The sequence below is a fragment of the Bos indicus x Bos taurus genome, chromosome 7 (assembly GCF_003369695.1).
Source record: "Bos indicus x Bos taurus breed Angus x Brahman F1 hybrid chromosome 7, Bos_hybrid_MaternalHap_v2.0, whole genome shotgun sequence".
Taxonomy (NCBI): Eukaryota; Metazoa; Chordata; class Mammalia; order Artiodactyla; family Bovidae; genus Bos; species Bos indicus x Bos taurus.
In genome coordinates this window covers 96,241,332-96,385,510 of record NC_040082.1, presented here as the reverse complement: position 1 = coordinate 96,385,510, position 144,179 = coordinate 96,241,332, and the positions used below count along the sequence as shown (strand labels likewise).

At 40.2% G+C, this 144,179-nt stretch overlaps 3 protein-coding genes and 3 pseudogenes across 9 annotated transcripts; 4 read left to right on the top strand and 2 right to left on the bottom strand.

Annotated features, from left to right (window-relative positions):
• The first annotated feature begins 3,429 nt into the window (after window positions 1-3,429).
• On the top strand, window positions 3,430-5,802 carry LOC113895953 (annotated as a pseudogene).
• A 9,350-nt stretch (window positions 5,803-15,152) lies between these two features.
• On the top strand, window positions 15,153-16,370 carry LOC113895963 (annotated as a pseudogene).
• A 2,728-nt stretch (window positions 16,371-19,098) lies between these two features.
• LOC113895969 lies at window positions 19,099-20,830 on the bottom strand (annotated as a pseudogene).
• Window positions 20,831-27,759: 6,929 nt separating this feature from the next.
• On the bottom strand, window positions 27,760-48,281 carry LOC113895948 (zinc finger protein 699). 2 transcript variants are annotated; one of them, XM_027547820.1, is made up of 6 exons: window positions 47,649-48,281; window positions 41,388-41,440; window positions 40,040-40,166; window positions 32,024-32,118; window positions 31,166-31,383; window positions 27,760-30,812 (listed from the first exon to the last, which is right to left on the bottom strand). In XM_027547820.1, exons 2-6 carry the CDS (start codon window positions 41,433-41,435, stop codon window positions 29,354-29,356), a joined length of 1,947 nt encoding a protein of 648 aa, XP_027403621.1. In that variant the 5' UTR covers window positions 41,436-41,440; window positions 47,649-48,281; the 3' UTR covers window positions 27,760-29,353. The 2 variants fall into 2 exon arrangements, with proteins under 2 accessions (XP_027403621.1, XP_027403620.1); XM_027547819.1 differs by lacking the exon at window positions 32,024-32,118 and having other exon boundaries at window positions 31,166-31,346; window positions 47,649-48,276.
• A 3,587-nt stretch (window positions 48,282-51,868) lies between these two features.
• LOC113895949 (zinc finger protein 177-like) lies at window positions 51,869-74,197 on the top strand. 5 transcript variants are annotated; one of them, XM_027547823.1, is made up of 8 exons: window positions 51,869-52,301; window positions 56,297-56,382; window positions 58,143-58,226; window positions 68,933-69,018; window positions 69,881-70,007; window positions 70,429-70,521; window positions 70,891-71,078; window positions 71,950-74,197. In XM_027547823.1, exons 4-8 carry the CDS (start codon window positions 68,986-68,988, stop codon window positions 73,054-73,056), a joined length of 1,548 nt encoding a protein of 515 aa, XP_027403624.1. In that variant the 5' UTR covers window positions 51,869-52,301; window positions 56,297-56,382; window positions 58,143-58,226; window positions 68,933-68,985; the 3' UTR covers window positions 73,057-74,197. The 5 variants fall into 5 exon arrangements, with proteins under 5 accessions (XP_027403624.1, XP_027403625.1, XP_027403622.1 ...); XM_027547824.1 differs by having other exon boundaries at window positions 58,143-58,240; XM_027547821.1 differs by lacking the exon at window positions 56,297-56,382.
• A 40,641-nt stretch (window positions 74,198-114,838) lies between these two features.
• LOC113895945 (zinc finger protein 708-like) lies at window positions 114,839-142,965 on the top strand. Of its 2 annotated transcripts, none has more exons than XM_027547815.1 (6): window positions 114,839-115,042; window positions 135,860-135,949; window positions 136,468-136,594; window positions 137,239-137,319; window positions 138,155-138,237; window positions 138,719-142,965. In XM_027547815.1, exons 2-6 carry the CDS (start codon window positions 135,917-135,919, stop codon window positions 140,603-140,605), a joined length of 2,211 nt encoding a protein of 736 aa, XP_027403616.1. In that variant the 5' UTR covers window positions 114,839-115,042; window positions 135,860-135,916; the 3' UTR covers window positions 140,606-142,965. The 2 variants fall into 2 exon arrangements, with proteins under 2 accessions (XP_027403616.1, XP_027403615.1); XM_027547814.1 differs by having other exon boundaries at window positions 115,036-115,215.
• The last annotated feature ends 1,214 nt before the right edge of the window (window positions 142,966-144,179 follow it).

Sequence of the window (144,179 nt, the reverse complement as noted above, 5' to 3'; positions counted from 1 at the left end):
ATTTCTCACTTCTGCTGTATAATCATAAAGGGATTTGACTTAGATCATACCTGAATGGTCTAATGGTTTTCCCTACGTTCTTCTATTTTAGTCTGAATTTGGCAATAAGGAGTTCATGGTCTGAGCCACAGTCAGCTCCTGCTCTTCTTTTTGCTGACTGTATAGAGCTTCTCCATCTTTGGCTGCAAAGAATATAATCAATCTGATTTTGGTGTTGACAGTCTGGTGATGTCCTTGTGTAGCGTCTTCTCCTGTGTTGTTGGAAAAGGGTGTTTGTTATGACCAGTGTGTTCTCTTGGCAAAACTCTGTTAGCCTTTGCCCTGCTTCATTCTGTACTCCAAGGCCAATTTTGCCTGTTACACCAGGTGTTTCTTGACTTCCTACTTTAGCATTCCAGTCCCCTATAATGAAAAGGACATCTTTTTTGGGTGCTAGTTCTAAAAGGTCTTCTAGGTCTTAATGGAACAACAGATTGGTTCCAAATAGGAAAAGAAGTACATCAATGCTATATATTGTCACCCTGCTTTTTTAACTTATATGCAGAATACATCATGAGAAATGGTGGGCTGGATGAAGCACAAGCTGGAATCAAGATTGCCAGGAGAAATATCACTAACCTCAGATATGCAGATGACACCACTCTTATGGCAGAAAGTGAATAAGAACTAAAGAGCCTCTTGATGAAAGTGAAAGAGGAGAGTGAAAAAGTTGTCTTAAAGCTCAACATTCAGAAAACGAAGATCATGGCATCTGGTCCCATCACTTCATGGTAAATAGAGGGGGAAAGAGTGGAAACGGTGGCTGACTTTATTTTGGGGGGCTCCAAAATCACTGCAGATGGTGATTGCAGCCATGAAATTAAAAGACGCTTACTCCTTGGAAGGAAAGTTATGACCAACCTAGACAGCATATTAAAAGCAGAGACATTATTTCGGCAACAAAGGTCCTTCTAGTCAAGGCTATGGTTTTTTCAGTAGTCATGTATGGATGGGAGAGTTGGACCATAAAGAAGGCTGAGCACTGAAGAACTGATAATTTTGAACTGTGTTGTTGGAAAAGACTCTTGAGAGCCCCTTGGACTGCAAGGAGATCCAACCAGTCCATCCTAAAGGAGATCAGTCCTGAGTGTTCATTGGAAGGATTGATGTTGAAGCTGAAACTGCAATACTTTGGCCACCTGATGCGAAGACCTGACTCATTTGAAAAGACCCTGATGCTGGGAAAGATTGAGGGCAGGAGAAGAAGGGGACAACAGAGGATGAGATGGTTGGATGGCATCACCAACTCAATGGACATGAGTTTGGGTAAACTCCAGGGAGTTGGTGATGGACAGGGAGGCCTGGGGTGGAGGACGCATGGTGTGTGCATGGGGTCACAAAGAGTCGGACACGACTGAGCAATTGAACTGAACTGAACTGAGGTCTTCATAGAACTGTTCAACTTCTGCTTCTTCAGCATTACTGGTCATGGAATAGACTTGGATTACCCTGATGTTGAATGGTTTGCCTTGGAAATGAACAGAGATCATCTGTCATTTTTGAGAATGCATCCAAGTACTGCATTTCAGACTCTTTTGTAGACTATGATGGCTACTCCATTTCTTCTAAGGTATTCTTGCCCACAGTAGTAGATATAATGGTCATCTGAGTTAAATTCACCCATTCCAGTCCATATTTATTTCACTGATTCTTAGAATGTTGACGTTCACTCTTGCCATCTCCTGTTTGACCACATCCAATTTGCCTTGATTCATGGACCTGACATTCCAGGTTCCTGTACAATATTGCTCTTACAGCATCAGACCTTGCTTCCATCACCAGTCACATTCACAACTGTTTTTGTTTTTGCTTTGGCTCCATCTCTTCATTCTTTCGGAGTTATTTCTCCACTGATCTCCAGCAGCATGTTGGGCACCTACCGCTCTGGGGAGTTCATCTTTCAGTGTCCTATCTTTTTTCCTTTTCATACTGTTCATGGGGTTCTCAAGGCAAAAATACTGAAGTGGTTTGCCATTCCCTTCTCCAGCGGACCACATTCTGTCAGAACTCTCCACATGACCCGTCCGTCTTGGGTGGCCCTGCATGGCATGGCTCACAGTTTCATTGAGTTAGACAAGGCTATGATCCATGTGATTAGATTGGTTAGTTTTCTTTGATTGTGGTTTTCAGTCTGTCTGCTCTCTGATGGAGAAGGATAAGAGGCTTATGGAAGCTTCCTGATGGGAGAGACTGACTGAGAGGAAATCTGAGTCTTGTTCTAATGGGAGGGGCTATGCTTAGTAAATCCTTAATCCAAATTTTTGTTGATGGGTGGAGCTGTGTTCCCTCCCTGCTATTTAGCTGGGGCCAAACTATGGTAGAGGTAATGAAGATAATGATGACCTCCTTCAAAAGATCCCATGCAGGTACTGCTACACTCAGTGCCCCCAACCCTGCAGCAGGCCACCACTGACCCACACCTCTGCTGGAGACTCCTGGACACACACAGGCAAGTCTGAGTCAGTCTCTTGTAGGGTCACTGCTCCTTACTCCTGGGTCCTGGCGCACAAAGTTCTGTGGTGCCCTCTGAGAATCTATTTCCCAGTCCTGTGTAAGTTCTGGCAGCTCTATGGTGAGGTTAATGGCAACCTCCTCCAAGAGGTTTTGTGCCATACCCAAGTCTGCTGCATCCAGAGCCCTGTCCCTGTGGCAGTCCACTGATGACCCATACCTCCACAGAGATGCTCAAACACAGTTCTGTCTCAGTCTCTGTGGGGGTCTCTGGGTCCTGGTGTGCACAAGGTTTGTTTGAGCCCTCTTAGCATCTCTGGCGGAAATGGGGTTTGATTCCAAATGCAAATTCGCCCCTCCTACCATCTTGCTGGGACTTCTCCTTTGCCCTTGAACGTGGGGTATCTCCTCACAGCCATTCCAGAGCCTACCACCTTACTGGGGTTTCTCTGACCTTGGACGTGGGGTATCTCCTCTCAGGGGCTTGCTGCTCCAGCACACCACTCCAGCACCATATGCAATTAATTAAACAATATTGATTGAAATTTGAAGTCCACCAAAGATATGAAGTATATACTAAATGACTTCTAAAAGACAACTCTGATATTTGAGTAATCCCCATTTCATGAAGAGGGAAGACAGAAAATCAAAGATGATAAAACTCTGAATATCAAATAAACTGTGTTCTGATTATGAAAATTCATTTTTAATTTAGAATCCAGATGACATAGTTCTGCATTTCATAGATATTTGTAAATATTCTAAATTAAGGAAATATCTAGAATTGTATTTGAAGAAAATAAGATTTATATAAATGACATAATTTCTTTATATTTTAATAATTATATATTTTCTTAGAAGAAGAAGGGAATCTCTCGTTCTGTTATTTCTTTAAAAGTAGGCTGTATTTAACTGAGATCATGGATGTATTGTCTCTAATGTTCTTGTTTCCTTTCACTTTTCATGAAGTTTTATAATCTAAGAGTGTATAGACAAAAATGAATAACATAGAAGCCAATGAGGAAACGATTCTAAGACAGAATTTCTCATACTGAGAAATATCGCTGAAGGTGCTGCCACCCAGTTGTGTCCAATTCTTAGTGGCCCCGTAAACTGTAAGCCGCCAGGCTCCCTCATCCATGGAATTCTCCAGGCAAGAACAATGGAGTGGGTTGCTCTTTCCTTTTCCAATTGCTGAAGGTACTCAGATGTATACTCTTAGAAATGAATTGCTTGAATCCAAAATATGATGCAGGACTGCATGACGATTTACATATTTCCTATTTTTCCAGCCTTTTTTTCTTTTTCCAAAGGTGTCTGAGCTACACAGAACTGGAAATCTAACCAGTGTCTCAGAATTCTTCCTCCTGGGCCTCTCAGACGATCCAGAACTGCAGCCTTTGCTCTGGGTCCTGTTCCTGGCCATGTACCTAGTCACCATGCTGGGGAACCTGCTCATCATCTTCACTGTAACCTCTGACTCCCACCTCCACAACCCCATGTATTTCTTCCTCTCCAACCTCTCCTTGGCTGACATCGGTTTTGCCTCCACCACGGTCCCCAAGATGATTGTGAACATCCTAACTCACAGCAGAGTCATCTCCTATGCAGGCTGCCTGACACAGATGTCTATTTTTATCCTTTTTGGATGTATGGATTGTCTGCTTCTTACTGTGATGGCCTATGACAGGTTTGTGGCCATCTGTCACCCACTACACTACATGGTCATCATGAACCCTCGCCTCTGCTGCTTCTTAGTTTTGGTGTCTTTTTTTCTTAGCCTTTTGGACTCCCAGGTGCACAATCTGATTGTGCTACAACTTACCTACTTTAAGAATGTTGACATTTCTAATTTCTTCTGTGAGCCTTCTCAGCTCCTCAAGCTTGCTTGTTCTGATACTTTCACCAATAACATAGTCACGTATTTTGATGGTGCCATTTTTGTTTTTCTACCTTTCTCAGGAATCTTTTTCTCTTACTACAAAATTCTTTCCTCCATTCTGAGAGTCCCATCAAGTAGGAGGTATAAAGCCTTCTCCACCTGTGCTTCTCATCTGGCAGTTGTTTGCTTATTTTATGGAACTGGCCTTGGTGTGTACCTCAGCCCAACCATCTCACAATCTCCCAGGCAGGGTGCAGTGGCCTCAGTGATGTACACTGTGGTCATCCCCATGCTGAACCCCTTCATCTACAGTCTGAGGAACAGACACATCAAAAGGACCATGTGGAGGTTTTCCAGAAAAATGTTCTAATCTCATTGCCTGTGCCACCCATTTAGAGTGTAGGTTGGAAAATGTAGCAACATTAACACCTGAAAATTCTACCTCTTTCATGATATCATTCTTGTAGCTCGTAGGACCTGTCTCTCCTTGTTTTACACCTGAATATTACTTCTTTTGGTATGTTTTTAATGGGGCTGGGAGAGTATCCTGGGATTCTGTAGACGTTAGAACTACTGCATGACTGAATCTTATTATACCTAACGAGGAGTATCTAGCTTATCATGGTGATCCACATTCTAGAAAGATGAAAAAACTCCCTTTTTACAGATTTAAATATATATTTTTCCCAAAGCTGTTGTTTGTTTTCCAGTTGATTACTATGTTTTAATTTTTTGCATGCAGTCTATGTATGAAGGTGCATGTCACTGCTTCTCAGCCTTGGCTTTTATCAAAATCATCTGGAAGGCTTAAAAATACTATTTCCCAACATTGTAAATCAACTATACTACAATAAAATAAATTTTAAAATATACTGACAACTGAGTCTCATTGCCAAAGATTCTGATTCAATTAGATTTGCATGTGTCCTGAGCTGAGGATATTTTTTTTTATTTTCCTTATTTTTATTTATTTATTTTTGGCCACGTGGTGTAAAATATGATGTCTTAATTCCTGCACTAGGGATTGTACTCATGCCCACTGCATTGGATGGCAGCCAAAAATAAATACATAAATCTTAAAAACACCCACATACAATATCACTTCACACTTGTCAGAATGGCTATTGTCTAAAGACAAGAGATATTTATTATCCACATAACATACACAGTGAAACAGCACAAATGAACTCAAATGACTGGCCAGTGTTGTATTTTTAGTATGTAGTGGAACTATGTCTTAATCCAGAACCCATGGTTTTTATGATTACACTATACTGCCTCCAGAGATCAGAGAATTCTGAAGTACCAGTTAGGAAAAGCAAGCTATGTGTGGTTGGTTAGGGAACTGCTAGGGTCAACTGGGGCTGAAACAGCATTGTGGGGTGACCTTCACTTGGCATCTACTAGGCAAGCAAAAGAAAGCTTTTCAACCATCCACAGAAATATTGAATGTGTTACAATATTACTTCTGTTTTATGTTTTGGTGAGGTATATGGGATCTTAGCTCCCCAACCAGGGATCAAACTCTCATCCCCTGCATTGGAAGGTGAGGTGTTAACCACTGGACTACCAGGGAAGTCCCTCATTAGCTATTATGGAAGAACATTTGCACATGTAAATGAGGAAACCTACAAGAATATTAATTATGCATTTTATGATAATGCAAAAAATTGGAAATGTATTTAACTCACAGATTCAAACTGAATACAATTCTGCATCTTAGTGATTAAGAATGTTGGAGCTGAGGCTAGACTGCCTAGTTTGAATCCAGATATCCAGATACTACATTCAGAAAACTAAGAACATGGCTTCCGGTCCCATCACTTCATGGCAAATAGATGGGGAAACGATGGAAATAGTGGCTGACTTTATTTTGGGGGGCTCCAAAATCACTGCAGATGGTGATTGCAGCCATGAAATTAAAAGACGCTTACTCCTTGGAAGGAAAGTTATGACCAACCTAGACAACATATTAAAAAGCAGAGACATTACTTTGTCAACAAAGGCCCATCTAGTCAAGGCTATGGCTTTTCCAGTAGTCATGTATGGATGTGAGAGTTGGGCTATAAAGAATAATTGATGCTTTTGAACTGTGGTGTTGGAGAAGACTCTTGAGAGTCCCTTGGACTACAAGGGCATCCAACCAGTCCATCCTAAAGGAAATCAGTCCTGGGTGTTCATTGGAAGGACTGATGCTGAAGCTGAAACTCCAATACTTCGGCCATCTGATGCGAAGAGCTGACTCATTTGAAAAGATCCTGATGCTGGGAAAGATTGAGGGCAGGAGGAGACGGAGACAACAGAGGATAAGATGGTTGGATGGCATCACCGACTCAATGGACATGAATTTGGGTAAACTTCGGCAGTTGGTGATGGACAGGGAGGCCTGGTGTGCTGCAGTTCATGGGGTCACAAAGAGTCAGACACGACTGAGTGACTGGACTGAGCTGAACTGAACCCAGATACTAGTACAGTAAAGAATCTGCCTGCAATGCAGGAGACCAGGGTTTGATCCCTGGGTCGAGAAGATCCCCTGGAGAAGGGAATGGCAACCCACTTCAGTATTCTTGCCTAGAGAATCCCAGGGACAGACGAGCCTGGTGGGCTACAGCCCATGCAGTTGCAGAGTCAGACATGACTGAGTGTCTAACACTTTCACTAGACTATTAGCAATGGTGCCATGAGAGTCACTCAATCTTTTTCTCCTCAACCCAGTTTTATTGAGAGATAACTGACATACAGTATTGTATAAGTTTAAGATTTGACTTAACACATCAAAGGTTTGACTTAACACATGATTTGACTTCAACACATCATGAAACAATGACCAAAATGGGTTTAGTGAATAACTTTCATCTCATATCGATAGAACATTAAAGAAACAGGGGGAAAAAAACACTTTTCTTTGTTGTGAGAACTCAGGATTTACTTTTATCAACTTTTATATATAATGTATAACAGTATTATCTTTGTACGTGTTGTACATTATACCCCTAGAACTTAATTTTTTAACTTTTTATTGTGTATTGGGTTATAGTTGATTAACAATGTTATGATAGTTTCAGGTGGACAGCAAAGGGACTGAGCCATATATATACATGTATCCATTCTCCCCCAAACTCCCAACCCATCCAGGTTGCCACATATCATTGTGCAGAGTTTCCTGTGATGTACAGTAGAACCTTGTTGGTTATCCATTTTAAGTATAGCAGTGTGTTTAGTAGCTTTATATTATAGTAGCTAAATTTTATAACTAAGAGTTTGTACTTTTTGACTACCTTCATCCAATTCTCTCTTCTCCAACTCCCACCTCTGGTAGCCACAAATTGTATTTATTTTTCTAGAGCTTGTATGTTTGTTTTTTGATGTATAATTGACCTACAATACTATGTTAGTTCCTGGTACACAATATAATGATTTAATATTTCTATACATTTCAAAATGACCATCATGCTAAGTCTAGTTGCCATCTGTCACCATACAAAGATATAACATAGTTATCAACTACATTTCCTACATGGTACATTTTATATCAGTGACTTATTTATTTTGTAAACTAAAACTTTGTACCTCTTAATGTCTTCACCTATTTCTATTCCCCTCTCCCCCTGTCAACCACCCATTTGTTCTCTATGCCTATGAATGTTTCTATTTAATTATATTTACTTGTTTTTTATTTTTAGATTCCACATATAAGTGAAATCACACAGTACTTTCCTTTCTCTGTTGGACTTATTTTACTTAGCATAATACCCTCTAGGTCCATTCACATTGTTGCAAATTGCAAGATAGAATTCTTTTTCATGGCTGAGTAATATGCTATTGTGTGTATAAATATACCATGTCTCTTAATCCATTCATCTGTTGATGGGCAGTTAGGCTTCTTCCTTATCTTGGCTGTTGTAAATGATGCTACAATGAACATATGGGTGCAAATATCTTTTCATATTAGTGTTTTCATTTTCTTCCATATCCAGAAGTGGAATTGCTAGTGGTTCTATTTTTAATTTTTGAGGAGTCTCTATACTGTTTTCCATACTGGCTGCACCAATTTTATTCTCAAACAGAAGTGGAGGAGTGTTCCCTTTGCTCCATATCCTCATCACCATTTATCTCATCTTTTGTATAATAGCCATTCTGACAAGTCTGAAGTGATATCTCTCTGTGGTTTTGATTGGCATTTCCCTGATAATTAGTGGTGTTGAGCATTTTTCATGTGCCAGTTGATAATTTGTATATTGTATTTTGAAAATGTCTATTCACATTTTTTGCCCAGTTTTAAATTGCTTTTTTTTTTCTTTGTTTGTTTCCACTCTATCAATATTTTATTGTGTTATAAGGAGAGGTAGACTGTGAAAAGGGAAAAAACACAATGATAAATAATTTCAGATGATATACTTCCACTCTAGAAAAACGGGCTTCCCTGATGACTTAGCTGGCAAAGAATCCACCTGCAATGCGGAAGACCTGGATTTGATCCCTGGGTTGGGAAGATACCCTGGAGAAGGGAATGGCTACCCCCTCCAGTATTCTGGCCTGGAGAATTCCATGGACTGTCTAGCCCATGGGATCACAAAGAGTCAGACACAACTGAGCAACTTCGAATAGAGTGGTGGACAATGGAAATATACAATTCAATTATTTTCTACAATGCAAGTATAAAACAATTTCAGCAATAAATAAAACAAGGTTATAACTTAAAATAGCAACAAAATATTACTAAGGACTAAACTCCACAATGAATTAGAAGGACTTAGATTAAGAAAAGTGTGAAGCTCTCCTTGGTCATATCAAAGTGTTCAAACATGGAAAGATTGTCAGATTTTAGCATGGTAAACATTAACAACAAAGATCCCAATATTCCTGATATTATTTCATCATTGAGGCAGTTTCAGTACTCAATATTGCAATTGAATTTTTAGCTGAGAAAATAACAAGTCTGAACTTTATAGCAAGGGCCTTCCTTTTGGATATGTGATGAGAGCAGGCCAAGTGAACTTCCCCCTTGGAAGGGGTAGGGCTCAGAGTAATTGAGTTGACAGACACTGATTTTCTTGTGGTTCTCCAAAGATTGTGAAGTCTTCAGGGAATGCAGTTCATGGATCAGTCTGGCTAATTAGGAGCTCTGTGTATCAAGCTTTCAAGGCCACAAAACTGTAAAGAGTCAGCCTGTGTCTCCAGCCCTTCAGGTTGTGGGTCCATGTCCAGCAGGCTCCATACCTATGTCTCCTCCCAGAGTAATCATCTCCAACAGGAGGCTCTGGCTGGAGTCTTTCTGCCAATTCTGAGGCTGGAGCTTCGGCCATCATTGCTCACCAGGCAGAGAGGAGTGGCAGACTCACTGCCCTTGGTCATGGACAAGCAGGGTCTTAGCACAGCCCAATGAGTGCGATGGAGACAGTGGATGGAGGAAAAATTTCAGGACTTTTGTTTCCTCATTGTCACAGCAAACAAAAGAATTGCAATTGACAGATGGTAATGAGAGGGTAACAGGCAGGAAAGCCAGGGGTCTCCAAATGAAGGAAATAGGCTGCAAATGTCAGACATTTTTTTTATCTCTCTCTTAAGCAGCAGGAGGAAACAAACTAGTGATATATTTTTTCCCCTTCTCCATACAAATCTAAAAAGAGGTTTCTCTTAAAATACTGTGTTGCCATAATGACACCTGTTTCCACCTGAACTTAACTATCCTCAAACCTTGAGCTAACAAATGCATTTTTCTTATGGAAATATTTGTCTGAAGCTATGTTAATGTACTACGCATTTACCCCAAACTCTGTCTTCAAGTTGGTTCTGCCTAAAGGCTCAGAACTGACTTGACAAACCAGTATGTTATACTCAGACATTGTTCTCCTAATCTATGTAAATGAAAGTATTTGTATGGTAATCTGCCTTTCTACAAGATTCAAGTCAATCGTTTTATGGCCCAGGATGACTCATCTGGTGCCAAGATTATCCCAAAATACATCTTGTGGGTGAGGGGCCTGGTACCATTCTCTGAGTTTTAAGACATTCCTGTCTTTCATTAACAAACTGGTAGTAACTATATAACATCCAGCTAAAGACTAGCAGGTGGGTATTCTTTCTGCCCCCTTCTGATGTCTATGTCAGAAGCTTTCTCTATCTCCTTTATACTTTAATAAAACTTTGTTGCACAAAAGCTCTGAGCAATCAAGCCTCGTCTCTGGCCTCGGATTGAATTCTACTTCTCTGGAGGCCAAGAATCCCGGTGTCTTTCATGGTTGAGCAACAACCTTTCAGTAGTACACCAGTATGCAAAATTTCAGCTCCAGGCACTATGACATTTATGTCCTTGGTTCTGGTGGGGTTCTAAGAACTCTCATTCGGAGTTTTGCTATCTTCCCACGCTGGTTCTAGTTCCCGTAGGCATGACCCCCTTGATAGCAGGAATGGTCCCTCTAAACTGTCCCTAAGTACTCCAAAATCATAAAGTGAGGATGAGGATGAAAACAGCAAACATGGTATCATGATTCTTCATTGAGGATTTCCTAAGTGCCAGGCTCTGAGCTAAGTGTTCCACATATTTTGTTTCATTTCATCTGCATAATTATCACCAAGAAATAGGGATGAATATAATTGTCATTTTATGGGTGAACAAGGGAGCATATCATTTAAATATAACTTGTATTAGATCATGGGTAAAATAGGAGTGAATTCAGGTTTGAATCCAGGCATTTAGACTCCAGACATGGGACATTTAGCCAAAATTCTTTCCCTTTATTTTATTTACTGGTCACTTCCAGCAAAGATTCCATGTTCACCATCCTCTCTCCTTTGGAGGCTCCTGGTAGACCTCAGTGAAGGGTAAGTGGTGCTCTTGCTGCATTGGCTCTAGGAAGGAGAGCTGAGATCAAGATAGGGCTCTTAGAAGGATCACAATATTATAATTTAGCACAGATCTCTCTCTTGCTCTTGCTTCTAGATTTCGCTTCTTTCACTCCCTCCTTCATCCATATATATTTTAATAGATCTACAGGTAATTATAAGGATTACAATGCTCAATCCAGAGTGAGAGCCATTGGTCTAAGCACTTTATTATTTAATTTCTTACAACCACCCTGTAAAGTTGGTTCCATTTTAATCCCCATTTGTAGATGAAGAAAATGATACAGGTGTTTGTTATCTTTCACATTTTCTCAAATAAAATCATGTTGTTTACTGACAGGAGAAAGGAAGTCCTAAGTTGCCTGTAGGAAGCAGATTTAAGGACAATTGGAACCCCTTTAATCAGGAAGGATTGATATGGAAAGTTCTTAAATATACTAAAGAACACTGGGTTTCAGATGTAACTTAGGGGCTTCCCTGATTGCAGAATGCTATGCTAAGTCACTTCAGTCGTGTCAGACTCTGTGCGACCCCATAGACAGCAGCCCACCAGGTTCACCCATCCCTGGGATTCTCCAGGCAAGAACACTGGAGTGGGCTGCCATTTCCTTCTCCAATCCCTGGTTGTAGAAACTGAACATTAAATAAGAGGGTTGGTTTGATGAGGAAACAGTGCTCCACACATTTTAGAGTTAGAAGCATGTTTAAATGTCCAGATGAACAAGCTGGGCTTGGAAAAGGCAGAGGAACCAGAGATCAGATTACCAACATCTGTTGGATCATAGAAAAAGCAAAGGAATTCCAAAAAAAAAACCAAACATGCTTCATTGACTACACAAAAGCCTTCTTGTGAATCACAACAAACTGTGGGAAAATCCTAAAGAGATAGGAATACCAAGCCAACTTAACTGTCTCCTGAAAAATCTTTATACAGGACAAGAAGCAACAGTTAGAACCAGATACGGAACAATGGACCAGTTCAAAATTGGGAAAGGATGAAACAAGGTTGTATACTGTTACTCTAACTTAAATGCAGAGTACATCATGCAGGCTGGAATGAAGATTGCCAGGAGAAATATCAACAACCTCAGATATGCAGATGATACCACTTTAATGGCAGGAAGTGAAGAGCAACTAAAGAGTCTCTTGATGAGGGTGAAAGAGAAGAGTGAAAAACCTGGCTTAAAACTCAATTCAAAGAACCAAGATCATGACATCTGGTCCCATCACTGCATGACAAATAGAAGGGGGGAAAGTGAAAGCAGTGACAGACTTTATTTTCTTGGGCTCCAAATCACTGTGGACGATGACTGCAGCCACAAAATTAAAACACGCTTGCTCCTTGAAAGGAAAGCTATGACAGGGTATCAAAAAACAAAGACATCACTTTGCCAACAAACTTGTGTATAGTCAAAGCTATGATTTTTCCAGTAGTCATGTACAGATGTGAGAGTTGGACCATAAAGAAAGCTGATCACCAAAGAATTGATGTTTTTGAATTCTGGTGTTGGAGGAGACTCTGAAGCATCCCTTGGACTGCAAGGAGATCCAACCAGTCAATCCTAAAGGAAATCAACCCTGAATATTCACTGGAAGGACTGATCCTGAAGTTGAAGTTCCAATACTTTGGCCATCTAATACGAAGAGCCAACTCATTGGAAAAGACTTTGATGCTGGGAAAGACTGAAGGCAAAGGAGAAGGGGACATCAGAGGATGAGATGGTTAGATAGCATCACTGACTCAATGGATATGAGTTTGAGTGAACTCTGAGAGATAGTGGAGGACAGGGAAGCCTGGCATGCTGCAGTCCATGGGGTGGCAAAAAGTTAGACACAGCCTAGTAACTGAACAGCAACAACAACCAGGCCACTACGTAATGGAAATAAGAAAAACAGAAAGCAATCTCAAACATAAGACTGTCCCTGGAGTTGTATAAAGTTTATACAAACAACTGCATAACAAGCTTAGTATTAGGATTAATATTTGAAAAGACTTTTAAAAGACAACTTACATACTGAAGTGAGCACTTATTTTCATGGAGGGTGGCTATTAGAAAACCAAATAATGATGAAAATCCATGGAGATGACTATGTTATCAAAATTCTGATGAAGTACATTTGACTTTAATTTAGAATATACATAAGGTTATAAGGTGTTTATATATATTCTAAATTAAGGGAATTTCTTGCACTACATTTGGATAAGCCATGTTTGACTACTTTCTAGTGTCTTTTAATTGGAGTGGGTTTTTTATTTTTTTTCTTGGCCATGTCACTCGAGGGATCTTATTTCCCCAGCCAGGGATTAATTCTGGCCCACAGCAGTGAAAATGTTGTGTCCTAACCAATGGACTATCAGAGAATTCCCAGAAGAGGTGTGTGTGTGTGAGTGAGTGTGTGTGTGTGTGTGTGTGTGTGTGGTGGGTTTTTTTTAACAGAGAAAGATATTTCATTCTTTTTAACTTTTTATTTTTAATTGCAGAATAATTGCTTTACAATGTTGTGTTAGTTTCTGCTGTACAACAAAGTGAAGCAGCCATAAATATACATATATCCTCTCCTTCCGAAGCTCTCTCCCACTCCTCATCCCATCCCACCCCTTTAGGTCTTCACACAGCACCAAGCTGCACTCCCTGTGCTATACAGCAGCTTCCCACTAGCTAGCTATTTTCATAGGGTAATGTATATGTTTCAATGCTACTTTCTCAACTCGTTCCACCTTCTCCTTCCCCCTTTTCAATTTTTAAAAATTGAAGTATTATTGATTTACAGTGTTGTGTCATTCTCTGCTGTACAGCAAAGTGACTCAGTTATACACATATGCATATTTTTATATTCTTTTCCATTATGGCTTATCACAGGATATTGAATATAGTACCTGTGCTATGTATTAAACCTTGTTGTTTCAGTTCAGTTCAGTTGCTCAGTTGCGTCTGACTCTGTGACCACATGGACTGCAGCATGCCAGGCCTCTCTGTCCATCAGCAACTCCCAGAGTTTACTCAAACTCATGTCCATTGAGTTGGTGATGCCATCCAACCATCTCATCCTCTGTCGTCCCCGTCTCCTCCGACCTTCAATCTTTCCCAGCATCAAGGTCTTTTCAAATGAGTCAGTTCTTAGCATCAGGTGGCCAAATTATCGGAGTTTCAGCTTCAACATCAGTCCTTCCAATGAATATTCAGGACTGATTTCCTTTAGGATGGACTGGTTGGATCTCCTTGCAGTACAAGGGACTCTCAAGAGTCTCCTCCAACACCACAATTCAAAAGCATCATCCATTCTAAATGTACTAGTTTGCATCTACCAACCCCAAACTCCCAGTCCATCCCTCTGCTTAGCCCCATCCCCTTTGGCCACCACGAGTCTGTTCTCTATGTCTGTGAATCTATTTTTGTTTTGTAGATAGGCTTATTTGTGCCAAATTTTATATTCCACACATAACTGATACCCTATGGTGTTTGTCTTTTTCTGACTTACTTCACTTGGTATGATAATCTCTAGTTGTACCCATGTTGCTGCAAATGGCAATATTTTAGTTTTTTATGGCTGAGTAGATTTCCACAGTATATATGTACCATATCTTCTTTATCCATACATTATTTATCTATTCATCTGTCAATAGACATTTATGTTGCTTCTATGTTTTGGCCACTGTGAATAGTGCTGCTATGGATATAGACATGCATATAAGAAACATATTTCTTATTCCATATATTTCATTCAAAGGTGGCGACTGATATTCTACTGTGTTCATGATTAATTCTAAATTGGCTCCTTCTTTATGAAAATTTGGCCTATTGTCTGTAAAATGACTGTACATAGAAACAGGTAAATAGCCAAGACATCAGTGAGAAAAGAGTTGTAAGAGAAAATAAGTTTGCCAGAACTAAGGAATGTCACTGAAGTTACTGGAATGTATGATCCTCAAGTGTGAATGCTTTGACTTGCTTGAATCTAACAAAAAGTGCTGACTCCTTGTTTGCTTGTCTCATTTATTTGAAACCTCTTTTCCTTTCTAGGAGATGTCTAAGCCACATGGGCCCAGAGAATGTTAACACTTGTCTCAGAATTCCTCCTCATGGACCTCTCAGATGATCCAGAACTGCAGCCCCTCCTCTTTAGCCTCTTCCTGTCCATGTACCTGATCACTGTGCTTGGGAACCTCCTCATCATCCTGGCCTTCATCTCTGAATCTCACCTCCACACCCCCATGTACTTCTTCCTTTCCAGCCTGTCCATGACTGACATTGGCTGCACCTCTACCACTGTCCCCAAGATGATTGTGGACATTCAAACTCACAGCAGACTCATTTCTTACATGAGCTGTGTGACCCAGATGTCTATTTTTATCCTTTTTGGATGTTTGGATAATCTACTCCTGATTGCCATGGCCTATGACTGGTTTGTGTCCATCCATCACCCTCTGCACTGCGTGGTCCTCATGAACCCACGCCTCTACAGCCTGCTGGTTTTGGTGTCATTTTTCATCAGCCTTTTGTCTTTCCTTCTTCATAGTTTGATGGTGTTAGAACTAACCTTCTTCCTGGATATGGAAATTCCTCGTTTCTTCTGTGACCCTTCTCAGCTCCTTAGCCTTGCCTGTTTTCAAATCCCCAGCAGTAATATATTAATCTATTTTATTGGTGCTATTTTTGGTGGTTTTCCATTCACAGGGATCCTCTTCTCTTATACTTGCATTGTTTCCTCTATTCTGAGAGTCCCTTCAACAGGTGGGAAGTATAAACCCTTCTCCACCTGTGGCTGTCACCTGGCAATCATGTGTTTATTTTATGGAAGAGGCATTGGGGTGCATCTCAGTTCTACTGTCTCATCTTCTCCCAGGGACAGTGCAGTGGCCTCAGTGATGTACACTGTGGTCACCCCCATGCTGAACCCCTTTGTTTACAGCCTGAGGAACAGGGACATCAAGAGGGTCATGTGGGGGCTCTTCAGCAAAACAACCTAATCTCAACATCTGTGCATCTTGTTTGCATAGGTTAGAAGAGCCAGTAAAAACAACCGTTGGAATTCAAAGTTGGTTCTATGATTTTGTAGCTCTTGTGCCTTTCAAAACTTAACAATGTTTCCAATCAGTTTGTTGCTTCATTTGGTATATTTTGATGGTAACTGCAGCCATGAAATTAAAAAACGCTTACTCCTTGGAAGAAAAGTTATGACCAACCTAGATAGCATATTCAAAAGCAGAGACATTACTTTGCCAACAAAGGTCCGTCTAGTCAAGACTATGGTTTTTCCAGTGGTCATGTATGGATGTGAGAGGTGGACTGTGAAGAAAGCTGAGCACCGAAGAATTGATGCTTTTGAACTGTGGTGTTGGAGAACACTCTTGAGAGTCCCTTGGACTGCAAGATCAACCAGTCCATTCTAAAGGAGATCAGCCCTGGGTGTTCTTTGGAAGGAATGATGCTGAAGCTGAAACTCCAGTACTTTGGCCACCTCATGAGAAGAGTTGACTCATTGGAAAAGACTCTGATGCTGGGAGGGATTGGGGGCAGGAGGAAAAGGGGACGACAGAGGATGAGATGGCTGGATGGCATCACCAACTCGATGGACGTGAGTCTGAGTGAACTCCAGGAGTTGGTGATGGACAGGGAGGCCTGGCGTGCTGCAATTCATGGGGTCGCAAAGAGTCGGATGCGACTGAGCGACTGAACTGAACTGAACTGAATGGGATTAAGGGATTATTGTGGGATCCTATCATTATAATCACTGCATGATTGAATCATGTTATAGCTATAGACTCTCTTTATTTCTTTTTTTTTTAGTTAGTTTATTTTAATTGGAAGCTAATTACAATATTGCAGTGGCTTTCGCCATACATCGACATAAATCAGCCACAGGTGTACACGTGTCCCCCATCCTGAACCCCGCTCCCAGCTTCCTCCCCATCCAATCCTTCAGGGTCATCCCAGTGCACCGGCCTTGAGTGCCCTGTCTCATGCATCAAACCTGGACTGGTGATCTATTTCATATATGGTAACATACACGTTTCAATGCTATTCTTTCAAATCATCCCACCCTCGCCTTCTCCCACAGAGGCCAAAAGCCTATTCTTTATCTCTGTGTCTGTTTTGCTATCTCGCATATAGGGTTATCGTTACCATCTTTCTAAATTCCATACATATGCGTTAGTATACTGTACTGATGTTTTTCTTTCCGGCTTACTTCTCTCTGTATAATAGGCTCCAGTTTCATCCACCTCATTAGAATTGATTCAAATGCACTCTTTTTAATAGCTGAGTAATATTCCATTGTGTATTTGTACCACAGCTTCCTTATCCATTCATCTGCTGATGGACATCTAGGTTGGTTCCATGTCCTAGCTATTTGTAAACAGTGCTGCAATGAACATTGGGGTACATGTGTCTCTTTCAATTCTGGTTTCCTCAGTGTGTATGCCCAGCAGTGGGATTGCTGGGTCATATTGCTGGACCCAGACATCCTGGAGACATGTAAAAATCCTTAACAATTAAAATCTTCAATCCTTAGGGAGGGGATATAGGTACATACATACCTGATTCACAATGTTGTACAGCAGAAACTCACACAAAATTGTAAAGCTACTATACTCCAATTAAAAAATAAATTTTAAAAATCTGCAATTCTTTCCAAAATTCATGTCTATTGTCCACAGAACTGTTGTATCTTTCATATCTGCTTATGCATGTTGTGTGTAACATACATGTAACTGGTCCTCAACTTTGGTTTCATATTGGACTCACCTGGGAGTCTTAAAATATTGGTGACAGCTTCTCAACATAGATTATGATTTAATTAGACTGAGTTGCATTCTTAGCATAGGATTTTAAAATTATCCCAGTTGATTTTCATGCTGAGTTTGGGAACTAATGATATAATCACATTTTGTTCAAAGACTGTTGTTGTTGTTCAGTCACTCAATCATGTCCAACCCTTTGTGACCCCATGGACTACAGCACACCAGGCCTCCCTGTCCTTCACCATCACCCAGAGCTTGCTCAAACTCATATCCATTGAGTTGGTGATGTCATCCAATCATCTCATCCTTTGTCATCCCCTTCTCCTCCTCCCTTTAATCTTTCCCAGAATCAGAGTCTTTTCCAATGAGTTGGCTCTTCAGAGCTTCAGCTTCAGCATCAGGCCTACCAATGGATATTCAGGGTTGATTTCTTTTAGGATTGATTGGTTTGATCTCCTTGCTGTCCAAGGGACTCTCAAGAGTCTTCTCCAACACCACAATTGAAAAGCATCAACTCCTGGGTGCTCAGCCTTCTTTATGGTCCAACTCTCACATCCATACAAGACTACTGGAAAAACCAGAGCTTGGACTATACAGACCTTTGTCAGCAAAGTAATGTCTCTGTTTTTTAATATAGCAGAGGTTTATCATAGCTTTTCTTCCAAGGAGCAAGCATTTTTCAATTTCACAGCTGCAGTCACCATCTGCAGTGATTTTGGAGCCCAAGAAAATAAAGTCTGACTGGTAGGTTTGGATCCTTTAGTGTTCATGAGCAGATGCTGAAGTTATTAAAGTCATACTAGCTCACAAGAAGGATGATCTGAGAAAGTTTACCTTAGAAACAGGCCATGTTATGTTCCCTGACATTCCTGATATTTCTTTACATATATTTGCTTTCCATACCATAAAACCTGTTGCTTGTGCTCATTAATAAGATATTGTCACCTTGCTCTGAATTCAGCCTTCTGTACTTTACTTAAGCAAAGGTTAACTCTTTTCATTACTAGTAATAGGATCTTTGTGTTTTTATTGTTTAGTCACTAAGTCGTGTCTGACTTTTGTGACCCAAGAGTCTGCTAGGCCCCTCTGTCCATGGGATTTCCCAGGCAAGAATACTGGAGTGAGTTGCCATCTCCTCCTCCAGGGGATCTCCCCAATCCAGGGATCAAATCAACATCTCTTATGTCTCCCACAAATCCTCTTTTGAGTACAGTTGACCGTTGAATATGGGTATGAACTGTACAGGTCCAGTTATTCAGACTACAACACTACACATCTGGCTGGTTGAATCTGAGAATACAAAATCACTTAAATGAAGGGTTGAATGCAATAATACATGGATTTTCTCCTGCTCAAGGTCAGTGCCCCTCCCTGCAGCATTGTTCAAGGGTCAACTGCAGTAACACACGTTAAAAGTGTGAATTCTGAATCCAGGCAGATTTTAGCTGCTAGTTGTGACTTTGGGAAAACTCAGTTTCTCTGCCTCAATCTCCCCATCTATGAAATGTGGATAATGACAGCATCTATCTCAAAGGTTTTTTTTTTTTTTTTTTTAAATTTGTTTCAATTGTTTATTAACTGAGGAGATTATAAAAATAATCCTGGTAGATACCTTAATTCATCCTTCTAATAAGCCTGTTGATCTGGTCTTCCCTGTCGCCAGCATCTCCACCTTCTACAAAATGACTGGTCTTATTCTTCATTCCATCTCGTGGAGAAGACAATTTAAAGGGCCACAGGAAATTGTTTGCTTCTTTGAAATGTTTTCTAATGGTATAGATCTCATGAATCAAATCCTCCATGCAGAAGATGCCATATTTCCCAAGAGATCGAGCAATCAACACGTTACCTGTCAGGGCAATTTGCTTCTTGCTGATTTTTCCATAACCATGTTTGTATTTCAATTCATTTACGGACTTCAGATTTGGGTACCCCCATGCAATGTATCAGAGAAGGCAATGGCATCCCACTCCAGGACTCTTGCCTGGAAAATCCCATGGATGGAGGTGCCTGGAAGGCTGCAGTCCATGGGTCGCTGAGGGTCGGACACGACTGAGCAACTTCACTTTCACTTTTCACTTTCATGCACTGGAGAAGGAAATGGCAACCCACTCCAGTGTTCTTGCCTGGAGAATCCCAGGGACGGGGCATCCTGGTGGGCTGCCGTCTATGGGGTCGCATAGAGTCAGACACGACTGAAGTGACTCAGCAGCAGCATGCAATGTATGACTCCACAATTCTCAGCATGTTAACTGAAGCCCTGTTGAGCTTCACAAAGGTGCCATTGAAGATCTGCCAGAGGCAAAGGAGCTGTAGCACCTTTCGAAAATTTGGGCTCACGTCGTTGACACCTCTGATCCTGACGACAAATGCCAATTTGGGTTCTGCAGGTACATAGAAGTTGCCAGCTTTTTGTTCCATCCTAGCCATTCAAATTTCAGTTCTGTACATCTGTATGTATTCCTTGTGGTAATGCTTAGCTTCTTCATAGATAAGCTTCCTCCTTGCCTTTTGAAGCATCTCTTGGGCAAACTTCTGTCTCAGGTGCTTGATCTTAAGCTCTGTGAAATTCTTTTGCTTTTTCTTAAGGGTTTCAGGCACAGTAGGAACCTTCTTTTTTTTTTTCTCTTCTGAACACTTCATGGTTCCAGCTGGAAAAGAGCTATCTCAAAACTTTTGTGTGTGAAGAGTTAAATGCGTTAGAGCTATAAAGTGTTCACAGTTCCCTGCACAGAGTAACAAACAGTTCAATAAACCATAACTATTTCAGTTGAATCAAACTATTAATATGCATATATTGCTAACAATGAGCTGTATGTATTGGTCTCATTTTTTTTTTTTTAATTGGAGTATAGTTGCTTTACAATGTTGTATTAGTTTTACTGTACAGAAAAATGAATCAGTTATACATGTACATACTTCCTTCCCATTCAGGTCATCACAGTGCATTAAGTAGAGTTCCCTGTGCCATACAGTAGGTTATCTATTTTATACACAGTGTAAGTAGTATATATGTGTCAATATCAGTCTCCCAATTCCTCCCACTCCACCGTTTCCCCTTGGTACACATATATTTGTTCTCTACACCTGTGTCTCTATTTCTGCTTTCCAAATATCATCTGTACTATTTTTCTAGGTTTCACATATATGAATTAATATACAATATTTGCTTTTCTCTGACTTACTTCACTCTGTATGACATTCTCTAGGTCCATCAATGAATACTGGGGTGCATGTGTCTTTTTTAGCTAGGTCTTATACTTTTTTTATTAATTGGAAAATGTTTTATTTTATTGTTTTTAATTTTTTTTATTTTGTTTTTAAACTTTACAAAATTGTATTTGTTTTGCCAAATATCGAAATGAATCTGCCACAGATATACATGCGTTCCCCATCCTGAACCCTCCTCCCTCCTCCCTCCCCATACCATCCCTCTGGGTCGTCCCAGTGCACCAGCCCCAAGCATCCAGTATCGTGCATCGAACCTGGACTGGTGACTCGTTTCATATATGATATTATACATGTTTCAATGCCATTCTCCCAAATCTTCCCACCTTCTCCCTCTCCCACAGAGTCCATAAGACTGTTCTATATACATCAGTGTCTCTTTTGCTGTCTTGTACACAGGGTTATTGTTACCATCTTTCTAAATTCCATATATATGCGTTAGTATACTGTATTGGTATTTTTCTTTCTGGCTTACTTCACTCTGTATAATAAGCTCCAGTTTCATCTACCTCATTAGAACTGATTCAAATGTATTCTTTTTAATGGCTGAGTAATACTCCATTGCGTATATGTACCACAGCTTTCTTATCCATTCATCTGCTGATGGACATCTAGGTTGCTTCCATGTCCTGGCGGATTCTTTCCTTCCCTTGTAACCACACTCCTTCCATAAGATAAGGAATTCATATTCTGTGGAAAATTGAAAAGGTATCTGGAGCTTGCCTAGAAGATGCCAAGTGAAGGTCACTCCAGAATGCTGTCTCAGCCTCAGCTGAACCTAGCAGTTCCTTGTCTAACCACAAATAAGCCTGCTTTCTCTAACTGGTTCCTCAAAATTCTTTGGTCACTGGAGGCAATATAGTGTAGTTATAAACATCATGCATTCTGAATTCAGACATAGTTTCACTATATGCATAACATTGGCCAATTATTTGAGTTCATGTGTGCTGTTTCACTATTTGTGTCAAGTGGATAAGTATCTGCCTCATAACTTTTTGTGACAATCAAAAAGATTAATATATAGAAATATCTTGAGTATTAAGATAGTGAATGACACAGAGTGAAATTCATGAAATATTAAATATTATTTTTCTCTTACCTCTTACCTCTTATCATAAAACCAAATAAGCCCCTTCTCTTCAAAGCCTTCTCTGAAACAAATTTGTCTTCTAAACTTCTCCACTGGAGAAGGCAATGGCACCCCACTCCAGTACTCTTGCCTGGAAAATCCCATGGATGGCAGAGCCTGGTGGGCTGCAGTCCATGGGGTCGAGAAGAGTCGGACACGACTGAGCGACTTTACTTTCACTTTTCACTTTCATGCATTGGAGAAGGAAATGGCAACCCACTCCAGTGTTCTTGCCTGGAGAATCCTAGGGACGGGGGAGCCTGGTAAGCTGCTGTCTATGGGGTCGCACAGAGTTGGACACGACTAAAGCGACTTAGCAGCAGCAGCAAACTTCTCCACGGTATGGGACAGAAACTGTATGGCCCCATAGCATGTGACATCTTAGTTTCAATGGTCTTAGTTCCCTGACCAGGGATCAAACCTACACCCCCAGCATTGGAGGCACAATCTTAACCACTGGACCACCAGGGAAGTCCCTGAGAAGGAAGTGTTTCTGATAGCACAGAAAGGATGCAGTCCCACCCCAGCCCACTGCAGTAGCACTTCCTATGTGCCTTTCTGATACACTAAACTAAGGATCAGAAAGCTTAAATGACTTTTTTCTAAGGTCACAGAAGTAATGAGTTGAAAAGTGAAGACTAGAAATCAGGTGTCTTGGTTCCCAGACCAGTTTTCTTTCCATTCCAACAAGGAAACCCTGTGACCTTATGACAATGGGCACATAAAGGTGTTTCTCTGCATACATCTCAAATGCATCACAACTGATAATGTTAATAGTAGAATATTCTGATGGGATGGTTCTATAAGCAAACTATACAAAACAGAAGACAGGCACTGACATAAGCATCTATCACAACTAGCTAGGAAAATATGAGAAACCTAAACCCAAATCCAGTAGAAGGAATAAGACCAAAAATTAAAGAATTATAAGTAGAATAAAACTGACAGTTGGTTCTTCAAAAACAATTAAAATATCTAAATCCCTACCAAGATGAAGAAAAGGGGGACCACATAAATTACCAAGATCAGGAATGAAAAAGGAGATATTAGTATCATTACAGCTTTTAGACATTAAAAATAAATTATAGGATTTTATTAATAACTTTAGACCAACAAATTTGGAAAGTTATGGAATAGACAGATACAATATAGCAAAACAAATACAAATTTTAAATAATCTTTGTCTATTTATACATTCAATATAAATCACTACTGGAGTAGGAAATAGCAACCCACTCCAGTATTCTTCCTGGAAAATTCCACGAACAGTGGCACCTGGCAGGCTACAGTCCATGGGGTTGCAAAGAGTTGGACACAACTGAGCATTACACACACACACACAAATTCACAAGTAAAACTATTTTACAAGTTTCCTGTCAAGAAAACCCAAATATAGATTCCCTTGTGAATTTTTCCAAACATATAAGGAATAGATAATAGACAGTTCAGATTTCATATAAAGTCTTCAGAACAGTTTCCAACTTTTATGAGGCAGCATGAACCTGATACAAAGCATACTGACATAAAAGGAATTACAAGACAAACCTCATTAACACAGACACAGAAATAATTTTTTAATAGCATTTTGAATAGAGCAAAATGAATAGGTTAATAAGCTAATCTATAACATTCCCAAGTATGGTTTATTCCAGGAATACAGGTTGTCTTACCACTTGAAAAGCAAGGAATGTAGTAATTCTCCACATTAAGAGACCAAGGAATGATTTTTAAAGACCCTGACATAGACAGAAAAGGCACTAGATAAAATCCATTATCCATTAATGATTTTAAAAACTCTTCGTGTATATATATATATATATATATATATATATATATACTTATGGCTGATTATGGATGATTTATGTTATTGTATAGCAGAAACCAGCACAATGTTGTAACGCAATTATCCTCCGGATTCATGTTGATGTATGGCAAAACCAATACAATATTGTAAAGTAACCTAACCTTCAATTAAAATAAATAAATTTATATTAAAAAAAGATTTTTTTAAGTTACAAGGTATTTTTTTCAAAAACATCTTCACAATTGAGGAATAGATAGTAGAACAGAATTCCTTTTATTTTTAAAAGTTATCTATGAAAAACTTATAACTATTATTATACTTAATGGCAAAATATGGAACATTTTCCCCTAAGATCAGGAAGAATGCAAAGATGTTCACTTTCATCATTTCTATTTATTACTATAAAGAAGAAAAAGAAAGGGTAAAATTTAGAAATCAAGTAAGACTTTCTTTTATTGGTGTTCACAAGATTGTATACAACGAAAATCCAAAATAACTCATAAACCATTTGAATAAATAATTGAATTTATAAATGTCATGAATAAAAGATCAATGTACAAAAAAAAAAAAAACTGCAATTCTATGTGCTAGCCTCCAAAATCAAAAATTAAATTAAAATATTTACAAAGGAAAACATACCACAAGCCTAGAAATAAAGTTATTCAAGACCTCTATAATAGAAACTACAAAAAAAAAAAAAAACTGTTAAGAGGAATTAAAGCTGACCTAGATAAATGAACAATTTTAGTAGGCTCATCAATTGGAAGACTTAGTGTTGTAAAACGTTAATTTTATTCACGTTGTTCTATAAAGTCAATGCAATTCCTAGCAGAGTCCCAAAAGATTTGTGAAAATTGCTAAGGAGATCCTAAAATTAATATAGAATCAAGTGAGAAATAGAGAAGGCAAGACAATCTTGATGAATAAAAAGGTTGGAAGGTTCTTGCTACCAAGTATCTAAAAATATTGCAAAATTATGTAAAGACTGAGAAATCATATTCGGCAATCAAAAGAGATGGTAACATAATCAAACCTTTCTGAAAGATTTCTTGAACTATGGCTGGCTGAGAATCCCCAGACTTCATAGTTCCCTCCCACTGCTAAGATTAGAGTAAGCATATTGTGTTGGCTAATGTTATTATTACGTCTATTACTATACCCTATCTGCCCCTGCTGCCTTCTCCCTTCACCATATACATCATGAATATTCATTGGAAGGACCATTACTGAAACTGAAGTTCCTTCTCCCTTCACCATATACATCATGAATATTCATTGGAAGGACCATTACTGAAACTGAAGTTCCAATACTTTGACCACCAGATGCAGAGAGCCAATTCATTGGAAAACACCCTGATGATGGGAAAGATTGAGGGCAGGAGAAGGGGGTGACAGAGAATGAGATGGTTAGATGGCATCACCAACTTAATGGACATGAGTTTGAGCAAACTCCGGGAGATAGTAAAGGACAGGGAAGGCTGGTGTGCTTCAGTCCATTGGGTCACAAAGATTCTGACATGACTTATCAACTGAACAAGATTCAGTGAGAAGCCACTCCTAAACCAACCAAAGAATCGTATTTCTCTGGCCACAATGAATTGATAACAGTTGGCAAGTAAGCCAATCAGATTGTACTGTAACAGGCATATTGGAATTGGTCATAATGATAATCACTCTCTTCTCCCTAACACATCAACCTGGAAAGAAAGCAGCTTGGATCTTCTGAGGGCCACTGTGGAGAGAAAGAGCCCACCAGGAAGAATAGTTAATGCAGAAAGATGCACAGTCAAGGAATGGAGACAGAATTCATCCAGATAACATCTTTTTAGCTCCAGGATCCAGCCATCTCTGCAATTAGTTATACCCAAAGATTTTTCTGTAGTCAAAACTATTTAATTATCTTTATAGTTTACAAAAATGAAAAGAATGAAGACAAGCCAGAGACTGGGAAAAATTATCTGCAATACAGTTTATATATAGTATATACCTGCAATACAGGTATATATAGTATACATAATTTACATATATATAATATACAACAGATGTTTTATGTATATGTATGTAACTAGACAGAGACATATACATACATTTAAAAAGGATAAGTAACCAGAGGAAGGGCTTCCCAGGTGATGTAATGCAAAAGAATCTTCCTGCCAATGCAGGAGACACAGGAGACGTGGGTTCAACCCCTGGCTCAGAAGGTCCCCTGGAGAAGGAAATGGCAACCCACTTCAGTATTCTTGCCTGGGAAATCCCATGGACAGAGGAGCTTGGTGGGCTACAGTCCATGGGGTCACAAAGAGCTGGACATGACTGAGTGACTGATCAGGCACAAAGGTGGCAATTTTAAGACATGGCTCCCAAATTCTTTTATAGTCTTCTCATGAAAGTGAAGTCCATATTTCCTCTTTTGAATCAACTTGTAACTCTAAGTATGAATTGTAGCTGAAACTATTAATACCTGTTTCTAAAAACTTTGCTACCCAGCCTATTGAAATGTCAGTTTCTTAGTTTTAAAATGGGGCCAATAAAAATTACGATTTTCTATAATATTTTTAGATCTCAGCTATGTATTCTCACATGCTCCTACATTCACTGCCACAGGTATAGATCTCTTTTCTTATCTCTGTGGACTCTACACAATTTAATCTTGATTTCATGCAACCAGTTTCTCCAGGGACTAGGGATGGGGAAAATGGGGAGATATTGATCAAAGTATGCAAACTGCCAGATAGAAGATGAATTCTCAAGATCTAACTATAGTCAGGGCTTACCTGACTTCCCTGGTAGCTCAGATAGAAAAGAATTCACCTGCATTATAGGAGACCTGGGGTTTATCTCTGGTCAGTAAGATCCCCTGGAGAAGGAAACAGCTACTCACTCCAGTATTCTTGCCTGGAGAATTCCATGGACAGAGGGGACTAGAGGTTACAGTCCCTGGGGTTGCAAAGAACTGGACATGACTGATCAACTGAGCACACACACACACAACCATAGGAAACCTTTCAAACAGAAAAGGAACCAAAAATGGGTGAAGTGCTTTAACAGGTATCCCCCAGAAAGAAGATATCCAGGGAGTTGCCTGGTTGCCTAGTGGTTAGGATTCCAGGCTTTCACTATCATGGCCCAGGTTCAATCTCTGGTCAGGGAACTAAGAACCTGCAAGTCACACAGCCAAAAAAAAAAAAAAAACAGATATCCAAATAATCAATAAGCATATAAAAAAGTATTCACCATTGTTACATATCAGATAAATGCAAATTAAAACCAGAAACAAGATAATAGTACATTCTGTGTTGAACAGCTAAAATTAGAAAGTGCTAATCAGGCATGTGGAACAGTTAGGACCTTCATTCATTGCTTTTAGGATTATAAGTAGAATTGCTTTTGAAAAACTGGAATACCTACCTAAACATAAAGTCTATCCTATGATTCAGTAATTTCATTCTTATATTCAAAGCATGTAACAAGAGACATAAGTTCATAGTCTGCCAAAATAGCAATTAAGAGGCAAATTAGACATTGAAAAAAGAAGCCAAATATGTAACTGTACATATTGTATCTTAACATTTACATGAAGATCAAGAACAAGCAAACTTAATAAATTATAATCAAAGCCAAAATTGTGGAGCAACACATTTTTTTTTTTTTAATTTTATTTATTTATTTTTTTGGCTGCACTAAGTCTTAGTTGCAGTATGCAGGATCTTTAGTTGTGGCATGTGAGATCTAGTTCCCTGACCAGGGATCAAACCTCAGCCCCCTGCACTGGCAGACAGATTCTTAGCCACTGGACCACCAGGAAAGTCCCCAGAGCAATTATTGAGAAGGCAGATGAATGAACTTTCTGAAATCCTGGGAAAGTTCTGTTTGTCACAGTATGTAGTGTAAAATTTCATCAAGCTGTACACTTAAGATTAGCACACTTTGGACCATGTAGATGACAACAACCCTGATCCAAACTGGAGCCAACTCTATGCAGTCAACAGATGTGCCAGAGGAGCTGTAATATCAGCAAAATTACAATGCAAGAACTTGCCAGAAAAATCCAAGAAGCTGTGTATGGCCATGATGGAGAAATTTATGGAGGTGTCTATGGAATGGCTGCCTCTGAGATAATGAAAGTCAAGCATTTTGTGTTCTGCTTTGAGCCAGTATTGATCAGCGAGTCCAATAATTAGGGAAAAAGCTGGAAACTGAAGCTTGCCAGGCCCCCATGCATCTGTCTCCCTGTCTCATTGCCCCCACAAACTCAGAATAATGGTTTCTTCCCTCTGCCTTCCAATTTTCACACAAACTCTTATTTTAGACAACTCAAACCTGGAACTAGATAAAGAACTGACTCTGGGAAATGCAGTCCCAGCCACGTCCAAAGTACCACAACATAAGACAGCCCAACCAACTTTACTTGTAGCTTTCCTGTTGCAAGGTCTCTTTTGTAAACGTTCAAAACATTGGGTCCAATTCCCAGTCATAAGCAAGGATAAAGAACAAAATACAAAAATACCATAACAGATGAGATTCTTCTATCAAGGCTTTTGCACTTATTGATTTCCACTGGATTAGTTATTAGACAGGGAAAGCTTTTAATGGTAAAAACTAATAATGTTTTTGTAAAAAAAAAAAAAAAAGAGGTGGGGTTGGGGGGAATAGTGGGTAGGCAATTTCCAGTTTCCACCATACTAGATCAAAATGAAATTACCATTTACCAAAGAAACTACAAATACTAGAATGTCAATACCACAATGACTACACACTTAGAGAACAAAGAGAATTAGTTAGTAACTAATAATAATAATAATAAAAGATCACTCATGCCTACATATAAAAAATATATACTTTAAATGCCTGATGGGTCAAGAAAACTCTGTAATAGAAATAACACTTACAGCTGAACCAAAATAAAAGCACCTCATAATAAAACATATGGGGCTAGAGCTGAAATGTATTAGAGGAAATTTATGACCTTAAACATTCATATCAGAAAATTAAACTGGAAACCAATGAGCCAGCAGTAGCCCACTTTAAGGATGAGGCACTGATCTTTGTTTTGAGTATGAACTTTCTTACAACACAATAAGTGATGGTCATGGAGGTATTACCACATGATTTACATACACAGAGTTTCTCTCAGTTATGGGTTTTTCCAAAATAGGGTGTCTCCACAGTGTGAGATCTCACACGCTCCCTAAGCTTTGAAAAAGCATTAAAGACATTCCCTCATTCCTTACTTTATACATTTTCTCTAGTGTGAGTTTTCACATGTCTTCGAAAGTAAGCGGGACAAACAAAGGCTTTCCCACATTCCTTACATTCATAGGGCTTCTCACCAGTGTGGCTTCTTACATGTCTTCGAAAGGATGAAGGACAACTGAAAGCTTTCCCACATTCCAGACATTCAAAGGGTTTCTCTCCAGTGTGCATCCTTGTATGGACAGTCAGGTATGAAGAATGGCGAAAGGCTTTCCCACATTCCTTACATTCATAGGGTTTCTCCCCAGTGTGTGTTCTCATGTGGATCCTAAGAGCTGAGGGGTAAATGAAGGCTTTTCCACATTTCTTACATTCATAAGGTTTCTCTCCAGTGTGAGTTCTTATATGTACCGTCAGGTGGGATGAACTGATGAAGGCTTTCCCACATTCCTTACATTCATAAGGCTTTTCTCCGCTATGAGTTCTTAAGTGTTCAGTGAGGGATGAGGAACGACTGAAGGCTTTCCCACATTCCTTACATTCATACTGCGCCTTTCCAGTGTGATCTCTCACATGTGCTCGAAAGGACGAAGGGCAACTGAAGGCTTTTCCACATTCTTTACATTCATAGGGTTTCTCTCTACTCTGATTTTTCACATGTGTATTCAGGGAAGTGGGAAGATAGAAGGCTTTCCCACATTCTAGGCATTCATAGGGTTTTTCCCCTGTGTGTTTTCTCATGTGGATGCTCAAGGAGGATGGACAGTTGTAGGCTTTCCCACATTCCTTACATTTATAGGGTTTCTCGCCTGTATGTGTTCTAACGTGTACAGTGAGCTTCGAGGACTCACTGAAGGCTTTCCCACACTCTTGACATTCATAAGGCTTTTCTCCAGTATGGATTCTTATATGTATGATAAGGTGAGAGGAGGAACTGAAGGCCTTCCCACACTCCTTACACTCATATGGCTTATCTCCACTGTGAATTCTTTTGTGTTTGGAGAGTGAGGAGGAACAGCTAAAGGCTTTCCCACACTCCTTACATTCATAAGGCTTATCTCCACTATGAATTCTTTTGTGTTCTGTGAGGGATGAAGAACAGCTAAAGGTTTTCCCACATTCCCTGCATTCGCAACTTGTCTTTCCTGCATGAATCTTCATATGTGCCCGAAAGAAGGAAGAACAACTGAAGGCTTTGGTACATTCCTGACATTCGTAGGGTTTCTCTTCAGTGGGAGTTTTCATATGCTTTTTAAAACAAGCAAAAAAATGGAAAGCTTTCCCACATTCCTTACACTGATAGGGTTTGCTACCAGTGTGAGACCTAATGTGATTCTTCAGGGATAAATGATCTATGAAGGCCTTTTTACACACATGGCACTCATAGGCTCTTACTTCAGTAGTTCTCTTGGGTATATTAAGATGTGAAATTTGGCTGACGGTTTGGCCACACTGATTTTCTTCATTATGTTCATAGATGTTCTCAATCCCATGAATTCTTTCAAAAATAAAAAGCACATTATTAGTGGCAAGTAAAGTTTTACCATTTTCAGTGACTATGTGTGTTTTTCTGCCCTGTCCAATGATAAGATGAAAGTACTCACATAGTGCTCTAAGACAGGCAATATTATGACTGAGTTTTTGACTTATGAGATTTTTATGATGGTTGCTCAATGATTTATGTGTCAACATGGAAGGGCTCAAGTCTCACTTGTGAAAAAAATATCTTATGAAAAGTCTTTATGAAATTACAATTTTTGACTAAGGTTTAGATTTTTCTTTTTTTAATTCTGTGATATTTTAAGATTCTTTCCTGAGACACTACTTTTCTCTTATATGAATGACACTTACCTCAAACTTCTCTTGTGGTTTCTGTTCTGATAATCAACATCATGGTATTCCCAGATTTTATGTAAAATGGACAATGAGGAATCACTGTTTTTGAATCCTGCTACATCCTGTTCATTGGATATTTTTCCATAAGCATCTTGTGGAGCAACTGATTCATTAATTTTAAGTTGAATCTCGAAACCTGAAACAAAGTAGCAAAGGTACCCTTGAGCAAAGGACTTTGGCAGTACAGCTGGTTCAGGACTTTGGTAATAAGCACACGGTCGAAATAGTAAAGTGACTAGGAAATAATCCCATGAAGATGGAAACTGATGGTAGCATAAATGAGATATTACTAGGATAACAAAACAAAAAGAAACGGAATAAAACACACATGACCAAATAGTACATTACAAAGACAAAATGTGGTCTTTGCCAAGAACAAGGAACAGGTAAGAGGACTGAAGAAAAGTCAAAATAGTAATCAAGGACTGGTGGCACAGTGGGTAAGAATCCACTTGCCAATGTAAGGACACTGGTTCAATCTCTGGTCCAGGAAGATTCCACATGCCACAGAGCAACTAAGCCAGTGTGCTGTAACTACTAAGCCCACACCTTCAAGCCCACAAGCTGCAAATACTAAGCCCAAGCACTGCAACTAGAGGGCAGTCCCCACTCTCTGCAACTAGAGAAAAGCCCATGCAAAGTAATGAAGATCCAGCACACTAAAAAAATAAAACATTTTTAAATAAATAAAATAGTAATCTAAGGTATCTGTGGAAGCTCAGCTTCCTCAGACAAAACAAAGCTTCATTTTGATTTTACATTATTTTTTCCAAATGTAATATCCCCCAACTACATCAAGTATTCTTGCTTTACTGATGCTCCCCTTGGAAAGAGTCTTCTCTCCACTGTCTCTAGGTCCTCCTCTTGTTTCCACTGTAAGATCAGATACGGTTTGTGTAGTGGATACCCTGTTCACATAAAAAGGTATATCATGCGGGAAAACAATGAGTTACCACAAATATTTCTATGAAACAGAACAAAAACTGCTCTTCTGATACTCTAAAGCAAGTGATAGGGATAGAATAGGATAGTCATACAGGATAGTTATGCAGAAGTCCCAGTAGTGGATTATAGATAAAGAGGGAAACCTAGGGAACTTTAAGAGACCAGTGGAAGTTCAGTTCAGTTCAGTTCAGTCGCTCAGTTGTGTCCAACTCTTTGCGACCCCTTGAATCACAAAACGCCAGGCCTCCCTGTCCATCACCAGCTCCCAGAGTTCACTCAGACTCATGTCCATCGAGTCGGTGATGCCATCCAGCCATCTCAGCCTCTGTCATCCCCTTTTCCTCCTGCCCCCAATCTCTCCCAGCATCGGGGTCTTTTCCAATGAGTCAACTCTTCGCATGAGGTGGCCAAAGTACTGGAGTTTCAGCTTTAGCATCATTCCTTCCAAAGAAATCCCAGGGCTGACCTCTTTTAGAATGGACTGGTTGGATCTCCTTGCAGTCCAAGGGACTCTCAAGAGTCTTCTCCAACACCACAGTTCAAAAGCATCAATTCTTCGGCGCTCAGCTTTCTTCACAGTCCAACTCGCACATCCATACATGACCACTGGAAAAACCATAGCCTTGGCTAGACGGATCTTTGTTGGCAAAGTAATATCTCTGCTTTTCAATATACTATCTAGATTGGTCATAACTTTCCTTCCAAGGAGTAAGCGTCTTTTAATTTCATGGCTGCAATCACCATCTGCAGTGATTTTGGAGCCCAAAAAATTAAAGTCTGACACTGTTTCCCCATCTATTTCCCATGAAGTGATGGGACCAGATGCCATGATCTTAGTTTTCTGAATGTTGAGCTTTAAGCCAACTTTTTCATTCTCCTCTTTCACTTTCATCAAGAGGCTTTTTAGTTCCTCTTCACTTTCTGCCATAAGGGTGGTGTCATCTGCATATCTGAGGTTATTGATATTTCTCCCAGCAATCTTGATTTCAGCTTGTGCTTCTGCCCGCCCAGCGTTTCTCATGATGTACTCTGTGGAAGTTAATGATGCTCAAAAAGCTATTAGACCGTGGTGGAAGAAAGCAGGCTTGTTTAACTATAATGCAATTTATAAATGCAAAAGATATGCCCCAGGTCATTAGGTGAAATAAGAATGTCACCACCCTTCTACTGATTTGAATAAGTGCTATGACAATGTGGCACCAGTGGTCAAAACTCTGCCTGCCAAAGCAGGATTCACAGGTTCAACACCTACATTGGGAAGATCCTCTGAAGTAGAAAATGGCAACCCACTCCACTATTCTTACTTGGAAAATTCCAGGGACAGGGGAGTCTGGTGAGCTATAGTCTATGGGATCTCAAAGAGTCAGACAGGACTGAGCATGCATCCACACATGACAATTCTAGTTTGACCACACAGGGTCAGACATTCTTGTGCCTGATACAAAGGAGGAGCTAGTGATGTAAGCCTGAAATCAACTCAAAGAAGGCAGTCCTTTCCCCTCCCCCACTTTCCTTTGACATTAAATTATAGCCCACTTAATCCTCAGTGCAGGGCTCCCTCACCTATCCACTTACATCTCTTACAAGCATCTTATACTAATAAATCTACTTTTTGCCTATCAGTTTGCTTCTTGCTGTTCCTTTCGCACTGAGATACAAAGAATCTGACCATCATTAAGTCCAGAAACCAGGTATGTGATCTCAGTTGGAAGACCATGAGTTTTGGCCAGGCTGAAGTTCCAGCCTCATGAGTTCAAGTTCCAAACTGGATTTTGGCCAAGTTCGAGTCCTGGCACATGAGTTCAAACTCTGGCACACGGGTTCAAGTCACAATCTGAGGTGAACTGTTTCACAAGTGTGAATTTAACTGCAAAAAAATTATCTAATTTATCTTTAAGGGGACGGGGCAGTCTGATGAATAGAACTGATCTGATATTCACACATAGACCTCGATATTATTAAAAGCTGGTCCAATACTCACAGGTAGGATATGTTGTTCTCCTGTTGAAGATAAATAATCTCCGAATACCAATCTTAGACAAGGTTACTCTAATACGGTGATAAAATGAAACAAAATAAAGCTACTTCATGATTTAGCCTAGGGACAAAGTATTACTAGAATTTCCCCTGCTTTCTGTCAGCATCCAATCTAAAATGAACACCTGTGAACTGAGGTGACAGTGACCCTCAAAAATTCATATCTAAATAGACCAACAGAACAGAATAGAGAGTCTAGAAATAGACCCACATAAATATAGTCAACTTATCTTTGACAAAGGCTCAAAGGCAATACAATAGAGAAAAAAATAAGTCTTTCCAACAAACGGTGCTAAAACAACTACTAGACATTAAGGTACATTTTTTAAAAAAATCTTGACATAGGCTTGCAAAAAATTAACTCAAAATACACAGGGAGGCATACAGGGCTTTGGGATAATTGGGGTCCATCAATAGAGAGTAAAAGATTAGCTCAAAATGGATCACAAATCTAAATGTAAAACGTAAAACTATGGAATTCCTAAAAGATAACAGGGAAAAAAATGTAGATGCCCTAAGATCTAGTGATTTGTTAGATATGTGAAAATTAATCAAGGAAAACTTCACTAAAATGGAGTTGAGAGGCCAGAAGAGGAAGTTTTCATCTAATTCTTTACAACATTAATTACAGGGAGAATTGTTCATCAGAGACCCAAGAATCACCAATTATAATCCTAACAGGAAAAGATGTACATCACATCTCCTATCAAAAATCACTACTCCAGCAACTCAGCCATCATCACCCTGAACTCTCACCTTTATCCAGTGGACTTTCATCCAAAACAACCTTTCCCAATTTCCTCATTTTTCTCTACAAAATTACATTCTTCTCCATTGTTCTGTGGACTTGCCAATGGCTTTTGTTATAGCTATCTTATCTCAAATTGCAATTCCCCTACTATTCCCAAGTAAACTATTTTTTTGTTGGTAAAATAACTTTTTATTTTTAAAGCCAATAGGTAACCTGAAAAGGACAATTCATGAAAGAAAGAAGTGACAAGCTGGTCTTCATTAAAATTAAAAATTTTTGCTCTGAGTAAAACACTGTCAAGAAAATGAAAAGACATGCCACATACTTGGAGAAAATATTTGCAAAAGACATGTGTGATAAAGAACTATTATCCAAAATATACACAGAAGTCTTAAAACTCAACAATAAGAAAATAACTTGATTTTTTTTTAATAGGCCAAAGTAAGAATATACAATGGAGAAAAAGTCTCTTCAGCAAGTGATGTTGGGAACTCTAGACAGCTGCATGTGTATCAAGGAAACAACAACACACCCTCACATCATACACAAAACTATACTCAAAATGGCTTAAAAGACAAGACACCATAAAATTCCTATAAGAGAACACAGGCAAAATACTCTTTGACATAAATCATACCAATGTTTTCTTAGGTCAGTCTCCCAAGGCAAGAGAAAGAAAAGCAAAAATAAACAAATGGGACTGAGTCAAACTTACAAGCTTTTGCACAGCAAAGGAAACCATAAACAAAGCAAAAAGACAACCTACAGACTGAGAGAAAATATTTGCAAATGATGCGACTGACAAGAGCTTAATTTCCAAAATTAAGCTCCTTAACTCAAACAATTCAATAACAACAACAACAAAATTGAAAAACATGCAGAAGACCTAGACATTTCTCTCTTAAAGACATACAAATGGCCAACAGGCACATGAAAAGATGTTCATCATCACTAATTATTAGAGAAATGCAAATCAAAACAACAAGGTTCCACCTCACACCAGTCAGAATGGTGATTATTAAAAAGTCTACAAATATGTATGCCAAGAGTAACATGGAAACTTACATTACCATATGTAAAATAGACAGCCAACAGGAATTTGCTATATGGCTCAGGAAACTCAAACAGGGGCTCTGAATCAACCTACAGGGGTGGGATGGGGAGGGAGATGGGAGGGAGGTTCAACAGGGAAGGGATACATGTGTACCTATGGCTGATTCATGTTGAGGTTTGACAGAAAACAACAAAATTCTGTAAAGCAATTATCCTTCAATAAAAGATTAATTAATTTTAAAAAGTCTACAAATAACAAACACTGGAGAGGGTATGGAGAAAAGGAAACCCTCCTACACTATCCAGGAGATAGTGAAGGTAGTGAAGCCTGGTGTGCTGCTGTCCATGGGATCACAAAGAGTGAAATATGACTTAGCAACTGAATAACCACCTACATTGTTGGTGGGAATGTAAACTTCTGCAGTTACTATGGAAAACTGTATGGAGGTTCCTCAAGAAACAAAAAGTACAGTTGCCATATGATTCAGCAATCCCACTCCTGTGCATATACCCAGACAAAACTATAATTCTAAAAGATACATACACCCCAACGTTCAAACCAGCACTATTTATTACAATAGCCAAGATATGGAAACAACCCAAATGTCCATCAACATATGAATGGATAAAGAAGATGCAGTATACATATACAGTGGAATATTACTCAGCCATTAAAAAGAATTAAATAATGCCATTTGCAGCAACATGGATTGACCTAGAGATCATCATACTAAGCAAAGTAAGTCAAAAAGAGAAAGACAAATACCGTATGCTCTCACTTAATACGTGGAATCTAAAATACGACACAAATGGAACATATCTACAAAACAAAAACAGACTGGCAGACACAGAGAACAGACTCGTGGTTGTCAAGGGCAAGGAATGGATTGGGAGTGTGGGAGTAGCAGATGCAAACTATTATATATAGAATAAATAAACAACAAGGTCCTACTGTATAGCACAGGGAAATATAGTTAATATCCTGTGATAAATCATAATGGAAAAGAAAATGAAAAGTGTTAGTTGTTCAGTCGTGTCTGACTCTTTGCGATCCCATGGACTATATCCTGCCAGGTTCCTCTGTTCATGGAATTCTTCAGGCAAGAATACTGGAGTGGGTTCCCATTTCCTTCTCCAAAAGAATATGAAGAAGAATATATATATATATATATATATACACATATATATATATATATGTATAACTGAGTCATTTTGCTATACAGCAGACATTAAATACAACAATGTAAACCAACTATACTTCAATAAAAAATTTTTTAAGTTTTTTTTTTTTAATGGGCCTAATACTTTAACAGATGCCTTACCAAGAAGATACATAGATGCCAAATAAGCATATGAAAAAAAAAGATGTTCCACATTACATGTCATCAGGAAAATGCAAATCAAAACAATGAGACACCACTACATACCTAAAAGAATGGCCAAGTCCTGGTGAGGATATGGAGCTGGTGGGAATGCAAAATGGTACAGCTGCTTTGGAATACAAAGCAGTTTCTTACCAAATTAAACATACTCTTAGCCATATAAGCAAGCAATCATGCTCTCTGGAAGTTACAAAAAGGAGTTAAAAACACATCTACACAAAAACCTTCATGTGGATGTTTATAGCAGTTTTACTCATAATTGCCAAAACTTGGAAGCAATCAAGGTCTTCTTCAGTGACTGAATGGATAAACAGACTGGTATTGCATATCCAGACAACAAAATATTACTCAGCACTAAAAAGAATCAGCCATCAAGCCATGAAGAGATGAAGAACATTAAATGCATATTAGTAAGTGAAAAAAGTCAATCTGAAAAGGCTATATACTGTGTGATCCCAACTACATGACATTCTGGAAAAGGCAAAACTATGAGAACAGTAAAAAGATCAGTGGCCGCCAGGAGTTGGGAGGGAAGGAGAGATAAATTGGGGTGGAGGGGGATAAAAGATTTTTAGGAGTAGTGAAATTACTCTCTGATACTATAATGGTGGATGCTTGTTGTTTAGTTGATCAGTTGTGTCCTACTCTTTCATGATCCCATGGACTACAGCCCACCAGACTCCTTTGTCTATGGGATTTCCCAGGCAAGAACCCTGGAGTGGATTGCCATTTCTTACTCCAGAGGATCTTCCCAACCCAGGGATCCAAACTGCACATCTGCTGCATTGTCAGGAGGGTTCTTTACTACTGAGCCACCAGGGAAGCCCATAATGGTGGAAATGTCATCACATATTTATCTAAACTGTAACAAAGTACAACAACAAAAGTGAACACTAATACAAACTTGAGATTTACCGTAATAATGATGTGTCAATATAGGTTCATCCACTGTAATAAATATACTACTCTGGCAGAAGGCAGTGCATTTATGGGAAATCTTTGTACTTGCCGGTTAATTTTGCTGTGAGCCTATAAACTGCTCTAAGAAAAAATAGAGTGTACTGGAAAAAAGAAAATCCATGTCCACCCAGAATTCAGAACATTACTTTATTTGGAAACAGATATTTGCAGATGTAATCAAGTTAACATAAAGTTATACTCGACTAGGGTAAGCCCTAAATGCAATGACTGGTGTCCTTACAAGGACAGAAAGATGTAGAGACAAAGGACAAAGGCCCTATGAAGATGGAGGCAGAGATTGGAGAGATGTGGCTACCAACCAAGGACTGCCAGCAACAACCAAAAGCTAGGAAGAGACAAGGAGGGATTTTTCCTGAGCCTTCAGAAGGATCATGACACCTTGATTTCAGACTTCCAATCTCTTTAATTTAGAAGAGTAAATTTCACACTTCCCTGGTAGTACAGGTGGTACAAAAGATGCCTGCCAAGGCAGGAGACACAGGTTCGATCCCTGGGGCAGGAAGATTCCACATGCCATGGAGCAACTAAGCCCATGCACCACAACTACTGAAGCCCTCGCACCCTACAACTACCTACCAAAGCCCTCGCACCTAAAGCCTGGGCTCCCCGACAACAGAAGCCACCACTGTGGGAAGCCCACGCACCCCAACAAAGAGTAGCCCCACTCACTGCAACTAGAGAAAGTCCAAGTGCAGCAAAGACCTAGCACAACCTAAATAAATAAAATAGTTGCCTAGCTACAGAATAAAAGTGGGGAGTAGAGGTAGAGGAAGTTTTTTTTTTAAGTAAAAGAGTAAGTTTCTGTTGTTCCTAGCTACCCAGTTTGTGGCACTTTGTTATGAAAGGCCTAGGAAAACAGAACAGCCTGTTGTCATGGACCTACCCCCAAATCATTCGACCTAAGTATATAAATCCTATATTTACTTTCTAACACACTGCATTGTTCCCCATGACATGTGTTTCTCCCTCACTGCTCCAAGGAATAAACCCAATTTGTTAAACTGGTGGTCTTTGGGTACAGGGAATTAATAGCAGTAAAATTCTCAGAAGGTTCCAAACCACCAATTTTCTCCCTGTCCCCCAAAGTGACCCCTGAAGCCTGTGCCCACACCACATACACTTGATAATCCTCCTTGAGGATTCTGACCACAAGAAAAAGGAAAAGCAGGTTCAATATATATGTTTATTTTCTTTCTTTTCGTCATGTTAATTTCATATTTATCTTCTCCATTACTGAAGCATTTTGAATACAATGACATCTTATTGTCTATAGTATATATTCAAAAGGGTTTGATACAAATTCACCCTCAAAAAAAACGCTTAAAGAATGAAAGAATGACTGAATGAAGAAAAATAATGCTTTCAGTACTCTGAGAGAAAATGAAAACTTTACAACCCTGCGAAAATGCAAACTCTGCATTCAGTGCCAGTGGCAAAATGGGTAAGGAAATTTTCACTAATTCTTTTGTTTGTTTTATATTGGTGAAATACTTTAACAATACACGTGTTTATTTTCATGGTGAAGCCACTAGACTATAAGCTCCTTGGGGTCAGTGACCATGTCTGTCTTATTTAATAATTTGTTCCAGTTTCTCAACCCAAATCCTAGAACAAGGGCAATTTATAAGATAAAGCTGTTTTCTAAATAACAGAACGTTGGAGGAATGTTACCATCCTTACCTAATGAGGCCAGGTTCCGGAAGTTTTCCAGCATCACATCTCTGTAGAGGTTTCTCTGAGCGAGATTCAGCAGAGCCCACTCCTCTTGGGTAAAGTCCACAGCCACATCCTCGAAGACCACTGTGTCCTAAAACATTCCACATACTTTGTTCAGAAAGGTACCAACTCCCCCAGCATGTGCAGGAGGCTGAATGAGGCTGACACTACGGGGAACTGAGAATCAACTCACAGGAAGTTCAAAAGATTCTTTTCTCCCAAATATCTACCCTAGGATTCAGTCATCAGATCTTTCTCATTCTATCTAAGCATCCTGACTGATCAAATTCTGTCTCATAAATTTAACAACATTTTTGAAACACTAAATTTATCTTTCCACTCTTTGATGGTGACCAGTTCCACTCTTACAATAATCAAGAACATCCAGAACATATTGCAGAAATGAGAGAAATGCTCTAAAAATGAAATGACAATTTCCACATTGAAAGAAGCAAAAATCCCTTGTTAGAGGGACTTCCCTGGAGGTTCAGGGCTTAAGACTGTGCCTTCCAATGCAGGGGATGTGGGTTCAATCCTTGGTTGAGGGGCTAAGATCCCACATGCCTTAGGGCCAAAAAACCAAAACAGAAAACAGAAAAAACAAGTGTAACAAAACATTCTACTGCAAAATAGAAAAACTATTGTAACAAAAAAAAAACTATTAAAAAAAAAATCCTTGTTACAGAAACAAGTTCACCTGCTTCCTTATTCCCCACCATAGCAATCAGCACAACACAAAACACTAGATAAAATTTGGATGAGGTTTAAATCCCCAAGGGACAAGGACCTTTTCTTTTTCTTTTTCCCCCCATACACCTGGAGCCCAGAAGTCAGCAAGAAACACAACATTCAACCCAGGCCCACAGTCAGTCATATTTTCTTACACTCTAGGCCCAGGAGCTGTAAATTATAGAACATGAACTAAAACCAGCCTATCACCTGTTTGTATAAGTAAAGTTTTACTGGAACACAATAAAACGTTTATTTATACACTGTATATAGATGCTTTCACACTAAAATAGCAGAATTGATGGGAAATCCCTGGCAGTCCAATGGTTAGGACTCCATGCTTTCACTGCTGAGGGCACAGGTTCAATCCCTGGTCAGGGAAATAAGATCCCACAAGCTGCCCAAAACAAACAAACAAAAAACAATAAAATACCAGAACTGAGTAAAATAGAAACTATGGCCTAAAATGCTTACTATGTGACCCAATGTAGGAATAGGTTCTTGATCTCTGCTCTAAATTTAGGACATAGATAAGCTGATGGAATTGAAATATTGTTTTGGAGAATTATTAGCTCTTACTTACCTGTATCACATTTTTCTGTAACTCAGCAGCTGTTCTCTCTTCCTCCATGTTCCCTTCATGAAGAAAGACAGAGTAGTGAGATGTTACAGCTGAGACAGGAGAAAGAAGACATGAGAATCTGGGTGTCCCCACAGTCTCCACAATCAAGACTGTGGATTTGGCAGCACGTCTGTTATGAGTGATCATTCTCCTCAAAACACACACACACACATGCAAAGACCCTGCACACCCAAGCAAATACACATTGATCTTGTGAGAAAATGGAGCAAGAAAAAAAATACTAATAGTAACTTACAAAACAGAACGAGACTCACAGACATAGAGAAGGAGCTTATGGTTGCCAGGGGGAAGGATAGGGGAAAGGGATAGTTAGGGAGTTTAGAATGGACATGTACACACTCCTATATTTAAAGTGGATAACAAACAAGGGCCTACTGTGTAGCACATGGAACTCTGTTCAATGTTATGTGGAGGCCTGGATGGGAGGAGAGTTTAGGGAAGAATGGATACATGTATATGTATGGCCGAGTGTCTTAGTTGCTCTCCTGAAACTATCACAACATTGTTAATTAGCTACACCCCAATACAAAATAAAAAGGTGTGTTTTTTTTTTTAAGTTGGAGCAATTTTATCTCCTCCAGAGCTAGAAACAGTCCTCTCATTCTTGTAGATCATTAAAAAAAAAAAAAAGGTTTAAGAGTCCATTTTGTAAGTAAGTCAGCCAGAGTCTAAAAAAATTTGGCTGTCAATCTGCCCATGATAATGAAAACATTAAAAACATAAGAGAATGCCTTCAGTAGTAAGAATATACATTCCATCTCAAAGGAAAGTGTGACTTGTATGCCAGATCTCCAGGGGTTCCAGACCCAATATTTATTTCTGCACTGCCTGGCAGGCCTACATGTATTACTACTCAATCTCTGACTATGAGATCTTCTCCCTCTGAGGGCTGCAGGGTCTCCAAAACCTGGTTTTTGGGAAACAGCACAACCGACTGAATTTTACATGCAGGTGGCAGAGAAGACATCTCATGTTAAATCTTGCCTGTACAGGAGATACAGTCACAGCATAACAAGAACACCTGAAGTGAAGCTGGCATATGTGTCATCTCTGACAGTGGCATCCACAGCACTAGTGCATGAATTTCAAATAATGAAAACACAGCAGTCTCTCTCACTTCAGTGGACCAAATACGTATTGTAGAGCCAGTAGAAACTTAAGTCACTTAGACATGTGCTCAATGTTATCCAATTAGAAAGCTAAGGGAGGGTGTGTATCCAGGTGTGTTTACCTTCAAAGCTAAATGCCCAAAGAGTGTGTTTCTGAACATATACCTTACAATTTAGTTGTCAGTGAGGCCCCTATGCCCTAACATTACTGGGGTCTAGCCTAGAATGCTGTCGGGCACACCATGGAGAGTAAACAAATAAAGTATTCCCTTCAACTGTTTTATCTTTGAGCTCCTTCTCTTTTTTTATTTATTTTTAATTGGAGGGAAGACTTTTCAGAGTCCCTTGGACAGGAAGGAGATCAAACCAGTCAATCCTAAAGGAAATCAACCCTGAATACTCATTGGAAGGATTGATGCTGAACCTTCGATACTTTGGGCTTCTTGATGCAAAGAACCAACTCATTGGAAAAGACTCTGCGGCTGAGAAAGATTGAGGGCAAGAGGAGAAGGGGATGACAGAAGATGGATGTCAGCTGGATGGCATCACTGACTCAATGGACATGAGTTTGAGCAAACTCCGGGAGATGATGAGGGACAGGGAAGCCTGGCATGCTGCAGTTCATGGGGTTGCAAAGAGTTGGACACAACTTAGAGACTGAATGCTTCCCTGGTAGCTCAGCTGGTAAAGATCTGCCTGCAATGCAGGGGAGACCTGGGTTCGATCCCTGGGATGGGAAGATGCCCTGGAGAAGGAAACGGCTACCTACTCCAGTATTCCAGCCTGGAGAATTCCACGGACTGTATAGTCCATGGGGTTGCAAAGAGTTGGACACGACTGAGTGACTTTCACTTTCACTAGTGACTTAACAACAAATGCTTTACAATATTATGTTGGTTTCTTCTATACAACAATGTGAATCAGCTACAAATTACATATTTTCCCTCCCTCTTGAGTCTCCCTCTCACCCACGTCCATCCCACCCCTCTAGGTTGTAACCCAGCAGCAAGCTGAGCTCCCTGTGCTATACAGCAGCTTTCTACTATCCGTTGTACACATGGTAGCATACATATGTCAATGCTACTCTCGCAATTCATCCCACCATCTCCTTCCTCCACTGTATCCACAAGTCCATTCTCTACATTTGCATCTCTATTCCTGCCATTGAGCTCCTTCTCTTGACTAAGCCCTATGTCTTCAACAAGGATGCTCCCCTTAAGGTACCTACCTCCTGCTCCTTCCTCTCATATTTATTTAGGTAATATTTGCCCTGTCCAACTATGTGCAATCATAGGAGACACAGCACTGAACAAAATAGAAAAATCCTAAAGTGCTTGGGTCTTATAATTGTTTTAAGGAGGACCAGTACATTAACAAAATATTATCAGGTGATGGTATATGCTATATAAAAATATATCACATTATAGGGATAAGGAGATACACACACATTTACCTTTAGCAAGTCAGGACCACTTATGTGACAGGGTAGAAGCAGGAAATTAAAACAACTGTTTTAGGACTTCCCTGGTGGCCCAGTGGTTAAGAATCTCCAGGGGACAGGGGTTTGATCCCTAGTCCAGAAAGATTGTAAATGCCACAGGGCAACTAAGCTGTGCACCACAACTACTGAGCCAGCACTCTAGGGCCCTCACACTGCAACTACTAAGCTCACATGCTGCAACTACCAAAGCCTGCACACCTAGAGTCTGTGCTCTGCAATGAGAAGCCAACACCATGAGAAGCCCATGCACTGCAAAGAAGAGTAGCCCCTACTCACTACAACCAAAGAAAACCCATGCTTGGCAATGGAGACCCAGTGCAGCCAAAAATAATTTTTTAAGAATAAATAAATAGAACTGTTTCAAATAACACAAAAAATCAATGGCTGGTGTGGCACATATATTTATGCACAACTGACCCTCAAACAATTGCATGGGTTGGGGTACCAACCCTCCAGCAGTGGAAAATCTGAGTTTAACTCATAGTCAGCCCTCAGTATCCAAGGAGTCAACCAATGGCCCATCCTGTAGTATCTGCAGTATTTAATAGTGGGAAAAAAAAAAAAAATCTGCATATAAGTGAACACATGCATTTCAAACCTATGTTGTTCAAGGGTTAATTGTATTTATAAATATCAATTCCTATAGAAGAAAAATTAGTAATGATAGGTTAACCATTGACGTATAATAGCAGAAAAAGAACCTCATAAAGGTGCAAAAATATATATATATATGACAAAATTAATGATATCTTTTGGAGAAGGAAATGGAAACCCACTCCAGTACTCTTGCCTGGAGAATCCCATGGACAGAAGAGCCTGGCAGGCTACAGTCCATGGGGTCACAAGAGTCAGACAGTACTTAGTGACTAAACCACCACAACTAACCCTAATCCTTGAACAACATAGGTTTGAAATGCATGTGTTCACTTAAATACTGCAGATACTACAGGATGGGCCATTGGTTGAATCCTTGGATACTGAGGGCTGACTATGAGTTAAACTCAGATTTTCCACTGCTGGAGGGTTGGTACCCCAACCCATGCAACTGTTTGAGGGTCAGTTGTGCATAAATTATTTGATATTTTGATATTTGATATTTTTAAAAACTTAAAACAGAATCAGAAAAGCTAAAATGGCAATACTACCCAAAACAACCTACAGATTTATTGCCATCCCTATCAAATTACCTGGAGAAGGCAATGGCAAGCCACTCCAATACTCTTGCCTGAAGAGTCCCATGGATGGAGGAGCCTGGTAGGCTGCAGTCCATGGGGTCGCTAAGAGTCGGACACGACTGAGCGACTTCATTTTCACTTTTCACTTTCATGCATTGGAGGAGGAAATGGCAACCCACTCCGGTGTTCTTGCCTGGAGAATCCCAGGGACGGGGGAGCCTGGTGGGCTGCCACCTATGGGGTCGCACAGAGTTGGACACGACTGAAGTGACTTAGCAATCAAATTACCCATGACATTTTTCACAGAACTAGAACAAATAATACTAAAATTTATATGAAATCATAAAAGACCCAGAATTGCCAACGCAATCCTGAGGAAAAAGAATGAAGCAAAAGCCATAACTGTCCCAGGCTTCAGACAACACTACAAAACTATAGTAATCAAAACAGTGTGGTATTTACACACACACACACAAAACAGGCATACAGATCAATGAAACAGAATAGAGAGCCCAGAAACAAACCCATACTCCTACGGTCAATTAATCATCAACAAAGGAGGCAAGAATATACAATGGGTAAAAGACAATCTCTTCAGCAAGTGGTGCTGGGAAAGCTGGAAAGCTGCATGTAAATCAAAGAAATTAGAACACACTCTCTCCCATGGAAAAAAGGGAACCCTACTACCTGTTGGTAGGAATGTAAACTGGTACAACCATTGTGGAGAACAGTATGTAAGGTTCCTTAAAAAACTAAACACAAAACTACCGTATGATGCAAAAACCCCATTCCCGGGCATATATCTGGAGTAAAGCAATTCAAAAAGATACATGCATCCCTATGTTCAAAGCAGCACTATTCACAACAGTGAAGTCAGGTAAACAACCTAAATATCTATCAGTGGAGGAATGAATAAAGAAGATGTGGTACATATATAAAATGGAACATTACTCAGCCATTAAAAAAAGAAAGGAATAATACTATTTGCAGCAAATGGGTACAGCCAGAAATTATCACACTAAGTGAAGTAAGTCAGAAAGTGAAAGACAAATACCATATGATATCACTTATATGCAGAATCTAAAATGTAGCACAAACAAGCCGATCTACAAAATGGAAAAAGACTCAACAGATATAGAGAACAGACTTGTGGTTACCAAAGGGGAGAGGAGATAGGACAAGGATGGACTAGAAGTCTGGAATTAGTAGATGCAAACTATAGAATGGATAAACAACAAAGTCCTATTGCATAGCAAAGGGAATTATATTCCATATCCTGGGATAGACTATAATGAAAAAGAATATACTATATAAAAAAAGAATGTGTATACATGTATAAGTCATTTTGCTGTAGAGCAGAAATTAACACAACATTGTAAATCAACCATACTTCAATTTAAAAAAAAAATAAAGTGAAAAAAGTTAACAAAACTATAAACACAAAACCTGTTTACATACAGTCATTAAAGAAAAAAAAAAAAAATAGCAGTTTAGAACATACCTACAAAGGAAACAGAAGCTATAGACTTTTACAGACAGGTTCACCAAGCAAGCAAAGGATTCATAATTCCATTTTTTTGTTGTTGAGTTGGTGTTTTCCGTGTATTTACAAGACCAGAAAGGGACTCGAAACTCAAATATATGTGTATTTATGTACATGTACACACATACACACACATATATATATGAAAGATCTCATTCGTATACACAAGGGCAAAATATTAAAATATTAAGTACAGTCCAGGAAGTAATAATGAAGATAGTAATCACAAACTAAGTTCATTTCCTCCTAGGAATGATGCGTGGTTTAAATGATTTACATAGTTAAAACGTTAAATATAATTCACATCAATAGAAAAAGATCATAGGACTTATCCCCTTCAATACAAAATAGTGACTGATCTCCATCAATACCCATTGATGATAATAATTTAACCCACTAGGACTAGAAGGAAATAGGCTTTAATTAGAAAATATATATATTATCTACAAACACCTATAGCAAACATCCTATTTAATAATGAAATGACAGAATTCCCTCTGGGATCAGGAACAAGGCAAGGATGCAATTTATATGCTTTTCTACATTGAACTGAAAGTCCTGGCAAATGCACTAAATAAACAAAAATATAAGATACAAGGAATGAAAAAGAAAACGCTAAAAGTGGCATATGATCACACTTCGGGTGTGAAATTTTTAAAAAATCTATGGATAATTGACCAACGTTCAGAGCGGCAACCGGCAAACAGGGGTTAAAAAGATACTAAGTAATCAGTTCACTAGTATGTAGCTGAATACAATGTAGCAAACTAACTCCCACAATCCGAGAAAAAGAAATCACAGGTTAAAATGTATCTCTTGCACCTGGAAGGGAGCGATGCGGACGGAGTTAAGCAAACGTCACCCCGCACTCACCGAACAAACCGAAATCCACAGACCGGCACAGAGACGAGGTTGAGGCTCAAGTCCCCGTGACCCGAATGGCAAGGATGCTTTTCCTTTCCGGAAAGAGAGCAGAGGATGCTTTTGGAGGCCGATTAAGTACGAGAATAGCTCCTCAACTCTTGCCTGCAGCTGATTCACCCCGACTGCTGGACTCTCACAGAGTTCCTGATTCAGTAAGTTTGGGACCGGCCGCGGCTGCTACAGACCCCGGGAGCGGCGGGGAGCCCAAGCGGCAGCCTTTTGACCACAGATCCCAAGGCCGAGTTCTCCACCTCCCGAGCACCAGACTTGGGGCCGGCTGGGTCGAACTGGATGGGAAAATTTCTATCAGATTTAGACAGAGATGCAAGAAGACAAGGCCGCCCGCTCGCGCACGCGCAGAAGCATGCTGCTGCTTCCGGTTTCTGAGCCACGTACAGCGTAAGGCGGGGGGTCTCGGGAGCTGGGATATTGGGGAGGGCGGTGGCAGCTTCCCGCGGCAAGCGGAGAAGTGTTAGTTTCCTCCAGGGAGAGACCCGAGTGGGTCTTGGAGCCGGGTCAGCCGAGGACTTGGCGTTGGATGACGCTGGAGCAGGACCAGGCCCGTAGCGGGGCTTCGTTGACTAGGCCTGTGGGGCGGAGCTGGGACGCGACCAGGCCTAGGGGCGTGGCTTAGTTGAATATTCCCATGTGGGATCTTAGTTCCCCGATCAGGGATTGAACCTCTGTTGCCTGCATTGCAAGACAGAATCTTAACCACATGCTTAACCACTGGACCACTAGAGAAGTCCCGAGGTAGTAGGTTTTTGCTGAGCCCGTGCATAACTTTCATCCCTGCCACCGTGGCTACTTTGTTCTGGAGCCCACTGGGAAGACAAGAGCAACTGGAAAAGGAGGCTTACTAGTATCCACAGAACCCGTTATCCTATTGTCATAGTCACTCTGCAGATGTAGAATGGAACCCCCACCCCAAACTTTATTTGCATGTCAAGATATTATGCCACACACACATACACCAAGAGGGTATGAAAATGTTTAAAACTTAAATTACAGATGACCCTTGGGTCAGCAAGGTAAAATAACTCTACTTGTGAGTTGCCATCAAACATCCAGTTTTTTAAGACACTTGAGACATATTCTCCACCATTAATTTCTCTCAGTCTTCCATGAACCTTTCTTGGAGCAATAAAAAGTTCTCAATGGTGGGATTTACCAACGATATGTTTCCACGTTCTCTCCCACTCCCTCTTTTTCTCCCAACCTTGCCTGTCTCTCTGGGACCCTTAATACTCAACACATCTTTCTCAGTTCTTCATCCCCACTAACCTATTTAGATGGGAACTTTTGACTCAATGAAGAGCCACTATTAGGCTCACACCTGAAAGATTTTTTTTTTCCCTTCTTTAATCTCTCAGGCTCTGATGTCCTAATATACTAATTTATGTTGGCTTCCCTTAAAGACCCTCCACTCATGTTTCTCCAACTCACTAATTAGTTCAGTTTTCTGATTTACTTTTCTCAATAACTGACTTCTCATCTACAGATGTGGGGGAAAGAAAGATTATAGACCCATATGAATCAATATAAACCCCACAATGCCTCTGCAATTGCACAGTTCTGGCACTGTGCACTTGCCACTCCAGAATTCTTGCCTGGGAAATCACATGGTCAGAAGGGCCTAGTGGGCTATAGTCCATGGGATCGAAAAAGAGTCAGACCTGACTTATCAACTAAACAACAACAATCTCAAAGAACTAGAGGCACTATGACCTATTGTTGCAGATTTCATAGTCAAGAGCTTACTCATTCCTTGTACTAATCTCTGAAACACTCCTGTCCTCTTAAAAAAATGATAAGGGGAATTATTTTGTAAAAAAAAAAAAAAAATTAAGGGTTATAAATTGTATCATGTGCCCGCATTTCCTGTGGCCCCCCAACCCAACTGCCATTCTGGCTTCTTTACTTCTGAAATCATATTACTTCACAGTAGTAGGTCTCTGTTCAGCTTTCTCTAGTATTCCTTTATATCCTGACTCCAAATACCTTTTCACTTTAGTATGACAAAACAATACACCTGGAAGTGTGATGTCACAAGGCTTCACTAACATACTTCTTCCAGTTTCTCAACCATAATCTCTAAGCCTTTCAACCTCCCTATTCTTCTACTTTGATTCTAGGTGGTGGTGGTGGTATTCAGTCGCTCAGCCCTGTCCAACTCTTTTCGACCCCATGGACTGCAGTATGCCAGGCTTCCCTGTCCTTCACCATCTCCCAGAGCTTGCTCAAACTCATGTCCATTGAGTTGCTAATGCCATCCAACCATCTCATCCTCTGCTGAACTTTTATATTCACCTAATCTAACCTCCCCTCAAGAGAAACGTTTTTGTCTCTGGAAAACTTTGTTATCTAAAGACATACAGTTTCTGGGAATTCCCTGGTGATCCAGTGGTTAGGGATAAGTGCTTTCATTGCAGGGGGCCTGGATTCAATTCCTGGTCATGGAACTAAGATCCTGCAAGCCTCCAAACCAAAAATAAAGAAATAAGACACAAAGTTTTTGAGGATAAATTATAATTAAATCAGATTTAGTAGGTTAATTGTATAGTTCATGATGTAACACTGAGAAACAAGTCCTGACATCAAACTGAATCAGATCAGATCAGTCACTCAGTTGTGTCTGACTCTTTGTGACCCCATGAATCGCAGCACACCAGGCCTCCCTGTCCATCACCAACTCCTGGAGTTCACTGAGACTCATTGTCCATCGAGTCAGTGATGCCATCCAGCCATCTCATCCTCTGTCGTCCCCTTCTCCTCCTGCCCCCAATCCCTCCCAGCATCAGAGTCTTTTCCAATGAGTCAACTGTTCCCATGAGGAGGCCAAAGTACTGGACTTTCAGCTTTAGCATCATTCCTTCCAAAGAACACCCAGGACTGATTTCCTTCAGAATGGACTGGTTGGATCTCCTTGCAGTAAAAGGGACTCTCAAGAGTCTTCTCCAACGCCACAGTTCAAAACCATCAATTCTTCGGCGCTCAGCCTTCTTCACAGTCCAACTCTCACATCCATACATAACCACAGGAAAAACCATAGCCTTGACTAGACGGACCTTTGTTGGCAAAGTAATGTCTCTGCTTTTGAATATGCTATCTAGGTTGGTCATAACTTTCCTTCCAAGGAGTAAGCATCTTTTAATTTCATGGCTGCAGTCACCATCTGTAGTGATTTTGGAGCCCATAAAAATAAAGTCTGACACTGTTTCCACTGTTTCCCCATCTATTTCCCATGAAGTGATGGGACCAGATGCCATGATCTTCATTTTCTGAATGTTGAGCTTTAAGCCAACTTTTTCACTCTCCACTTTCACTTTCATCAAGAGGCTTTTGAGTTCCTCTTCACTTTCTGCCATAAGGGTGGTGTCATCTGCATATCTGAGCTTATTGATATTTCTCCCAGCAATCTTGATTCCAGCTTGTGCTTCCTCCAGCCCAGCGTTTCTCATGATATACTCTGCATAGAAGTTAATATACTTCTATATTGGTGACAATATACACCCTTGACGTACTCCTGTTCCTGTTTGGAATCAGTCTGTTGTTCCATGTCCAGTTCTAACTGTTGCTTCCTGACCTGTATACAGGTCTCTCAAGAGGCAGGTCAGGTGGTCTGGTATTCCCATCTCTTTCAGAATTTTCCACAGTTTATTGTGATCCACACAGTCAAAGGCTTTGGCATAGTCAATAAAGCAGAAATAGATGTTTTTCTGGAACTCTCTTGCTTTTTCCATGATCCAGCGGATGTTGGCAATTTGATCTCTGGTTCCTCTGCCTTTTCTAAAACCAGCTTGAACATCTGGAAGTTCACGGTTCACGTATTTAGGATTCCTAAAACTTATTGTGAACTGTGCACTGTCACCTTAATTATCTGCCTCCTTCTATGAAATGACTATTCAATTATGCACCCAAATTTGAAAGCATTTGTCATTCATGTAAGATGCATGGACTACTGAGGAAAGCAAACCACCTAGCCAATCTTGGGCCACAGCCCCACCATGCGGGTCCGGAAACTGTGCCTCAGTGCCTCTCAGCGGAAGGAAAAGGGAATAACTCCCCGAAGCTCCCAGACTTTAGAAGCAGTGGCCTCTAGGGCCCGCCCAACCTCCGAGGCCCCACCCCTTAGGCTGCACGCGGACAATGAAAGTGCGCGTGCGCGTTTGTATTTGCGCGTGCGCAGTGAAGAAGTTCTGTTACTGGTGTGCCCCGGCTCAGGTGTGAGGTGAAATTTTTGTTTCATATCGTCCGGTCTCTGTGTGGTCAAGCAGGAGGGGAACAGACCCAAGAGGAGGCTTGAAGTCAAAGGACACTAGCCTCGAGGGCTGCCGGGCGGCGGCCCCTCCTCCGAGAGCTAGGACCCACTCGGCCTGGCGGCAGTTCCGGGAGGAGGCGGGTCCGCCCGGCCTACTCTCCATCCGCTTTGCTCCCGATTTCACAAGCCACCGGAGCAGCCTTTGGGTCCTTACTCCACAAGGAAAAGAAATAGCATCTCCGTCCTTCTCGACACTCCGGCACCTATGGCCCCCTGTCCCCGTGTCCCGGTGAGCTCTCGGTGGCTTTACTCCGGCCGTGGTTGTCGGTTACTGAAGTTTGGTAAGTCATATTCCGTTGGAAACAGAAGAAACCTTTGTAGGTTATTAGGGAGCACGTGTGTTTGATCTAAATAAGAGCAGGAGGGAAGGGATTCATATAAATAATAAATTTACCATATGAGAGCCCCGTAAAGCCCCAAACCTTCAAAATATAGAAGCCTCTGGGAAGGAAGTCGATCGAAGCTGTTTGCCGTTAGTAGCCGCCGTTGGAATTGAATTTATGTAAGATGAGTTTTGACGGGTAGATTTTTCTTCCAGGTATGCATCTAGAATTTCTCTTTTTTTTTTTTTTCTTTTTTCGCCCATGCTGCACGGCTGGAGGGATCTTAGTTCCCCCGCCAGGAAGGAGATGAACCATGGCCCACGGGATTGACAGTGCGGAGTCCTAACCACTGGACCACCAAGAAATTCCCTCATCTTGAAATTTTTATCTTAAGAAAATTTGTGGTCAATAAAAGGAATATCCATGAATCTAAGTTCACTAAGATTTTGTCTGTCATTTTATATGTATATAAAATGATGAACCATTTAATGGTAAATTGCAGACACTGACTTCTAAGAATGAGGACAGTTTCCTACTAAGAACAAAACTCCATTGTCCATCCAAGAAAATCAAAATTTCTCCAGTTTTCCAAAAGTATATTTTATAGTTGTCGGGTTTTGGACGGAGCTGGGATTCAAATAAGCTGGATTCAAATTGCACATTGCATTTAGGTTTTACATCTGTTTTACCTAAAACATTTGCCAGTATTTGTGGTTCCTGCAGTCCAGGAGATTTATATTGAAAAATGTTGGCATTCCCATATGGTAATGTTTTCCTATAATTTCATGTAATTGTGTATCTCATGGACTGTAGACCACCAGGCTCCTCTGTCCATAGGACTTCCCAGGCAAGTGGGAGTGGGTTGCCATTCCCTCCTCCAGGGGATCTTCTTGACCCAGGGGTCAAACCCAGGTCACCTGCCTTTGCAGGCAGGTTCTTTACCACTGAGTCACCTGATACAGCCAGTAGTATCTAACAAATGTAATGTGATTTTAAAATGTTTAGTAGTCAAATTAGGAGAAAATACACATGTGAAGTTATTTTTAATAATATGTCATAGCTAACCTAATTTACCCAGTTATTAATATATAACTATTGGTGAAATTAATGACCAATGTAGCTAATACAAAGTTATTAGTGAGAAATTGTACATTTCTTTTGTACCAAGTTGTTGGACTCTGATATGTATTTTACACCTAAGCTCACCTCATTTAGTATGGATGCTAAATTTTTATTAGAAATTCTTGATCTGTATTTAGCTTTCAGAAAATTGACTGTTGAAAAAATATTTGGGGAAACCCAGATTGCTCCAAACATACTGAAAGATTTTTTTTAGTAACTGAACAGTTTTATTTCTAAAATTTAATTAAAAGTGAGTAAAATGACAAATTTCAGGCCCTCAGTCTCACTAGCCACATTTCATATTCACGATAGCCACATAGAGCAAGACAATGACTACTGCATTAGACTGCAGGTTTAGAGACTTGAAAATGTCCTAGGTCATGTGTACTTCATGTCATGTCACATCAGGAGGCACATAAATGCAAGTCGTCCACTGTGTATTAGGAGTGCAAAGTGTTTAGTTAAGGTACCCATCTCTGTCTTGCACGGTCACATTTTTCTTTGTGATAATCTGTAGGTGATAAGCTTCCCAGGTGGCTCGGTGGTAAAGAATCTGTCCACAGTGCAGGAATGCTGGTTTGATCCCTTTGTCAGGAAGATCCCCTGGAGAAGGAAATGACAACCCACTCCAGGATTCTTGTCTGGGAAATCCCATGAACAGAAGAGCCTGGTGGGCTAATCTGTGGGGTCACAAAAGAGTTGGACATGACTCAGCAACTAAACAACAACAACAACAATCTGAGGGTGATACTTGGCAACAGGGGAATAATCTGTTGCCCAGCCCTTTCACCCAGTGGTTTTAGCATCACTTGTTGATCTTCACTTCTACCTATTTTTTACACTGAGGTCTTGAAAAGTGCTTTTGGTTGTTGTTGTTTTTTCTAATTCTTTTTCTTTTTCCAAATTTTTCCATTCTCTTGCTGTCAGTCTTTTGTGAACAAGAGCTTTCTCCCCCCACTTACCCTCCCTTCTCTATTTTTTTTTCCCCCCTTTCAGGGTTTCACAACATATTCCCCTATTTTTCTTTCATTTATCATATTATAAACAGTTGCTGTTATTTGATGCTCAGGCTCTCCCAAACTTGGCCAAGAGTAGGCCTTTTAATTTGATTCATTTGTCCTTTCAACACATCCCTATAAATCTTTGAGCATAAATTCCCAGTTCACTTTGAATTTGACTGTTGCTGCTTAGTCACTTCAGTCATATCCAACTCTGTGTGACCCTATGGACTGTAGCCTGCCAGGCTCCTCTGTCCATGGAATTCTCCAGGCAAGAGTACTGGAGTGGGTTGCCATGCCCTCTTCCAGGGTATCTTCCCAACCCAGGGATCAAACCCAGGTCTCCTGCATTGCAGGCAGATTCTTTACTGCCGAGGCACCAGAGAAGCCCCAAATTTGACTGTGAACAGACCATAATCAATGATTTCTCCAAGAAGCCTGTTTCCTTGTAGACACCAAGGTCTGTATGATACATGGACTCAGTGCTTCTAGGGTTTAATTGTGTCTAGGCCTTTCAGTGGATATCTAAAATAGATATTTTCCGGACTTTTCTGGTGGTCCAGTGCTTAAGACTCCATGCTGCCACTGCAGGGGGCACAAGTTCGATCCCTGGTTGGGGAACTCAGATCCTACATGCCACACAAAGTGGCCAAAAATATAAATAAATAAATAAGTTTTTTTTTTTAATTTATAATTTTATATCCTCCTTTCCATATAAATTATATTGTGAACATACTGTCTTATTATTCTTCAAAAACCCAGTTAAAATATATCTTCTTACATCATAGGTTCATACTCATATTCCTAGTAAAAATTTTGGGCAACCCAGACCTGCTAAGTTAGTCATTTCCTGCGCACTGTTTCATGATCACTGTCCAGTCATATTGGAGAATTAACAATAATCTTAGGAGTTCAGACTTTTGAGACACAGTAACCTGGATTCAGGCTCTGGCTCACCACTTCCTAAGTGGTGATCTTGGACCAATTACCACTGCTGTTTGCACATGAATTGCCTCAACTATTGAATGACAGTAATAATAACTTGATAATCATATGAGCTTTCAATGTTTCCAGTACATAATGGGTACTCAGGAAATGGCAATTATTTATATTCATGCCATCTACAGTTTCTAATGACTTTCACATAATACATAACTGCCGTCTTCCACAGAACGATGGCTAATGAATGATGCTTGATGACAAATCAGTAATGCCTACTGCTTAAAGATTGATGGCATGAGGCAAGACTCCCACTACTGCTTAATCAAGAGGAATTCAACTGTCTTGAAGAGACTTCGGGAATAACATGTATAAGGCAGATTTCACTGTCAGATTCACAGATGCAGCCTTTGATTTTTTCCCTTGTGGCAAGTACTTGCTGATGCTCCTTTCAGAGACAGTACTTTACTGGCCTGTGAACATAATGTCTTTGTGGCCTGGGTCTACACAGTCCTGCTTCTGGGCTGTCTAGGAGGGTGCTTAAGTATATAACAATATCCTTTTGTGTAAATCCTGGGACTTGGGGAGAAAGGGGTAAGTCTGCCCATTTTTGTGGGAGAAGTTCTGCTTAACTGATGAGACATCACTGTTAGCCAAAAAAATAACCCCAACAATTTTACCTGTCTAGACTTTTATCTGTAAAATGAAATTAGATTATTAAACATTTTTTCCTTTTTACCAAAATCCATTTCTAATTTCAGGTGAAGCGGACTGTAGGGCATTTTATGGCAGCAGTGTGTATGTGTTTACTTAGAATTAGTGTGGGTTGTTTCCAGGCTTGTGAGTATGGGAACTGTGGGCAGCCTGAATTCTCAGTTTTTGTTTCTTCTTAAGGCTGTCTTAGGACTTTTTCTGTCTTTATGAAGAGACATCAGAAGGGGAAAGGACTGTGACTGGATGTCTTGACAAATTATTTTCAAGTGAGTAGGAAATGTATTCTTTTATAAAAGCACATGCTTCTTCCTTCCAGGCAGATGTGTTTCCTTCTAGTGAAACAGAGTTTTTTATTCCAACAGAACCTGCTTAGGGACTGAGTCCAAGTTAAATTTCCTCAGATCTTAGGGCCTTTCATTTACAAAAGAGAATGATACCATCATCCCAGTATTTACTAATTCAGTCTGACCATCCATGCTGATTGTGTGCCCTCATTTTGCTATAATAGACAGGGAGCTGACATGTGATTCTGAGAATTTGTGCTGTCACTGGAGGAGTGATGCATTTCCAGCATTTATTGTCTGTAATGTGCTCAGAACTATTGCTAATCCTATCACAAGAGAAAATTAAGACCAGAAGAGGTCACAATCTAGTTGTGGTGAGATACATCGTTAGAGAGAGAGGTGCTCTTAAGCTACATAATTGGATGAGGTCACTATGAATATGTCCAGGTAGAGAGGAGAAGGGGCTTGAGGACCATCAAGCCCTGGGGTTGATGGTGGGAGAACATGAAACCTGTCTAGGCTTTGGGTCTCCCTTCCTCTTTTTCAAGTGCACACTGATAGAGATGGCAACTGCCTGATGCCAGGATGTTTGTGATGGTGTAGGTTCCAGTGACCTTTGAGGTCACAGACTTTACAGTACAGTGGCTTCCTCTTGAAAAATGAAGATCTGTCCATTGTACTGACTTTATTTTTTCTAGGATAAAAGGCTTAGGACTTCAAAATTCTGTATATAAGCTTAGATTGGGTTTTAGGCAAAAGATTGGGAGTCTGTTTTGTGAAAAATGAGAGAGAATGTGAATATCGTTGCATTTTAGTTTTATTTTAAAGTTTATTGGTTTGATAAAGTTGACATGAACATTTTGTTGTTTCTCAAGTTATACCTGAGAGTATTTGGTATCCCTGAAGAGCAGACTCTCGGCCCCATATTTATGGAAGTATTTGTCATCCCTTACATGTTAGTATTATATCAGGCATCTTCCTCTCAGAGCAGGGCACCAGCTATGCAGACCTCGTCTGATCTTTCAGGTAGAACTAAGAGGAAAGCTGAAGAAAATGGAAAGTTTTCCAAGAAAGAGAAAAGGCTAATTGTTTATGTATTTGGCTGTGCTGGGTCTTCGTTGCAGTTCGCAGCTTTCTCTAGTTGTGACAATTGAGGACTACTCCTTGCTGTGGTGCACGGGCTTCTCATTTTGGTAGCCTCTCTTGTTGTGGAGCACAGGCGCTAGGCTTTCAGGCCCAGCAGTGTGGCACACGGGCTAAGTTGCTCCACAGCAAGTGAGATCTCGGACCAGGGACCGAACCCACGTCCCCTGCATTGGCAGGTGGATTCGTATCTACTCTACCACCAGGGAAGTCGAACTTTTCTTCTCTTTAACTTTTCCCTCACTTTTGGAAACGCTCTTTTGGCCTGATGGTAGAATCTGTCCCATTTTTTAATTTAAATTTTGTATTTGCCTTAAGCTCTTTATCCATTTCCTTTCACCTTTGTTTTCCTCCATGGTGCTTTCCGTTCATAGTCAGTTTCAACACTAGAATCATTTCTTAGTAAATCACCTACCAGTTTGACCACAGCACCTTATCACGCCAAACTCCTAATCCAGCCAAACTTAATTTATTCTTTCTTTCTGTTCTAAAATATATTTTAAGTCAATGTTTGAAAGTAAACACACATTGGCCTTCATTTTTAACACCTTCCTTCCATTTATTTTCCAATAACATAATTTTTTGTAATCTTATTTCAGATTGGGAGATTTGTCTCAATACCAGAAGGTCAGCACCTCAGTGGGATATTTTGAATGGGAAAAAAGTCCAGCGTGGTAGACATGGTAAGATTCATAAGGTATAGTTCCTTCCCTTCCACTAGTGGAAGATTAACAGTTCCATAAAATAGAAAAGCAGCACAATAACCATGACAGATATTTAAGGCTTGTGTCATTCACCTGTTTTTCAGTCTCTGAGCATTGTGAATTTGGCAGACACTTGAAATACCCCTCACAATATATTTTTTTACATAGAATTCACTTGGCTAAGTATTCCCATATATGTCATTCTGATGAAGTTTTATTTCATTTTGGTCAACTATCAGCTCAACTCTATAAGAATCCTTATGAAAGTAAAGAATACAACAGAGCTTTGTTGCAGAATGATCACTTCATTTTGCTTGAAAGCAGTGAGGCCTGGAACCATGCATTGCAGTGAAAATGAAAGAAAAAAACAAAAAACTTCAATCATACCAATGTGTTTCTTGTATATACTCTTATTTTTAAAGACTTTATTTTTAAAGACTACTGATGTTAAGCATAAATATGGTCAGCTGATCTTTGACAAAGGAGCGAAGGAAATGAAATATAGAAATATAATTCTTTTCAACAGATGATGCTGGAACAGCCAGACATCCACATGCAAAAGAATAAATCTAGACACTGGCCTTAACACTCTCAACATAAGTTAATTCAAAATGCATTGCAGCCCTGGGTATTAAATACAAAACTGTAAAACTCCTGGAAGATAACATAGGAGAAAACTTAGAAGCCCTTGGGGTATGGCAATACTTTTTTAAATATAACATAGAAGATATGATCCATAAAAGAAATAATTGATAAACTGACATTGTTAAAACTAAAAATTTCTGCTCTGCTGAAGGCATTGTCCAGAGAGTGAGAAGGCAAGCACAGATTTAGAGAAAATATTTGCAAAAGACAACTGATAAAAGACTCTTAAGACTCAACAATAAGAAAACAAATAGCTGGTTAAAAATGGACTGAGACCTTAATAGACACAGCAGCAAAGAAGACATACAAATAGCAAATAAGCATGTGAAAAGATGGTCCACATCATATATCACCAGAAGAAAGAGTGAGAGGGCCTTCCTGAGCTCTACTGTAAATATAAGCACACACACGCTTTGCCAGTAACTCTGCCCTGGCCATCCATACTCATGCACCTCACTAGAAACCCAGAGCCTCTTGTTCCTAGAGGAAATGACAAGGCTGCACCCAACAGAAACACAGAGGGCAGGCTGCTTATTCATTGGGATACAGCCTAGAAAGGAGAATCCACTGAAGAGGTTTATTCCATTGTTTTAATTTGGGAGAGAGGAGGTAGAAGGAAGTTCCAGAGACAGCCCAGAAATTCAGACAAGTGGCATGTCTTTTCTCACCAAACTTTGCTCTGCTCCCTGCTATAATCATTAACAACCTTTGGCCCTGACCTCAAGGTTCTTCCACTTCAGGACCACCAAACACTGCTCCTACTTCTGATGGATAAAAATATTTAGGACAGGGGTGGGGGGCACTAATTTGATATAACAGTAAGTCCTGAGGGTACCCACATAGATGGCTTCCAGGTGCCAAGCAGAACCTGAGGCCAGGAATGATGAAGCTGGCATAAAACTATTGAACCAGATGTGAATTTCTCATTTGAATGAATCTCATTTGAGAACTGCAGTTGAATGCTGAACACATGAGGTCTAAGGACCCTGACCCTCTTCAAAGTCAAAAACCCCAGTACAACTCACCAGTCAGCCTTCTGGGTTCTGCACCTGTGAATACAACCATCCATGAACTGTGTAGTACTCTAGTATGTACTCATTGAAAAAAAAAAAATCTACATGTAAGTGGACCTGTTCAGATCAACCCTTGTTGTTCAAGTGTCAACTGTAACGATATATATTCATTATAGTATCATACAGGGTATTTTCACTGCCCTAAAAATTCTCTGCGCCCTGCTTATATATTCTACCAATCACTCTCACTAATCCCTGGCAGTCACTGATCTCCAATTTTGTCTTTTCCAAAGTGTCTTATAGTTGGAATCATACAGTATTTAATCTTTCCAGAATGGCTTCTTTCACTTAATATATATGCATTTAAGGTCTTTTCATGGCCTGATAGTTCATTCACTTTAGCTCTGGTAATATGTTGTTTCTTATCTGTTCACCTTCTGAAGGACATCTTGACTGCTTCCAAGTTTTGGCAGTTATAAATAAAATTGCTATAAACATTCATGTGCAAAGAAACAACCCCCACCCCCACCCCAGTCCCCAATCCAGAGCATGCATGTGCTGGTTTTTGTGTGGACATACGTTTTCAGCTTACTTGGGTAAATATCAAAGAGTGTGACTACTGTATTACTTGGTAGGATTATGTTTAGTTTTGTAAGCGATCACCAAATTGTATCCCAAAGTGGCTGTACAGTTTTGTATTTCTACCAGCACTGAATGAGCTTTCCTGTTCTACATCTTCACCAGTGTTTGTCATTATTAGTATCAGATTTTGGCTATTCTCAGCTTTGTAGTGGCCTGTCTGTCTCTGTCTCTGTCTATCTGTCTGTCTGTCTCAGCAGGTAGCTTAAAGTCTGATCTAGACTCTCTGGTTATTTGTTTTTAATACCAGGATAATCATTGTTGAAATCGGAATTGGGACAGAAAGGTCTCTGACTTCTGGGGGCTTATTTTGGTTAGGAAGAAGGGAGAGGCAGTGACTACACAAGAGAATCCATAATGGCTGAGGAAGTGAAGTTTGGACTCCTTTTGACTGCTGAGTCTTCTTTTCAAAATCTTGGGACCTCTACGTTTTCCCTTGGGGAGAGCAAATGGAGTCAAAAGACTTGGGCTCATGTACCTGGGGATCATTTTATATTTTAATGTGACATCAAGAGTAAGTTACTTTACTTGATAAGCCTCTTTTGCTTAAAATAAGATGTCCTGCGTGGGTTCTCAGGCTGTCCAACTTCTGCGACCCCATGGACTTAAGGCCGCGAGGCTGCTCTGCCCATGGCATTTTCCAGGCAAGAATACTGGAGTAGGTTGCCATTTCCTACTCCAGGGGATCTTCCCGATCCAGGGATGAAACCTAACGTCTCTTGCATTACCAGGTGGATTCTTTACCACGAGACACCTGGCAAGCCCCCAAACTTTACTGGGCTTGTCCTCAGCTTATGGCCCAGCAGCCTCACTGGGCCTTAGCCACTCTGTGCTTTGCCGCATCCTAGCCCCGCCCACTCGTCGGAATTAAGGTCGAAACCGGAAGCAGAAGTGCGCCTCTGGGAACGGCGTGGTCTCTAGAGCCCCCCTTCCTCAGCTTACCTTATCCGTTGGCATCCGATCCGGCCAGACCCAAGCCCAGGTTCTGACTGAGAGTCTGGAGTGGCGGTTGGAGAACGGGGAAGGATCATGGATATGATAGAAGGCGCAAGCAGTTCGGAACCGCAGCGCCTATTGCCAAGCTTCTCGCGCGACTCCCAGCCCTAGCTGCGCGCATAGGGCTGCAAGACCCACCGCTTTTACTCCCAGCAGCGACCGACTCCATCCCCGCCTGTTGGGGCCACGCTTTTCCCGCCTCCAGAAAGACTGCTTGATCGGTCTGTACACAGGAAGAGATGCGGACAGGGCACGTGCTCGGGGTCTTTTCTCCGTCTCCTGTCCACCCTTTCTTTAAAAAGCCTCTCTCAAATCAGACTGCATTTCCGTAAGAAGATGTCCATTCTTGTATCTCATTTTCTTCCGCTAATGACATGTCTTGAAGTACTCATTAGTTCACAGAGATCTGCCTTTTTTTTTTTTTAACCTCTTTTACAGCTCTGTTGTGTGGAATCATCCTGTTGGTGGACGATTGAGTTGTTCCCATCTGAATGGGTTTGTCCATGTTTCTTCATTTTTATGGACTTAGGATTTTAAATTTTAAGGTCGATTTTTAGAACTTGAGTTGTTGGGTCATAGGTGCTGTTCCTGTATACTGCAAACTGCCCCCTTGTTCTGTTTTGAGCCCTCAGAGCTATATTCTGTATCCAGCAAGCTGCATACCTCTTAGTTTTCAATTAATCTTACCTGTAGATGCTTTTGGTTGTTTACACACTGTCATATCATCCAGGAATGGCAGGATGATATTCTTCCTTTATTATCTTCTAACCTATCATGTCTCCCTATCCTTGTCCACTCTCCCCAGTTTACTGTGCTGTCTGTAACATGCTAGTAGAAGGAGCCACTCTTTTTCTGTGTCTCAAAGGCCTTCGGCTTTTATCTAGTAAATTGAAACACTTGCTGTATATTTTTGGCATGTTTTCAGGTTTAAAGACATTTCCCTTTATGCTTCTTTTTTTTGTTTACTAACATTATTTTTTGTAATAGTTTTCATTGTTGTTATTGTTCACTTGCCAAGTCATGCCTGACTCTTTGTGACCCCATGGACTGTAGCTCTCCAGGCTTCTCTGTCCTCCATTATCTCCCAGAGTTTGCTCATATTCATGTCCACTGAGTCAGTGATGCTATCTAACCATTTCATCCTCTGCTGCCCTCTTCTCCTTTTGCCTTCAGTCTTTACCAACATCACAATCTTTTCCAGTGAGTCAGCTCTTCCCATCAGGTAGCCAAAGTATTGGAGCTTCAGCTTTAGCATCAGTCCTTCCAGTGAATGTTCAGGGTTGATATCCATTAGGATTGACTGGTTTGATCTCCCTAGTCCAGGGAACTCTCAAGAGTCTTCTCCAGCACCACAGTTCGAAAGCATCAGTTCTTCAGTGCTCAGCCTTCTTTATGGTCCAACTCTCACATCCCTGCATGACTACTGGAAAAACCATTGCTTTGACTATATAGACCTTTGTCAGCAAAGTGATGTCTCTGCTTTTTAATAGGCTATCAAGGTTTGTCATAGCTTTCCTTCCAAGGAGCATCTTTTAATTGTAATAGCTTTATTGAGATATAATCACATGTAACTAAAGTGTATAATCCAGTGTATTTTAGTGTATTCCCAGAGATGTGCCACCCTCACCGCAATCTAATTTTAGAAGATTTTCGTCATCCCAGAAAGAAATCCCATACTCATTAGCACTCACTCCCCATGCCTCACTACCCACCAGGCCCATGTTAGCACTGGTCTGTTTCTTGTCTTTATAGACTTGTCCATTCTGGACATTTCGTATACATGTAATCATATAATATTTTGTCTTTTGTGAATGGTTTCTTTCACTTAGTATAATATTTTCAAGGTTCATCCACATTGTAGGAAGTGTCAGTACTTAATTCCTGTTAGTGGCCAAGTAATTCTTTTGTATGGATACATCACATGTATCCACTCACAATTTAATGGGCATTTGGGTTATTTTCCACATTTTGGCTATTATAAGTAATGCTGCTGTGAGCTCTCCTGCTAAAGTTTTTGTGTGGACTTATTTTCATTTCTCTTGGGTTTATACCCAGGAGTGGAATGCTGATTCTTATGATAATCGTATATGTAACCTTTTGATAAACTGCAAATATTTCTAAAGGGGCTGTACCATTATTCTTTCCCATCAGCAAATAAGAGTTCTGATTTCTCCACATCCTCACCAGTTGTTAGTCTTTTTGAGAATAATTATCAAAATGAGTGTCAAGTAGTATCTTGTGGTTTTAATTTGCATGTCCCTGGTAGTTAAGAATAAGCATATTTTTATATGCTTAATGGCCATTGTATTTTTCTTTAGAAAAACATATTTTGCCCATTTTAAAAGTTGAGGGTTTTGTTTTTTTTTTTATGGAGTTGGCTGAAAATATTTTTAAATCATTAGGCAATGTTGAGTATTATCAGACTTTTTAGTGTGTTATTGAGATGATCATACTATTTTCTACTTTGATCTATTGTGCTGTGTTCAGTTGCTCAGTCATGTCCAACTCTTTGTGACCCTATGGACGATAGCCTGCCAGGCTCCTCTGTTCATGGAATTTTCCAGGCCAGAATACTGGAGTGGGCTGCCATTTCTTCTCCAGGGGATCTTCCCAGCCTAGAGATAGAACCTTCATCTCCTGCACTGGCAGGTGGATTCTTTACCATGGAGCCACAAAGGAAGCCCATATATGTATATGTATATATATGTATAAACGTGTGTGTGTGTGTATATATATATACACACACATACACATACAAATATGTATACAATGGATATAAATAAATCACTTTGCTGTACACCTGAAACTAACATGACATATATATCAATATACTTCAATTAAAAATTTTTAAACAAACTTTTTTTTTTATTTTTGACACTCCAGATTTTTATAGCTTTGTTAAAATATAATGGAAATATAATAACTATACATGTTCATATTCAAGTATACAGTTTGATGAGTTTTTTTTTTTTTCTTTAATAGAAAATTATTTAATTAGTATACATGTGTTCCCCATCCTGAACCCTCCTCCCTCCTCCCTCCCCACACCATCCCTCTGGGTCGTCCCAGTGCACCAGCCCCAAGCAAACTTTTAACAGAAGTTTTTAGCATTATCACAACACCATTACGACACACCCCCAAGTTAATAGTTTTTCTTGATATTATCAGTGGTCTTTAGCCAAAGGTTACCAGGAACACACAGAATTAAGCAAGTTGGATTTATTACTTATTGCAGCAAGGCAGAATGCACACTATAGTGAACTGTGGGATGTCTTAATAAAGGAGTGTTAGAAAAGACATTTGGTTTTGTACACATGAAGCTTACATAGTTTTGTAAATCATTATTACCTCAATAAAAATAAACTTAAAAATTACTTTTAAAAAGGAAAGGGAGGGACTTCCCTGATAGTCCCATGGCTAAGACTCCCAGTTTCCAATGCAGGGGATCCAGGTTCAATCCCTGGTCAGAGACCTAGATCTCACGTGCCCAACAAAGACCTGGTGCAGGAAATAAATAATAAATATTTTTTAAAAAAAGAAAGGGAAACATTGCTCTTGATAAACATATTAGCAAATTTGCTCATAAGTTTAATGAAAAAATCATAGATCATTTTAACATTCAGGAAGATTGCTTTAAAGGGCATCCAGTATAAAACTACTGACTCAGAAGCATACTGCATGGAGAAGGGAATTGGAGCCCACTCCAGTATTCTTGTTTGGAGAATTCCACGGACAGAGGAGCCTGGTGGGCTACAGTCCATGGGGCTGCAAAGAGTTAGACACGACTGAGTGACTAACACTTGACTAGAATGCTTAAAAGGATGGAGCTGCATTGCTGAACTAACTCAGCATTGAGAGGGAGCAAGCTTTTTTATAATAAATCACTTTGGGGGAAAAAAAGCACACTGCATTTTGGAATTAAAAAATGTCATTCCAAGGATCAAAAGTGTGAGTTGTAAGTCAATGTGATTTTTCAAGCTATAGTGATATTTTCCAAGGGACGTTGATATTTAAAATTGTAGTTTAATCCAACAACAATACCTTTTTTTCTCACTTTGGTAGAAATAGCTATTTTTGAAGGCAAATTCTCTAGTTTTTGAACTAATTTGTCAATGTTGAGCATTTTCTAGACTTTCTCCATGTCTGTTGACCTTTGTTAATTGAGAACCTAAAATCATGTAACTTAAAAGGAATATATCTTTGAGGTGCCAGCTGAAACCAGGAACTTTGTAAATGCCGTTACAAAGCCTTAACGTTCAAAAATTTTACCATATTTCTCTAATCTATAAAAAAAAGAATTGGGCGCTTCCCTGGTGGCTCAGTTGGTCATAACTTTCCTTCCAAGGAGTAAGCGTCTTTTGATTTCATGGCTGCAAATCACCATCTGCAGTGATTTTGGAGCCCCAAATAATAAAGTCTGACACTGTTTCTACTGTTGCCCCATCTATTTCCCATGAAGTGATGGAACCAGATGCCATGATCTTCGTTTTCTGAATGTTGAGCTTTAAGCCAACTTTTTCACTCTCCTCTTTCACTTTCATCAAGTGGCTTTTTAGTTCCTCTTCACTTTCTGCCATTAAGGGTGGTATCATCTGCATATCTGAGGTTACTGATATTTCTCCCAGCAATCTTGATTCCAGCTTGTGCTTCTTCCAGCCCAGCATTTCTTATGATGTACTCTGCATATAAGTTAAATAAATACCAACTTAGATAGCATATTAAAAAGCAGAGACATTACTTTGCCAACAAAGGTCCACCTAGTCAAGGCTATGGTTTTTCCAGTGGTCATGTATGGATGTGAGAGTTGGACTATAAAGAAAGCTGAGTGCCGAAGAATGGATGCTTTTGAACTGTGGTGTTGGAGAAGACTCTTGAGAGTTCCTTGGACTGCAAGGAGATCCAACCAGTCCATTCTAAAGATCAGTCCTGGGTGTTCTTTGGAAGGAATGATGCTAAAGCTGAAACTCCAGTACTTTGGCCACCTCATGCGAAGAGTTGACTCTGACTCGTTGGTAAAGACCCTGATGCTGGGACGGATTGGGGGCAGGAGGAGAAGGGGACGACAGAGGATGAGATGGCTGGATGGCATCACCGACTCGATGGACGTGAGTTTGGGTAAACTCCGGGAGCTGGTGATGGACAGGGAGGCGTGGCGTGCTGCAATTCATGGGGTCGCAAGGAGTCGGACATGACTGAGCAACTGAACTGAACTGAAGTGGTGGCTCAGTAGTAAAGAATCCACCCACCCGTGCAGGAGACACGAGTTCAATCCCTGGTCTGGGCAGGTCCCACATGCTGCAGAGCAACTAAGCCCAAGCACCACAACTACTGAACCCATGTTCCACAGCTACTGAAGCCTGTGTACCACAACTAGAGAGTAGCCCCCACTCACTGCAACTAGAGAAAAGCCCACACAACAACACAGACCCAGCACAGCCTAAAGTAAATAACATTATTTTTTTTTTAAGCTGTAAGGGCCACACATTGCAGTGAATTGTTACACCTCTTAAGTCTCTTAATCAGGAAGAGTTTTCCTTTCCTCTTTCTCCTCCAAACTGGATATTTCTGATTATGTCCCCTATATATCATTAAGCGTGTCCTCTGTCCCCTCCTCTTACCCTTCTTCTATAAACTGCTAATTCGATGAAAGGATTTGTTAGGATTTTTTTTTTATTAAAAAATATTTTATAATTGGTATTGTCTCTTATTGCATCATATCAGAACTCATGGTGTCCAGGTGTCTCTTAAGATGTTAAGATTTATCAGCCTGATCTTCCTTTATAAAGTTGCCCAGCACATCTATTTAGTCTTAAAATTATCCCCTTCAGGTTTCTTCTTAGTTACAAAAAAAAAAGGGCGGGGGGTCACTTAATGGGGAAACCTGCTGCATACCACCTTAACCAAGTGATTGAAATTAACATCAGTAATCAGAAACACTGTTCCCAATGCCTCCTGAAGTGATTCACTGAGGACAAGCATCAGTTATAAAATACATCATCCAAAAATAAACGTTGTGACTCTAACCATGAGAAAACAGACAAACTAAAACTGAGATGTAATCTGTAAAACATTTGACCTGGGACTTTTCAAACCTGAAAAGATGAAGAAAGGCCAAGGGACTGGTCCAGATTAAAGAAGATGAAAGAAACATAGTCTGAGGGCATAATCCTGGATAGGAAATTTTAAAGTGGCTGCTGTAAAGGATATTACTGGACTAGTTGGTAAAATTCTGCATATGAATTATATGTTAGATAATAAATATTAAATCCTGGTTTTGATTTTGTTAGGGAAAGTCCCCAGTTCCTATGACACTCTGAAGTATATAGGAAAAAAGGGTCTGACACCTGCAATTTCCTCTCAAGTAGTTTCCTCTCAATATTCTTGATGAAACACACACACACCCCTACAGAGAGGAGAAGGAAAGCAAATGTGACAAAACTTTAACAATTAGTAAAGAGTATAGGGAAGCTCATCACTTTTACACTAATTCTTACAACTTTTGAGTTTGAAATTTTTTCAAAGCTAGAAGTTGAAAATAAATATTCCCATTCACTTTTCACGTAATATTTTAGTAACCATTGATTGTCATTGCCTAAGTGCATTAATTTACTAGTGGTTTCAGAATGATGACTTTCTGATTTTAGCGTTTTCTTCATAATAAATGGAACTTAGAATAAAGTTTGTATGATTATTCTGGAAAGAACTTTCCTGTATCATAACTATTTAGTAATAATAAAATGTTATTCATAAAGGAGGGGACAGGATGATACAGGCTTGATTTTTTTTTTTTTTTACAAATTTTCAGAATAACAAAATTATATCCTGGTCACCTCTGGTAGTGACCATTGACCATTTTTTAGTAACATTATGGACTCATGGCTTTGTTTTATATTTGGTGTATTTCAACTGATTGTAATTACTGTTTATTAAATTGTTCCATCATAAGCCAGTGGGAACCTTTTTAAGTTTTCTCCTGTGTGGTAGATTCCTTCCTTTCTGGTATAAGCTGTTCCAGGCTTATGCTGAACATTTCTTGTTCCACACTGAACATAGTTCCCAAAGGAGTCCTGGTTTCTTATACAGAGGAATTTTAATACTAGAGGACTCATTGCTACTGAATTGTTAGTGACTCTAGGCAATTTTGGTGGCTCAGTCTAGGGAAAAGTTTAAAAAATAAGAACATACTGTATTCCCAATTCCTAACTGTTCTTGGATAAGGAGATAAATTCTTTACTGTATTATGTGTGTGTGTGTGTATATATATATATATATATATATATGCATTTAGGTGCGTGTGGCTACTCTGAAGCTAGTATGAGAACTCTTACAAGGCCTCTAAGTGTTGAATATCTGTCAGGCCCAGAATCTCATGGCTTCTTTCTTCGTTTCTAGGTCTTCATGGTCAGAACCCTGCCAAGCCAGAAGGGAGACACACAAAAGAAAGAATGGCTGCAGGATTGCTGACAACCTGGTCACAGGTATGTGGGAAGTTACTCTATCCAAAAAAAATCACTGTTCCCAAAGGCTACATCTCTTGTCCGTGACCCAGAGCTTCACAGCCCAACCAGACTAGCCTCAGTTCAGTTCAGTTCAGTTCAGTCACTCAGTCGTGTCCGACTCTTTGCGAGCTCATGAATCACAGCACGCCAGGTCTCCCTCCATCACCAACTCCCAGAGTTCACTCAGACTCATGTCCATCAAGTCAGTGATGCCATCCAGCCATCTCATCCTCTGTTGTCCCCTTCTCCTCCTGCCCCCAATCCCTCCCAACATCAGAGTCTTTTCCAATGAGTCAACTCTTCGCATGAGGTGGCCAAAGTACTGGAGCCTCAGGCTCCCTCAGTTCTTTGGGCTTCTTAGAATGGGAGAGAGAGAATGTTTAAGGAAAAGCTTCAACATTTGTTTTGTGTTTCAGATAATCCCTGAGGGTGAGTGTTAGTTCCATATTCTGCTGGCTGCCATGAAGGAAAACAAAGACTTTTTTTCACTACGAAAAACATTCATTTTCCAAGTATTTTCTCATTCTATAATATGCTAAATCTGTACTAGATCTTGAATAAGATTAGAAGACTCCTTGCAACCTAGTTGTGGCAATATCAGCTCAGCTGTGTTAGAAAAGCTTCTAAAAACCATGATCCTGAAAGAGATGGTCCAGTGAGTGAGAACAGAAGTGGAAGATTCCAAGAACTTGGGTGAAATGATAAGAGGCCTCTGAAGAATGTCTGAGCTTACTGTACATTGGGTCTTCTCCCCAATTCCTCTCAGCCTCACCCATCATCTTTCTGGTTCAAAGTTAGAGATAGTTCTTGGCTGAACCTGAATGTATACATGGTGTTTTAGGAGTTGGTGACCTTCGAGGAAGTGTCAGTGGACTTCTCACAGGAGGAGTGGGCCCTGCTGGCCCCCACTCAGAAAATCCTGTACAGAGATGTGATGTTGGAGAACTTTAGGAACCTGGCCTCAGTGGGTAAAGTTGGCTTCATTCCTTCATATTCACTTATTTATGCATGTACTAGTTCATCACTTGTCTCTCCCAGGAACTGAAAAGAACAGCTATACACGGTAAACACAGAATGGACTGTTCCTGCTCTTGTGGGGAAGTCTTATCACTTCCCAAGAAAATTCACTGATTGTATTTTCTCAGTTCTTAAAAAATTTAGGTAATTTACAGATCTTGGGCTTAGAATTCAAGAGTCAGATCATGTGGGAAAAGGTGTGTGGGTGTTTGTCTTATGGTGCTCTGTGAAAAGGCTATGTAATCTGATTCTTTTGCTGCTCTTGCCTATCTTTAGAATCCTTGAAAACCAAAGTATTGGAATCAGTTTTGTGGAAAGACTCCTTGTCTCCTTCACAGTCTCCCCACATCATATGTCTTTTCCCATGAGCAGGGTATCATCTCTGCAAACACAGTCCAATCACCGAGGTGGCGCAGGAAGAACTGAGGCCAGAGGGGAGAGGAATTCTCCAAAGTGCTTGTACAGGTGAGCCCCGGGCAGGAAGGGGTCATTGTATGGAATAGCCACAGCCTGTGAGTGGTGGTACAGTTGTCAGTCATTGTGAGCTAAGAAGGCTGAGACCATTACATGAGCTTTATGTCCCAAGCCTCCAGAATTCTATGTAAAATACCTCTCATTTCCGTTGCTTGTTCCTATCATTGGCATCTTTTCCCAGAGAAAGCCAAGTTCCTAAATTAATTTCTCTGATCACTGGTTACATCTTCTCTCTCACATATTCCTCCTATATTTAGGGTTATTAATTGAAAACAAATCGATAGCATGCCTGCCTCCTTTTTTCTTTCACCCCTACTTTTTCTCCCAATAATTATAAAAAATTTCCCCATTCACTTTCAGATGGGGCTACTCAACTTAAATCAAAAGATGTAATTCTCATGCAGAATATCCCTGGAGAAAAAACTTCCAATGGCATAAAAATGGTGAGATTCACTAGAAGTGATTCCTGTTTTTTAAGACTGGGAGATCTCTGTGAATTTCAAGAAATTAAAACAGCAGCAGCACCCAAGCAAGAGGAGACACTTGAGGCAAGTAGAATCATTCATCAGAAAGCTGCATCAGGAAATCCTTTATTAATCCTATAAAATTGGAGAAATCTCCAAACCTACCTCAACACTTGCAGCCTTGCAGAGAATATCAAAAAGTAAACATTTACTTGAGCTTCCCCGGTAGTGCAATGGTAAAGAATCTGCCTGCCAAGGCAGGAGATGCAGGTTCAATCCCTGAGTTGGAAAGATCCCCTGGAAAAGGAAATGGCTACTCACTCCAGTATTCTTACCTAGGAAATCCCATGGACAGAGGAGCCTGGTAAGCTACAATCCATGAGGTCACAAAAGAAACACAACATAGCGACTAAACAACAGCAACAAACATTTACTTAAATGTCATTCCACTATTAAGTATTTAATAAATCATTCATTCTTCACCCATGATTAGAAAAACTCTATAATTAGGATGCCCTTTGATGGAATAAATTCCATGGGGCCTTGGGAAGAGTATTTAGCTATTTCAACTTGAAAGAATAAGGCAAAAAATATACACACATCCTGAAAATGGCAAAAATGTTAGTCATAATAATATACTTCCTGTATATGGCAGGATCCACATGGAAATGAGTTCCTGTGTAATAAAAGTGAGAAAGCCTTTGTGCATGTTAAGTCACTTCAGGCATGTCAGACTCTGTGCAGACCCTATGGACTGTAGCCTGCCAGGCTCCTCTGTCCATGGGATTCTCCAGGCAAGAATACTGGAGTGGGTTGCCATGTTCTTCTCCACGGGATCTTCCCAACCCAGGAATCAAACCCAGGTCTCCTGCATTGCAGGCAGATTCTTTATTGTTTGAGCCACCAGGGAAGCCCCAAGAAGGCCTTTAGTCATCACTTACTCCTTTTTCTGTAGGCACCAACCCTCCCTGGTGAGAAACCATTGGAATGTGATCACTGTAGAAAATTCTTCAGAAAGAATTACCACCTTATTCGTACAAGATATTGCAAGGGTGAGAAATGCTACAAATATAAAGAATATGGGAGAGACTTTGGCCATCCCTCAACTCTTAGGAATCGTTTGTGTACTCATATTGGAGAGAAAATTCTTGAATTCAGTGATTGTGGAAAAACTTTTAATCAAGAGTCACCCCTTAGGAAACACTTCAGAACTCTCACAGGAGAAAAGTCTGAATGTAATCAACATCTTATATCCAAATTACACTCTTCCTTCTCAGTACATAAACAAATACCTACTGAAGAGAAACTCCATGAACACAGTGACTGTGGGAAAAGATCTTTCCATAGTGTCCACAAAAAAATGTGTACTGTGAAAGAAAGCTCAAAATGTAATGGACATGGGAAAGTTTTCACTGGCCCCTTGTCCCTTCAGATATGTTTGAGGCCTCATACTGGAGAGAAAGCTTATGAATGTAGGGACTGTGGGAAAGCCTTTGTTTTTCAATCTTCCCTTAAGAAACACGTAAGATCACACACTGGAGAGAAACCTTATGAGTGTAATCACTGCGGAAAATCCTTCAGCCAGAGCTCTCACCTTAACGTTCATAAAAGAACTCACACTGGAGAGAAACCTTACGACTGTAAGGAATGTGGCAAGGCTTTCACTGTTCCTTCATCCCTTCAGAAACATATGAGAACCCATACTGGCGAGAAACCCTATGAATGCAGTGACTGTGGGAAAGCCTTTATTGATCAGTCATCCCTTAAGAAACATACCCGATCTCACACTGGAGAGAAACCTTATGAGTGTAATCACTGTGGAAAATCCTTCAGCACAGGCTCTTATCTCATTGTGCACAAGAGAGCTCACACTGGAGAGAAAACCTATGCATGTAAAGAATGTGGGAAGGCCTTTAGGAATTCCTCTTGCCTAAGAGTGCATATGAGAACTCATACAGGGGAGAAGCCTTATAAATGTATCCAGTGTGGAAAAGCATTCAGCACTAGCACTAACCTTATCATGCACAAGCGAATACATACTGGGCAGAAGCTCTGTGAATGAAATGACTACAAGCTAGCCTTAAGGGCCTCTTCCCCCCTCAGTCATTTTTGAACACACTCTGGAGAGAAACCATATTATGACCAATTTAGAAGGCACAACTCTTCAGTTACATTATACTGGGGCAAACGTAAATGTTACGATTCTGTGATTGTATTTATCAGTGAGTGTTTAAAGTGTGACAACTCATTAGCTGATGAGTATTAAAGATTATATAGCACTCTAAATTCCCCTTGATGTACATCACAAAGATTTTTTTTTTTTAGTATTTATTTATTTATGTATTTATTTGGCTACAACAAGTCTTAATTGCAGCATGTAGGATCCTCAGTCTTTATTGTGGCATACAAGATCTTTAGTCACAATGTACAGTATCTAGTTCCCTGACCAGGAATTGAACCTAGGTAGGCCCTCTGCATCAGGAGTGTGGAGTCTTAGCCACAGGACCACAAGGGAAATCCCTCACTAAATTTAGGTATGTAATGTTTTTATTATAAGTAAGTACTAAGTATTGTGCATTTCTCATCAAGATATCCTGGACTGAACTATAGGTTATTTATAAATATGTATTTTAATGTGCAGGCTGGGCATATTTTAGCTATCTTTTAGTTATAGATTCCTAATTGAATTGCACTGTCCACAGAATGCCTGATCTTCATGACATAGATCAATAACATACAAACAAAATTATTAGAGACTTGCTATGTGGCCTAATGTGTGAGATACAAGAAGTTGCTGTCCCAATATCCATTTCTCCCTTCCTTCAAGTAACAAAACTACAGTTGTGTTCAAATTAGCAGTGTAGACAATTTCTGAGGACTCATCTCCCAGCTTTTCTTGCAGCTGTGAGTGCCCATGACCTCACAGTCTTGGCCTGTGAGAAAGAAGCAAGAGGTCACAGCTTGTGGGTTCTAAAGAGTTCCATGGAAATGGGAGCATGGCATCTGGCATTTTCACTTTACCATCTGCCCTCAGGTTAATCTCTTTTTCCTTAGAGAATAGACCAATAAGATGACAATCATAGACTACTGATTATATAATAGACATGTAAGGTATTTTTTGGCTGTATATAAGCAACTATGAGTTGCTTGTTTCTGAATTTCATGTAACATGAGAAAAATAAACTCCTAACTGGTTTAAATCACTCGTGTGGGAAGAATCTGTTGCAGTGGATTTCAGTCTTAACTGATGCATCTCATATATGGTCAAGCTTTAAGAATCCTTCAAAGGAGAGGGAGCATATGTATTCTTATGGGTGATTCATGTTGTTTTATGGCAGAAACCAACAACATTGTAAAGCAGTTCTCCAATTAAAAAAATTTTTTTAATCCTTCAAGTATAGTTGAAAACAATGTGTATTCTGTAATTGTTGAGTATAGGTCAGTTTTCATTCCAGTCCCAAAGAAAGGCGATGCCAAAGAATGTTCAAAACTATCACACAATTGCATTCATCTCACATGCTAACAAGTTTAATTCAGTTCAGTTCAGTCGCTTAGTTGTGTCTGACTTTTTTTTGAGTAATGTTCAAAATTCTCCAAGCCAGGCTTCAACAGTATGTGAACTGCGAACTTCCAGGTGTTCAAGCTGGATTTAGAAAAGGCAGAGGAACCAGAGATCAAATTGCCAGCATCCATTGCACCATCAAAGCAAGAGAGTTCCAGAAAAACATCTACTTTTGCTTTATTGACTATGCCAGTGCCTTTGCCTGTGTGGATCACAACAGACTGGAAAATTCCTAAAGAGATGGGAATAGCAGACCACCTTACCTGCCTCTTGAGAAATCTGTGTACAAGTCAAGAAGCAACAGTTAGAACTTGACATGAAACAACAGACTGGTTCCAAATCAGGAAAGGAGTATGTCAGGGCTGTATATTGTCACCCTGCTTATTTAATTTATATGCAGAATACATCATGGGAAATGCTGGGCTGGATGAAATACAAGCTGGAATCAAGATTGCCAGGAGAAATATCAATAACCTCAGATGTGCAGATGACACCACCCTTACGGCAGAAAGTGAAGAAGAACTAAAGAGCCTCTTGATGAAAGAGGAAAGTGAAAAAGTAGGCTTAAAACTCACCATTCAGAAAACTAAGATCATGGCATCCGGTCCCATCACTTCATGGCAAAAAATGAGGAAACAGTAAGAGACTATTTTCTTGGGCTCCAAAATCACTGTAGATGGTGGCTGCAGCCATGAAATTTAAAAAGACGCTTACTCCTTGGAAGAAAAGCTATGACCAACCTAGACAACATATTAACAAGCAGAGACATTACTTAGCCAACAAAGGTCCATGTTGTCAAGCTATGGTTTTTCCCATAGTCATGTATGGATATGAGAGTTGGACTATAAAGAAAGCTGAGCACCAAAGAATTGATGATGCTTTTGAACTGTGGTGTTGGAGAAGACTCTTGTACTGCAAGGAGATCCAACCAGTCAGTCCTCAAGGAAATCAGTCCTGAATATTCATTGGAAGGACTGATGTTGAAGCTGATTGAAGCTGAAGCTCCAATACTTTGGCCACCTGATGTGAAGAACTGGCTTCTTAGAAAAGACCTTGATGCTGGAAAGAATGAAGGCAGGAGTAGAAGGGTATGACAGAGGATGAGATGGTTGGATGGCATCACCAACCCCATGGACATGAGTTTGAGAAAGCTCCGAGACTTGGTGATGGACAGGGAAGCCTGGCCTGCTGGAGTCCATGGGGTCACAAAGAGTTGAACACAACTGAGTGACTAAACTGAACTGAATAGATTTTCAGTATATCTGATGAATAAATCTTGTGTTTTTAAAACCTGTATCATTATAAACTTTATCTCCTGATTACCCCTTTATTGAGAGAGGTATTTTAGTGTCCCAGTATGACTGTGGATATTAGGTTGTTTTTTAAATTATTTTATTTTGAGGCCATAGAACTGGAAGCACACAAATGTAGTCATTTTATATGTTTCTGATAAATTATCCTTTCATTCTTAAATAGTGTCTGTTCTTTTCCTGTTAATAAGTATTTATTCCCAACCCAGGGATAGAACCTGGGTCTCCCACATTGTAAGCAGACGCTTTACTGTCTGAGCTACCAGGGAATTCCCTCACTTGATAATAAATGTGAGCTATTGACCTACTGCATGCATGGTAAGTTGCTTCAGTGGTGTCCAACCCTTTGTGACCCTGTGGCCTGTAGCCTGCCAGGTTCCTCTGTCCAAGGGATTCTCCAGGCAAGAATACTGGGGTGGGTTGCCATACCCTCCTCCAGGAGATCTTCCTGATCCAGGGATTGAGTCCACATCTCTTTAAGTCTCCTGCATTGGCAGGCAGGTTTTTTACCACTAGCACCACCTGGAAACCCCCAGGGTAACATTTTATCCCTACCAGTTTTAAAGACAACCAGAAACAACTTAACCTTTCTTCATCACCATATTATTTGTGATGTTCCTTGCAACACCAGGAGACATCTCCACAACATCCCTTGTGGGAGACAAAGAGACCTGGAGGTCCCCAGAAGCTGTCCAACCAAAGACACCAGCAACCCTCACCTATCTCTCTGTTGCTCCTTGCTTGGCTTCTGTAGTGATTTGTTCCCCAACCTACTGGGATATGAGGGATTTCATCCATAGAGACTGGTGGCTCAGTATTTAATGAAAAATGAAAAGGGGGAGGGACATTTTGTTCTAATTCCCAGGAAATCTCAGGTTTCTCAAATCAGTTTGTAAAGCTCCTGGTCAGTGTGCTTGGGCTCTGATGAATGCCACTGCCTATCAACATGAAAAAGCATCTTCCTGAAAATCAAACTTAGAAAGTAGGGATTGCCCCACCTTGGCTATAGACTCTAGTCTCTCTGAAGTTGACAGGGCCATTCTAGAAAGGGAGGCTACTGCTCAGAGCAGGAGTCCCTCAGGACCATCAGGAGCTTATCAAGGTAAGTATCTTAACAAAAATAAAAAAGGGAAAGGCAGGAAACCAAAAGAAAAAGTATAAAGGCTGGGGCTTTACAGGTTTACAGGTAATCTCCTCAACCCCTATCAAAAAAAGGGGAAACTAAATATTATACACCAAGCAGTTGTGAAATCTAGCAAATGTAATGCTAGTCTCAGCTTGCTTACTGATTTAAAAACAAAATGAAATAAATAAAATTCAAAGAAAAATTTGTCCCGGGACTCCCCAGACAGGCTTAGAGATGCCTGGTGTGTACTGATCCCTTCTGTTGGGGCCTCGAGGCCTCTCAGAACCAGGTCCAGGGGCCGCTACCGCAAAATGTAAGGGCGCCTCCACAGGGTCATTCTGGTTTCATCTTGTGCTCTGCTCTTCAAAAGCATCCAAAGCAACCTTTATGAGTTTTCTTCAAGAGGTGAGGAATTTCTGCCTTTAAAGTTGACTCCAACCTCGTGTCCTCACATCCTTACAGTCCTGGAGATTCTGGTGAGCAGTGGGGGAAAGTGGTGGTCCATGTTTGGATATGTTAAAGGTTATTGATATTTTAACAAAAAGAAGCTAACCTTTAGATACAGAATGCTAAAAGAACTTAAGCATGAAGAAAGTCTGTGGAAGAAGTGAATAAACAAAAGCAAATTGAATGAAAATGGAATTGAAAACTAACATGAGAAGGTGATTTTCTGAAGAGACTCACAAAACAGATGAATGTTGGACTAAGTATGATGGGGCATTGCTCCTTGTCCAAGGCAAGGAGAGAGTGCAGAACTGTTATGAGTGTTTCCGATGAAGACCTGTGGAGGCTTGCCAGTACTTTCATGTATTCTGAATTCTTTTGTAAAAAGTTTCATAAATTTTTTTGTAATCTTTTTGGGTCAAGTATGGGAGACCTAATGATTTCTCCCTTCTTTATTTTGCCCAGGAAATAGCAAAATATATGTAGGGTGTCTGTGTGTCCCGTTTCTATGTGTGTGTAGGATAACGATTTTTTTTTTTACCTGTTTGATTGTTTTCCCATATTACTAATGAATTGATTTATCAATTATTCTTTTGTTGTCTATCTTCTGTAATAAGAATGATGGAATTTAATGCCTATAATATTTTCTGTATATGTTACTGTTCTCAAGTGATTGCCTGGCATAGTGGCATTGAAAGAATAAAGGAATAATCCAGTGATGGTAAAGAATCTGCGTCCAATGTGGGAGACCTGTGTTCAATCCCTGGGTTGGGAAGATCCCCTGGAGGAGGGAAGGCTACCCACTCCAGTATTCTGGCCTGGAGAATTTCGTGGACTGTATAGTCCATGGGGTCACAGAGTTGGACACAACTGAACGACTTTCACTTTCAAGAACTTAAAGAGGCCCAGAGCTTCAAACTTCTCTAACATCCATTAAGAGAAACTCAAGGGTGTTGACCAAATAAACGTTTTATGTTCTCCCTTCATAAGCCCAGAAGCACCCTGCGTGCCTGCTAAGTCACTTCAGTCATTTCCGACTTTGCAAACCTGTGGTCTGTAGCCTATGAAGCTCCTCTGTCCATGGGGATTCTCCAGGCAAGAATACTGGAGTAGGTTGCCATGCCCTCCTCTAGGGGATCTTCTCCACCCAGGGATCAAACCAGGCAGGTGGGTTCTTTACCATTAGCACCACCTGGGAAGCCCTTTTAGCAGCAGCCTACACCAGTGCTTTTCTGATATAAATATAATGTATAGATCATGTACATAAGAAAATATTTTCAGTGCCTACAATAAACAAAAATGAAAGATGAAATTTGTTTATATGAATATATTTTATCCTATATATACTCAAATATTAATTAAACACTTAGTCAGTATTAAAAATGAAATGAGGAGGGCATGGCAACCCACTCCAGTATTCTTGCCTGGAGAATCCCATAGACAGAGGAGCCTGGCAGGCTACAGTCCATAGGGCTGCACAGAGTTGCACATGACTGAAATGACTTAGCACACATACACACATAAAACAATGAGATGTTTTACATTGTTTTCTTCATGCAAAGGGATTTGAATCCACCGGACATTAAATTTTTATCCTATATACTTGATTTCTGTTTAGAGTTTACATAATTCACAGTGGAAAGAGTAGATTCCAATAATCAAGTTGTTCTAAACATATACATAAGGTATAAGCTCCTAATGAGAGATCTGGTACATAATGTCTTCAGTGAATAGCAATTGATGTTACTGATATTGTCATATAGAGGATACTCTTTTTGTAACTATCATCTACATAGACCTAATTTATGATGTTGTATATGAGATAACTAGTATTTCTTGTTTGGTGTTTGGTATGAAGCAAGACTCCAGATAACCCAATCTCCCAGGGGATGAAGATATCCCTATCCGCTTATATTTATAAGCTGCCTTACATGGTCTTGACATCAAAGAATGAAATTTAGAGGCAAATTTTACCATCATTACAACATTGCCAGGAGCCAGCATGGGAGTCCCCACCCCATGACAAGGTCATGTGGGAGATACAAGGTGAGCCAGAATTCAAGGGGTGCCCCTCTGGGCCTGCCTGAGTGTCTACCCCAAAACCTGAGCCTGTTTTACTATTTCATGACTTTCACCAACTCCTTTGACAGTCACGAGGGGCTATCCCCAACCACTCTTATCTGTAAGAAAAGCAACTTAGAGCTCTAGTTACTAAGTCTCCAGGGTATAATAAGGTGTGTTGCAATTGTGATCCCCTCAGAAAGCCTTCTAACCTGCCCAACAGGTTTCCGGACTCCTACAGCTATGCATGTGATTGTTAATAGTCCTGCAACAGTATGAGGTACAAGGAGAGTCAGTTATTTTAACAATACAGAGCCTCCTGGAGAGTTAGAAAATGTCAAAATAGAACCAATAGAAAATTCTTTGTCAAGTTAATGCCTGCTGTCAAGTTTCCATATTTCCCACCCACTATGGAAACAGGGTCAGACTCTATTTTTCTGGGCTCCAAAATCACTACAGATGGTGACTGCAGCCATGAAATTAAAAGGCGCTTACTCCTTGGAAGGAAAGTTATGACCAACCTAGATAGCATATTCAAAAGCAGAGGTTTGAATATGCCTTTGCCAACAAAGTTTGGTCTAGTCAAGGCTATGGTTTTTCCTGTGGTCGTGTATGGATGTGAGAGTTGGACTGTGAAGAAGGCTGAGCACCGAAGAATTGATGCTTTTGAACTGTGGTGTTGGGAGAAGACGCTTGAGAGTCCCTTGGACTGCAAGGAGATCCAACCAGTCCATTCTGAAGGAGATCAGCCCTGGGATTTCTTTGGAAGGAATGATACTAAAGCTGAAACTCCAGTACCTTGGCCACCTCATGCAAAGAGTAGACTCATTGGAAAAGACTCTGATGCTGGGAGGGATTGGGGGCAGGAGGAGAAGGGGACGACAGAGGATGAGATGGCTGGATGGCATCACTGACTCGATGGATGTGAGTCTCAGTGAACTCCGGGAGTTGGTGATGGGCAGGGAGGCCTGGTGTGCTGCAATTCATGGGGTCACAAAGAGTCGGACTCGACTGAGCGACTGATCTGATCTGATGTCCCTGAAAGTGTATTGATTAATATAGTTGATATATAAGAAATATAAGTTGAAGCTTTAATGTTAATAATAACCTTGGACCCCTAAGCTAATAAATTCTTCCTTTAATTACCCCCACTGCACCCTTGCCCTATAGGAATGCAACTCTGCCTAGTGCTTTTGGGGAGTGGTACTAAACTCTAAAGTCACCTTTGGAGAAAATAAATCTTTCTGCTGACTAACTCTTATCAGAAGAAAAATGTTAGCAGGTCTCCTGACCAGAAGATGATGTAAATCTTAAAGCCTTTGTATCTGAAGAAAAGCCTGGTTTCAAGGTCTGCTGACCTTGCATGACTTTACATCCCCTATTATCTTCTATGTACAACTTTGGGTATAAAAGCGCCTGCTGGAAATAAAGCTACGGACCCTGCTCACTAAGCTCGGTCTCCCCGTGTCGTTCTTTCTCGTCTCCTTTTCTTTCCTTTTGTCTCTACTCTTTCTTCAGGCCAAAGTAATTGGAACGTGGGGTATATTGATTTCCCACGTAAACCAATTATAATTAGGCCTCTGATTCTCTCCACTGACGCTATCCCTTTTCGCCAACGCCGTCATCCTGAGGGAATCCCTGGATCCTACCGGGGCTGGACCCCGGTACAACATGACAGCTATATGTCCCATGAGAAGTCTTTGTTAATGCCATTTTTCAGAGACCCTAGGTTAGGATCTGCCAGTTTCCTTTAGTCTGGGCCTGAGCTGTCATACTTCTGGTTCATCTAGGAACTGCTGAAGGAATACTGTTCTCTAAGTCAGTTTTCTGGAATGTGTGTTAGGTAGAGTTGCTGTATAATATTATTCATGTATTTTATTGTCTTGGCAAGTGAAAAGTCACATTACCCAGATCTTAAGGTCCCTTACATGTAAAATGAAGCCACTGTCTTTTCCTAATGGGCAGCGTGGCTCACCATCCCCTTTTCTGGCTCCAGGTGAGACACGGCTATTCTGGTATTTCACAGCAGTAGTGTGGATTTATGTGAGATTTCTTGGATGTGAAGAATATTCAGAAGTTTTGAGCTAGAGTGGAATGACTTTCAGGCAGTGACTGTGGGAATTATGACCATCTCTGTGTGCCCATGCCTTCTTTCTTTTCTCCCAGGTGTTCTTTCTAAAGGCCCTTTCTGCCTTCCTGAGGGAAAGATAGACAGAAAGGATGATGTCTGAGTGTTTGAGAAGTTGCTCTTGGTAAGAAGACAGAGTATCCTTCTACAAAATGGCCTGCTGCATCCACCAGTGGACACATTTTGTTTAGGTAGACCCTTGTCCAGAACTTCTTAAAGAAAAGCCACTGCAGGACTCAGTCCCTAGGAAATCCCCTCCCAAAATGGAGTCTTATTCTGGTGACACATTCAGTTCAGTTCAGTCACTCAGTTGTGTCCAAATCTGTGACCCCATGGACTGCAGCATGCCAGGCTTCCCTGTCCGTCACCATCTCCCAGAGCCTGCTCAAACTCATCTCCATCAAGTCTGGTGCCATCCAACCATCTCATCCTCTCTTGTCCCCTTCTCATCCTGCCCTCAGCCTTTCCCAGCATCAGGGTCTTTTCCAGTGAGTCCGTTCTTTGCATCAGGTGGGCAAAGTATTGGAGCTTCAGCTTCATCATCAGTCCTTCCAATGAATATTCAGGATTGATTTCCTTTAGGATTGACTGGTTTGATTTCCTTGCAGTCCAAGGGATTCATTACCCTGAATGATCTCAGTATTTTGGTAATTACCTCCTAATACTGCCTCTCACAATGATGACTGCATTGTTTTTGTTTTGCATGTACACGGCCTCCAATTGGCTTACAACTGTGCAGCCAAAGGGAAATGCTTTTAGGCTCACTGTATTTGGATAAGTTCATGTATTCCTTGTTCCTGTAGAGCCATAGCTGAAGAATATCAATCATGAGTGAGTGCAGATGGAAGAGAACCTAGGACCAATGTGACCTGGGAGAGATGAGATGTTGAATACCTCTTCCTATGGGTCACCCATCTTCATTCCCCACTAAACACTGGTGGAAATCTTACTTTACTCAAGCTAGTATGTGTGTGATGGTTTAGGACTCAATGACCTTTGCTGATGTGGTTGTGGACTTCACCCAGGAAGAGTGGACTTTACTGGACCTCTTTCAGAGAAAGCTATACAGACATGTGATGCTAGAGAACTACAAGAACCTCACCACAGCAGATAAGGCTGCCATCATTCCTATAGCCTCTTAGAAAACAGATATTAGTGATGCACTTACTCTTGCAGCATGATGTTGTTCAGTCACTCAGTCATGTCCAACTCTTTGCGACCCCATGGACTGCAGCACGCCAGGCAACCCTGTCCATCACCATCTTCTGGAGCTTGCTCAGACTCAGGTCCATTGAGTCAGTGATGCCATCCAACCATCTCATCTTCTGTCCTCTCCTTTTCCACCTAACTTCAATCTTCCCCAGCATCAGGGTCTTTTCTAATGAGTCAACTCTTCCCATCAGGTGGCCAAAATACTGGAGCTACAGCTTCAGCATCAGTCCTTCCATTGAATATTCAGGATTGATTTCCTTTAGGATTGACTAGGTTGAGCTCCTTGCAGTCCAAAGGACTCTCAGGAGTCTTCTCCAACACCACAGTTCAAAAGCATCAGTTCTTCAACACTCAGCCTTCTTTATGGTCCAATTTTCACATCCATAGATGACTACTGGAAAAACTATAGCTTTGACTATATGGACCTTTGTTGGCTAAGTAATGTCTGCTTTTTAATACACTGTCTAGTGTTTTTCATAGCTTTTTTCCCAAGGAGCAAGCATCTTTTAATTTCATGGCTGCTGTCACCATCTGTAGTGATTTTGAAACCCAGGAAAATAAAGTCTGTCACCGTTTCCATTGTTTCCCCATCTATTTGCCAAAAAGTGATGAAACCGGAGGACTGATGTTGAAGCTGAAACTCCAATACTTTGGCCACCTGATGCAAAGAGCTGACTCATTTGAAAAAAACCCTGATGCTGGGAAAGACTGAGAGGGGAGAAGACTCATCTCCCCCTCTGAGGGACGACAGAGGATGAGATGGTTGGATGGCATCACCAACTCAATGGACATGAGTCTGGGTAAACTCCGGGAGGTGGTGATGGACAGGGAGGCCTGATGTGTTGTGGTTCATGGGGTCGCAAAGAGTCAGACATGACTGAGCGACTGAACTGAACTGATGGAACCAGATACCATGATCTTGGTTTTTTGAATGTTGAGTTTTAAGCCAGCTTTTTCATTCTCCTCTTTCACTTTCATCAAGAGGCTCTTTAGTTCCTCTTTGCTTTCTACCATAAGGGTGGTGTCATCTGGATACCTGAGGTTATTGATATTTCTCCCAGCAATGTTAATTCAAGCTTGTGCTTCATCCAGCCTGGCATTTTGCATGATGTACTCTGTATATAAGTTAAATAAGCAGGGTGAAAATATAAAACCTTGATGTACTCCTTTCCCAATTTGGAACCAGTCCGTTGTTCCATGTCCAGTTCTGACTCTTGCTTCTTAACCTGCATACAGGTTTCTCAGGAGGCAGGTAAGGTGGTCTGGTACGTTGCAGCAAGGGTGATGTTAAATCTGAATATAATGGAAACTCACTAGTCTTCACATGAATGGGTTTCAATTCTGGTGGTGTCTGAAATTGTAGTTTGAAGACTAACTATATCACCATCGTTCTTAGACATGTGCATTCTCAGACTCCCAGACTCCACCTTTGACCCACTGAATGAAACTGCAGCATTGGCACCCAGTCATCTATGTCCTAACAAACACTGGACTTGACTCTCATGAAGAACAAAGTTTGACAATCATTGGTATACTGGTTTCTCCATGTGAATGAACTTCTCTTTTTGCACTTAGTTTCCCATTTCAAAAAAAAGTCTTGGCTTTGTCATTGTGTATATCAATCTGAACGTGGACTTGAGATGCCAAAGAGAAACAATCTTTGTGGAAAACAGATATAGGTGAATTCCCATTTTTATCTATTCTGAAATACTTCTATCACATTTTTAGAAATACAGGACCTGATTCATTGGATAATTTCTCCTGTTTTGCAGTAGCTTCTTTAATTAATATATCTTTCCTCAGGGACAGGATATCAATCGTTGAAACCCACTCTAATATCTTGGTTGAAATAAGATTTGAGGACAGTGGAAAGAAGAGGAGTCTTCCAAGGTGAGTGATTCCTGGTCAACGAAACTTTCAGTACATTTGGAATAATAGTGAGGAGACTTATGAATAATGATCGGCTTTCTCACAGAGGGCTGAGGTCATTGTTCTCCAGTGTTTCACTATATATTCAAGTTATCATAGATACTTATTTGACATTGATTCAAAATTTCATATGGGTTCACAAGGTGGCTTGTTCTTTTTTTTTTAATTTTATTAGTTTATCTGTTGGGTTTTGGCTGCACTTGGTCTTTGTTGCTGTGCGTGGACTTTTCTAGATGTGGAGAGTAAGGGGTGCTCATTGCAGTAGCTTCTTTTGTTGCAGAGCACAGGCTCTAGGCCCAGGGGCTCAGTAGTTGCAGCTTGCAGTTTCAATATTTCTTAGTCGCTCGGTGTCTTGTGAGATCTTCCCAGACCAGGGATCGAACCCGTGTCTTCTGTATTACCAGGTGGATTCTTAACCACTAGACCACCAGGGAAGTCTTTGTCTCTTATATATATAATTTTATTGCAGTATAGTTGATTTACAGCACTGTGTTAAGTTTCAGTGTACAGCAAAGTGATTCAGTTATATATACACATATATTTATTATTTTTCAGATTCTTTTCTCATATATGTCATTACAGAATATTTAGTAGAGTTTCTTGTGCTATACCATAGGTCCTTGGTGGTTATCTATCTTATATATAGTAGTATGTGTATATTCCTCCCAAGCTCCTGATTTATCCCTCCCTCCTCCATTTCCCTTGGTAAACATCAGTTGTTTTTGATATTGTTAAATCTGTTTTATAAATAAGTTCATTTGTATTATTTTTAAATTAGATTCCACATATGAGTGATAGGATATTTGTCTTTATCTGACTTACTTCACTTAATATGGTAATCTCTCAATCCATCCATATTGTTGCAAATGACATTTTTTCTTTTTTATGAATGAGTAATATTCTATTCTACATATGTACCACATCTTTATCCAAGATCCCTTTTTCAATTTCTTTTTTAAGTTTATCATTTTGATGTAGGCTTTTTTTCCCAAAAAGTTCTTTTTTCCTTCACTGATAATATTCTGTGTTTTTTTTTCCCCCCATAACATTTAATTTTTATTGAATTCTTTTTAATCAGGTACTGGATTTCAGCTCTGCAACCCTATCATTGTAAATACTTTGGCATAGCCAAACTCCTCAAATCAAGTATGTATATATCAACATTTTTAGCATCTTTACTTTGGAAGCAAATAAAAATGAGTATTATTTTTAACTCCATCAATGAACTCTTTCCTGCTACAAACTCTTACACAATTGTTATTCTTTTTTTAAAAACAATTTAAACCAAAGACTCAGCAATTCAGCAGGATAACCTTGGGGGGGAAACATCTGCTGAGATGACATCAGTAATATTAAAATGTCATATTTCATTTTTTTGACATTCAGAAAAGAAAGGTAATTTCATTTACAGCACAAGCAAAGTGATAGATGTATGCAATAGGTGGCAGTCATCCAGGGGAAAGCAGTGTCTATGGTGAAATAGTTTGAACAGGATGAATTTGGGGATATCGTAAACCTAGCTTGATTCTTATTGCTTTAGAGTTCCCCTAAGTTCTTGCTTCCACATATGTAACAGGAAATTTGAGATTTTCACAATAATTCATGAAGCTGTAGAGGATTATTTCAAGGTTGAAGTAGATGGAACATCATTCTAGCAGAAAGATTCCATCATTCAATTTGAAAGAAATCAACAGAGCAGATGTTTGTGAATATAATAGAAATGGTGAAAGTCATCATCATCATTATAATCATATTTCAAGTTTGAGATGAATAGGATCAGTTAATGAGTCTGAGCAATCTTTGCATCTGCTGGGAAATTAAATAAATAGTTTTGTTTAGGCTTCAGAGACAAAGCAGGCCTCTGACATTGCTTCCAACCTGCCTGGACACTGTCCTGACCGTGAGTGACTATGAGTGAGACTGCCTGCTGTGAATGCAAGACTTGCAGCACCATAGATAAGATGGGGGAAGGGTCTTGAGATTATTGAGCCCCTGGAGGGGGCCTGGCCAGCCAAGCCCTAGGTTTAGCAACATTCCAAGTTTTACATGACAAAACCAACAGTATTAACATGAAACCAGGCTTGCAATTTGGTCACAGATTGATGATAATATCAGTTTGCAGCCCTCCTGGGATTATAAATGGGAACCCTAAACTGCAATCTTTGAAGTTTTACCCATAGAGCAGACTTGCTGCCTGGAACCCTTTCCCAGTTGGGATTCCAGATGTGCTGCGACACGAGACTTCTCAGTGCTATTTAAGTCAGGATGTTGGTCAAAACCCAATTTGGTGATGTTTCTCTGCTTTCTATTTCTCTTTTCTTTTAATGTTAGTATATTGAAAGTAAGCTAGATAATTCTCTAATAAATATTTGTATTATTTATTTGTATATAGCAAGTCACTCACTTTGTTAACAAATCCTTTGAACCTGAGATGAAAGTGAAAACTTTTGGCAAAACAGTGTCATCATTTCTTTATCCATCCACAGGCAGCAATCAAAAATGGATGGGAAGTCTATGACTGTAAGCAACATGAGAAAGGCTTCAGTGAACACACTAACCTTATGATACACAGGAATATTCAGAATGGAGAGAACACTTAAGAGCATAATGAGTGTGGAAGAAGCTTCCTACCTCCACAGAAGAAAACCACTACTGTTGTGAAGCATTCTGTTTAATTAGTGTGGAAAAGCCATCAGTCTGACTGAATGCTGTAGATGGGAGAACCAGCATGGGAGAGAAAGCTGGAAGCCTCTGGGCATCAGCTTTCACTTCAGGCACGAATGGTAACTCAGAATGGGGAAAAACTGTGAATAGAAGTAACATGGGAAAGCTTCTGTTCACTTCCAAGCTATGATGTACATGTACTAAATCACACCTCAAACTAGTTATGAATGTAAGGAGTGTGGGAAAGTATTGTACATCCCTTAAAATTCATATGGGAATTCATACTGGAGAGAAACTCATGTTAATGTAAAGAATATGGGAAAGCCTTCATTATACCTTCTAAACTTAAGCGGTATATAAAATCTCATACTGGAGACAGCACTTTATAAGTAAGAAATTTAGGAAAGCTTTCATTAGAGCTTATAAGTAGGTTTGATGCATGATACAGGATGCTTGGGGCTGGTGCACTGGGATGACCCAGATGGATGGTATGGGGAGGGAGGTGGGAGGGGGCTTCAGGATAGGGAACACATGTACACCCATGGCGGATTGATGTTGATGTATGGCAAAACCAATACAATATTGTAAAGTAATTAGCCTCCAATTAAAATAAATAAATCTGTATTTTTAAAAAAGTAAGGAATCTAGTAAAGACTTCTTTTTTTAATTTATTTTTTCTCATTTTTTATTTTTTTATTTTTTTAATATAAATTTATTTATTTAATTGGAGGCTAATTACTTTACAATATTGTGTTGGTTTTGCCATACCTCAACATGAATCCACTACGGGTGTACACATGTTACCCATCCTGAACCCCCCTCCCACCTCTCTCCCCACACCATCCCTCTGGGTCATCCCAGTGCACCAGCCCCGAGCATCCTGTATCATGCATCAAACCTGGACTGGCGATTCGTTTCACATATGATATTATACATGTTTCAATGCTATTCTCCCAAATCATCCCACCCTTGCCCTCTCCCACAGAGTCCAAAAGACTGTTCTATACATCTGTGTCTCCTTTGTTGTCTCGCATATAAGGCTATCATTACCATCTTTCTAAATTCCATATATATATGTTAATATACTGTATTGGTGTTTTTCTTTATGGCTTACTTCACTCTGTATAATAGGCTCCAGTTTCATCCACCTCATTAGAACTGATTCATATGTATTCTTTTTAATGGCTGAGTAATACTCCATTGTGTATATGTACCACTGCTTTCTTATCCATTTGTCTGCTGATGGACATCTAGGTTGCTTCCATGTCCTGGCTATTATAAACAGTGCTGCGGTGAACATTGGGGTTCACGTGTCTCCTTCAATTCTGGTTTCCTTGGTGTGTATGCCCAGCAGTGGGATTGCTGGGTCATAAGGCAGTTCTATTTCCAGTTTTTTAAAGAATCTCCACACTGTTCTCCATAGTGGCTGTACTAGTTTGCATTCCCACCAACAGTGTAAGAGAGTTCCCTTTTCTCCACACCCTCTCCAGCATTTATTGCTTGTAGACTTTTGGATAGCAGCCATTCTGACTGGCGTGAAATGGTACCTCATAGTGGTTTTGATTTGCATTTCTCTGATAATGAGTGATGTTGAGCATCTTTTCATGTGTTTGTTAGCCATCTGTATGTCTTCTTTGGAGAAATGTCTGTTTAGTTCTTTGGCCCACTTTTTGATTGGGTCATTTATTTTTCTAGAATTGAGCTGCAGGAGTTGCTTGTATATTTTTTGAGATTAACCCTTTGTCAGTTGCTTTGTTTGCTATTATTTTCTCCCATAGGAAAAACTTCTTTGAGCTTATTATCTTAGGAGCTGTATAAAATCTCATACTGAAAAGAGGCCTGCTACGCAGAATCACAGAGAAATAAAAAACTGCATAAATATAAGGAGTGTGGGAAAACTTTCTATACTTCCTATAGACAGAGAACATAGGAAATCTCATAGTTAAGACGGCCTTTTCCATGAGAAAAATGTGGAAAATTATTTCAAAGTTCTTTGCATCTTAACACTCACAATCAAATTCACCCTGGAACAAAACCATATAAATGTGAGGAATGTGGTAAAGCCTTCATCTGGTCTTTCTTCACTTTTCATGTGAAAACTCATGCTAAAAGTTTTTATGTGAAGATTGTGAATTTTTTGTTAAGTTTCCATTTAGGGAGCATAGAAATCATTGTGGAAAATCCTTTAAACATTCCTTATGCCTTCAACATTACAAGAATACTCACTCTGGAATAAAACCCAAGAAATGTGAGAAAACCTTCACTTGGAAATTTTTCTTTGCATTGTTAGTGTATTTTCACATGAATGACTTAACTGTCAGTGATTGAAATTATATATTCCACTGTTTTTATTTTATATTGTCACCCTGCTTATTTAACTTATATGCAGAGTACATCATGCAAAATGCCAGGCTTGATGAAGCACAAGTTGGAGTCAACATTGCTGGGAGAAATATCAATAACCTCAGATATGCAGATGACACCACCCTTATGACAGAAAGTGAAGAGGAACTAAAGAGCCTCTTGATGAAGCTGAAAAAGGAGAGTGAAAAAGCTGGCTTAAAACTACATTCAAAAAACTAGGATCATGGCATCCAGTTCCATCACTTCATGGCAAATAGATGTGGAAACAATGGAAACAGTGGCAGACTTTATTTTCTTGGGCTTCAAAATCCCTACAGATGGTGATGCAGCCATGAAATTAAAAGATTCTTGCTCTTTGGAAGAAAAGCTATGACAAACCTAGACAGCATTATTAAAAAGCAGAGACATTACTTAGCCAACAAAAGTCCATATAGTCAAAGCTATGGTTTTTCCAGTAGTCATCTATGGATATGAGAGTGGGACCATAAAGAAGGCTGAGTGCCAAAGAATTGATGCATTTGAACTGCGGTGCTGGAGAAGACTGGTAAGAGTCTCTTGGACTGCAAAGAGACCAACCCAGTCAATCCTAAAGGAAATCCATACTGAATATTCATTGGAAGGACTGATACTGAAGCTGCAGTATTTTGGCCACCTGACGCAAAGAGCCAACTCTTTGGAAAAGACCTGATGCTGGGAAAGATTGAAGGCAGGAAGAGAAGAGGATGACAGAGGATGAAATGGTTGGATGGCAGACCAACTCAATGGACATGAGTTTGAGCAATTGAACAAGCTCCAGGAGATGCTTCCAGGACAGGGAAGCCTGGCGTGCTGCAATCCATGGAGTTGCAAAGAGTCAGACACAACTGAATGACTGAACAACAACTTTCATTTTAGCTGCTACCCTGAAACTTTTTTTGTCTGTATTGGGTCTTCATTGGGGCACAGGCTCAGTGGTTACAGTGTGTGGATTTAATTGCCTCATGCTGGCTTAATGCCCCATGGAGTGTGGGATCTTAGTTCCCTGACCAGGAATCAAACCTATGTCTCCTACATTGAAAGTTGAATTCTTCACCCCGGACCACTAGAAAAGACCCCTGAAACCTTTTAAATTAACATCTTTCACCAAAGTCTTTATACCTTTTCCCTCATACAAAGTGTACTGGGACTTGTGATCCCAGTTGACAATGCTGATTGTCAACTTCTCAGCAGCAAACTGACCCAGAGACCCAAAAATCAGAACACAGTCAGAAGAGGCACTAAACAGGCCCAGGTGAGGGGAAAAAAAACAAGTCCCCCCCGAGAAGTGGCAGAGCCCTTCCTTCTTGAGAGAGGTTACAACTGACAGTGACTTAGAAACCCCTGTGGGGAAGTCCTCAGTATCATCAGCAACAGTGAAATTAATGCACTATTGTGAGGTAAATTGGCTGGCTCCTTCCACAGGAACACAGCCATGGAGATGGACTGCATGATTGCCCTATTGTGGACATAACCGTAATGATGATGGAAATGACTGTGACTGTTACCCCGCTTTTCCTGGGTCATGAACGCTTCACACTGGACTTTTCTTTTTCCGTGCAGCTTGATGTGTGGGATCTTAGTTACCTTACCAGGGAAAAAACTCTCATTTTCTGCAGTGGAAGAACTGAGTCTTAACCATTGGACCACCAGGGAAGTTCCACACATTGGCCTTTTCTGCCCCAGACAACTTTGGACATGGCTGTCAACCTCAGTCCCCAGTGGTGCCATCCTTTGAGTTTCCCATTTGCTTTGTCCTCTGTTTCTGGGACCCTGCAGTCAATGGATTTCTGGTTCTTTCTTCCCTCTTTGCCCAAGCCTGCTGCTCTCACAGGCAGCTGTCTTCCTGTGGCCTTTTCTCCCTCCTCCGTGTTCTGTCATTTGTTACATAAAGGGTGGCCTGTGCATCCCTGTGGCAGGGACATTATAAAAGATGTTATTGCACCTCAGCAGTGTGTTTTTCCACATGGCATAACAGCAGACAAGTATCTCTTTAGTACAGGAGCTTTGAGGGGGGAGCTGCTGCTGCTGCTGCTAAGTCGCTTGAGTCGTGTCCAACTCTGTGTGATCCCATTGACGGCAGCCCATGAGCCACCCCCCCCCCCCCGCCCCCATCCCTGGGATTCTCCAGGCAAGAACACTGGAGTGGGTTGCCATTTCCTTCTCCAATGCATGAAAGTGAAAAGTGAAAGTGAAGTCGCTCAGTCGTGTCTGACTCTTCGCGACCCCATAGACTGCAGCCTACCAGGCTCTGTCCATGGGATTTTCCAGGCAAGAGTACTGGAGTGGGGTGCCATCGCCTTCTCCATTGAGGGGGGAGTGGGGGGTGTTATTCGTTAAAGTGGGATTAGATCAGGGTCAGCTTACATTTGTGCTACATGAGGGGAGGAGAGATCTGCACTATAATTATTTCAGTGGAAGATGTGACAAGTTTTGTCCAGCTGCAACTGGACAACACCTTGCCATAGGCCCGTGCCATATACCTCCTGCTTTCTGCCTTAAAGCTTCTTTGATATTACACTATGGGACACCTGAGAGAATCTGCTCTGTATTCAGAAATGTACAACTCAGACATAGAGGTATGCTAATTTCTCTGGGACCACCTCTGGCCCATAGAATGGATGAGCTGCTTTCTTTTCATTTACTGACTGGAAAGTTCTGAGAGACATATCATGAGGTACTTCAGAAGGGGGTTTAGCTCCAGTCATTCATAAAGGAATCAAATTGATAATGATTGCTTTAATTGGTTTAGTTTTCTGTCCTTCCCTGGTGGGTAATAATAGATGATATATACTACACACACACACACACACACACACAACACACACACACAAACATCAAGACCATTCCCATGGAAAAGAAATGCAAAAAAGCAAAATGGCTATCTGGGGAGGCCTTACAAATAGCTGTGAAAAGAAGAGAAATGAAAAGCAAAGGAAAAAAGGAAAGATATAAGCATCTGAATGCAGAGTTCCAAAGAATAGCAAGGAGAGATAAGAAAGCCTTCTTCAGCGATCAATGCAAAGAAATAGAGGAAAACAACAGAATGGGAAAGACTAGAGATCTCTTCAAGAAAATTAGAGATACCAAGGGAACATTTTATGCAAAGATGGGCTCAATAAAGGACAGAAATGGTATGGACCTAACAGAAGAAGAAGATATTAAGAAGAGGTGGCAAGAATACACAGAAGAACTGTACAAAAAAGATCTGCATGACCAAGATAGTCACGATGGTGTGATCACTCACCTAGAGCCAGACATCCTGGAATGTGAAGTCAAGTGGGCCTTAGAAAGCATCACTACAAACAAACCTAATAGAGCTGATGGAATTCCAGTTGAGCTACTTCAAATCCTGAAAGCTGATGCTGTGAAAGTGCTGCACTCAATATGCCAGCAAATTTGGAAAACTCAGCAGTGGCCACAGGGCTGGAAAAGGTCACTTTTCATCCCAATCCCAAAGAAAGGCAATGCCAAAGAATGCTCAAACTACCACACAATTGCACTCATCTCACATGCTAGTAAAGTAATGCGCAAAATTCTCCAAGCCGGGCTTCAGCAATATGTGAACCGTGAACTTCCAGATTTTCAAGCTGGTTTTAGATAAGGCAGAGGAACCAAAGATCAAATTGCCACCATCTGCTGGATCATGGAAAAAGCAAGAGAGTTCCAGAAAAACATCTATTTCTGCTTTATTGACTATGCCAAAGCCTTTGACTGTGTGGATCACAATAAACTGTGGACAATTCTGAAAGAGATGGGAATACCAGACCACCTGACCTGCCTCTTGAGAAACCTATATGCAGGTCAGGAAGCAACAGTTAGAACTGGACATGGAACAACAGACTGGTTCCAAATAGGAAAAGGCATACATCAAGGCTGTATATTGTCACCCTGCTTATTTAACGTCTATGCAGAGTACATCATGAGAAACTCTGGGCTGGAAGAAGCACAAGCTGGAATCAAGATTGCTGGGAGAAATATCAATAACCTCAGATATGCAGATGACACCACCCTTATGGCAGAAAGTGAAGAGGAACTAAAACACCTCTTGAAGAAACTGAAAGAGGAGAGTGAAAAAGTTGGCTTAAAGCTCAACATTCAAGAAAACTAAAATCATGGCATCTGGTCCCATCACTTCATGGGAAATAGATGGGGAAACAGTGGAAACCGTGTCAGACTATTTTTGGGGACTCCAAAATTACTGCAGATGGTGATTGCAGCCATGAAATTAAAAGACACTTACTCCTTGGAAGGAAAGTTATGACCAACCTAGATAGCATATTCAAAAGCAGAGACATTACGTTGCCAACACAGGTCCGTCTAGTCAAGGTTATGGTTTTTCCTGTGGTCATGTATGGATGTGAGAGTTGGACTGTGAAGAAAGCTGAACACTGAAGAATTGATGCTTTTGAACTGTGGTGTTGGAGAAGACTCTTGAGAGTCCCTTGGACTGCAAGGAGATCCAACCAGTCCATTCTGAAGGAGATCAGTCCTGGGTGTTCTTGGAAGGACTCATGCTAAAGCTGAAACTCCAATACTTTGGCCACCTCGTGCGAAGAGTTGACTCATTGGAAAAGACTCTGATGTTGGGAGGGATTGGGGGCAGGAGGAGAAGGGGATGACAGATGATGAGATGATTGGATGGCATCACCGACTCGATGGACATGAGTTTGAGTTAACTCCAGGAGTTGGGAGGCCTGGCGTGCTGTGATTCATGGGGTTGCAAGGAGTCAGACACGACTGAGTGACTGAACTGACTGACATACACACATATATACATATGTATCTACTACCTAAGTGTCTGTATATATACGTATATATACACATTTGTTCTGTTTCTGGATAATCCTAATAACTACCCAAAAGAAATGAAAATATGTCTGAACAAAAGGATATACATGAATTTTAAAGCACCATTACTTATAACATGCACAAAGTGGAAACAATCCAACCCAACATTCATCAACTGGTGAATAAATAAATGGAATATTTCTGCAATAAAAAGAAATTATGTATGCTATAAAGGACATGAATCTTTAAAAATACACTAAGTGAAAAAATTATTGATGACTTTATTTACGTGAAATTCTAGAAAATGCAAATGTATAGAAATAGCGGAATCACGGCAGTGCAGATGTTAAGTGTGTGGGGAAATGGTGTAACAGCTAAAGGTAATGGAACCAAAATTCCAGTATATTTTTACCACTAAATTTTAAAATTACATAAATCTATTTTTATCAAGAGTCTGATACAGGCATATGTAAATATTAACTGGCACAGAAGAGTCTGAAATCTAATATAGGTATATATAGGACTTTGTTATTTATTAAAGGTGAAATTTCAAATTAGTATGTCAAGGATAGATTATCAGTAAACAATTGGCTGTCTTTCCATAGGAAAATGTAATTGGAAATACTACCCCACACCACATGCCAAAATATATTCTTCAAAGATTAAAGACTAAAATGTCAGTTAAAAAAATTTTTTTTAATTTTATAAGAAAATTAGGAAATCTATGAATCCTGGAGTTGGAAGAGAATTTTAAGGCCAGCAAGAAACCCAGAAATTATTTCAAACAAGAAGAGAGTCCTTTGGCTAAATGAGTTGTTTTTTTTTTAATTTAAATGTATTTATTTTAATTGGAGGCTAATTACTTTAGAATATTGTATTGGTTCTGCCACACATCAACATGAATCTGCCACGGGCGTACACGTGTTCCCCATCCTGTACCCCTCTCCCACGTCCCTCCCCAAACCATCCTTCCAGGTCATCCCAGTGCACCAGCCCCAAGCATCCTGTATGGAACCTGGACTGGCGATTCATTTCTTATATGATATTATACATGTTTCAAAGCCATTCCCCCAAATCATCCCACCCTCGCCCTCTCCCATAGAGTCCAAAAGACTGTTCTATACATCTGTGTCTCTTTTGCTGTCTCGCATACAGGGTTATTGTTACCATCTTTCTAAATTCCATATATATGCATTAGTATACTGTATTGGTGTTTTTCTTTCTGGCTTACTTCACTCTGTATAATAGGCTCCAGTTTCATCCACCTCATTAGAACTGATTCAAATGTATTCTTTTTAATGGCTGAGTAATACTCCATTGTGTATATATACCACTGCTTTCCTATCCATTCATCTGCTGATGGACATCTAGGTTGCTTCCATGTCCTGGCTATTATAAACAGTGCTGCAATGAACATTGGGATACATGTATCTCTTTCAATTCTGGTTTCCTTGGTGTGTATGCCCAGCAGTGGGATTGCTGGATCATAAGGCAGTTCTATTTCCAGTTTTTTAAGGAATCTCCACACTGTTCTCCATAGTGGCTGTACTAGTTTGCATTCCCACCAACAGTGTAAGAGAGTTCCCTTTTCTCCACACCCTCTCCAGCATTTATTGCTTGTAGACTTTTGGATAGCAGCCATTCTGACTGGCGTGAAATGGTACCTCATAGTGGTTTTGATTTGCATTTCTCTGATAATGAGTGATGTTGAGCATCTTTTCATGTGTTTGTTAGCCATCTGTATGTCTTCTTTGGAGAAATGTCTGTTTAGTTCTTTGGCCCACTTTTTGATTGGGTCATTTATTTTTCTAGAATTGAGCTGCAGGACTTGCTTGTATATTTTTGAGATTAGGTCTTTGTCAGTCACTTCATTTGCTATTATTTTCTCCCATTCTGAAGGCTGTCTTTTCACCTTGCTTATAGTTTCCTTTGTTGTGCAGAAGCTTTTAAGTTTAATTAGGTCCCATTTGCTTATTTTTGCTTTTATTTCCAATATTCTGGGAGGTGGGTCATAGAGGATCCTGCTGTGATGTATGTCAGAGAGTGTTTTGCCTATGTTCTCCTCTAGGAGTTTTATAGTTTCTGGTCCTACGTTTAGATCTTTAATCTATTTCGAGTTTATTTTTGTGTATGGTGTTAGAAAGTGTTCTAGTTTCATTCTTTTACAAGTGGTTGCCCACTTTTCCCAGCACCACTTGTTAAAGAGATTGTCTTTTCTCCATTGTATATTCTTGCCTCCTTTGTCAAAGATAAGGTGTCCATAGGTGCATGGATTTATCTCTGGGCTTTCTATTTTGTTTCATTGATCTATATTTCTGTGTTTGTGCCAGTACCATACTGTCTTGATGACTCTGGTTTTGTAGTAGAGCCTGAAGTCAGGCAGGTTGATTCCTCCAGTTCCATTTTTCTTTCTCAAGATTGCTTTGGCTCTTTGAGATTTTTTGTATTTCCATACAAATTGTGAAACTATTTGTTCTAGCTCTGTGAAAAATACCATTAGTAGCTTGATAGGGATTGCATTGAATCTATAGATTGCTTGGGTAGCAATGAGTATTTTCACTATATTTATTCTTCCAATCCATGAACATGGTATATTTCTCCATCTATTAGTGTCCTCTTTGATTTCTTTCACCAGTGTTTTATAGTTTTCTATATATAGATCTTTAGTTTCTTTAGGTAGATATATTCCTAAGTATTTTATTCTTTTCATTGCAATGGTGAGTGGAATTGTTTCCTTAATTTCTCTTTCTGTTTTCTCATTACTAGTGTATAGGAATGTAAGGGATTTCTGTGTTTTGATTTTATATCCTTCAACTTTACTATATTCATTGATTAGCTCTAGTAATTTTCTGGTGGAATCTTTAGGGTTTTCTATGTAGAGGATCATGTCATCTGCAAACAGTGAGAGTTTTACTTCTTTTTTCCCAATTTGGATTCCTTTTATTTCTTTTTCTGCTCTGATTTCTGTGGCCAAAACTTCCAAAACTATGTTGAATAGTAGTGGTGAGAGTGGTCACCCTTGTCTTGTTCCTGACTTTAGGGGAAATGCTTTCAGTTTTTCACCATTGAGGATAATGTTTGCTATGGGTTTGTTATATATAGCTTTTATTATGTTGAGTTATGTTCCTTCTATTCCTGCTTTTGGGGCAGTTTTTATCATAAATGGATGTTAAATTTTGTCAAAGGCTTTCTCTGCATCTATTGAGATAATCATATGGCTTTTATTTTTCAAATTGTTCATGTGGTGTATTACATAGATACTCCAGTACTTTGGCCACCTCATGTGAAGAGTTGACTCATTGGAAAAGACTGATGCTGGGAGGGATTGAGGGCAGGAGGAGAAGGGGACGACAGAGGATGAGATGGCTGCATGGCATGACCGACTCAATGGACATGAGTTTGGGTGAACTCCGGGGGTTGGTGATGGACAGGGAGGCCTGGCATGGTACAATTCATGGGGTCACAAAGAGTCGGACATAACTGAGTGACTGAACTGAACTGAGGGAAGATGTGGAGACTCTCTGGAAAAATACTCTTCACTGGAAGAGGTTCTAGATCCCAAGAAGGGAGAGAAAGAAACAGCCAGAACTAGAAAAGACTAATTTCATTTGAAACTAAAGCACCTTCAAAAAACAGGGACTTCAATGTTACACATCAAGTAAATATGAGACTCCCCCAGTCTCACTATTTTACAAGTCAAGCCAATGAGGACGGACTGTTTTCTGCCACATCAGTAAAGAAGGATGTCACAGTCATCAGCAATTGCAGCCTTCCTTCATGAACCTGTGAGCCCTGAGGGAACACAAGAAGAAAAAGATTACCTGCCATCTAGCAGCTATCTGAGCACAGCCCCTATGGTGAGCCCTGAGGAAACTCAAGATGTGAAATCTTAGGATACTGGCCCTACATAGCTGATATGCATATCAAAGGAATAATCTTGGTAAACCCAGACTCTTGAATCTTCACAGGCATAGAAAATCACTAAATTCCTAAAGTGGCATACCCAATTTTTTTAATTAACAATAATCTTTTGACATTCAGACTACTTGCCCTTGGTTATAAAACTTCTATATAACCTGGCTGCCCCCTCCTCACCTTCTCAAAGAAGTTCTCTCCGAATTCCTTTAGATGCTGCCTCCCAGGCTTGAAGTCCTAAAAATCCCTGCTGAATAAAACACAGCTTTGAACTTTTAGGTTGTCAGTATTTTTTTTTTAATCTTTTTTTTAAATTTTATTTTATTTTTAAACTTTACATAATTGTATTAGTTTTGCCAAATATCAAAATGAATCCGCCACAGGTATACATGTGTTCCCCATCCTGAACCCTCCTCCCTCCTCCCTCCCCATACCATCCCTCTGGGTCATCCCAGTATTTTTAAGTCAACTCCCAGTACTATCTCTCTATTCCTTCTTATTCCAGCAGCACATCCTGAGAGACACACTCTCTGATGTTTATCACTGAAGCTTTCTGTTCTCCATTGTCTGTTCTTGGGAAGCCCAGTTGTGTTTTCACTTGGCTAGAGTCAGAAAATTATAGGAATGGGACAACAGAAGAGTTTTAAAGTCTCCAGCATCTCAGAGGTTGGATCCTCAAAGCTCCACATTAAGTAAACTGTTCTATTGTCTCTGCTCTCCAAACAATTCACTTCCTTTGGGGTGCATAGATAAAGAATGGAAAATTTTCAGCCAGTGTGGTGTCTTTGCAAGTATCCTTGGAGGGAGATGGATTCATTTCCTCCAAGGAGAAATTTTTCTTTCTTTGTTTTGACTTAAAATTACAAGGTGTCCCCCAGAGAAACTTTAATTTCTACAGGAACCAACTTTCTATAATGCTCTTCCCTTGATGAATCTTTGGAGGTTTCATGGATTATTTGGTGTCCACAATATCATGGAGAAAAAATGTCCTTTCTGAAGAAAAACAAACTGGTTAATAGTTTTGGTTTTCTTGAAATAACTATCAAAATGAAGACTGAAAAATATCCCCTGGTATTTGCTTATGTCAGGAGACCTTTGTTGCTATTAGAGAGGTCTCCATTTATTATCTCTAAAGAGAGGGACAGAAATAACCCAGGTAAAGTGGGTTGAAAAATATTAAAGACGTATATGTGGCAAATATAAAATAACTATAAAGAGAAGGAAAGAGGAATGTATAGTCTAAAAGGAGTATAAAATATAGGAAAGATTAAAAATTTTAATAGAAGACACAGGAAGAGGTTTAATTTCATAAAGAATGATCATATTTAGTGTAGGCATTTGAACACACAGGGTATTCTAACTAATTTGCAAAATGCAGTATACACTCTAAGTCAATGACAATCATTATGTGCTGTATCTCCAACAGAGTACATGGGTCTCTAAATGAAGAATTTGATGTGGGGAAATGGGCTTATGGAACATAACTCCTGTTGGGAAAAACTGCACAACATGACAGTTACGAGTTAAGTTGTTTTGTTGCTGCTTTTTGTTGTTGTTGATATTGTTTTTTTGGCTGCACCTCATGGCGTGTGGGATCTTAGTGGCCAGACCAGGGCTCAAAACTGCATCACTTGCATTGGAAAGCAAAGTCTTAACCACTGGACCACCAAGAAGGTCCCCAGCAAGTTAAGTTTTAGTGGGGGCCAAATGAGAAGTGTATCCTGGGAAACAGAATTTCAGATAATCTGAGAAACTGTTCCAAGGAGGTGAGAGATGAGCTAGGATATAGAGGAGCTTTTGCAACAAAGACCAGGTAACCTGAAAGTCAAAAGATTATTGTTAATTAAAGAAGTCAGATACGTCAAGGTAAGGAATTTAGTGATTTTCCGTGTACGGGGAGATGCAAGGGTCTGGGCTCACTGAAATAATTTCTTTGATACTCTCTTTCATAGTTTCCATGGGTTGTTTTTAGGGGTGAGGGTGAGTAAGATAAACCTCTACTTAAAAGAGGGTCAATGGGTCAATCTATAGCCTCTACTACTGTAGGTGGCCTCAGGGCCACAGTTGATTCTCATTGTCTCCCTCGTGCACTATCCATCCTCAACTCTTACCCCCAGATAATACTCTGCTAGATCAGATGGCTTAGTTGGTAGGGTGACCCTGAACCTCATCCCTGAGTGTTGTCAGCCCTGGTCATCATTTCTTTCTCATGTTGTATTTTACCATTTACTGTCAAAACTGGGAAAGGCAATTCCAAGAAATGCCCATTTTCCAATTTTTAAATCTTTTTCCTGGAGACATTTTTGGCTTCTCTGGTAGCTCACCTGGTAAAGAATCCACCTGCACTACAGGAGAACCTGGTTCAATTCCTGGGTCAGGAAGATCTGCTGGAGAAGAGATAGGCTACCCACTCTAGTATTCTTGGCCTTCCTGGTGGCTCAGCTGGTAAAGAATCAGCCTGCAATGCAGAAGACCTGGGTTATTTTTATCACCCCAATAGGAAACTCTACCCATTCAGCAGTTAACTATTTTGCTCTCTCTACCAGGCCCTGGAGACCACCAATCTGCTTTCTTTCTCTATGGATTTACTTATTCTCAATATTTCAGATAAAAGGAGTCATACAATGTGAGACCTTTGTATCTGGCATCTTTCACCGAGCATGTTCATGAAATTAGTATTTCATTCCTTAGAAAATATTTCTGGCTGTGTTCAGCTCAGTTCAGTTGCTCAGTTGTGTCCAACTCTTTGCGACCCCATGAACTGCAGCACACCAGGCCTCCTTGTCCATCACCAACTCCCAGAGTCCACCCAAACCCATGTCCATCGAGTTAGTGATGCCATCCAACCATCTCATCCTCTGTCGTCCCCTTCTCCTCCTGTCCTCTGGCTGTGTAATCGATATTTAATTGCTCCATTCTTTTTTATGACTGAATAATGTTCCACTGTATATGTATACCACAGTTTGTGTATCCTTTCATCCAGTGATGAGCATTTAGGCTCCATGATTTTTAACTGGGAATAGTGCTGTACGTATTGGATTGCATGCACATATTGGTTTGGCCAAAAAGTAACGTCTTATGAAAAACTCAGACTTTTTTGCCAACCCAATATATTTGTTTGAGTGTTTTCAATGATTTAGGAGTAGAATTGCTGAGTCATATGGTAATTCTGTTTATCCCCAAAACATGCCCCAAAAAGCTTCCTAAAAGTCTGTCCTTGTCTCAGAATCAGCTTTTCAGGGAGCATGACCTACACTAGTATGAACAGTGTCTGATGACAACTTATTTGTGCTGCATGGGGTTCCATAGTTGGGAAAGGCTTTTCTTAAGAAGTGACAGCTAAACTGAGAACAAATTCAATGTTTTTTCCTTCTTTCTTTCATTCCTCCCTTCCTTTCTTCAGAGGGATGGCATAGATTTTTTACACAGTATGTACTTTCAAAACTTTTGCATTTGAACCCTGAACTTATTGATAAGACAAAAAATATAAGCAGGGTATTAAGGCTAAAATTATTAATATCACAGAAGCATTATAGTGAAAACTTGGATTGGAAACAATTTATTAGTAAAAACTATGGGAGTTTTTTTAAATAATAATTTTGATAGAAAACTTGACAAATGAGAGTGTATAGAGAGAATATTGGTTATTTGGAAAATTGGAAGCACTTCCCTAGTGGTTCAGTAGTAAAGAATCTGCCTGCAGTGCTCAAAAGGCAGATTCAACCCCTGGGTCAGGAGGATCCCCTGGAGAAGTCAGTGGCAACCCACTCCAGTTTTCCTGCCTGGGAAATCTCATGGACAGATGAGCCTGGTGGGCCAGAGTCCATGGGGTCACAGAAGAGTTGAACAAGACTTAGCAACTAAACAACAACATCATAATATTGATGGGTTACACAAATTCTTCCATTTACTTGAAAAAAGGAGTTTTAAGTCAGCTTGGGTTGCTGTAAAAAAAAAAAAAAAAAAATATATATATATATATATATATATATATATATATATATATATACCATAAGTGGGAGTGGGGTGGAGGTGGAAAACAAGAAAAATGTATTTCTCACAGTTCTACAGACTGGAACTCTGAGATCTAGGTACCAGCAAAACTGTGAACCTCAGATTGGGACTTGAACCCATTACAATACTCACCTGGTGTCTGAAATTACCGAGGCTCAGATTCTTTGTGTCTCTCTGAACAGATGGAATTCAGCAAGAGGCAAAGTAGTAGGCATGAAGTTGATCTGTTAATATATTAGGACACTTGTGAAAGATGCAAGCAGGCCATGTGGAGGGGACTCCACCCCAAGGATTGGTGGTGGTGGTGGTTTAGTTGCCAAGTCGTGTCTGACCCTTGCGACCCCATGGACTGTAAACTGCCAGGCTCCTCTGTCCATGGGATTCTCCAGGCAAGAATACTGGAGTGGGTTGCCATTTCCTTCTCCAGAGGACCTTTCTGATCCAGGAATCGAACCCGTGTCTCCTTGCTCTTGCATTGCAGGCGAATTCTTTACCTCTGAGCCACTAGGAAAGCACTCCCAAGGATTAAATAGGCTATATTTTTATATTCAAAAGAGAGTGGGGGAGAAAGAAAAGACCTCTTTCTTCCTTGTTGTTCAAGTAGTTGTTAAGCTTTTGATACCAGCTCCCTCTTCGTATGGGGCAGAAGAGTGTCCGACCCTATGAGGTCAAACTAGGACTGTCATAGCGCTTATTCACATCATCAGAAGATTGATAACATTTTTTTTCTTTCACTTAATGAGCTGGGGCATGTCTCATACTTTATACTTAAGCGAGCCTATTTCATTTCATGAGGTTTTGATAGCCTTCTTTTTTTTTTTTTAATTTTTAAACTTTACATAATTGTATTAGTTTTGCCAAATATCAAAATGAATCCACCACAGGTATACATGTGTTCCCCATCCTAAACCCTCCTCCCTCCTCCCTCCCCATACCATCCCTCTGGGTCGTCCCAGTGCACTAGCCCCAAGCATCCAGTATCGTGCATCGAATCTGGACTGGCATCTCGTTTCTTACATGATATTTTACATGTTTCAATGCCATTCTCTCAAATCTTCCCACCCTCTCCCTCTCCCACAGAGTCCATAAGATTGTTCTATACATCACTGTCTCTTTTGCTGTCGTACACAGGGTTATTGTTACCATCTTTCTAAATTCCATATATATGCGTTAGTATACTGTATTGTGATAGCCTTCTTAAGCGATCATTAACTAACAAAGTTCACTAGGTTTCTTTCCTTCTGTATCTGTAATCCCCTACCAGGATTTCAGTAGCATATTGGGCACCTACTGATCTGGGGAGTTCCTCTTTCAGTATCCTATCATTTTGCCTTTTCATACTGTTCATGGGGTTCTCAAGGCAAGAATACTGAAGTGCTTTGCCATTCTCTTCTCCAGTGGACCACATTCTGTCAGATCTCTCCACCATGACCCGCCTGTCTTGGGTTGCCCCATGGGCATGGCTTAGTTTCACTGAGTTAGACAAGGCTGTGGTCCTAGTGTGATTAGATTAACTAGTTTTCTGTGAGTATGGTTTCAGTGTGTCTGCCCTCTGATGTCCTCTTGCAACACCTACCATCTTACTTGGGTTTCTTTTACCTTGGACATGGGGTATCTCTTCACGGCTTCTCCAGCAAAGCGCAGCCACTGTTCCTTACCTTGGACGAGGGGTATCTGCTCATCGCTGCCCTTCCTGACCTTCAACGTGGGATAGCTCCTATAGGCCCTCCTGTGCCGGCGCAGCCACTGCTCCTTGGACATAGGGTTGCTCCTCCCGGCCGCCGCCCCAACCTCAGACGCAGGGTAGCTCCTCCCAGCCATCACCCCTGACCTCGGATTGGGTAGCTCCTCTCAGCTGTTCCTGCGCCGTCGCAGCCTGGCACTCTCAGCCGCTGCCCCTGACCTCGGACATGGGGTAACTCCTCTTGGCTGCCGCCTTTCGGGCATGGGGTTCTCCCGGCTTCTGCCCCTCACCTTGGACATGGGATAGCTCCTCTCGGCCACACTTAGTGCACCAGTCGCAGCCGCCCGCGCTAAGCAAAAACAATACCCAGCTGTGGATGTGACTGGTGATAGAAGCAAGGTCCGATGCTGTAAAGAGCAATATTGCATAGGAACCTGGAATGTCAGGTCCATGAATCAAGGCAAATTGGAAGTGGTCAAACAAGAGATGGCAAGAGTGAATGTCAACATTCTAGGAATGAGCAAACTAAAATGGACTGGAATGGGTGAATTTAACTCAGATGACCATTATATCTACTACTGCGGGCAGGAATCCCTCAGAAGAAATGGAGTAGCCATCATGGTCAATAAAAGAGTCCGGAATGCAGTACTTGGATGCAATCTCAAAAACAACAGAATGATCTCTGTTCATTTCCAAGGCAAACCATTCAATATCACAGTAATCAAAGTCTATGCCCCAACCAGTAATGCTGAAGAAGCTGAAGTTGAATGGTTCTAAGAAGACCTACAAGACCTTTTAGAACTAACACCCAAAAAAAAAATGTCCTTTTCATTATAGGGGACTGGAATGCAAAAGTAGGAAGTCAAGAAACACCTGGAGTAACAGGCAAATTTGGCCTTGGAATATGGAATGAAGCAGGGCAGAGACTAATAGAGTTTTGCCAAGAAAATTCACTGGTCATAGCAAACACCCTCTTCCAATAACACAAGAGAAGACTCGACACATGGACATCACCAGATGGTCAACACCAAAATCAGATTGATTATATTCTTTGCAGCCAAAGATGGAGAAGCTCTATACAGTCAACAAAAACAAGACCAGGAGCTGACTGTGGCTCAGACTATGAACTCCTTATTGCCAAATTCAGACTTAAATTGAAGAAAGTAGGGAAAACCACTAGACCATTCAGGTATGACCTAAATCAAATCCCTTATGATTATACAGTGGAAGAGAGAAATAGATTTAAGGGCCTAGGTCTGATAGATAGAGTGCCTGATGAACTATGGACAGAGGTTTGTGACATTGTACAGGAGACAGGGATCAAGACCCTCCACATGGAAAAGAAATGCAAAAAAGCAAAATGGCTATCTGGGGAGGCCTTACAAATAGCTGTGAAAAGAAGAGAAATGAAAAGCAAAGGAAAGATATAAGCATCTGAATGCAGAGTTCCAAAGAATAGCAAGGAGAGATAAGAAAGCCTTCCTCAGCGATCAATGCAAAGAAATAGAGGAAAACAACAGAATGGGAAAGACTAGGGATCTCTTCAAGAAAGTTAGAGATACCAGGGGAACACTTCATGCAAAGATGGGCTCGATAAAGGACAGAAATGGTATGGACCTAACAGAAGAAGAAGATATTAAGAAGAGGTGGCAAGAATACACAGAAGAACTATACAAAAAAGATCTTCACGACTCAGATAATCACGATGGTGTGATCACTCATCTAGAGCCAGACATCCTGGAATGTGAAGTCAAGTGGGCCTTAGAAAGCATCACTACAAACAAACCTAATAGAGCTGATGGAATTCCAGTTGAGCTACTTCAAATCCTGAAAGATGATGCTGTGAAAGTGCTGCACTCAATATGCCAGCAAATTTGGAAAACTCAGCAGTGGCCACAGGACTGGAAAAGGTCAGTTTTCATCCCAATCCCAAAGAAAGGCAATGCCAAAGAATGCTCAAACTACCACACAATTGCAGTCATCTCACATGCTAGTAAAGTAATGCTCAAAATTCTCCAAGCCAGGCTTCAGCAATACGTGAACCATGAACTTCCCGATGTTCAAGCTGGTTTTAGAAAGGGCAGAGGAACCAGCGATCAAATTGCCAACATCTGCTGGATCATGGAAAAAGCAAGAGAATTCCAGAAAAACATCTATTTCTGTTTTATTGACTATGCCAAAGCCTTTGGCTGTGTGGATCACATTTTTATAAACTGGAAAATTCTGAAAGAGATGGGAATACCAGACCACCTGACCTGCCTCTTGAGAAATCTGTATACAGGTCAGGAAGCAACAGTTAGAACTGGACATGGAACAACAGACTGGTTCCAAATAGGAAAAGGCATACATCAAGGCTGTATATTGTCACCCTGCTTATTTAACTTATATGCAGAGTACATCATGAGTAACACTGGACTGGAAGAAACACAAGCTGGAATCAAGATTGATGGGAGAAATATCAATAACCTCAGATATGCATATGACACCACCCTTATGGCAGAAAGTGAAGAGGAACTCAAAAGCCTCTTGATGAAAGTGAAGTGGAGAGTGAAAAAGTTGGCTTAAAGCTCAACATTCAGAAAATGGAGATCATGGCATCTGGTCCCATCACTTCATGGGAAATAGATGGGGAAACAGTGGAAACAGTGTCAGACTTTATTTTTCTGGGCTCCAAAATCACTGCAGATGGTGACTGCAGCCATGAAATTAAAAGACGCTTACTCCTTGGAAGGAAAGTTATGACCAACCTAGATAGCATATTCAAAAGCAGAGACATTACTTTGCCAACAAAGGTCCGTCTAGTCAAGACTATGGTTTTTCCAGTGGTCATGTATGGATGTGAGAGTTGGACTGTGAAGAAGGCTGAGCGCCGAAGAATTGATGTTTTTGAACTGTGGTGTTGGAGAAGACTCTTGAGAGTCCCTTGGACTGTAAGGAGATCCAACCAGTCCATTCTGAAGGAGATCAGCCCTGGGATTTCTTTGGAAGGAATGATGCTAAAGCTGAAACTCCAGTACTTTGGCCACCTCATGCGAAGAGTTGACTCTTTGAAAAAGACTCTGATGCTGGGAGGGATTGGGGACAGGAGGAGAAGGGGACGACAGAGGATGAGATGGCTGGATGGCATCACTGACTCGATGTACGTGAGTCTCAGTGAACTCCGGGAGTTGGTGATGGACAGGGAGGCCTGGCGTGCTGCGTTTCACGGGGTTGCAAAGAGTCGGACATGACTGAGCAACTGAACTGAACTGAACCAGGATTTCAACAACTATCTGTATGACTATCCTGTTTCATCTCTTTCACCAGGATCAAGTTATCTTCCGGTTTGCGGATTGTTTCCTTCTCATTGAGTCCTGACAGGGCAGAGGGCAGAAAGAAAAAGCAAGCTCTCTCGTGATTAGCAAGGGTAAGAATCACGTCGTAAAGGCTTCACCCTCGATAGAAATGAGAGCTTCTATCGAGGGTGTGAAGCACTGCTACAAAGATCAATAGACCATGTGTTTACAGAGAGAACTACTGGACTGGCCAAAAATATCGTTTGTGTTTTTCTGTAAGATATTATGTAAATAATACAATATATAATAAGTTGCTCACAGAATAGATTCATCTGTCTTCCCCAAAAAAGTCTCTGACATCAGTGGTCCATTCCTGGAAATTCATTATTCCTCAAGGAAATCTATACTCTCATTTAAAAAAAAAAAAAAAAAGAACAACAAATGAAGTTACATGAAAGACACAAAGGACTTTTCCGGCTCTAAGGTTTGTTGATTAAACCTGTTAGTCCAAACTTAGTTCCAAAATGTACCTCAAATATGGTTTCATTCACTTAACAATATTTGAGAGGCTCACTGTGGTACAGACTTGCTATGCAAGCCAAAGTTGGCCAAATATATATCTTGACTCCTAGGGAGTATATAGTCTAGACTTTAGAAAAGAGTAGGGAAGAGAGTGAGTCAGGGAGAAGCAGGACTAGAAGAAACCTAAACAGGAGGCTTGAGATAATTTATCAATATAATCGAAGGTATTTAGGCAAATTAGGTTAATTTTATTTCATCCCTGCAGACCATATACACTTCCTTTGATTCTGAGGGTTTTAGTTTATGCAGTCCAGGCCCCTTTAAGGAGGAGGTGAACATTGTCAGTCTTGCTTTCCTTAAGCCTTGTGCAACAATGTGTTTTGCCTGAGATCTGGCCTTTCTTTAGGAGCTAATGATTACACAGCATAATGTCTTACTCATGGAAATGCTTTTCTCAATGGCACCCCACTCCAGTACTCTTGCCTGGAAAATCCCATGGATGGAGGAGCCTGGAAGGCTGCAGTCCATGGGGTCACTGAGGGTCGAACATGACTGAGCGACTTTACTTTCACTTTTCACTTTCATGCATTGGAGAAGGAAATGGCAATCCACTCAAGTGTTCTTGCCTGGAGAATCCCAGGAATGGGGAAGCCTGGTGGGCTGCCGTCTATGGGGTCACACAGAGTCGGACACGACTGAAGTGACTTAGCAATAGGCTCTATGGTAATTGTTATAATTGTAACAAATCTTGCCTGGGAACCTGTGTCTCAAGACTTGTAGCCCAGATTACACAGCAACAGTATATCTTGCTCAGAGAGCTTGCCCAGAACCTGCTATCTCTGGCTAATCTTGTGCCCAAATTATCTCAGGATGTATGCTTTGGGAAAAGGTCTGATGGAATTCTTTCCACCTTGAGGTATCATTTTTGTTTATTCCCAGCAGCCAGTTGAAAATTATATAATGCCCCACTTAAACTAGTGATGCGGGCACTCTTGTGCCCCTTCCAGTGATTTTATCGGAAGCTTTCTCTATCACTGTTACTTTAATAAACTTTACTGCACAAAGCCCTGAGTGACTGGGACTGTGTCTTTTGGTCCTGGACTGAAATCATCTCTTCTGGGGCCACGAACCTGTTTGACACTGGTCTCAATGCTAAGCTATCAATTCTAAATTTCATATAGTAAATAAAACTTAAATTTTGAATGACATATATTAATTTTGAAGAGACAGTTTTCAGTGAACACAATGTCATGGCTTTATATAATTGGCATTATCTCATTTTTATTTTCTTAAATTAAAAAAATATGTATTTGTTTATTTATTTGACTGCATCAGGTCATAGCTGTGACTAACAGGATCTTGCATTGTGGCCTGTGGGCTTCTCCCTAGTTGTACCTTAGTTGTTCCACGGCATGTGGGATCTAGTTCCTTGACCAGGGATTGAACCCATGGCCCCTGCATTGGAAGGTAGATTCTTAACCACTGGACCACCAGGGAAGTCCTATCTCTTTTTTATTTTAATTGATGCATAATATAATAACATAATAAGATGCAAAAATATTAAACACATGAAGAGTTTTTACTAATATATATCTTCATAGCTACTCACCTGATGAAGATATAAAACACTTCCATCACCCAAAATGTGTCTTTGTGACCTTTCTCAGTCAACATTTCCCACATTCAAAGTACCCACTATACTGATTCCTATGTCCATCAATGAGTTTGACTGCTCCTAGATTTCATAAAAATGGCATCATATAATGTATACACTTTCATGACAATCTAACTTATGTCTGAAGTTTGTCAATGTTGTTGTGCATAGGAGTATTTGTTCTTTTCATATTAATGTGGAATTTTCTGTATTTTGGTGTGCCATATTTTGTTTATCCAATCTAGCACTGATGGGCATTTGAATTATTTCCATTGTGGTGCTATCTTTCAAATTGCTGCTGTAAACATTTTCAGACATGTTCTGTGAATATAAGCACTCATTTCAGTCAGGTGTATACCTAAGAGCAGGAGGGCTATGATGTAGAGTAGGAGTATAATTAGATTTAGTGCATGTGCGTGTTTCCAAAGTAATGGAATCCATTTATGCTCCAGTATAAATATCCTAGTACACTAGTAGTATATGAAAGTCCCCATTGCTCCATGTCTTTGCCAGCCCATGGTATTTTTAATCTTTTGAACTTTAGTCATTCTGGTGGGTGAATTGATGATTTTTTTGCAGGAGGGAGAGGGGCACATAGTGTGCCATGCGGGACCCCATTTCCTCAACCAGGAATCCAATTCAAGGCCCGTGCAGTGGAAATAAAGAGCCTTAACCACTGCACAACTAGGGAAGTCCCAGTGATTATCTTGATATGCCTAATGGTATATGAAAGAGACCAAGGATGAACACCTTTGCATGAAATGTTCCCTTGGTATCTCTAATTTTCTTGAAGAGATCTCTAGTCTTTCCCATTCTATTGTTTTCCTCTATTTCTTTGCACTGATCACTGAGGAAGGCTTTTTTATCTCTCCTTGCTATTCTTTGGAACTCTGCATTCAAATGGGTATATCTTTCCTTTTCAGGAAATGCCTCCTCAGACAGCCATTTTGCTTTTTTGCATTTCTTTTTCTTGGGGACAGTCTTGCTCCCTGTCTCTTGTACAATGTCATGAACCTCCATCCATAGTTCATCAGGCACTCTGTCTATCAGATCTAATCCCTTGAATCTATTTCTCACTTCCACTGTATAATCCTAAGGGATTTGATTTAGGTCATACCTGAATGGTCTAGTGGTTTTCCCTAACTTCTTCAATTTAAGTCTGAAACTAAACAAAAACTATAAAAAAAAAAAAAAGACCTTCATCACCCAGATAATCACGATGGTATAATCACTCACCTAGAGCCTGACATCCTGGAATGTGAAGTCAAGTGGGCCTTAGGAAGCATCACTATGAACAAAATTAGTGGAGGTGATGGAATTCCAGCTGAGCTATTTCAAATCCTAAAAGATGATGCCATGAAAGTGCTGCACTCATTATGCCAGCAAATTTGGAAAACCCAGCAGTGGCCACAGGACTAGAAAAGGTCAGTTTTCATTACAATCCCAAACAAAGGCAATGCCAAAGAATGCTCAAACTGCACAATGGCACTCATCTCACACACACACTAGCAAAGTAATGCTCAAAATTCCCCAAGCCAGGCTTCAACAGTAGGGAACCATGAACTTCCAGATGTTTAAGCTGGTTTTAGAAAAGGCAGAGGAACCAGAGATCAGTTTGCCAACATCTGTTGGATTATGGAAAAAGCAAGAGAGTTCCACAAAAACATCTACTTCTGCTTTATTGACTATACCAAAGCCTTTGACTGTGTGGATCACCACAAACTATGGAACATTCTTAAAAAGATGGGAATACCGGACCACCTGGCCTGCCTCCTGAGAAATCTGTATACAAGTCAGGAAGCAAGAGTTAGAGCTGGACATGGAACAACAGACTGGTTCCAAGTAGGGAAAGGTACATCAATGCTGTACATTGTCACCGTGCTTATTTAACTTATATGCAGAGTACATCATGAGAAGCGCTGGGCTGGATGAAGCACAAGCTGGAATCAAGATTGCCGGGAGAAATATCAATAACCTCAGATATGCAGATGACACCATCCTTATGGCAGAAAGTGAAGAAGAACTAAAGAGCCTCTGATGAAAGTGAAAGAGGAGAGTGAAAAAGTTGGCTTAAAGCTCAACATTCAGAAAACGGAGATCATGGCATCTGGTCCCATCACTTCATGGGAAATAGATGGGGAAACAGTGGAAACAGTGACAGACTTTATTTTCTTGGGCTCCAAAATCACTGCAGATGGTGACTGCAGTCATGAAATTAAAAGACGCTTACTCCTTGGAAGAAAAGTTATGACCAACCTAGATAGCATATTCAAAAGCAGAGACAGTACTTTGCCAAAAAAGGTCCATCTAGTCAAGGCTACGGTTTTTCCAGTAGTCATGTATGGACGTGAGAGCTGGACTATAAAGAAAGCTGAGAGCTGATGAATTGATGCTTTTGAACTGTGGTGTTGGAGAAGACTCTTGAGAGTCCCTTGGACTGCAAGGAGATCCAACCAGTCCATCCTAAAGGAAATCAGTCCTGAATATTCATTGGAAGGACTGAAGCTGAAACTCCAATACTTTGGCCACCTGATGGGAAGACCTGACTCATTTGAAAAAACCCTGATGCTGGGAAAGATTGACAGAGGGAGAAGGGATCAACAGAGGATGAGATGGTTGAATGGCATCACCGATTCAACGGACATGAGTTTGAGTAAACTCCAGGAGTTGGTGATGAACAGGGAGGCCTGGCGTGCTGCAGCCCACGGGGTCACAAAGAGTTGAACACAACTGAACAACTGAACTGAACTGAACTGAAGGATGAACATTTCTGCACAGGAAAGAGATCATAAATTTCACTAAAGGAAGTTCTTGAGAATCAGTTACTTCTGTTTCATTTTTTACTACTTATTTTTTATCTTATTTTTAATTATACTGGGTATTCATTGTTACAGGCTGGCTTTCTATAGTTGTAGCTGGCAGGGGCTGCTTTCCAGCTGTCATTGGATGGCTTCCCATTTCAATGGCTTCTTTTGTTATGGAGCACAGACTCGAGGTGCACTGACGTCATTGGTTGTAGCACAGGGCCTCAGTCACTGCGGCTCATGAGCTCTAAATCATGGCCTCAGTAGTTGTGGTGCTCAAGCTCCTCAGTATGTGGAATCTTCTTGGACCAGGGATCAAACACACATTCCCTGCGTTGGCAGGTGGATTCTTATCCACTAAGCCATCAGAGAAGTCCAAGAATCAGTTGCTTTAGGAAGTGAAAACTTAGAAGAAGCTCAAGCTATGGTATTTCAGAAAAAGAGTGACAAAGCATACACTCAATGAAGTTGAAGATTAGGTATTTCTGATTGCCAGTGTATTTATATAGGTTATTACAGTGATTCTCCCATCCCAACATCCACGTCTCCTCATAAGGACAAGAAAAACATGCTGGCAAGTTTCCTCAGGGCCCCATTCATATCCCTGTCCCTCAAGCTGTAGATGAAGGGTTCAGCATAGGAATGACCACAACGTACCTTACTGAGACAATTGCCTGCTTTGAGGAGGAGGGGGAGAAGGCAGAACTGAGATATACTCCTAATCCTGTCCCATGGAATAAGCAAATGACTGTTAGGTGAGACCCACAGTACACAGAAAGCTTTGTAGTTCCCCTCCACCAAAGAGATGTTCAGTATGGAGGAAATAATCCTAGAGTAAGAGAAAAGGATCCCAGAAAGTGGAGGAATTCCCAGCAATGCAGTCACAGAACACAGCATGATGTAATTGCTGAGAGCATCCAAACAGGCAGACTTGAGCACCACAGCAAATTCACAGAAGTTCAGAATTTCCATGTGTGTGGAGAATGAGAGATGTAATACCATCAGACTGTGCAAGAGGCTGACTAGGACACTGAGAAACCTAGAGACTAGAGCCAGCAGGGCACACAGGTGGGGACTCATGGTGACTGTGTAGTTCAAGGGGTGGCATATGGCCACATAGTGGTCATCGGCCATTCAGTTGGGAGGAAGTTGTCCAAATACCCCAATACCAAGAAAAAATACATCTGGATGATACAACCTTCATAGGTGATAACTTTGCTCTGTGTCTGGATATTTGCTAGCATTTTTGGAACTACAGTGGAATTGAAACAAATATCAGAAAGAGACAGATGGGAGATGAAAAAGTATATTGGGGGTGGAGGTGGGGGTCAGAGCTGACAGTGAGGATGATGAGGTTCCCGAGCACCAGGACCAGGTACATGGACAGGAAAAGCATGAAGAGGAAGGGCTGCTGGTCTGGATCTTCTGAGAGTCCCGAGAAGAGGAATTTTGAGACAACTTTTTGGTTTTCTGCATCCATGTAGCTGATCACTGTGCCAGGTAACTGACAAAGCAAAGCTAATTCAAACAAACAGGAGTCCCCAAATATAAAGAAACTTTATCCTATTAATGAACACCCCCAGAAAAATGGACATGAGTTTGAGCAAATTCTGGGAGATAGTGAAGGCTAGGGAAGCCTGGCGTGCTGACGTCCATGAGGTTGCAAGGAGACACGACTGAGTGACTGAACAATCAGAAAAACGAGGGAAAAACCACACACATTTTGACTAACAATCGAATATTCCTTCCCTGAGAGCATGATAAACACCATTATCTTGTACAGATATTATTTTAGGGAAAATTTCTTCCTCTCTTCTAACTTTTTCACAAATGAGACTGCCTTCAAGACCATCAACTTTTGTGGTGTCCAGCTCAGCTTCAGCCTATTTCAGGTGTAGCATGTCAATGGCTCGAACGTTCTTCCTTCTTTGGGGTGGAGTTTTGCCTCTTGGATAATTCTGCTTTTTCCAAAATTTCTGTAGTAGTCGAGCAGCTCCATATGTGTTTGTGGTGCACTTACTTTGCTCTGTGGCCCTACCCCCTGACAACAACGAATTTGATCAGAAATTGGTGTCTGGCCGAATCTGGCCATCTCAAGGATTGCCAGGTTTGTCAATATGGGAGAATCTAATTTTAAGCGCTCCCGGAATCTGAGAACAGGCAGGCAGAAAAGTTTTTGAGTCGCATCGTCTTGGGTGGGTAACCATCGCCAGCCTCTCCTTTCTGCCCTCCAAACCCAGAACTGTTACTCGTCCCAAAACTCGCCTCCAAAACTATATCCTGTTATGGGCCCCGCCTTCTGCTCGCAGCTCCGCCCATAGACTTAGTTCTGGCCTCAGCCGCTTCCGCTGGGCCTATTTCTGCCTTCAGTCCGCGTTCTGAGCTGACCTAGAGGTCTCGCCCCAACGCGACGAAAACTACCGTAACGCCAAGGGAACTTGCCAATCAATCGAACTTGAATGGCAGCCAGCGTCCTGGAACCCCGCCCCTCTACAGCCGTGGCACTAAGCGGAAGTGGCGTCACAGGCTCGCGACAGCATTTTGGTCAGGCTGGTCTACGCCTGGTGGAAAGAGGTAGGCTAGTCGTCCTGTGTTTCACATTGTTGTGGGTGAGTCTTGCGTGGAGGCAGGGTTCTGGGCTGCACCGAGGTCGTTATACAGCACGTTGGGCCTGGCTTCCGGGGGGACTCCTGAGAGAGGCCTGGCCCCTCCTTTCGCGTCCGTAGGATCAGAGTCACCGTCGGGTGGTAAGTGCTGTGAGGGCGCGTCTGCGGGGTGTAGACATTGACTGTGCTTTCCTATTCGAAAGCCTCCAGTGAGTTCTTTATGACTTTCGTCCACGAGGAAAAGAATATCCGCTGTCCCAGTGTGCGTTGCTCCGTCCCCCACGTCCTCCGGGTGTTACGAACCTGGCTACCCTGTCCTGTTGCTCAGAGTATTGGGGAGAGTTGGTTTAAACGCCTGCTTCTTTTGTATGAAAAATAACGTTTCACCAAACAATTTGGCTTTCTCTTTGCGCGTTGTTTTTGAATATTTCATAGAGGTACAGATTCCTCGGATCAAGGAACGCGCATATTACTCTGTTTATATGTATGTAGATTACAGAACTTGTTTTAAAAACGCACACATACACACAGCGAGAGCAGTTAAGTCATCTGAAATACCTAGGGTCGTAAGATCCCACAGTCAAACACGGGTCTCCAGGAGATACGATGGAGGCTTTTTGATACAAGTTCAAGAATGAGAAACCATAAATAACTTGTTTGGATTAGATGTGTATTTCCCCACATTATGTGATTGTGTAACGCCTAGAACCTCAATAAAATGTGACCTTCCAGTACAGTGAATGTTCGTTGTCGTAGATTCATTTAGTTTTAGAATTTTCCATGCTTGTTCTCTCCTCAATTTACGAATACACCATGGTGAGCTGTTTGACAATAAGTTGAAAATAAATCGCATACATGATGACTTGCCTTTTAAATACTTGGTAATACTTCTTCTAAAGATATGGGCATTATCCTACTAAATATCTGAATTCCATTATTTCACATAAGAAAGATAAAAATAATAATATTTTGAAGTATCTACTATAATAAGTTAGCCTCTCCACGTGGTTCCAAAATGTGTTTTTGGTACTTTGGGGATCTAGAACCCAATCAGGGCTTTTATGTGACAACTGTTAATGCCTTTTTGTCTTTTTTTAACCGAGATCACTTCCCGTTGTTTGTCTATTAAGTTCATTATATTGACACTTTGAGGAGTCACACATTGTTTAAAAAGTCACAGTTTTATATTTGTGCTTTTATATTCACAGTATGTTTAAGTTTTCCTTCATATCGTGTAGTTTCTGTCAGTTGGTAATTGGTTGAGAGCCATGGTTGGCAAACTTATTGTCTGAAAAGGTCCAGATAATTAGTGCTTGATGTGTCACGAGCAATAAGGTATGGAATTACTCAACTCTGCCTTAGTAGTAGAATAATACTGTCGACTTAGGGAAACAAATGGGCATATCTGTGATCCAAATAACTTTATTTACAAAAACACACCCTATGACCAAAATGTGCCAACTCCTGGTATATTCTACTGGTTATTTCTTAGGCATATTTTGAAGGTGATGTTGTGTACATCAAGTTGGATTCCATCAGGAGATGTAAATTTAGGATATCCCTTGGTTGTGTTGCTCAGTAGGACTATTTGCTTAAGCTAGGAATCATCAGAGTTTTCTATTTTAAAAGTAGACTTTCCTATAAAGTCCTATGTGCGGTGATATTCTGATCCTCAGAATAACTTGTTTCCCAGCACCTTCCTATAATTTCTTTTAGCATCTGTTATTGTGTGAATAAACTTCTCTGTATATTGTTTCATCTTTTGGGGGTGTACTTTGAGGGTCAGCTTCTAGATTGTTTTTCTAGGTCATCAAACAAATATATATTTACTTCAGTGGATATTAAATTCTCTTAGATCTTATGCCATTTTGTAGTTTCTGATCAACTTTTAAAAGGCATGTCTAAAACTGATTATGAAAAAATGCAAGGAACAGATTTTAGTTTTGACATCAGGATGCTTGTTTTTAAGAAGAATGTCCCAAAAGAATTTTTTCATCTTCAATGAAAAATACATAGTTTTTCAGAACTATAGCATTTTGATTTATATGTTTTTGTTCCAGGACATTTCATGTGAGTCTTACTTTATTTTTATGTTGCAGTCCTGTTTTTTATATTCCCTCAATTGTGTGTACTGTACTAGAACATTTTGTGAAAAGTGGCAAATTGTCTGGCAGTCCACAAGTGATTGTAGAATAACTTTAATGAGTTAGACTCTGTGCCAGGGACAGAGAAACAATGGTGGTATGTATACCTGTGGCTGATTCATGTTGATGCATGGTAGAAACTAACATAATATTGTAAAGCAATTATGCACCAATTGAAAATAAAAAATAATAAGTCTGTTGTTGTTCAGTTGCTCAGTCATGTCCAACTCTTTGCAACCCCATGGGCTACAGCATGCTAGGCTGCCCTGTCCTTCACCATCTCCTGGAGCTTATTCAAACTCATGTCCCTTGAGTCATTAATGCCATCCAGCCATCTCGTCCTCTGTTATCTGCTTCTCCTCCTGCCTTCTATCTTTCCCAGCATCACGGTCTTTTTCAATGAGTCGGCTGTTCACATCAGGTGGCGAAAGTATTGCAGCTTCAGCTTCAGCATCAGTCCTTCCAGTGAATATTCGGGACTGATTTCCTTTAGGATTGACTAGTTTGATCTTTCAGTCCAGGGGACTCTCAAGAGTCCTTCTCCAGCACACAGCTGTAAAACAAATTCTTTGGCACTCAGTCTTCTCTCACATCCATACATGGCTACTGGAAAAACCATAGCTTTGACTATACAAACTTTTGTCAATAATGTCTCTGCTTTTTAATATGGTGTCTAAGTTTCTCATAGCTTTTCTTCCAATGACCAAGACTTATCTTGCGGGTGCAGTCACCATGTGCAGTGATTTTGGAGCCCAAGAAAATTAATCTGCCACTGTTTGCATTGTTTCCCCATCTATTTGCCGTGAAGTGATGGGACCAGATACCATGATCTTCAGTTTTTGAATATTGAGTTTTAATCCAGCTTTTTCACGCTCTTCTTTCACCTTCATCAAGAGGCTCTTTAGTATATCTTTGCTTTCTGCCCTAAGGGTGGTATCATCTGCATATCTGAGGTTATTGACATTTCTCCCAGCAGTCTTGATTCCAGCTTGTGCTTCATCCAGCCCAGCATTTCGCATCATGTACTCTGCATATAAGTGAAATAAGCAGGTGACAATATACAGCCTTGATGTACTCCTTTCCCAATTTTGAACCAATCTGATTTTCCATGTCCAGTTCTCACTGTTGCTTTTTGACCTGCATACAAGTTTCTCAGGAGGCAGGTAAGGTGGTCTGGTTTTTTTAATCTTTTTAAGAATTTTCCAGTTTGTTGTGATCAACAAAGTCAAAGGCTTTAGTGTAGTCAGTAAAATAGAAGTAGGTGTTTTTCTGGAATTCCCTTGCTTTTTCTATGATCCAGTGGATGTTGACAATTTGATTTCTGGTTCCTCTGCCTTTTCTAAATCCAACTTGTACATATGAAAGTTCTCAGTTCACATACTGTTGAAGTCTAGCTTGAAGGATTATGAGCATTATCATGTTGGCATGTGAAATGAGTGCAATTGTGTGGCAATTTGAATATTCTTTGGCATTACCCTTCTTTGGGGTTGAAATGAAAACTGATCTTTGCAGTCCTGTGGCCAATTAAAAATAAAAAATAAGAAATTTAAGACAAAACAACAAAAAAAATTCATATAGCAATTGTCTTATCTGCGAATTCATTTTTTAAATGAAAACCAGGCATTGTGTGACATGGACAAAGAGTGTCTTACTATGAGATGGTAATATATATTGGAAGGGGTTGATATTTAACTTATGAAGCAAAACATGGGTTGTTGTTGTTTAGCCCCTCAGTCGTGCCTAACTTTTTGAGATCTCATTGACTGCAGCATGTCAGGCTTCCCTGTCCTTCACCATCTCCTGGCGCTTGCTCAAACTCATGTCCTTTGAGTTGGTAATGCCATACAACCATTTTCTCCTCTTTCATCCCCTTATCCTCCTGACTTCAGTCTTTCCCAGCATCGGGGTCTTTTCTAATGAATCAGCTCTTCACAACAGATGACCAAAGTATTGGAGCTTCAGCATTAGCATCATTAGAGCTTGCAGTGAACATTCAGTGTTGATTTCCTTTAGGATGGACTGGTTTGACCTCCTTGCTGTCCAAGGGACTCTCTAAGAGTTTTCTTCAACACCACAGTTCAAAAGCATGAGTGTTTTGGCGCTCAGCCATCTTTATGGTCCAACTCTTACATCCATACATGGCTACTGGAAAAACCATACCTTCGACTATACAGACCTTTGTTGGCAAAGTAATGTCTCTGCTTTTTAATATGCTGTCTAGGTTTGTTATAGCTTTTTTTCCAAGCAGAAAGCTCTTTTAATTTCATGTCTGCAGTCACCATCTGCAGTGATTTTGGAACCCAAGAAAATAAAATCTGTCACTGATTCAATTGTTCCCTCATCAGTTTGCAATAAAGTAATAGGACCAGATGCCATGATTTTTGTTTTCTGAGTGTTGAGTTTTAAGCCAGCTTTTTCACTCTCCTCTTTCACTTTCAACAAGAGGCTCTTTAGTTTCTCTTTGCTTCTGCCATAAGGTTGGAATCATCTGCATATCTGAGGTTATTGATATTTCTCCCGGCAGTCTTGATTCCAGTTTGTGCTTCATCCATCCTGACGTTTCACATGATGTACTCTTCACATAAGTTAAATAAACAGGGTTACAATATACAGCCTTGACGTACTCCTTTCCCAGTTTTGAAATGGTCCTTTGTTCTATGTCCAGTTCTAACTGTTGCTTTTGACCTATATACAGGTTTCTCAGGAGGCAGGTAAGGTGGTCTGGTATTCCCATATCTTTAAGAATTTTCCACAGTTTGTTTTGATACAAACAGTCAAAAGCTTTAGTTTAGTCAATGAAGCAGTAGTAGATGTTTTTCTGAAATTCTCATGCTTTATCTGTGATCCAGTGGATGTTAGCAGTATCTATTTAGGTCACTGAGCAATAGTAAGGATTCATAGAATGGGTAAAAATTTGTCAGATGACGGGAACTTCATGAGTAACATACAGTGTAGTTGAAAGCGCAGTGTATGTTTTACTGAAGAAAGAGTTTGCAGAAGCAGAACAGATAGTAATGAGATTTAAAGCGGAAAAAAAGGACAGGACCCAGGAAGGAGGTGCTCTGGGCATATTCTTAAGTCCATGTCAATTTTAGAAACATTGAGTCTATGTACATCTTAAGTATAACTGACTAACTGCTACTTTGGAAAAAGACTTCAGGGAAGATGAGACCGAAGGCATTGAGTCAAGCTAGACTCTTATGCTGATTAAGTTTTAAAAGACATTCATGTTTATAGCGGTGTCATAATTATTATAGAAAATTAAGTAAATGATTTGAGAGTTTTGTAGAAGGTAAAAATGAAGGAATCCAGTGATTACCTATTTCCATTTACTAGATGAAATGCCCTACTTAAAAAATGCTTGATTAGCACTCAGTGAAAAAAATCAAATCCAGGGCTATCTTAAGGAGCCTTTGGGGAAGGCAACCATGTATTGTGACTAATTGAATAGAGCTCTGGAGCTAAATAGAAGATAGTATTTTTTATCTTTATATGGTAGTAGGTGAAGGAAAGAAGAGAGAGTTGACACTGAAATCATAAAAAGACAAAGCATTCAAATTTGCCATATGGGAATTGATGGGAGTAGGAGGACGGGAAAAATTTGCATGTTTTGTTGATTCCATTTCTAGGGTGGGACAGTGAAACGCATGAAGACTTACCCCCAGATTTGATGAGACAATTTATTTGATTGGGAAAATTGCTCAGGGAAGAATTTAATTTTCACTATTTATCTATCAGGATCAATAAGAGATATCTTCTTTTCTTTTTTTGCCCGAACCCTGCAGCATGTGGAGGTTTTGGGGTTTTTTGTTGGTTGGTGTTTTTAATTTATTTGGCTAACTCTTAGGATCCATTTAAAATCTCATCCTGATAAAAGTCCTTTATGCAAAATTACATAGTGAAATAAAAGTGCATAAATGTAAGTAGTGTGGGAAACCCTTCCATAATTCCTAGAGACTTAAAGTAGATATGAAATTTCATAGTGAAGAGAGGCCGTTTCCATGTGACAAATGTGGAAAATTCTTTAAAAGTTTTTTGTATCTTAAGAGTCACAATCAAATTCACACTGGAACAAAACCATATAAATATGAGGAATGTGGTAAAGCCTTCATCTTGTCTTCTTTACTTACTTTACATATGGAAACCCATGATAGAAAGTTTTCATGTGAACACTGTGGTGACTTTTTTGTTAGATCTGAGATTAGGACACATTGAACATCTCACGTTGGAGAGAGTCCTTTTTTATCTAAGCAATGTGGAAAATACTTTAAATGTTCCTTATGACTTCAGTGTCACAAAAATATTCACTCTGGATTAAAACCCTACAAATGTGAAAAATGTGGGAAAGCCACATTTGTTGATTGGGTTGTTTGTTTTTCTTTTTTGATAGTGAGCTCCATAAGCTGTCTGTATATTTTGGAGTCTAACCCTTCTGTATTGCTTTCTTAGAAAAGTTTTTGCTCCCAATTGGAGGGTTGCCTTTTTATCTTCTCTGTAGTTTCCTTTGCTTTGAGAAGTCTTTTAAATTTAATTAGGTCCCCTTCAATTTCTTAAATTTTCAGTAATTTACTAGGTAGGTCAAAAAAGATCTAATTGTGACATGTCAAAGAGCGTTTCTCCTATGTTTTCTTCTAAGAATTTTATAGTGTCTCGGCTTATGTTTAGGTCTTTAATCCATTTTGAGTTTATTTTTGTGTAGGATGTTAGAAAGTGTTCTAATTTCATACTTTTACATGTATCTGTCCGGATTTCTCAGCACCACTTATTGAAGAGTCTGTTTGTTTGTTTTTTTTTGTTTTTTCCATCAGATATTCTTCCCTTTGTCACAGATTAGGTAACCAAAGGTGGGTGTGTCTGTCTCTGGGCAAGAATACAAAGAAGAACTATACAAAAAAGGTCTTAATGACCCAGATAACCACGATGGTGTGGTCAGTCATCTAGAGCAAGAAATCCTGGAATGTGAGGTCAAGTGAGTCTTAGGAAGCATTACTACAAACAAAGCTAGTGGAGGTGATGAAATTCCAGCTGAGCTGTTTAAAATTCTAAAAAATGATGCTATTAAAGATGATGCTGCTGCACTCAATATACCAGCAAATTTAGAAAACTCAGCTGTGGCCACAGGACTGGAAAAGGTCAGTTTTCATTCCAATCTCAAAAAAAGGCAATGCAGAGAATGTTCAAACTACAGCACAATTGCACTCATCTCACACGCTGGTAAAGTAATGCTCAAAATTCTCCAAGCGAGGCTTCAACAGTATGTGAACTGAGAACTTCCAGATGTTCAAGCTGGTTTAGAAAAGGCAGAGGAACCAGAGATCAAGTTGCCAACATCCGTTGGATCATAGAAAAAGCAGGGGAATTCAAGAAAAACATCTACTTCTGCTTTATTGACTATGTGAAAGCATTTGGCTGTGTGGATCACAACAAACTGTGAAAAATTCTTAAAGAGATGGGAATACCAGACCACCTTACCTGCCTCCTGAGATATCTGTATACAGGTCAGGAAGCAACAGTTAGAACCGGACATGGAACAATGGACTGGTTCCAAATTGGAAAAAGGCTGTATATTGTCACCTTGCTTATTTAACTTATATGCAGAGTTGCTGCTGCTAAGTCGCTTCAGTCGTGTCCGACTCTGTGCGACTGCATAGACGGCAGCCCACCAGGCTCCGCCGTCCCTGGGATTCTCTAGGCAAGAACACTGGAGTGGGTTGCCATTTCCTTCTCCAATGCATGAAAGTGAAAAGTGAAAGGGAAGTCACTCAGTAGTGTCCGACTCTTAGCGACCCCATGGACTGTAGCCCACAGGCTCCTCCGTCCATGGGATTTTCCAGGCAAGAGTACTGGAGTGGGGTGCCATTGCCTTCTCCGATATGCAGAGTACCTCATGTGAAATGCTGGAGTGGATGAAGCAAAAGCTGGAATCAAGATTGCTGGGAGAAATATCAATAGTCTCAGATATGCAGATGACACTACCCTTATGGCAGATAGTGAAGAGAAACTAAAGAGCCTGTTAATGAAAGTGGAAGAGGAGTGTGAAGAAGCTTGCTTAAAACTCAACGTTCAGAAAACAAAGATCATGGCATCCGGTCCTCGGCAAATAGATGGGGAAACAGTGACAGACTTTATTTTCTTGGACTCCAGAATCACTGTAGATGGTGACTGCAGCCATGAAATTAAAAGACACTTGCTCCTTGGAAGAAAAGCTATGACCAACCTAGACAGCATATTAAAAAGCAAAGACTTTACTGACAGAAGTCCGTGTCGTCAAAGCTATGGTTTTTCCAGTAGTCATGTATGAATGGATATGAGAGCTGGGCCATAAAGAAAGCTGAACACTGAAGAACTGATGCTTTTGAACTGTGGTGTTGGTGAAGACTCTTGAGAGTCCCTTGGACAGCAAGGAGATCAAACCAGTTAACCCTAAAGGAAATCAACACTGAATATTCATTGGAAGGACTGATGCTGAAGCTCCCATATTTTGGCCACCTGATGCAAAGAACTGACTTAGTGGAAAAGACCCTGAGGCTGGGAAAGATTGAAGGCAAGAGGATAAGGGTTTGACAGAGGATGAGGTGGTTGGATGGCATCACTAACTCAATGGACATGAGTTTGAGCAAGCTGCAAGAGTTGGTGCTGGACAGGAAGGCCTGGCATGCTGCAATCCATGAGGTCACAAACAGTTGGACAGGACTGAGCAACTGAACTTATCTGTCCATGAAACATTAATCTAAGAAATTTTTGGAATTGTATTTGAGCCATATTAGAGGATTAGCCCTGGAAGAACATCACAGAAAGCCCTTGTTTAGTGTGTATTTGTGTGTGTGTTTATTTATTTGGGGCTTCTCTGGTAACTGAGTAGTAAAGAATCCGCCAAGGTAGGAAACTGGGTTCAATCCCTGGGTCAGGAAGATCCCCTGGAAAAGGAATTGGCAACTCATTCCAGGACTCTTGCCTGGAGAATCCCATGGACAGAGGAGCCTGGTGGGCTACAGTCCATGGCACTGCAAGTGTCAGATATGACTTAGCCACTAAACCACCACCATCATTTATTTATGTATATTTTTGGCCCCACCATGGTGTATGTGGGATATTATCTCCCAGAGGCATGCACGATCTTATTACCCCAACAGGAATTGAACCCCTGACCTCTGCAGTGGAAGCTTCCCTGTGCTTCCCAATCTGCTTGAGTTTGCTCAAACTTGCATCCACTGAGTCAGTTATACCATCCAACCATCTCATCCTCTGTTGCCCCCTTCTCCTCTTGCCCTCAATCTTTCCCAGCATCAGAATCTTTTCCAGTGAGTCTGAATAATATTTCATTTTTGAATTTTTTTCTTCCATTCATGTGTTGATGGACACTTAGGTTGCTTCCATAACTTGCCTGCTGTAAATAAAGTTGCTATGAACATTGGGGTGCATGTATCTTTTCAAATTACTGTTTTCATTTTCTTTGAAATGAAAGAAATGGAAATTTCTTTCCTTTCCACACCCAAAGGAATGGAATTGCTAGATCATGGTGTCGTTTCTTGAGGAGTCTCCATACTATTTTCCGTAGTGGCTGTACCAATTTACAGTCCCACCAGCAGAATACCAGTGTTCCCTTTTCTTCACAGTCTGGGCGAATTTGTTATTTGTGACCTTTTTGATAACCATTCTGCATGAAGCAACAGCTCACTGTAGTTTTGATTTGCATTTCTCTAACGGTAAGTAACCTTGAGAATCTTCTCATGAACCTGTTGGCCATCTGTGTGTATTCCTTGGGAAAATGTCTTTTCAGGTCTTCTGTTCATTTTTTTAATAGGATTATTTGGGTTTTTTTATCTTAAGTTGTATGAGCTATTTATGTATTTTGTACTTTAATCTATTATTGGTCATATCATTTGCAGATATTTTCTGCCATTCGGTAGCTGGTCTTTACTTTTTTTTTTTGTCTTTACATTTTTTGATTGCTTATTTTGCTTTACAAAACTTTTACGTTTACTTCAATCCCATTTGTTTATCTTTGCCTCTGTTTTCTTTGGCTTAGGAGACAGAGCCAAAAGCATTCTGCTGATATGTATGTCAAAGAGCGTTCTGTGTATGTTTTCTTCTAGGAGTTTTATGGTTTCTGATGGTGTTTTAGTCACTATGTCGTATCCGACTCGTGCGACTCCGTAGACTGTAGCCTGCCAGGCTCCTCTGTCCATGGAATTCTCCAGGCAAGCATACTGGAGTGGGTTGCCATTTCCTTATCCAGGGTATCTTCCCAATGCAGGAATCAAACCCAGGTCTCCTGCCTTGCAGGCAGATTCTTTACTGACTGAGCTACAAGAGAAGCCCAAGGTTCTAGTCTTGTATTTAGGTCTTTAATCCGTTTTGAGCTTTTTTTCATACATGATATGTAAAAATATTCCAATTTTATTCTTTTACTTGAGCTCTCCAGTGTTTTCAGCACCACTTATTGGCCGTACTGTCTTTTCTACATTGTATATTTTTGACTGCATTGTAGATTAGTTGACTCTAAGTGTGTGGGTTTATTTTTTGGTTCTTTTTACTATTCCATTCATCTATGAGTCTGTTTTTGTATCAGTTTTATACGGTTTTCATTGCTGTAGCTTTGTAGTGTAGTGTAGAACCTGCCTGCCAGTGAGGGAGACACCAAAGATACAGGTTCGCTCCCTGGGTCCGGAAGATCCCCTGGGAAAGGAAATGGCAACCCTCTCCAATATTCTTGCCTGGGATATCCCATGGACAGAGGAGCCCATGGGGTCGCAGAGTTGAACACAACTGAGCACACACACACACACACGTAGTGTAGTTCGAAGTCAACGACTGTGATACCCCTAGCTTTGTTCTTTGTTGTCTATACTGCCTTGGCTCTTCAGAAGAATTATTTGTTCTAGTTCTGTGAAAAATATCATGAGTACTTTCCTAGGGGTTAAATTTCTGATTGCTTTGGGTAGTATGGAATTTTAACTGTATTGATTCTTTCAGTCCATGAGCACAGGATATCTTTCCACTTCTCTGTTATATCATCTTCAATTTCCTACACTGTTAGATGGTTTTCAGAGTATAGGTCTTTCTTTGGTTAAGTTTATTTCTAGTAATTGAATTCTTTTTGATTTGTTTTTCAAAGGAACTTCTTTTTTCTGCTTTCTTTTTTTGGTAATTCATTATTGTATAGAAAAGAAACATTTCTTTATATTAATCCTGTATACTTTCCACTTTACTGAATTCATTTATTAGTTCTAATATTTTTTTGATGGTGACTTTAGGGTTTTTTTATATATAGTACCATGTAATCTGCAAAGAGTGGCAATTGTACTCATCCTTTCCAATCTGGATGCCTTTTGTTTCTTTCTCTCATCTGATAGCTGTGGCTGGGACATCCAATACTGCATTAAAGAGAAGTTATGAGAGTGGGCATTCTTGTCTTACTTCTGATTTTAAATGAAAAGCTTTCTGTATTCCATTGAGTATGATGTTAGCTGGGGCTTGTCATAAATGGCCTTCATTATGTTGAGATGTGTTCCCTCCATACCAACTTTGATGAGAGTCATTATCATGAATAGATGGTGAATTTATTCAGTGTTTTTCCTGCATTAATTGAAATTATCTGTGATTTTTAGTACCCTTTTATTAATGTAGTGTATGACATGGCTTGATGATCAGATTTTGAACCATTTTTTCATCCCAGGAATAAATCTCACTTGATCATTGTGAATAATCCATTTTATAGACTGTTGAATTCTACTTGCTAATATTTTGCAGAGAATTTTTGTATCTCTATACATAAGAATTATTGGCCTGTAATCTAATTTTTTTTATACTACCTCTTTCAGGTTTTAGCATCAGGGTAATCATGGTCTCATAGAAAGAATTTGGGAGTATTTCCACCTCTTCTTATTTTGGGAATAGACATTAAGGGACTTCCCTGGTGGTCCAGTGTTTAAGACTATTTCAATGCAGGGGGCACTGATTCAATCCCTGGTGGTCAGAGAACTGGGATCCCATATGCTGTGTGGCACAAGCATATGTATTCAGCCTTCTTTATATGTGGGATAGAATTCTCCTGTGCAGCTGCCTTGCCTGGACTTTTAATTTGGGGGAATTTTGATTGCTGATTCAGTTTCAACATTAGTAATCAGTCTACTTAGATTATCCATGGATTCCTATTCAGTTTTCAAAGGTTTTGTAATTCTAGATACATATTTCTCCTAGTTCAATTTATTGACGTATAACTTTATAGTATACTTTCTTTTTTCTCATAGTATTCCCTTTTGATTATTTCTGTGTGTGGAATCAGTTATAATTTCTCCTCTTTCATTATTTATTTTGCTTATTTGGGTCTTCTTTTTCCTTAATGAGACAGGCTAAAGCCTTATCAACACTAATTATCTTTTCAAAAGACCTGCATTTGGGTTCACTGATCTTTTCTAATGTAGGGGACTTGGGGTTCTCTATTTTCTCTCTGATGTTTATTACTTCTTTCCTTCTGCTAACTTAAGGCTTTGTTCTTCTTTTTCTAATTCCTTTGGATGATAAGTTAGGTTGTTAACTTGAGATTTTTCTTACATCTTGAGATAGGCCTGTATCATTATAAAATCCCCTATCATGACTACTTGTGCTGCATCCCATCAATTTGGGGATGTTTCGTTTCTATTTTCATGTGTCTTGAGGTATTTTCCAATTTCTTTGTTGACCCATTCATTTTGTAGTAATGTGTTGTTTGGTCTCCACATATTTGTTCTTTTCCCATTTTTCTTTCTGTAATTGATTTCTTTATTTCACAGCATTGTGGTCAGAAAAAATATTTGATATTATTTTGGTCCATTAAATTTGTTGAGCAGACATGTCATCTGTCTTGGAGAACATTCCATGTGCACTTGTGAAGAATGTTTATGTCTCTGTTTTGGGTTGGAATGTCCTGTAGGTATCTATTAAGTCCAAGTGGCCAAATATGTCTTAAGACTACTGTTTTATTCTGGATTTTCTGTCTGGATGATCTGTCCACTGATGCTGCTGCTGCTGCTGCTAAGTCATTTCAGTCGTGTCTGACTCTGTGCGACCCCATAGATGGCAGCCTACCAGGCTCCCCCGTCCCTGGAATTTTCCAGGCAAGAACACTGGAGTGGGTTGCCATTTCCTTTTCCAGTGCATGAAAGTGAAAAGTGAAAGTGAAGTCGCTCAGTCGTGTCTGACTCCCAGCAACCCCATGGACTGCAGCCTACCAGGCTCCTCCATCCATGGGATTTTCCAGGCAAGAGTACTGGAGTGGGTTGCCATTGCCTTCTCTGCCACTGATGGTAGTTGGATGTTAAAATTCCCTATTATTATTGTATTACTCTCAATGTCTCCCTTTATGTCTGTAAATACTTAATTTATTTAGCTTCTCCTGTATTAGATACACATATGTTAACAGCTGTTACATTCTGTTGTGTTAATGCCTTTATCATTACATAATGTCCTTTGTCTTTTATTTAGACTTTGTCTTAAAGTCTACTTTGTCTACTCTGAGTATTGCTACTCCAAATTCTTGTTCGTTTGCCTTTATATGGACTATCTTTTTCCTATCCTTTCACTTTCAATCTGTATGTGTGTCTTTAGCTTTACTAATTTGTGATTATCCTGGGATTCATATGTTGACCTGTAACTAGATCTGCTTGTTTTAAACTAATAGTGATTTAATTTCAAGAACATTCTAAAACATCTATGTTATTTCTCCCTTATTACACGTTTTTTGTCTTTAATGTCATATTCTTGTTTAACACGTAATTGATTGTTGTAGTTATAGTTTCTTTGTACTTCCTTTGTACTTCCTTACTTAATCTTTGTACTTCCTTACTTAAATGGTTATTACACAGGCTTTACTATATATTTACTTTACTAATGGGACTTTTCTTTCCTATACATTCTTCTGCTCGTAGCCTTTTCTTTTCCACTTAAGAGAAGACCCTTTACTATTTCTCTTAGAGTTGTTTTAGATTTGATGAACTCCTCTAGTTTTTGCTTACCTGAAAGTTCTTTGTCTCGCCTTCGATTTTGAATGATAACCTTGCTGGGTAGAGTATCTTTAATTTGTAGGTTTTTACCTTTTAGCACTTTCAAAGTATATGCCCCACTGTCCTGCAAGGTTTCTGCAGAAAAATCAGTTGATAGCCTTAAGTGGGTCCCTTGTATATGACTCCTTGTTTTTTCTTACTGCCTTTAGAAGTCTCTGTTTACCTTTTGAATTTTAATTATGATATATTTTGGTGTGTGTCTCTGGGTCCATCTTGTTTGACACTCTGTGCTTTCTGTAGCTGGATATCTGTTTCATTCTTCCATTTGGGGAAATTTTCAGTCATTCTTGTTGTTGTTGTTGTTCAGTTGCTAAGATGTGTCTGACTTTGTGGTCTGTGGACTGCAGCACGTCAGTCTTCACTATCCTTAAGTATCTCCCAGAGTTTTCTCTGGGAAATTCATGTCTTTGAGTCAGTGATGCTATTTAACCATCTTATCTCTGCCACCCCCTTCTCCTTTTGCCTTCAGTCTTTCCCAGCATCACGGTTTTTTCTAGTGAGTCAGCTCTTTGCATCAAGTGGCCAAGGTATTGGAACTTCAGCTTCAGCATCAGTCCTTCCAATGAGTATTCAGAGTTGATTCCTTTAGGATCCACTGGTTTGATCTCCTTGTATTCCAAGGGACTCTCAAAAATCTTCTCCAGAACCACATTTCAAAAGCATGAATACTTTGGCACTGAGTCTTCTTTATGATCCAACTCTCACATCCATACATGACTACTGGAAAAACAACTTTGAATAAACAGAACTTTGTTGGCAAGTGATGTCTCTTCTATTTAATACACTGTCTAGGTTTGTCATAGGTTTTTTTTCCAAAGACCAACCGTCTTTTAACTTCATGGCTGCAGTCACCATCCACAGTGATTTTGGAGATAATGAAAATATGGTTTCTGCTTCTACTTTTCTGCCCCTTCTCTTTGCCATGAAGTGATGGGAACAGATACCATGATTGACTTAGTTTTTTTAACGTTGAGTTTTAAGCCAGCCTTTTTACTCTCCTCTTTCACCCTCATCAAGAAGCTCCTTAGTTCCTCTTCATGTTCTGTCATTAGAGTGGTATTATCTGCATTTCTGAGGTTGTTGATGATGTCTCCTAGCAGTCTTGATTCCCACTTGTGATTCATCCCGTCTTGCTGAAGGCAATGGCACCCCACTCCAGTACTCCTGCCTGGAAAATCCCATGGATGGAGGAGCCTGGTATGCTGCAGTCCATGGGGTTGCTGGGAGTCAGACACGACTGAGCGACTTCACTTTTACTTTTCACTTTCATGCATTGGAGAAGGAAATGGCAACCCATTCCAGTGTTCTTGCCTGGAGAATCCCAGGGACCGGGGAGCCTGGTGGGCTGCCATCTATGGGGTCACACAGAGTTGGACACGACTGAAGTGACTTAGCAGCAGCATTGAAATTAGATAAGCAAGGTGACAATATACAGCCTTCTTGTACTCCTTTCTCAACTTTGAACCATTCACCCTTCCTTGACTGCTTCACTTGCTTTTTGATCCACATACACGTTTCTCAAGGAACAGTTAAGGTGGTCTGGTATTCTCACTCATTAGAATTTTCCACAGTTTGTTGTGATCCACCCAGTCAAAGACTATAGCATACTTAATAAAGCAGAAGTAGATGATTTTCTGAAACTCCCTTGCCTTTCTATGGTCCATAAGTGTTGGCAATTTGATCTCTGTTTCCTCTGCATTTTCTAAACCCAGGTTGTACATCAGGAAGTTCTCGGTTCATGTATTGTTGAAGCATAGCTTGAAAGATTTTTGAGCGTAGCCTTACTAGCATATGTGCTGTTGCTGCTGCTGCTGCTAAGTCACTGCAGTCATGTACGACTCTGTGTGACCCTGTGGACAGCAGCCCACCAGGCTCCTCCGTCCACAGGATTGTCTAGGCAAGAATACTGGAGTGGGTTACCATTTTCTTCTCCAGCATATGTGAAAAGGGTGCAATTATATGGAAGTTTGAACATTTTAGGGCATTGACCTTCTTTGGGATTGGAATGAAAACTGTCCTTTTTCAGGCCTGTGGCCACTGCTGGGTTTTCCAAATTTGCAGATGTATTGAGTGCAGCACTTTAACAGCATCATCTTTTAGGATTTTAAATAGCTCAGCTGGAATTCCATCACCTCCACTATCTCTGTTTGTAGTAATGCATCCTAAGGCCTACTTGATTTCACACTCCAAGATGTCTGTCTCTAGGTGAGTGAGCACACCATCGTGGTTATCCGTGTCATTAATACTTTTTTTTAATAGGTCTTCTGTGTATTTTTGCCACCTTTTCTTAATCTTCCCTGGTTCTGTTTGATGATACCGTTTCTGTCTTTTATCATGCCCATGCTTGCATGAATATCCTTCATATGTCAAATTTTCTTGAAGATATGTCTAGTCTTTCCCATTCTGTTGTTTTCCTCTATTAACTTTGTTTTTTTTTCATTTAAGCAGGCCTTCTTATCTCTCCTTGTGGTTTTCTAGAATTGTGCATTCACTTGGGTATATATCTTTCCTCTTCTTTGCCTTTTGTTTCTCTTTGCACAGCTATTTGTAAAGCTTTGGCTTCAGACAACCACTTTGGCTTTTTTCATTTTTTTGTTTGGGATGGTTTTGGTCACTGCCTCCTGTACAGTATTATGAACCTCCATCCATAGTTCTTCAGGCACTCTGTCTACCAGATATAATCCCTTAAATCTGTATGTCACCTTCACTTATAATGGGTATGATTTAGGTCATACCTGAATGGCCTAGTGGTTTTCCCTGCTTTCTTCAATTTAAGCCTAAATTTTGCAATCAGGAACTCGTGATCTGAGCTACAGCAAGCTCTGTGTTTTCATATTTTTATCAAATACATTTTTCCCCCTCTTTTTCTCTCTTCTTCTGAGACCCAATTACGAGAATGTTAGAATCATTTATATTAGACCAGAGATTCCTTAACCTGTCCCTTTTTCTTCCACCACAACACACAGTTTGCAGGATCTTAATTTCTTGATGAGGAATCAAACCCAGGCCCACAGTAGTGAAAGCACTGAGTCCTAACCACTAGTCTGCCAGGGTATTGCCATACTGTTCTCATTTTTTCAAATTTTGTTTTCTCTTTCTGTTTTTCTGATTGGGTGATTTTTGTTATTCTATCTTCCATATCAGTTGTGCACTCTCCTGTGCCCCCTGATCTGATACTTCCTAGCATTAATACTTCCTAGCATGTTTTTTTGGAGAAGGCAATGGCAGCCCACTCCAGTACTCTTGCCTGGAAAACCCCATGGATGGAGGAGCCTGGTAGGCTGCAGTCCATGGGTTCGCTAAGAGTCGGACATGACTGAGCTACTTCACTTTCAGTTGTCACTCCCATGCATTGGAGAAGGAAATGGCAACCCACTCCAGTGTTCTTGCCTGGAGAATCCCAGGGACGGGGGAGCCTGGTGGGCTGCCGTCTGTGGGGTCGCACAGAGTCGGACATGACTGAAGCAACTTAGCAGCAGCAGCAGCATGTTTTTTATTTCAGTCATTTTATTCTTCACATCTGACTGGTTCTTTTTTATTGTTTCTGTTCCTTGTTACAACTTTAACTATGTTCATTCATTCTTTTCTCCAGTTATCATTCTTATTTGTTGCTCTTCTTTAGTCACCAAGTCATGTCCAACTTTTTGCAACCCTTTGGACTAACAGGGTCTTCTGTCCATGACATTTCCCAGGCAAGAATCCTGGAGTGGGTTGGCGTTTCCTTTTCCAAGGAATATTCCTGATCAAGGGATTGAACCCATGTCTGCTGCATTGGCAGATGGGTTCTTTACCACTGAATGACCTGGAAAGCCCTAGCATCCTTGTGCTTTACATTTTGTGTTGGTTTCTGCCATATAACTGAGAATCAGTCGCAAGTTTACATAATATGTATGTATGTATGTATCACTTCTGTTCTGAGTCTCCCTCTTCTTCCCACATCCCACCCCTGTTGGTCATCACAGAGCACCAGACTGGACTCCCTTTGTTATTAAGCAACTTCCCACTAGTATTTTACACATGATAGTGTATATATGTCAGTGCTGCTTTCTGAATACAGCCCACCCTCTCCTTCCCCTTCTGTGTCCACAGTTTCTTCTCTGCCAGGTTCATAAGTACCATTTTGCTATGTTCCATGTATATGCGTTAATATATGATTCTTGTTTTTTTTCTCTGACTTCACTCTGTATAAGATGGTATAGGTTCATCCACTATAACTGACTCAGACTTGTTCCTGTTTATAGCTGGGTAAAATCCACTGTATTACTGTACCATAATTGCTATATCCATTCATCTGTCACTGGACATCTAGATTGCTTCCATTTCGTAGCTATTGTAAATATTGCTGCAATAAATACTATAATTTAGTAGTGAGATTTCTGGGTCATATGGTAGATTAATTCTTAATTTTTAAAGGAATCTCCATATTGTTTTCCATTTGGCTGTATCAGTTTCCTTTTCCACCAGCATTTCCTTGGTGCTTTTAATCATTTTTCTTTGTGTTTAATTTTTGTTAGTTTGAATAATATGTATGTTGGTGTCGTTCTTTTGAGGTTTTTCTTTACGAGAGACTCTGGGCTTCCTGGACTTGGGTTACTATTTCCTTTCCCCTCACCCTAAGGAAGTTTCCAACTGTGATCTCAAATATTTTCTCATACCCTTTCCCTCTTCTTCTTCTGAAACCCCTGTCATTTGAATATTGGAGCATTTAATTTTGTCCCAGAGTCTTTAAGACTGTCCTCATTTCTTTTTCCTTCTTTTTTCTCTATTCTTCTCTGCTTTGGTTATTTCCACCATTCTATCTTCCAACTCATTTATCCATTCTTCTGCCTCAGTTATTCTGCTATTGGTTCCCTCCAGTGTATTTTTATTTCACTTCTTATGTTTTTCATTGTTGATTGTCTGTTTTTTGTCTCTTATAGGTCCTTGTTAAATGTTTCTTTTACATTCTCAATCTGTGCCTCCGTCCTTTATCCATGCCCACATATTATTTCTGAGGTCTTGTATCATCTTTAATATCATTACACTGAATTCTTTTTCAGGTAGACTGCCTATTTCATCTTCATTTGCTTCATCTGGTGAAGCCCTGGAGTTCTTTTACTAATGCTTTAAACTGATTATTGCATATATTATTTATCTGTGTTAAATTAGTTGTTTCATCTGTGTTTTATCCTTGTTCTTTTGTTTGAAACAAATTCCTTTATCTTCTCATTTTATTTCACTTTCTCTGTGAAATTAAGTGAAACATTTACCTATCTCATCTTTGAAGGTGTGTCCTTTTGTAGGTCCCTATGCAGTCTTTGTGTGCAGTAGCTTTGGTGGGAGAGCTGGATTTAAGCAGAGAAGAATCTTCCTTGGCAGTCCCTTGAGTGAGGCTCCACGTTCCACTACAGTGCTTGATCCCTGGTAGTGGAGCTCAGATCCCACAAGCTGTGTGGCATGGGCAAAATTTAAGAAATAAAACTTTAAAAATTAAAATAAAGGGGCTTCCTTGGTGGCTCAGTGGTGAAGAGTCCACCTGCCAATGCAATGGGTATGGGTTTGATCTCTGGTCCAGGAAGATCCCACATGCCACAGAGCAACTAAGACTGTGTGCCACAACTATTGAGCCTGTGCTCTAGAGCCTGGGTACTGCATTACTGAACCCACATGCTGCAACTACTAATAAGTCCTTTCACCCTAGAGCCTGTGCTCCAGAACAAGAGAAGCCAACCCAATGAAAAGCCCATGCACAACTACAGAGTAGCCCCAGCTCACTGTAACTGAGTATGGCAAAGAAGACCCAGCATAGCCAAATATAAATAAATAAATCTTTAAAACAAAAAATAAAATGTGGTCAGCACAGATTATGTCTTTCCTCGGGTGTCCTTGTTAGGAAGTTGTGCTGGTGATACAATGGCTAGAGCCAGAGCCATGTGTGAGCTGTTTTTCTCCTGTGCACAGTGGCTGTCACTACCCTGTCATCAGGGGCAGGAGCCAGGTCTGGTTCCAAGGTCCTGGAAGCAGAAGCCCTGAATGTTGCCTCTCAGTCGGTTCTGTTCTCTCCATGTTTGCACTCTCTCTGCTCCCACCAACTGTACCTTTGCCTTGGAGGAAGCAACGCTGGAACAGGAGGGTTTTTGTGGGCCAGACACACACTGAGACTATCTAGGAAGCCAGTCAGGTATACAGACAGCTCCTGATCCACAACCTCCACAAGTCCCAGCACTGGCCTAACTCACCTTATTCAGATACAGTACTGGGTCCAGATCTGCTGCATACCCTCAAGTGTGCACTCTACTTGACAGCAAACACTAAAACCAGATCAATTCCCCTCCTTTCCTACCTGACTCTGGATCATTTTTACAGCCTTGGTTTTAGACATCGTTCTGTCTCCAGTTTTTTTCAGTTTGAAGGGGCTCCATATAGATGTATTTTTGATATGTTCCTGAGGGGAGGTGAGCTCAGGGTCCTACTTCACCTGCTTTCCTCTCAATGTGACATTTTCTGAGTGTGCAGGGATATTCAGGAATTTCAAACTAGAATGGAATGACTTTCACACAGCGATTGTGGGAATTATGATCATCTCTGAATGCCCATGCCTTCTTTCTTTTCTCATAGGTCTTCTTTCTAAGGACCCTTTATGCGATCCTGAGGAAAAGATAGAGGCAAGACAGGATGGTAGCTGAGTGTTTGAGGGATTGTTCTCAGGTAAGAAGACAGGGCATCCTTATACAGAGTGAGCTACTGCATGCACCACATGGAAACATTTCCTTCTGGTTAGACCTATGTACACAGCTTCTTAAATAAAGCTAGTCTGAGTCCCTTTTGAATTTCCTCCCCATGTGAAAGGGGGAGTAATTGATGAGGGATTACTCTGAATAATCTTAGTATTTCAGTAATTACCTTCTGATGTTGTGTCATGATTGCTGCTGCATTTGTTTTATTTTGACTATTCTGACATGGTACAGAATGAAGGTATATATTTCTTAGTGACCTTATGTATTAGCTTGCCCAATTATGTGTAATTTGTTCAGGACTGTGTTACTGGTTCCATATCAGTCACGAGTGGGTGTAGCTAGAAAGGAGAGCTAAGACCATTGTGTCCTGGAAGAGATGATGAGAGACCTTGAGGCCCTCTGTTGATATTGGGGCTCCCTTCCTCATTCTCCACTGTACATTGTTGGAGATCTTACTTTACTGAAACTACTTTGTGTGTGATGGTTTAGGACTCAGTGACCTTCACTGATGTGGCTGTGTACTTCAACCAGGAAGAGTGGACTTTACTGAATCCCTTTCAAAGAAAGCTATATAGAAATGTGATGCTGGAAAACTACAAGAACCTGACCACAGCAGGTAAGGCTGCCATCATTCCATTACACTCTTAGAGAATGGACATATATGTGCTGTACCTTCTATGTTCCAAGATGGGTGATGCCAACCTGAACACAATGGAAACTACTAGACACTCGTATCTAAGGAACGAGTTTTACTCCAGTATACTTTCTGTAACAATGTGCTTTGAGAACTAACAGCATTATCATGACTCTTGTTTGAAATATGCATTCTCAAGAGTTCACCTTTGGCATAGTGTCAAACTTAGAAATTTGGGCCCAGTTATCTGTTTTAACAGGCAGTGGGCATGATTCTTGAAACTAGCATTTGGCAACCACTAGTTTAGCAGCTTCTCCATGAGACCAAACATCTCTTTTACATTTACTTCATTTCCCATTTAACAACATTCTCAGTGCTTTGTAAATGTTCACATAGGTTTGAATATGTTTTTCACTGACCACAGATACAATCTCTTTGACACACAGAAAGAGGAGCTATTTGCCTTTTTCTCTCTTTAAAAATTATTACCACACAACAACAACAACAAAAAGGAATTATTACCACATTCATTCTAATGACTTGATTAGATACAGGACCTGATTCATGGGAAGGTTCGTCATGCTTGGCAGGGACTTTTTCATTAGTATATCTTTCCTCATGAACAGGATATCAAGCAATCAAACCCACTTTAATCTCTTGGTTGGAACAAGACGTATTAAAAACTGTGGAGAGAGGAATCCTCCAAGGTGAGCAATTATAAAGAACTTCCCATGTCAATTCAATTTCAGTGTGTTTTGAATTTATAAGAAGGAGGCTTATTGAAATGTGCTTTCTCTCAGAAGGCTGAGGATATTGGTTTCTAATGTTCCGTGGCTTCTTGAACTTCTCATACGTACATACATTTAATCAGACTTTCCTGTGATCTCACAAAATAGCCTTTTTTTTCTGTATTAGTTAATTTTTTTTTTTTTTTTTTTTTTTTTGAGGGGTGGGGGCTCTGTATATAGGCTTTTTGTTGCTGCTTGCAGGCTTTCTCTAGTTGCAGTGATCAGGGGCTACTCTACTTTTGGTGTGCAGGCTTCTCATTGGATAGTTTCTCTTGTTGCAGACAATGAGCTCTAGGGCCTCCAGACTTACTAGTTGTGTCACTTGGGCTCTACACTGCAGGCTCAGTCGTAGCACACAGCCTTGGCTCTTCCACAGCACATGCCATATTAGCTTCAGGACCAGAGATCTCACATGTGTCCCCTGCATTGGTAGGCAGATTCTTAATCACTGGACCACCAGTGAAGTCCCTTAGTTTTATCATGTAGATATATATTCTTTGTCCAGAACTTTCCCTAATAATATTCTCTTTTCTTCCTTTTTACTCTCCATAGACTCATCTTTTAAATCAAGTACTCAATACATATATATATTCTTGCTTAATTTTTGTCATTGTCAAATTCCTCACGTGTGTCTTGCCTTTTTAAAAGATATGTTAAATTGGAAAGTTACACAGATGAGCCTTATTGTTTTTAACCCCTTTAACATCCACTTCTTTGTGCAAAGTCTTAAATTTATTATTCTCTTTTCCTTTAGAATGGGAAATGCAACTTATATCCAATGACTTGGGAATTCAGCAGGATATTTTGCCAGAAAAAACATCAAATAGGGTACAAATGGTAAGATCAGTAAGTTTCATTCATAAAAAGTACTTATTTTCCTTTTAGTTAATATTGGGATTTCCATACAGCATGAACATTAGTGATAGATATTTGAGTGGCATTCACCCCAGATAGCAGTGTCTGTCAACAAATTCTGATTATGATCAACTTGGGAATATCCTAACCCAAGGTTCAAAATAGTTGCTGCAGACTTCCCACAAGGAATCATTCCCATGTATATAATTAGACAATGAACTTTGAGAACAATTCAATGAAATTGTAGTGAACTGTTTTATGATTACAGTATATGGCACCTCATTGTGTCAAAAGATTTCATCATTTAACTTTAAAGAAATCAACAGGGCAGGAAGTGTATGAATATAACGGAGATGGTAAAAATCATCATCCTCTCTGTAATGATGTTTCTGTTTTGAGATGGGTAGGATCAGTTAATGAATCTAAGAGATCTTTGAATCATCATCCATCCATTTCTCCACAGACACAAAGCCACAATGGACAGGAACTGTATGACTGTGAGCACAGCTGGAAAGACTTCAGTGACAGTGACTACTTGTACCGTAGTACACAAAGGAGAACTGAAAATGGAGGCAATTCTCATGAATATAGTCATTATGGAAAAAGCTTCCTTATTCTGCACAATGAATCCTTTACTGGAGAAAAATGTTCCATGTTTAATCAGTGTGGAAAAGCCATCAGGCTGACTCCAAATACTGTGTACTGGCAATCCAGCATACAAGAGAAAGCCTTAGAACACAGAGATTGTGGGCAATCCTTTGCTAATGGGTCTTTTCTTCAGGCACAAGTGAGAGCTCAGAAGAAAAAAAGACATGACAATTGGAATGAATGTGGGAGAGCTTCCATTCAGTCAACAAGCCTCCAGGCACATGTACCAACTCACACAGCTAACAAACATTACATATATGAGGATTCTGGAAAAGTCTCTGATGCAACCCTAAGCCGTAGACAACATATAAAAACACACACTGTAGAGAAGCCTTTTCAGTGTGACACATGTGGGAAAGCCTTTGGATCATCCTCATACCTACGCATTCACATACGAATTCACACTGGAATAAAACCCTACAAATGTAAGAGATGTGGGAAAGCATTTGTATCCTCCTCATACCTTCAAGTTCACAGTCGAATTCATACTGGAATAAAACCCTACAAATGTAAGGAATGTGGGAAAGACTTCTCTCAATCCTCAAACCTCACTGGACATATGAAAACTCACACTAGAGACCAGCCCTATAAGTGTAAGGTATGTGGGAAACACTTCCATCGATCCTCAGACCTCACTGGACATACGAAAACTCACACTGGAGAGCAACTGTATAAATGTAAGGAATGTGGGAAAGCCTTTGGGTCATCCTCACACCTTCGTGTTCACAGTCAAATTCACACTGGAATAAAAATATACAAATGTCAAGAATGTGGGAAAACCTTCACTGGTTCCTCTCGCCTTATTGAACACATGAACACTCACACTGGAGAGAAGCCTTTTAAGTGTGACACGTGTGGGAAAACCTTCACTCAATCCTCATGCCTTACTAAACATATGAAAATACACACTGGAGAAAAGCCTCTTAAGTGTGACATATGTGGGACAACGTTTACTCAAACTTCATACCTTACTCAGCATATGAGAACACACACTGGAGAGAAGCCGTTTAAGTGTGACAAATGTGGGAAGGCCTTTGCTGCTTACTCATATCTTAGTAACCATTTCAGAACTCACACTGGAGAGAAGCCTTTTAAGTGTGACACATGTGGGAAAACCTTCGTTCAATCCTCAGGCCTTTCTCAACATAAGAAAACTCACACTGGAGAAAAGCCTTTTAAATGTGACACATGTGGGAAAACCTTCAGTCAATCCTCATACCTTTCTCGGCATATGAGAACACACACTGGAGAGAAGCCTTATAAGTGTGACACATGTGGGAAAGGCTTTGGGTTTTCTTCTATTCTTCGTAGACATTTACAATCTCATACTGGTGAGAAGACTGCTAAATGTGAAAAATGTGGGAAAACCTTCACTCGAGCCTCAGGCCTTACTCAACATATGAAAACACACACTGGAGAGAAGCCTTATAAGTGTGACAAATGCGGGAAGGCCTTTGCTGACTCCTCGTGTCTTACTAAACACTTTAGAACTCACACTGGAGAGAAGCCTTTTAAGTGTGACAAGTGTGGAAAGTCCTTTGCTGTTTCCTCTCGTCTTACTAAACATTTTAGAACTCACACTGGAGAGAAGCCTTTTGAGTGCAATACATGTGGGAAAACATTTACCACTTCTTTGTCTGTTACCATGCACAAGCGAAGGCACACTGGAGAGAAACCATATTCTTGTAAGGAACGTGGGTAAACCTTTTTATGTTCCTCAATACTTACTTCCTATGTACAGTGACATTGGGAGAGAAGCCATTGGAACATGATATGTGGGAAAGCCCTTGGTGATTACTCCTGTCTTAACATTTTGTTTTTAATATTTGACTGCATTGTGCAGCATATGAAACCTTAGTTCTCTGACTGGAGATCTAACGTGTGCCCCCTGTATTGGAAGGTAGAGCCTTAACCACTGTAAACCAAGGAGGTCCCCTACTAAACATTTTCAAAATCAACACAGGAGAGAATCCTTTTGAGGGTAATAAACATGGGAAAGGATTGATTGACCAATTCTTCACCCTTTACCATTCACTACTGTATGCACACTGGCAAAACACTGTAAATTTCAGGAATATGGGGATCAGTTTTATCATTCATATCTCAGTAGTAATGGAAAAAATAAGGAGACTAGCTCAGGTTTCCTTCTGCCTTGTCTTGTCTCTAGAGCAAAGCCTAGAGTTCTTGATCACAATACACACACACAGTTCAACCGATGGTGACTCCTGCACACCAGGTCCCTGCAGTGGCATGAAAGATGAGGTGATGCCTTTGCACCAGCCAGGTAGATTGGAGCCCAGATAGCTACAAGGGCAGTTCCAGGAGCTACTGGGCTCCCCTGAGCTGGGAATACAGAGCACTGTCTTGTGGGGGCTTCTTCCTTGAAATACTTCTTGCAGGCTGATGTGTGTCAAGACTCACCCTTCTTTTTGTAGATGACATAATCCTATACGTATAAAACTCTAAAGATGCCTCCAGAAAATCATTAGAGCTAATCAATTAATTTAGCAAAGTTGGAAGAAATAAAATTAATACGTGGAAATCCTTTGCATTCTTGTACATTAACATTGAAAAATAAGAGATACTAAGGAAACAATTCCATCACCATCACAACACAAAGAATAAAATACCAAGGAATAAACCTACCTAAGCAGACAAAAGATCTCTGTACAGAAAATTTTAAGATACTGATGAAAAAAATCAAAGGTAACACAACAGTTGGAGACGTGTATCATGTTATTAGAAGAACCAATATTCTGAAAATGACTACTATCCAGTGATATCTACAGATTCAGTGCAATACTGATGGCATTTTTCACAGAACTAGAAAAAAATTTTTTTTAGTTTGGAAATTCTAAAGACCCCAAATAGCCAAAGCAATCTTGAGAAAGAGAGTGGAGGTGGAGCAATCAACCTTCATGACTTCAGACTATACTACAAAGCTACAATCATTAAGACAGTATGGTCCTGGCACAGAAACATAGACCAATGGTAAAAGATATAAAGCCCAGAGGGAAACCCACACACCTGTGGGCACCTTTTCTTGGACAACGGAGGCAAGAATATACAATGGAGAAAAGACAGCCTCTTTTAAAAGTGGTACTGGAAAAACTGGACAGCCTCATGTAAAAGAATGAAATTAGAACACCTCCTAACACCATACACAAAAGAAATTTAAAATGGATTAAAAACCTAAATGTAAGGCCAGAAATTATAATATTCTTAGAGGAAAATATAGGCAGAACACTCTTTGACATAAATGACAGCATTCTCTCTTTGACCCACCTCCTAGTGTAATAAAAATAAAAACAAAAATAAACAAATGGGACCTAATTAAATGCTCTAGCACATGAAAGGAAGCTATAAACAAGATGAAAAGACAACCTTCAGAATGGGAGAAAATAATTGCAGTGAAACAACTGAAAAAGGATTAATCTACAGAATATATAAGCAGCTTAGGCAAATCAAATACCAGAGAACAATCCAGTCAAAAAATCAGCAGAAGACCTACACAGACATTTCTCTAAATAAGACATAGAGGTGGCCCCCAAACACATGAAAAGATGTTCCACATCACTCATTATGAGTGAAATACAAATTAAATCTACAATGAGATATCATCTCACATTGGTCAGAATGCCCGTCATCAAAAGATCTAAAACAGTAAGTGTTGGAGAAGATGTGGAGAAAAGGGAACCTTCTTATATTGTTGGTGGGAATGTAAGTTGATACATCCACTATGAAGAACAGTATGGAGATTTCTTCAAAAACTAGGACTAAAACTAATGTGACCCAGCATCCCACTGCTGGGCATATACCATGAGAAAACCATAATTGAAAACAACACATGTACCCCAGTGTTCATTGCAGCACAGTTTGCAGTGGATAGGACAGAGAAGCAAGCTTTATGTTCATTGACAGATGAATGAATAAAGAAGTTGTGGTACATATATACAACTGAATATTACTCACCAATACAAGCAACGTACTCGAGTCAGTTCTGGTGAAGTGGATGAACCTAGAGCCTGTTACACAGAGTGAAGTAACTCAAAAAGAGAAAAACAAAGATTGCATACTAATACTTATGTATGTGATTTAGTTGCTAAGTCATGTCCAACTCTTGTGACCCCATGGACTGTAGCCTGCCTGGGTCTCTGTCCATAGGATTTTCCATGCAGGAATACTGGGATGGGTTGCCATTTCCTTCTCCAAACACATATATATGGAACCTAAAAACTTATATTTTTTAACCTATTTGCAGGGAAGCCATAGAAATGCAGACCTGGAGAACAGACTTTTGGACTGAGGCTGAAAGGGAGGAGGTGGGGCAAATTAAGAGAACGGTATTTGAATCTGCTTGTAACACGGGAGACCTGGGTTTGATCCCTGAGTTGGGAAAATCCCCTGGAGAAGGGAACAACTACCCACTCCAGTATCCTTGCCCAGAGAATTCCAGGGCCAGAAGAGCCTGGTGGGTTACAGTCCATGGGGTCCCAAAGAGTTGGACACAACTGAACAACTTGGAAAACCACTTAGTCAGACACTACTGAGCAACTCACTCATTGACATATACACTACCATGTGTACAATAGATAGCTAATGGGAAGTTGCTATACAACACAAGGAGCTCAACCTGGTTCTGAGGGGTAGGATAGTGTGCGTGTTGGGAGGGAGGTTCAAGAAGGAGGGTACATAGGTATTCTTATGGCTGATTCATGTTGTATGGCAGAGACCAACACAATATTGTAAAGCAATTACTCTCCAATTTAAAAAACATTTTTTAAATAAAGTTCACCTTTCCCCACCAGCACTGACTGTCAGTGATGTCTGTCCACTACTGTCCTTGCATGACCCATTGGATTTGACCCACTCTCTGGTACCTGCCTGTGAACAGGGAATTCCTGTTTTTGTATGACTGAGGCAGCTGTACTTGTGAGACTGCTGACCTCCCCCAGCAGGCTGCCTACAGAAGTGACCCTGCATGTGAGTATTTTAAAATACTGTTTTGTGGGACTTCCCTGGTGGTCCAGTGGTTAAGAATCCAGCTTGCAATGCAGGAGATTCAGGAGACCCAGATCCATTCTCTGGGTGGGAAACAAGCATCTCACATGCAGTGGGGCAACTAAGCTATTGCACCACAAATGGAGAAAAGCCCCTTACAACCTTGAAGTCCCAGTGCATCACACACAAAGAATAATGTTTTGTGTGAGATGTTTTGTTCAGTGCACTAAGTCTTGAAATAACCAGCTAACCAGTTTCTTTATATTCTCTTTTTT

What these genes read in the sequence shown, in the direction of transcription:
- LOC113895948 (XM_027547820.1), bottom strand. Translation starts at nt 41,435, where the DNA reads ATGGAGGAAGAGAGAACAGCTGCTGAGTTACAGAAAAATGTGATACAG. An exon ending in CCGGAACCTGGCCTCATTAG is followed by an intron (nt 32,119 to 40,039) that starts GTAAGGATGGTA and finishes TTATGTGAACAG; the next exon opens with GGTATCCACTACACAAACCG. An exon ending in TCTTTCCAAGGGGAGCATCA is followed by an intron (nt 31,384 to 32,023) that starts GTAAAGCAAGAA and finishes GTACTGCCAAAG; the next exon opens with TCCTTTGCTCAAGGGTACCT.
- LOC113895949 (XM_027547821.1), top strand. Translation starts at nt 52,226, where the DNA reads ATGGCCCCCTGTCCCCGTGTCCCGGTGAGCTCTCGGTGGCTTTACTCC. An exon ending in AGTCCAGCGTGGTAGACATG is followed by an intron (nt 58,227 to 68,932) that starts GTAAGATTCATA and finishes CTTCGTTTCTAG; the next exon opens with GTCTTCATGGTCAGAACCCT. An exon ending in TCTCCAAAGTGCTTGTACAG is followed by an intron (nt 70,522 to 70,890) that starts GTGAGCCCCGGG and finishes ATTCACTTTCAG; the next exon opens with ATGGGGCTACTCAACTTAAA.
- LOC113895945 (XM_027547815.1), top strand. Translation starts at nt 135,917, where the DNA reads ATGGTAGCTGAGTGTTTGAGGGATTGTTCTCAG. An exon ending in GTTTGAGGGATTGTTCTCAG is followed by an intron (nt 135,950 to 136,467) that starts GTAAGAAGACAG and finishes GTGATGGTTTAG; the next exon opens with GACTCAGTGACCTTCACTGA. An exon ending in CAAGAACCTGACCACAGCAG is followed by an intron (nt 136,595 to 137,238) that starts GTAAGGCTGCCA and finishes CCTCATGAACAG; the next exon opens with GATATCAAGCAATCAAACCC.